Here is a 110,302-nt window from a genome sequence, read left to right on the forward strand (position 1 = left end):
TTTGTAAGTTGCAGCCCTAATGAGCTGCTGTCCTGATTATCCTGGCTGTAGACTAAAAGAAGTAATACAAAGTGTGAGGTATGAGCATTTCCCAATGGAGTCCACTGATAATACATACGTACACCTAAGGGTCCGTTTTCACTACATATATTCATACATAGAAGATTCATTCAATGTCAATGCCACAGTCCCTCTTCCACAAAGCAACACTAGATGTCTTAAAAATGGCAGCATCTTCGGTTTATTATTTGTGGTTGAGCCACAGTTGCATTTAACATATCTTTTTTTTTCCAGTTTTAAGTTTCAGCCGAGTTCAGTTCCACAAAGGCAGGATGTCAAGCTCACTTGCGCCAGGCAACTGATACAGTACATTAGACTTGTGAAAGGTTACTCTGTTAAATCATGATTAATGGTTTTTGTTGTCCTGGAAGAAACATGACACTGACTTACAGTTAAAGGGAAACCGATTCTTAGGAGACCTTATAGAGACTGCACTGTGTCCTATAGTAGAAAATCATATTTGTGTGAAGGAACATGCTCACAAATTGCTGCAGTAAGTGAACTGTGCACACTGATTCTTAAAGATGTTCAGTAAAACGTTTGAGCTTCTGGAATAGGATAAAAGAGGGGAACTAATAATTCTCTACATCAACGTTCTCAGTCATGAAATGTATTTAGCTTGAGTACAGACTGAAAACTGACATTAAAAAATAATTTAAAAAAAATCCTGTAATACCCTGTGTGTTGTACTTAATACAGTTAGCCATTGTACAATTTGTATTTGTTGTTATATCTCTACATCCACTGACCTGCACCTTTTCACATACAAATGATGTTTAAATGATTAAACGCACACCTGCATGGTGTCTAATTTCTACTCTCCTGTGATTGGCTGGTGACCACTTCATTATGTATACGATTAAGGAGAGGACAGGTGTTATAGAATTGTATGTTTCTAATAGCCAACAGATGATTAATCTGTATTATTATGTAGCAGGGATAATTGACAAATTACATACAAACAACATTTCATTTCCCTGTATCTATGTCATGTATATGTGAGGAAATGATAATAAACGTAAACCTCAGTTTACTGATCTGTTCTCTTGGTTTAACAATCTTTATGTATATGTTTGTTTTCTAACATTTAACCCCCAGGCTCTCTGCAGCTGGTGAGAACAGCTGTATGAAGTCTAAATTACCAAATTTCTAAAACGTTGGACAAACATTCAGGTACTGAGCATTTACTACCTACAGACCTATAGAATGTCTGCTTTCGGTAAACTGAGGAACAGAAACATGTTCTGTCACACTGGTTAAGTGATAATTATTTTACCCTTTCACAGATCATATTGTACCAACATTTATATTTAAAAGTCAATCTGACACAAGACTTGTCAATGCGTTACTGACTTTGTGAGACCAAATTACAGCATCTAAGACCGTTTGAACATTTTTGTGGATGTCAGTGTAGCACAAGAACCTCAGAGATCAGCTGTAATGGAAGCAAATAACTAAAATATTATACAAAACTATAAGAGGTATGGATAAAATTCAATTTTCAGTACTTAAAGTCGGACTATGTAACTTTTGAAATGAGAAATAAAACAAATTATTCTCTTGTAAAAAGTTGAATTCTTAAGCAATATATATGTTTAGTTTAGTACAATCTGGGTTTTGCTGCTGCAGTCTTACTTGGTCTGGTTTGACCAGTAGCTTATCATGGCTAACGTTAGCAAACTTAAGATACATATTTCTGTGTACCGGACATTACAGAGTCAGCTTGCTGACTTTATGACTTGTGCTACTATTACGACTATGATTGTGTAACAGAAAACAGCGGCTCACCGAGGCTGCGGCGGTGTCACTTAGCACCTGACTGGCTTCGCTCAGATTTAGAATGGGTTCAAGTTAACCAAAACTGCATGCTGAGCTGAACCTGATTGCTGTGTAGAAATAATGATAATTAAGAGAAACTGCTTAACAATCATTAGTCTAAGAAAATGCTAATTATAGAAATTAGTTTCAGCTTTGTTTTTTTACAGTTTAGTTCATTTCTCTAACTGCTGAGAAAAGAATTCAGAAATATCACTGAAACAATAAACAGTGTATTTGATCACAAAATAATATATCATGCTATACTCTTAATATAAATTTCATCATATAGTTAAACATCTTCCCAGTACAATAATAACTGTTTCCTTAAAATCTGCTGCACTATCAATTAGTACAATATGTTTCTATATTATCATTGAGGAGGGAGTTGATCTTGATTTTGTTTTTCCTGACACTTACAGCTTCAGGTGACTAAACAAAGGCTCACATGGCCCCTTTTGTTGCTTAGTTCATCATTTCTATTCAGTCGGTCAGATCAACAGTAACCCACTTTCTACAGAAACATTCACTGACCTCTAGTGTTGTTTGATGGTTTTTACAGGACACAGCAGCTGGGTTTAGACTAAACCACAGGTGAAGCTGAAACTGCAGCTTCATAGGACAAAGTTGTGTGGTTTAGGAAACTATTTAATTTTGTTTATGAAGGCACAGGCTTAAACCTGTCTGAAAGCTTAAGCCACAGCTAAGCTAACAACAAAGCAGGAGCTCAGTTTGTTGATTTCTACTTTTTCCCACCTAATGATGACATCTTTAAAGCAACTGACTCAACAGAAACTTTGGAAATAAAAGGAAAATTCAATTTGCCGTCATCCTGTAAATACTTCTGGTTTTCACAGTGGCTAAAAACAAAAAGTTACATAGTCTCACTTTAAGACTTGTTTTTTTTTTTTTTTAAGAATTTTCTGGATTTTCTGCATAATAATTAACATTATTGACAAATATATTCTATAATAGAGAAGAGATTCAATTTGTCAAAATTAGTCACGTTGGTTAGTCAGGTTAACCAATGTTAGTTGTGTAGAAGGTAAAGAAGAACTTTATGAGAAGCTGTAAAGTTCATCTGCTCTGAAATTTTATGCAAAAGTCTTGTGGTATCAGCTAAAAGCTCATCAGGCACATGTGAATGCAAAGCTTACATAATAACTAACTGTAGTTCTCAGTTTTGTCCTGAACCAGCTCCACCTGACTGCTCTGAGAAACTGTGAGGCTTTTCGTTGCTGGACCTGTTCTCTTCCAAAACTCCTGTGGGCATCTAAAGCTAAAGACGAATGGTGAATTGTAATGTGGATCTGCCAGAAGGACTGATAAAAACTGGAAATGTCTTGCCCTGGTTTCAGTCCAGAGATAATTACAGGTGTGTGTGTTGCTGTTGGGATAAGATGGAGAAGACCTGAAGGTGTGCAGCAGGTTCAGGTTACAGGTTCAGGACTGCTGGCTGCTCCACTGGTTGGCCATTGGCCTGCGGAGCAGCTCCTCCACATGACGAGCAACATCCATTGTGTCCTCCAGGTCAAAGTCTCCGTCTGCATCCAACATGGAGTCGCTCCTTTCAAGACAAGAGCAGAGAGACTTTCAAGAAGGAGGTTCACTGGAAAACAACTTGCTAGGACATATTCTCTGAAAATAAATTCAAAATAACAAGTGAAACAAGGTCAGTAACACTTGTAATTCATTATTCATGTTGCTTTCACCACTGGTAGTCATGACTAATAAGACCCAATCAGGGAGCAGATGTAGGTGTTTACTTCATCATTTCCAAAAGTCTTTGCCTGTGCAGACTACCACGTCACCATGTGGCCTAAATCACAGCCACACTCTCTTTAGCTCTGTTTTGGTTTCTAACTCCAAAAAAAAAACACAACTATCTGGCTATCTTTAGCTGGTTTATGCTCCACTATGTTCACCAGCTGGTCAAATCTGCTGTTTGCTGCTGAGCCGGTAGTGGACAGTGGGTTATTAAAGCTTTTATCCCTATAAACAGCTGTAAACACCATGAAAACAGTGAGAGTGAAACAGAATTCTAGGCCAGACCACTACACAAAGAACTGAAACTCACTATAGGTGAAGGAGAACCACAGGTTCAGGTTAATTCTCTGTATGTTCATCACTATGAGTAACTATGTCACATTGTTTACACATTGAAACTGTTATGAAAACATTGATTATAGCCAGGGGTGCACATAACTGGTACGCAAGTACGCATACGCGTCGAGAATGAGAAATGCATAACATCACGTGTGTCGTTACGGCACCAAAAAAGCTGCTTAATGTCTTTTGTTTTTTCGACATGGCTTCGTGTAGACAAGATCTCTGATGTCGGTAACCGTCAGGTACGCAAAGGCGCCGTAACGACACATGTGATGTTACGCATTTCTCATTTTCGCTGCGCATGCGTACTTGCGTACCAGTTATGTGCACCCCTGATTATAGCCACTTAGCACTGTTTTTATTTTTTTGATCTTATGTTGCTTGCAGCGCTTACATGTTGACTGTAGCACCACTGGCCCAAGAGAAACTAAATTTCATCCTTATGGTGTAATTTACATGGGTGGAAGTTCTCTTGGGTCTTTAGATAGATAAAATTGGGGTCAGTGTAGTGTATAAATGAAGTAAAGAACTGTGCTTACATAGGAGGGTAAACACCAAAGCTGTTGGGGAGGCTCACAGAGGGAGAAGCTGTCTGGTCCATGAATGTAGGAGCTCCTCCGCTGGGTTCAGGGTTTGGGGTGGTAAACCTACCAGAGACATGTGCCACACATTACTTCATACAGTCATCTACGACAGCATTAAACTGACTACAAATTCATTGTTTGTTAAGTAACTTTTCACATGTTTTATTGTATAACAGTTCATCAAAATTCTTGGACACATCCTGCAGTCCAAATGCATTTAAATGACATATACAGTCTGTGTTTTAAAGTTTCAGGCACTTTCGTATTTGTCACACAGTACCATCTGGGAGGGGTCTGATGGGTCCCAAATTAACAGAGTTGTTCCAATACTGATACTATTATCGGAAATGCCTCCGATACTGCCTAAAACACGGTATCGGGTATCAACAAATATGTAAATCTGTGCACCGATCCCATGCCATGTATAAACTTTATAGTCTCACACCTGGATAAAACGACAGTTTTCCCAGAAATCCATTCCTCTTTGTTGCTCTAAAACAGTAGCTTATAAAGGAAGTTGCCCTGTGAAGCCACTGGTAGCCTCTTCTGTTTGAAAGTGTTAAAGAATTGATCTCTGGTAAATAGTGCAACAGTAGCTGTAAGCAAAATGTCAGCAATTTGGTAACATATTTCACTGAAAAATCCCACCAGTAAAAAGGTAAGTATGCAAGGCTTTAATTTTGAGGGGTGGCACTAGTGTCGGGGAAACTAGTGTAGGGATTGTTTTCTATTCCTAGATTTATTTTTTTATATGTTAATGTATCTTCATATCTGTTCATGTTTTACAAAGGGTTTAACGTGAGCCATACCAGACAACAATGACAGCAACCACACATCCACAGAGGGTTAGTAGTTATACAGCTGTTAATTTTTTTCTACTCTGTATCGGCCAATTCACAGGCTGAGGTATCAGAATCAGTACTGGCAAGGAAAAAATGGTAGTGGAACATAAAGCCATTGATAAATAACTATCTTGCCAACATTAGAGAGACACGTACATCCAGATGTTAGGTGTCTGAGTGGTTTACAGGTCTATCTTAGATGGACAAATGGTGCATCACCAGGATTCATACACCATTTGAAACTTAAGCTTCAGGAACTTGCTACTTCCTACTTCAGTCCTGCCAGATTCCCTGGAGTGTGTGTTTGTGTGTGTGTGTGTGAGAACAGCTTACTCAGGAACAACTTGTTTGATCTGTGGTTTTACGTATCCATCCACTGCTTTAGCTGCAAGAGAGACATAACGGCTGAAGTGAATTTCAGGATAATTTCAACTTTACAGCGTCATCCACATATTGAGTTTGTTCCAAGAGGTTTGGCTTTAAAATGACAATTCTTAGTTAAACAAAAATAAATTCATGTCTACAAAGTAATTTTTATTTAATTGTCAAAAAAATCTTCTTTGCAGATGTGTGTATTTAGTTCAAAGCAGTGATGTATTGATGTGAAAGAGAGGTAAGTGCTGCTGATACATACAGAGCGGGGGGGTGTAGTACTTGGCAAAAACCTCATCTTTGGGCCGATCGGGGTAGAGAAACAGGAGGTGGTTCAGGTCACTGATGCGATCAGCCAGGGAGCGAATGGAGAAGTCCTTGGTTGTGTAAGGCAACAGATTCCATACCAGCCTCTCACCTAGCCAAAGACAGGAGCAAACACAGGTTATACACTGCATTTACCAAGGTTAAATATATAATTATTGTTGCAGAGATAGAAATGATTTGTGCACTAACTTTTATAGGCAAAAAAGTTCAGTACCTGGTTTGTTGGGATTCTCAGCCACCCAAGCTATGGTGATGCCTCCGATCTCAGAGTCACTGAACCGCAGCAGGAAGGTGCCGTTAGGTTTGGACAGTAGCATGTCCTGTGCCTGCTGCTTGTTTACAAAGCCCAGGATGGCCCTGCAAACAGTACACAAACACACACACACAAACTCTTTAATGTACTGGTTCACAAAAACTTTAAATTAATTCTTCTAATCTGACGGAATAACAGGACACTTCCTGTTCAACACCAAATGTTAAGTCTTCTGTTAAAAGTGGCTGTAAAACTAAAACAAAACTAGCCCAAATTTTATTTTGTTTGCACACCTGGTAAACACCCCACCCTCACTACCTGTTTTTAAAAGAAAATTAAAAGAGGCATTAATAAGAACCCAGATGGGAATCAGGATAGACTAACTGCGCTTGTTTTGTTTTTGTGGTACTTTATTTTCTATTTAATTCTGGTTGATGACGTCATTTAAATATTTGTACCCCTTCCACTGTATGTCTTTGCTGTTTTTTTTGACTCGAAGTGTCTTTATTGTCTCTTACAGGGTGATTGATTGAATTGTTTGTTTTTCCTTTTTCTTCTTTTCTCTGTCATTTTTAATGATTTAATTTTTACGTTGCTGTGAGGTTTTAACATAAGCCCTAGATTGGTTTCTTATTGCACCTGCACATCCCCTTCATAAAACAAACTAAAAACAATGTATTTGTAATGTTTTATGTGTGTGAACAAAATAAATCAAACCAAGGGAGACAGTTCACACATCTAGTTCTGTTTCCAGGTGCCAGGGCGAATGACTGCAAACAGGAATAAAGTTGTGTAAAAGCCTTTTGCATCTCCAGATCACCAACCAAACTGTCAGCAGTTGAGTTGCATTGTGGGTAATGTAGGCGCCAGATTTTAAGTCCCTGTGGAAAATGTTTTTGCTGGCATCCAGTGATTAACTTCTCACCTGAAGTGATTACAAATCTAACAAAGCAAAGAAACAGACTTGAAACATTAAACGAGAGAGGAAAAAGAAACACTGCTTTTCAGCCAGCTGTTACATTAACATCACATGAAGTCCCTTTTTGGAGGACCACAAGTAAACTCTCAGCTTTGGGAAACACTGGAGCATTTGTATGGAAATGTTTCTTAATTCTTCTTAATTTCTTTTTTCCCATGCTACCTTTTTGTCTTACATTAATCATAACATAAAACCAGTTTCCTGGAAAGAAGTCAGCACAAGTCTTTACCCATCATTCCAGTGAGGCTTTAGATGTTTCTTCATGAGCTCCACAACTCCATCAAACCACTGCCAGAAGGTGAAGTTGCGTCCAGGTAAGCTCTCCTGTACAAATTCAGCATATTCCGTCAGTATGTTTACAGGTGAGTCAGAGAATTCACGTTCATGGAACCATGTGTTTAAGAGCACTGTAGTAACCTGGTCACTGTACAATTACAATTAAGTAATGCTTTTGTAGCTATAGCTCAGTGGTAAGTGGTCTTAAGTGATGTGATATTGCTAGTGACAGCACAGCTTTCCTCTTCCAGTACAGACATGTCTGAATTTTACAGTCAGCTGTAGAGCTGTGGAAATGAACTGGCCTCACCCGGTTGAACTGGGCCCAGGATATGGTCATGTTGTGGTAGTCCTCAGGGTTGTTGCTGCTGCTTGTAAAAGCCTTCTGTGCCAAGAACACCAGGTTGTCCTCCGACAGACCACGCCCACTGTGCATCTCCGCCTTGTACTTCATATCAAGGGCCTCACACAGCTGGGGCCACAGCACCTTGTCTGGCACGATGAACGGCACCCTGCCCTGAGGAGACGAAGACGGATGCCGTGGGTAAAGAAGCACGGCAGCTCAAATCCTGACTCTGTATTCATCATTGTTGTTTTGATAAAACATTGGAAAATTACATACAAGATTTAAAACTGACATTGAAGGTTCAGAGACTCAAGAAGCAGACATGTAGCACAGCTTTACTTATCACAGTCTGATGCTTATTCTCAACAAATCTCATGAAAAGATTGAAATCAACAATGTGTCACTCTGTCTCTCATTTCTAGCTGTAATGTTTAAGTTAATTAATGGATTAGTGGATCAACAGAAAATGAATTACCAACTATCTGGATAATCAAATAGCCATTTTAGCCTCTTTTTCCATTACTTGACAGTTTATGGTAAAGAAAGAAACAGAACACAAGATTCACAGTCTGGGAAGTGAACTGTGGATGTTGCAGTTATGTGGCGGCACCTGGGCATCACATTTTCATCATTTTTTTCAGGAAAAAATCCCAGCAAAACTCAAACAGCAGGAACCAGTGCATTTGTTGGGGGCTACTCTTTTAAGTATTTAGTGCAGCAGGATGGTTTATGTGAGACTGAGTAAAAAAAAAACAACAAAAGAAAAACTAACTACTAGTGTGCGTGTGATTTTATTGAAGAAACATGTTGCCCAGTGCGGCTCGCTGATGTGTTTTTAATCGTTTTGGGGCAACAATAGAGCTATAGCACAGAAGAATATGATATTGGGCATTGGATACACACAGTTCTTGTTAGTCAGATACATTCAGTGTTGTTTTGGTTCTGCACATGTGATTTGTTGACAATAAGAAAATATAGTATATGACAAGACTTCCTTTAATGGCCCATGATGCTATCTAATACCTGACAAGCTGACACCGTGTGGAGCTATAGGGAAATATTACTTGATATAGTGAACAATAGAAAGGTCACTGTGGAAACAGACAAACTGGTATCAGCCAACTTACAGGTTCAGCAAAGGCGTTGTCCCATAGGACTGTTGCTGTGGCATTGTTGTCCTGACTACCGTGGACGATCACTACCACAGGCAGCGATAAGGTCTGCAGGTTAAAAGCACAACCAGAGGGACAGTTATAGACTCAAGAGGAAAAGTCTTCTGGAATCATTCAAACTGATTCAAGAAAATATTTAGAGAAAGCTTAGAAAAAGCCATAATCCTGATGAATACTAGTTGGTATTTAAAGTCTGAAATCAGTAGCAGAGGGCTAAAGAATAAAGCCAACTATTCAATAATTTAGCAGGACACAGAGAGTCCTTTAGCTGCTATTCTCTGGTATAAAAGATCAAATGTCCCATCTGATTACCTTGACATGGAAGACCAGCTCGTTGCCCCCGACACTGAACTGTGATTCAAACAGAACTGTGAACTTCTCCTCCGTCACCGACTCTGCACCTCGACGGTCAGAGCGCTTGATCCGCTTCAGCGACTGTAAATACACACAGCAAAGACATGAGAAGACATGAGAGACATATTACTTCCTTACAACAAATTGGCAGTAGAGTGCACCCTGAAACAATAATACAACTGCATTTTCAGTGGAGAGAAGCTGTGTGTCAGGTGGATGTCACTGAACAGGCTCTCAGTTCAGAGTTAAACTGATTTACTTATTTGAGCTGAGAAAAATAAACAATATCCAGAACAATACTTGTTAATAGGATGAATTCATTGATGGTTTTTATGGAATTTTACAATAGTATGGCTGGATGAAAAAAAAAGACTTGACATTTTTTATTTGAATGATCCAATATCGATTCCTAAAATCCCAAAATCCATCTTTACATTCATGCCTTTTCTCACTAAACATGTACATCCGTGCTAAAATGTCTGCAGTGGTTAGTCATTGTGAGTGGTTCAGTTTAGGCTGCACAATGTGTAAACTGTCTACTTAATTGAAATTAAAGATGAATTTTAAGTTAAAAAGTAACACAGACGACGCTGCTATGAGCCAATCTCTGCAACTGAAAGCTGCCTATCTATTAGCAAGTCTAGAGATCCCATCAACAATAGTATGAAAAAGACTTTACACACTGATCTGAGCTCTGTTTGTGTTTGTTATGTATCTCAGTCTGTCCCTGCCAGGGAGTAAACACTAATGAACTAGTTGTCTGCAGACATCAGGCTGAAGTCCTGTCAACACAAACACTGCAGTTGAATCAGTGAGGATACTTTCAGTTTCTGTCCTGCCTGTGCTCACAGTGATAATTCAGTCTGCTACTGACAATCCATGTGTAGCTGTATGGGGCAGCATTTATTTTGTTATTCATTTAAATATGGATCATGATGACAAACTTGTAAGTTCTGCAGGTTTGCTATTTTGCACATGTAGACCTGCAAAATATAAATGTATCATGTTTTAGACAAGACGTTTTCCAAAATAAATTCTTGTGCACTTTACACAATTTTTATACTCAAGGAAACAACAGTTCCAGGATAAATTCTCAGAGCTGCTTTACGCAACATTAGGATTTATTTGATGCAGCTGAATCATTGAGAATTGAATCAAAATGACTGGACTTTGTGGATCGAAATCAAATTAAGTTGGGATTATTCAGCCCTGTACAATTACACCAGCTTTATGCTTCATTCTTTCGTTGTATTAATTTTACAGTATATATATTAATTATATACTCTATATTATTTCTAACTTTGCATATGTGCTGTTTTGAGTACATACTGCATTATTTCACACTGAAAAATTGATAAAAATTAGTCTTAAAAATACAGACACGCATGGACACAGCTTGTGTAATCATTAATGTGTGCAGTAGTGTTGGCTTATTTTGCAAAAAGGAAAGGGGGGCACACGGAGTTGTAATGTTATCTATGCTGTGTCACGGTGGTGTGGTTGAAGTTGTCTAGAACAATATCCTTATCTTTGGTTGTTTTAAAATTAATGTAATATCAACTGGTTTTTAAAGGTTTAGCCTTGTGTCATTTAGGAAAAAACATAGGACATAATGTTCACTCTTAAATCATCAGAAATAATAAGATAAACTTTCCAAAACAAAAGTTAGAAAGAGCTTTACAATATAAAAGCAAAATTCTAAGCTAAAATTACCTTCCTTACAGTGTAAAAACAGGGAAAACAGACATCAACATTTGAAAAGTAAAATATACAATAGAAACAAGACAGGGTTAGTCCAACAAATCTGTAAAATTGATAAAAATCACGGTAAATAACATGATCTGAGAAGCACTGACTGTGTGTATCTCCTCAGGCAGGTCATTCCAGAGTCTCAGGGCCCTGACAGAACAGGGTCACTCACACCTGGATGAACCTTGACTCTGGAATGGCTGACTACATGAAGGTAGTCTTCACAGGTCAGTGATTTATTTAGGCCATGTGATGCTTTAAACTTGAGCAATAACATTTTCATAACAGTTCTAACCCATAGCCAGTATAAAGAGGATAAAACAGGTGTAAAGTGATCCAATCTGCAGAAGAGTTTTGTTTGTTTTGTTTCTCAGGCTTTTTGATTGAGGCTGGCAAAAAGAACAAGGCAGTAATTATAAAATTATAAAAAAAAACACTAAGCATCAGTTGGATATGTACAGTCTTATTCAGTTGATAAAAGCATGATTAAAGCTTGGTGATGTGCCAATTAAAACAGAAGTTGGGATTAAATATTAAACAATGACTTTCAGCTACAAGTTAAAGATCCTAAATAAATGAGAATATGTTCAGGGTCAATATTAAGAATTTGAGACTAGAATTACCACCTCATGGTTGTATGCCTCTGCCACTCAGACTAGTTTCAGATTACATTCCTGTGTATTCAGAGTCATATAAAAGATTAACAATTTGTGTGAAAATCTGTGGTAATTGCTGTGTGAAGTCTTGAATAATGGCTACAAAGTATTTTGTGAGGTCACACTGACCTTGACTTTTCACCTTTAGCCACCAAAATCTAATCAGTCCGTCCTTGAGTCCTAAAGAACCTTTTTAACAAATATGGACAACTTCCCTCAAGGCATTACGAAGCTATTGCATTCACAGGGCCAAAACCGCGTTGGTGAGGTCACCTTGGCCTTAACGACCTAACAACAAAAATCTTATCAGTTCATCCTTCAGTCCAAGTGAATGTTTGTACGAAATTTGAAGAAGTTCCGTAAACATGTTACTGAGATATTGTGTCCATGAGAATGGGACAGAGAACCTAAAAACAATGGCTCTGGCCCTCACCGGGACGGAGGCATAAAAATTATTATAAATGGCCCATTGTATCAAGCAGTACACCAAGAACAGTACACTCTCTTTTGGAGCATATAACTGTTTGTATAAAGATGAGACACCTTGGCTGTAAAGAGCGCTGTCCACACAGAGTATATATGGGAAAACTAACATAGGATCCAGAACTGATCCCTGCTGTACATCAAACATTGCCTTTTGGTTTTGTTATTGGACAAATAACCACATCTGGGTCATTAAATGTTGGGGTTTCTAACTGAATGTAAAAATGATTTTACTTGCAACACATTTCTAAAACTACTATAGTGAAAATATAATAATGATATTGGGTGTTTTAGAAAATATTTATTTTGTATCACTCCTTAAAAGACATCCAACAGAGCTTACCATGTTTCTGAAGTGTGCACTGAGGGTTCCGGTGGCCTGGTGATACTCCATCACACAGTTGTTGTTGAGGATTTCTCCACTGCTTTCACTACAAAGGCAAAAGAAAGATGTTAGAAATAATTTCACACATTCTCATTTACTGTAGCTGCAGATCTCTTCAACAGAGGAGGATAACACATTTCACACTATACCACTATGAAATAATTACTTTTGTAACTGCCAACTGATCAATTACCAATGGATTTGACACCCTTTAGGATTCATGGACAAGTCTGCATGCTGCCATGTGCCCCTCACCTGTGTGTGCTCTCATTCTTCAGCAGAGCTTTGGCCTGCTGCTCACTAACAATGACCGCCTTGACCTGTGGTGGGTTCATGTGGACGTTGAGTTTTCCGCCCACCAGAAGGCGAACAGTGGCTGCAAACTTGGTCTGAGTCTTTAACACCTGTGGTGGCTGCTTTTCAATGATGAAGGTGCTGAAGAGAGGACAGGACAATGACATGATGAGTTGGTCAACATTTTCTCTCATGAGAGGTTTAGCATTATCCAAGGCAGTGATGTTCATATATGGACATTAGCTCACTGATCAATACAGCGGATGAGGATAAGAGATTCTGTCTCTGAAAGCCACCAAAAGAAACAGTGAGAAGGCAAAAGGCTGACAGAATCCCTCAGCCAGAGACAATGAGCTTCCTGCCATGAAAACAGGCACAACTTTCACTCCTGTTATACGAGGACAAAAGTGGTCTGTAGTATCGACCCCAGACCTTATACTCAAGCAGCAAACTCCACAATCCTCACTGAGGATGAGCCATCTACAAGTCCACAAAGCACACAAAGACTAGATGTGCAAACATAAGCTCTCCAGTATCCTTGCAAGAGTAAAGAGAGAGTGATGCATACAGAGAAGTAAAACTGAAACCTTACTTTATTTGGTAATTGTGCAATGTAATTCTGGTGAAATTCTGTGGTTAAACTGCAGTGTAGATATGGAACTACACTGCAGACTGAGGCACCGATAAATGTGACAACCAGAGATTACAAAGGATGAATGCAAGTTCAGTGTCCCTGCATCATGCATGCACCTCCTGTATGGGAGGGGTAGAGGAAGTTTAAGTTTGGCCAGTAAAACAATGTTTGAGAAGTAATGGGTAAGACATCTACGATAACAAAACAAAATGTTTGCTGCTTCTGTGATTAAAATATCTGACAGGTCAAGCTACTTCATCACAGTAATGTAAAAATCATACAGCAAACTAAATGTAGTGTAAATAGCAGCACTTCAGTAAGTACCACTTAGCAAAAAAGGAGGAAAATAAGCCAAAAAAAGTAATTAATTTACTCCAATGGGCACTGGAGGTCGCAGTCTGGTAAAACCAGATGCAATCTAGTTCTCACCTGGTAACCAGGGCAGAGATGATATCAGTGATGTCACTGTTGAGTTTGCTCAGAAGCTCTTCCATTGGGCCCGGCAGAGGAAGCTGCTGGGTTAGATGTTCACAGCGGCGGATCTGCTGCCGATTCTGCCAGATCATGTCAGCCAGTTTCTCACACCTTGTAGACAAGGAGAAAAAGTGAAGACACCACGATAGCATGGGAGGGAAATCATTGGTTTTTCCTCTATGTGAGTTTATTTATGCACATAAATCCTATGTCTATGGTTGTTTTTATAGATGATTTTTTTCCAAAAACTTTCTTCTATCTAGAAAAACAATCATACACTTTTTTATGGTTTAATATAATCTCCACCCTGAATCTAAGTCAAACTAGTTAAAAGGCATTTCCAGTATGTACCAGGACTGGAGGACATCAAGTCCCCCCTCATGAGGACCCCCATTTCCAGCCAGCTGCTGCCTCCTCTTCCACTGGATGAGCTCTTCGTCCAGGATTAGAGTCTGCTGCTTTCTCAGCAGACCCAGGGTCTTCTGGTGTTGTTCTGACAGGTCCTGTAAGCACACCACCAGCCACATGCTGAGGAACATTTGCATACGTGACATTCAGTTTGTTAACATAGAAATTATATATATTTCTATATATATTATTATATATTATAAAAATTATACACGAAGAAATGCAGTTAGCAGGAAATTATTTCTGCAAGGAGATATTTACCAGGTTTGCTGCAAATTATCATCAGGGTTTTTTTTTTTAGACATGTGGTTCCTGTTTGTAAACTAATGGAGCATAAACAAAAGTTGCTGTAGTTGATTTCTACTATGCCATCATTGGGCCGTTTGCAGGCAGAGTTGCCAACATAGTGCCGTCTTTGCTACATTTGCTCACCTCTCAGACCTGTTTACTGTCTTTCAAAACTGCATCTGCTGACAAATTTAGCGACCTTTTTGGACAAACCTCAGCTACTTTCTGTGGAACAGAGTTGCAGTACTGATCCCTCTGCATGGACACCTCTCTAAGCCTCTCATTCAACTGACTGCATGGCAGCTGACATAAGATGAATGAGCTTCTAACTTTATTTCTGAGTGATCATTTTACAAGTAAGCCGAAATCACAGCACAGCCTTGGTCTTTAATTTATGTGTTTGGTGATTTTGTCAGATGATTTTGTGGTTATAAAATCAGGATTTTAGCAGCAGCAGAGCAGCAGCTTGGAAATGTCTTGGAAGTCTCACTGGGCTGTTTTTCTGTCACTATTTCAGAGCACAACCCTGGACAGCATGACTCATTTCTGTTGACAGCTCAGATATTCTCAGCCTCAGTGTGCTGCTTTCAGCCGCCCAGCAGGATGTACACTTCATGGTGTGGTAGGATTTGTAACTGACATGTCACCAAGATGGCAGCTCTTAGATTCTCTGACTATGGGGATATCTAATGTTTCCACATTGGCATGATGTATAATTATTATCTCAAAACTAGAAATATATTACATTACATGCAAAGGTAAGTTTATTAAGTACACATTATGAAATGTCCATTTCATAATGTGACCATGAATTGCACAAAAGTCATGAGTGTAACTGAGTGTACTGCATTAAATAAAGTAAAAAAATAAAAAAGGAATTTTAATGAGACTGAAAGGAACGGACACCAGTAGTGGTGAAGTAGAAGCTGAGTAACAGCAGTAGTAGATTATTTTAAGGTTCCCTGTGGAGTTACTAACTGCTTGTGGCACAATGAAGCAATGCTTTTATGAGTCGGCTCCATTTTATTTGTCAACACACAACATGATTCACATTCGTTTCACACTTTTCCACTGATCTACAGATGGCGGTAGTTTACCAAGAAACAAAGTAATACGCCAAAAAAAGGCAGTGAAGAAGAAGATTGTAAACATACATGTAAACAGTACAGGTTTCCAACTTTTTCAAATCTTTCCTGAATAATTTTTGTCCATATATTATATATGTGTCTATGTTGTGTTTCATTGTTACAATATAAGGTAGGTGTGTGTGTGTGTGTGTAGGAGTAGTTTCTTCATACAAGCCTGTATTTCTGTAGTGTGCTGGCCTCTCTGGTGAGCCAGGCCTCCACAGTGGCCCTCTTGCTCTGCAGGGTGGTCTCCCGCTGGGTGCGCTCGGCTGGAGGCAATGATGACAGGCTGCTCAGCTGGGCTAACAGAGCAGGAAGCAGGTAACAGAGAGAGCATTAGAACCACCACTAACACAAAACAACGATTTTAACCAGGCCCCGACTGCAGGTCATTTTTTTTTTACAATGACATGTGTGAGTCGAACAGGCTGATGATTTCTGGAACCTATTAGTCCTCCTTTCAAGGCAGAGAAACAAAAAGCTACATATTGGGATGCTATCATATTTTCAGTTGGCCCAAACAGGGATTTTTATTCTGGATTTGGTGAATTTACCTTTCACACATGGCCAATGAATGGTCAGTGGGTTCTGTGCTGCTTAGAGCTGCAGTCATATCTTCAGTATTAAGTTGGGTAGAAACTCATTTCATCAGGTTGGGACCACTTTTTCATATCACCAGGAACAGTGAGAATATACTAAGGATGTAATTTTTTGTGCATTCGCTCATATCGGTATCAGTGTGTGTGTGTGTGTGTCTGTGTGTGTGTCCCTCGCCCTCACCCTGGATGCGCAGGTTCTCCTGGTACTGGATGATGAAGTACTCCTGGCTGTGCTGCAGTTTTCTCAGTTCATTCTCAGTCTCCTGCGTGGCCAGGCGTAGCTCCTCAAAGGCCTGGTTGATCTGCTGGTGGCGTTGTGACAGAGTGTCCATAGCTTGGCCCCCAGTCCCACAGCTGGCCTACACACAAAACATTAAAAAAAATTAAAACATCAAAATTTTTTGTCTGTTTTTTTCCTTTTTGTCCTGCCAGTTTGGTACTAACAATACCATTATACTATTATGTGTAATTTATTGTTCCTGAAATACATTTTCTACAATTATTATTTTTATTATTAATATGACATCAGATCACCCTTCAATACTTACATTTGTAGCTTCTTGAACCAGCCTCTGTTCTGAGTGCAGGATGTGTTTAATGCAGCGCACCAGCTCCAAAGGACAGCGGTCATAAGTGCTCTGCAGATATATACACACACACACACACACACACACACACACACACACACACACACACACACACACACACACACACACACACACACACACACACAATTAATTACATCAATTAGAAAAACTCAAGAGCATACTGACAATGTGACAAGTAATTCTTTCCATCCATGGCTCTGCTCTTATTAAAGTGAGACAGGGTTTTTTGTTATTGTTGACAAAACACCTGATGACATTTTACATTCTAATGTGAAAATAAATATCACAGTGGTAATTCCTTAGTGCCCATATATCACCTATAGCGGAGGTTCCCAAACCAGAACGCGGACCAGTAAAACACCCTGGAACATTTGCTACTGAAACCATATTTAGCAGAGAAAGTTGAATACTTGATGTACTATAAATACTATGATATGACTTCATAGACTATTACCGACTATTTAATTACCTTGAACACAGTGTATGATGCATTTTCTAAATCACTCCTCGTTTAACCCACAACAACAGTATACAGATTTTGAGCTAAAGTAAGTCATCAGTATGCAAAGGAATATAAGGCATTAACATTATCATATTAATATTACGTTGTTAATTTCAGTTTGATAGTCAATCCTTGTGATTGCTATCAGAGAGAAGCAACTGTTCTTTAACAACAATGGTGACTCCAAAGAGGTTACTACAGATGCTGTTAAAGCATCAGTTAAATCAGAACTGGAGAGTATTTCTTCACTGAAAGAAGAGCAAAGAACAGCACAGAAGGCTTTTCTTAGTGGAAAAAATGTTTGTGCCCTTCTCCTGACTGACTTCAGCAAATTCAGCAGAAATTAACCCGTTGTAGACGGTGATACAGATAGTTATTTTTCAAAAGCACCTGCCCTTTTTTTCCCAATGAAGCCTTCCCAGGTGATTCTTTGTAACAAACCGTCTGACATTTCAGGTGACGTAAGTGCACAGATTACTAGAATTGACAGTTCAATCTACACAGGAGTAATTCAAAACACGCATATTCATGAGTTGACATAGGTTTACAGTTAAAAGTATCACAAATAAAAACTAAAGCCAGGACCTGACCATTTCCAGTAATCTTGAGATATTTGTATTCAAGAGGACACAAGTCAGAAAAAGAGCTGCTTTCACCAGGTCTTTGCCAGGTGTCAGTGAAAGATAGAAAAAAAATCTAATTTATGAGTTACAGTCATTTAAAATGATGTACTTGACTTGTCTCTTTAGTGAGAGGTGCTGCTTGAGGACTATGCAGAATGGTTTCCTTGTGATTGAATGAGACATGGATGGCAGTGGAAGCAGTGGTGTAGCCATACTGGTGAGAATAATACCTGGTAGTATTTCTAGTAGTTATTCATACAGGTATACTATCAATTGTAGTGGAAGTGGGGCTTATAGAATATAGCCCACACCCTTTGGAGATTTTACTGTAGTGGAACCAATGCTATGAGTTAAAGGGCTTGGGCTGGTGGGACAATGTTTAGAGGCACACACGTCCGTTTGTTTCTGGGAATTTAGGCTATAAAACCAAACTTGCTGTGAGCATATGTGACCCCGAAAAACTCGGGTGCAGACATTCTTTTTTCAAGAAGTTTCACTGTGTCCACAATAAATTAAAAATGTCCACAATGATCACGTGATGGTTTTAACATGTACTTGATAACCAGATGTTTAAACTCTGCAAATGGGAAAATCACCACTTGCTGCGGCTGAGTGTAGGGAGTGGAGTGGAGATTAGAACACACCAGGTTAAGTGTTTAATAGAGTTGAACACTTACAGAAGTCCAGAGATCTGTAGACAATGACTTTAACAGGATAGTGTACAATCCTCTATCACTGCCTAAAGCAAGGAACGACTCCCTAAGTCTGCAGGACTGGAGGATGGACTGGAGGAAGTGACGGTAAGCCAGGGAGCTGCTGCTTTCAGAGACACTGGATCAGAATATCCACACACCCCAGAGTAAGACTGGTTCAACTGCATGTCTGGAACATCATTTCCATAGCTAGCAGAATAGATAAGGTCTACATGTTGCTTGGCCTACACAACCATGGATTAAGTCTTTTTTTTTTTTCCATTTTCCAAACAACTTCAAAATGTCACTCTGTGGATTTACTGTGAACTCTGTGCATGCTACTCTCTGGGTTTTGGGCCCACAGAGCATGAGCATTACGGTCCTTCTCTGGCTGAGCTCCCACACATATGAACACCATTATATAATGAACTGAAACAGCTCTTTGTGACTTTTTAAACTGTTGGCGCCTAATTGCTCAGGAATGATCACATCACAGAGTCATTTCAGAATGTCTTTGATGCTCAGAAAAATACTTTCTTTATTTTACAGCTGTTCCATGATTGTAATGGGAAAGGTTTTTTAGGTTCAGTGGGCAACATCAGATTATTTCAGCATAATGTTTTAGTGACTAAACACAAGGTTTGTGGGCACAATAGTTCTCATTTGTCTAACAATAGCTGACTTGTACCTTGAACTGGCTGGCATAGTGGCCCAGCTTGATCTTGAGCAGAAAGCCGTCCTCTCCTCCCTGGAGCTGGGCTTTCCTCTGCAGCTCAGCCACCAAGTTGTCCAGCAGACGCTTGGCTTTGGCCTCCTCTGCTGGGTTGTCCAACTCCACTGAATCCCTGTGAAACGATTACATTTCACATTTCTAATCAATCAAAGGCCAATGTCAAGCTCTGAGTTGCTTCACTACAACTAGCTACAACATAAATATCTTGCTAACTTTGACTATTAAACATCTGGTAAGTTAATTCACCTCCTCATGCAGGGTGATAATTATACATTTTACTTAAATAAAACACTTTTAAAACAAGGTCACAAAGTGCTTGAAAAAAACATAGCGTAAACGTTACCAGGTAATAAGACAACTTAAATTAAAATATAGTGCAGTTAACCAAATTATTGTCAAAATTGCAATATGGCAAAGTGCAATACTCAAATTGCAGGAGCTGCAGTTTTTGATAAAGATAAAATGTGTCACAACAGATCATGAATTAAGTATTATGGTACCACAGAGGTGCTCCAGCCTACAAATCATGTTGTACTGATATAAAGGAACATGCTTGCTTGGCACAAGCCTGAACAACAATGACATCATCATCATTTTTATATTTTTTTTCTGTGGAAATTAAATGCAAAAATGACCATTCCAACTGAAATTGTGACTCATCACAATTGCAATATCTACCATAATATTCTCAATATGATATTTTTTGCGTAACGTTCAGTTCTATTAAAATAAAACAAACACAATACATAACAAGAGCACATATTAGCATCATCAAATAATAATACAATTGAATCAACACCTCTATCACCTCTAGCATTATTATCATTCGTTAGAGTTTTAGTCTATTGAAATTTCTATTCAATTTGGTTAACATGTTAAATAGATTTTTAGACATAGGAATAATATTCCGGGGCAATCATGAAAGTTTTATTGGCCCCTAACTGGGTGCCATCAGAATAAAAATAAAGATCAAGGTCTACTGCATACCAGAGCTGGCTCTCAATCCACTGGGCCAGGTAATGTCGCACCTCGATAGGGAAGTGCTGGCCGTACAGTGCCTGCATCTGGTGCAGCGCCTCACCCTGCAGCTGCTGGGCCTGAATCCACATTGCCATGGTGCTGCTGTGGAAGCAAGGCAGGAAAACAAGGCAGGGACAGGATGAGGAAGAGGGGGAAAGGAACAGTGAGGAAGAGAACAGAGAGTAATAAGCAAGCTTTTTTCAACATATGAGAATTAAGTTGAAGAGATGATGCGGATGAGATGGAGTTATCACAATAATTTATTGACAACAGGAATTGTTGTCAAAAGTTGTCAAAAAAACAATACCTACCTAAGTGGTAAGCAGTTCCAATGGGGTGTTCCTGCTGATCTCTTTAGATCACTTCGGATAAAGTCTTACAGCTACAATTCTGACAAAATCCTGAAACGCTTCCAAACGTGCTTCTGATTCACCATGGCAAAAAGACTGCACGTCCCACAATTCAGCTTCAGATCATTTGTCAGAAACCTGCTCTTCCATCTGGCACACTGACATAAGAACAGAGATTTTTTTAAAATTATTATTAATTTAGAATCAATTCCTTCTCTTTACTGAAGAACAAAACAAATTTAACCAGACACTCAGGCACATTAATCAGCACATTACTGAAGACAGACTCTTGACATGAACATATTGGTGCAACCATAATCTGTCTATGTACACAGCTGCAGTAACAGCATCACCTTCCTCCTAAAGTTCTTAAATTTACTGACTCTAAATAACGAATTGCTCGATAGCTATATACTAAACAAACCACTGGTTCAAAAACATAAAAATCACATTAAAGGGTGACCAGTCTGGGTTCATTCAGGGTCCACAAGAGAGCGGAACGCATCGGTCCACAGCAAGGAAGCTTACACTCCCAACAACTTTGTGACATAGCTTAGCTTGCTAACATTACTGTACATTTAGAATGGCTCGTTGGTAAACAGAGATTATATAGAGAAATTTGCAAATAGGGTCCACTTAGTTTTACTGGACATGTGCACAAATGCTGGGTGGGAAGGTGGTGAATTTACGTTACGTTTGTTCTTACTGCTGGGGTAAGACAGCGTAAGGTTAGCTAGCTAACGGAGGGGAGCTATACTAGTAGCTAGCATAGTAGGAGCGCTCACCGAGACTACAACTGAACTTTTATGCTCCACAAGTGGTTAACAGCCACATCTTTAACTCACCCTTTAAAAGACTGCAGCACACCTTACAGCAACACCATGGGCAAGCAGTGGACAACACACACACACACACACACACACCCAGACACACACAACGTTTGAACCTCTTACAGGTTAGTTGACGTACATGTCACATCGCCAACTCCTTCAGCGCTCTCTGGCTTCTGGTAAAGCAGCTGTTGTTGCATTAAGTCAGGACCCAATATTACCGGCAGCTTCCGATTTAAAGTTTCAAATTAAAAGCCTGACAAATCACAATGCTATGTATAATATAAGTTTAGCTGAGGATTTTTTTGTCGTAGCTTCTCTGTATAACATACGCTCCACAAATAAAATGTGCTTGATCTTTGTTGTTGTTTTCGCCCAAAATTTGTAACAATAATTTTTATTAAAGTAAAGGAACCCTCTATATCCGGTCGTGTTCATGCTAACTTCGGTTAGCTTGACGCAGCCCTGCCACCTCTCCTGTTTCCGCTGAGAGCCCCACCTCCAGCCCGCGCCCAACTTGTCAAAAACATAAATCTCTGTGTGTTCGTGTTTACGTGTGTGTTTTATTATCCGTGTGTACCAATACAGTCGATGAGCTTTAAGCAGTCTGTGCTAATGGATCCGAATAAAAGAGGAAAAAAGTTATGAACAGAATGGAATTTAAAAAATAAGAAAAACATTTTCATTTTTTGGTATAGTTAATGTTTTGCATGCAATGTTTTTAAAAACAGTTTACGTTCTTCTGTTATTTTATTCAGCAAATGAATTTCTGTCTGACTCTTTATATAAAATGTGTTGAAGTTGCTCTGCTTTCCAGCTGTTATGACTAGCCAATGAAAGACTTGCCCCCCAGTGCTCGGACTGATCAAACATCTCACAGTGACAATGAATAAAAAATGATCATGCGAGCTAAAAAAACAACAACAACAACAACAACAAAAAACTGAGCTGATTCAGTTTTTTGTGTGTGTTTGTGTGTGTTTGTGTGTGTGTGTGTGTGTGTTTCTATGTGTAACTGGTGCCATTCAGCTATAGTTATAATTTGCCATGAGATAAAATCATATCATATTGCATGTTTGTTTTGTATTCAACCTTTTTTGTATCCGTGTCCTCACTTTTTGTGCGAACATTAAATAAATAAGTACACACAGTAACTGTGAACCAAATAGTTTTTATTAATTAAATCATTAGTGGTTAAGAAATGAAACATTAAACATTGTACATGAATCAGTTAATGACAAAACAGAAAAAAGAAACAGTTAAGTGTGAACTACATTTTGTGTTTCATTGAGCAAAGCTGCACGTTGTTACTGCTTTGACAGACATGGCATTGTTAATCCACTTTGAGGGACTTTGCCTTAAACCACCGCACGTCTGTGCCACAGCTGTGCATCAAAAAGGCTGGAATATTTTTTTTATATTATCCTTGCCAATATGTACGAGCGTCAGTGTCACTTGTTGCACTGTGGAATATGTGCAAACATCAAAATTATTTGGCCCAAGAAAAAGCTGTTCTAAATGCTGAGGAAGTGCAGGCGACAGAAGGCAAGAGGCTCTCTGGGAAATAAAATCAAAATGCATTGTGATCTGCATTGGCAGTGATTCACATTATATACAAAAAATGAACACAAATAGATTTGTAATTTGTCTGAGCTAGAAACTAAACTTTGACAGTACAAATACTATGGCAGCGTGGTAAACAGTTATGTAAAACTCTATACTGTCTTACGTTGGATTCATGAATTTGTCTTGTCTCTGTGTTAGCCCTTTGATAGACTGGGTGCGCACCCCTGCAGTCCAAAGTATGCCATGGTAGGCTCCGGCCCCGACAAGCCTGACCAGGAGTAGTTTGGAAAGTGAATCTGTGGATGGAAGTCTATTTTGAATATGCAACAAGAAATTCAGTCAGAGCAGAACATTCAAGAATGAAAAACATTAATTCTTGTATCCATTCTTGCAAGGCACTTGTAAAATACCACCAAGAGTGGTGAAGATATAAAACACATTATTACAAACAAATAAATGTGGACAACAGAGCAAACCTATGTGGGAATATTTAAATGACATGGCCATTTAAAAGAGTTGGAAGAGAAAGTTGGAAACTGCTGAAATGCACCTTTAATCTGGAACAGATAAAATGATAGTGAGATGACTGAACACTAGGGGTCAGTGTCAGACCACAGCAACAACATACACTTAGTCCTGGAAACAGACAGGTTCTAAAAGTGTTACAGAGTCTAAACTGGTTCAACAAGAGGTTTGTAAGATTATTGGTCCTTATCTCAGTATTTATGAAACACATCTTTAAATAACACACAACAGGTTTGTTGAGGAAAATTCTCATGAGAAAATAATCAAAGTGAAATGTAATGGACCTATGAATGAGCTGTCTCTATCTTATGTTTTGCTGACCTTCATTTCCATGGATGCAGGTTGTTCTTTGGGAACACTGGCAGCAAAATGTTATATACGAGTACTGCAGGAAACAAGGTGCGCTGAAAAGACAGCGATGAGGCTACATTCTGTCAGTAATGAAAAGGAAATGACATCAGCCTAGTGTAAAGTGTGATTACATACAAAAATCATTCACAAATACTTAACTGTGAGCTCATGAAAACCTAGAAATGACAACAGGATCATGTTGCTTCTAAATAATGGGTACATTGAACAGAGTAAGATAACACCTCAGTATTTAACAACAAAGGAGGTGGAAACAATAGTTTTGCATGTGTGATATCAGATATTTCACACACACACACATACACACACACACACACACACACACACACACACACACAAGGAAATTTCTGGAATTTCTGGCATGAATATATCCTCAGTGTGTTTATGAATAATTTGGCCATGAGAACACAACTGAAATTCAATGGACAGGAGATGAGTCATTTCCACAAACTCATTCCACTAGCTGTGAGTGGTTAGTGTAGTGTCTTTATTTTAAAAATTAAGCAAGAAATGAAATGCTGACAAATTATACTTTCTTACAAAGGGAGTAATGGTGTCCCCTCCCTAATGATCTCTTAATTATGTGAGTTCCAAACACAAAGGGACTCTTAACACCCCCTGAAGTGCTTTTGCAATAAGGGAAGATTTTCATTCATTCATTTCATTTTTAAGCACACAGCCTGTGGTCAAATGAAGTAAAACATACATTGTTAAATGAAAACTGTGTTTTTTCCAACTTGGGTCACATCTTTTTTGTATTGGCTATTATTCCTCTTGGAAATAATGACATTGTCTTGACCATGTGAACTGGTGAGACCTGAAAACAAGGCAACCCATGCTCAGATTATACTGCTAGGGGGCGCCAAGGAGAAATGAGGCACCTACTGACTCCCCATTCCTACGACTGTCTGTGCAATGTGCACAGTTTCTCTAAGCTAGAATGCTACCTGGCCCTAGCTTGGCTCTTTGGTATATTTTGTCCACTTAAAAACACACAAATCTGTGAACACTGACAAATTATGAACCTATAAAGTTGATATTAGCAAGCAGTTGTCTATTTACATATGAAGCAGACACAATCAGTTCAATATTCACACTCCCTTCAGCTCTGTGTTGGTTTCCACCAACTCCTGAGAAAAACACAAATGTTTTACTTTCTTTACCAGCTAGTTGCTAACTTTGTCTGTCAGTTGTTTGGTGTTGTGCAGAAAGTGTACAGTGGGTTTATCAGAGCTTTATTTTGTACTTAAACAAATTTAAGTAAATATTACTTATTAAATATTAATTTGTTTCAATCACTCTTAGTATATTGTACTATTATGGATGGATTGTTGTTGTCGATGGTTTCCTCTGGCATGTTTGAGTGTAAATACATCAATTTTTATCCTGGTCCACACCCTCTCATCAGCACTGCAGCACTTTGCCAGCTACTAATTGACTAATTCACTCATGAGGTCTGGGCTTGATCACATCTTGTTCAATGGCAAAACAATCACTATGTTCTTGTCACTGTTTTTCACACGATCAGTCTGTATCTCTCTGAAGTCACCTTCTCCTCAGCAGTGGAGGGAGAGATCAAGCGAAGTTGTCTGTAGTCAAAAACACAACCATTTTAACGCCCAGTGATTCCAGTTAAATTGTTCAAACAAATCTTGGTTCACCTATGAAATGGGAGTACTATTTACAAATGTTTAAGTGCAACATGGCTCCTGTCTGGCCCAGTGACCTGCACCTGGAATTCCCAAAGTGCATCAAAAACATTTCAGCATTATTCTACAGGTGATGCTGTACCTGGGCAGAGGTGAGCTCACGCCCAAAAATCAAAATCTACAAAATCAGCTTCCAAGGGTAGGACTAATGTATAGATTTTTTTTTTGACAGAACAGAAGATTGTTTTTTTTAAATGTGTATTTTATTTCTCTTTTGTCATTTTAAATTCTCGCGTTAAACATTTGAGTTGAGTGGCTGGGCATATAGTTGATTTTACTACAGATTTTAAGGGTGAGTAATTTGGCTTTTAGTGTAATGGAGGATTATTACTGATATTTTGGGTGCAGTTTGGATAGTCTGGATAAACTCTTGGCTCGTTAATTAAATGTCTGATTGTCTGACTAATGCGTCAAACTTGTAGTAATGTCGTCATGCTACCAGATCTCAACAATTACTTTAGTGAGTCATTATACCTTATAGGAATAATGGCCAAAATAATAAAAATAAGACCCAACTTGTAATCAACTGTAATTACTTCTTTGCAATCTTCTTGATCCCCACAATTTATTCAGTTTTTACAGAACACTCAGGGTTGGTGTAAAGGATTTTGTTAGGATCTTGGCAAATCCCTCATTCTTCATCACTGTCTCTATCTCTGTCTTCATTCTCCTCCAGGACATCATGGCTGTCCTCTTCTTCATCCTCCTCAGCCTCTTCTTCATCCCCCCCTCCATTCATCATCTCCATCTCAACCTCCACCGCACCCTCCTCAACTTCACCATCCACGCCACCAAAGGGGTCAGCATCCTGGGACACCTCCACCATCTCAGTGCCTTGGACCACCTCAACGGCACCCTCGCGGATTTTCTTGACATGGAAGGTGAAGGGGGGCACCTTGTACACGGCAGTCTTGGAGCGGGCGTAAACAACGTGGTCTGGTGTGAAGGCCTTCTTCACCTTGTCACGGGATGTCTGCATCTTCTGCTTGTGCTCAGGGTTGACACTCATACGTGTTCCAAGCTTTCCCATCTTCTTCTCAATGTTGTGACGTGTCCTCTCCAGGTTCTCCCTAGTCTTCTGCTTGGTCCTCTCTAAGTTCTCCTTGGTTTTCTGCTTGGTCCTTTCCAGGTTCTCTCTTGTCTTCTGCTTTGTCTTCTCCAAGTTGTCCTTGGTTTTTTGTTTGGTCCTCTCCAGGTTCTCTTTGGTCTTTGCCTTGGTCTTATCCATCTTCTCCTTTGAGAAGACTGTCTTCAGGGTTTGTACGCGCTGCAGGCTACTGCGCTTGATGCGTTCAGCACGAGACTCCTCAATGGTCTCCTCAATCTCCACCCCTTCCTCATCTGATGAGAGGTCGACATGGGGTTTGTCTGCCTTCTCTCCTTCTTCGCCCTCCTCTCCTTCCGCTGCTTCCTTAAGCTCTAGCAAGCTGCCTCCTCTACTTCCTGACACAGACTCAGAGACCTTCATGGATTTAGAGATGCTGAGTTTTGAGGGCATCTTCACTTCATCCTGTGGAAAAGAAAACATTAATGTTGTTAATACATGTTTAATGTAAAGTTTCTCAAAGTTCAGGTAGAATTTATGTTTTACACATGACATTAATTACAGAAAAAAATCTTCCCAGAGAGAAATATAAATATTGCCCAGTTCCACGGCCCATATTTGGCCCATATACAGGATGATTGTCAGATTCTTCCACATCTGGACCAATTCTGGCACATACACAGAAAATCCTCCAGCTGTCAGCCAGTTGTACCAGAGGATGACATCTGCCCAGATGTGGAAGTATACATATGTGTTAAACAAATGCATTTGGTGGCTTTTAGACTTAAGCTGAGATATAGTAATTCACATATCAAGAGATTTCCCAGAAAGTCAGCATTACTAAGACTAAAACACAGCTACAGGTGCATAGACATGTGTTTGCTAGCGTTACCATCTTGATTAAGCCAAAATATCCTCATAAAAATATAAAAATTTGATAAATCCCTTTTATTAAGAACAGTTTGCCAGTGTCCAGCTAACTGCATGATTTAAGTTGAAATAATTTTTTGACCATTAAGGGGCAGCAGAACTTAAGCTGTGAACACAACGATGACATATTATCTGATCAAGTTGATAAAGCTAATGTGTTAGCCAACAGTTCTGTATTTACACATCCAGCAGCACAGTGCACACAGCAGGTAACACATCATTACATTATATTTATGTCATCCAGCAACATTTGAAGTTGAGTTTGTGTCCAGCTGGCAAATATAAGCTTAATATTTACTGTCTTTTTTTTCTCCACCAACTCCTGAGAACAACACAACTTAAACTGCTAAATGCTCCACCACGTTCATTAGCCAGATGCTAACATTGTCTGTCTGCTGTACTTTACAATGGGTTTATCAGAGACTTTTTACAAGAGATCTTTTATTTAAAGGTAAATGAAGTCATTAAGTTAGGTTGAGGTTGAGTTGTCTTAGAATTAGGGCTCTGGTAGTTAAAAGGTAGGAACTGGCATGAGCAGTATTGTAGGAATGTCTTTATTATTATGAACTGGATTTACTGTACGTCCATTAGAGGAAACAGAGATGAGGGATGATTACATTTGGCAGAGGTGAACCAAGTGGAATCTGTAACAGGACTCCAGGGTTCACTCATTTATGTCATGCCAGAGGGAAGGTATGACAGAGAAAAATGTAAGTGACTCAGAGACAAAGTAATGGAAACATACAAATGGAAATAGCTTGTGGTTGTTCTCCAGGAGATTCTCATCAGGATCAGGATGAGTTGAGGTTTGGTCTAATCATGTTTTTCTCTACAGGCTGATACATGCTCTGACTCTCTCTCATCTTGAATTCACCCAGAAACACTACATCACCTGCTGACAGAGACATGAGCAATTACAGCAGGAGAGAGACGGCGCAGTGTTGACCACAAGAGAGTTTTTACATTTTGGGTTTGGTGTGGACATCAGTGGAGTGTGAGTTGAGTCCTCATCTCCGTTGTGATGTGTTGTTGAACTGAATCACCTAGCCTGGTCTGAGGCTTTGAATCCCGCCTTCATCTCCATTTTTCAGACATATACAGTTGTTCTGGTAATGAGCCCACTGGACACAATGTCAAATTTCCAAGCAATTTGCTCATGAGATTAGCCATTTTCATTTTAGTGAACATGCTGTTTAACCTTTCCACTGGCACGCACCCCAGGACAAAGTAGCCCCACCACAGGCAAGGCTCTAATAGCAGTTCAATCAGTCTGGCTTTGATGAACCTTGCAGTCTCCAGGGTCTGTTTGGTTTGGGGTGTTTAATCTTGTTACATAAATGTCTCAGTACAGTTCTCACCCCTCTCGTGCACAGCACCATACATAAGACACAAGTGAGTATGATCTGACTCCACCTAACCCCGGCCCACCCTGATAAAGCATTCCTGCACAACACCACCTCACACACGTCTCCTTCTTCCATCATCTATTCTTCCATTCCCATGGCCCTTCCATCTCCCACCCACCTTTTTCTCGCCTTTCGCCCGTTTGCATTCCAGATGAGGGAGCCTTTCTTTCCCTTTCTCTCTTGTGACCCCTTCACCTCGTGAACACAATACTCCAACTTGTTAATGAAGGGATGGGAAGGAGGGGTGGGGGGGAGGGGGGGTCTTCCGTTTTCCATCACGGCAAATCCTCATCCAATTGGGCTCCTGGATGTCTGCATGAGGGCCAATACTTGTACGTATTGTCTTTTCCTCTCCCTCTACATGCCTTAATGGTCAAAACAGGAACACAGCAGAGCCAGAACAAAGGACCACAAGGTGGGGGGTTGGGGGGGGCAGCTGTAAGGTGTGGAAAGGGAAGATAGTTTTCTGCTGTTGTATGAACTGAGTAATTGCACAAATGGGATGATGCTTCAGAGTCTTGGAAAACCATCTGCTCAGCAGGAAGATGATAGCATCAAAGTGTTGGCTGGAAGGTGGAGGTATGAGAGCTGAGGGTGGGTGAGCGGGGGCCATGTGCCTATTGTATTCAGTTGCCGTTCAGTGTGATGGCAGTTTTATGAAGGTATTGTTTTGCAGTATCTTGGGTAAACTTGACCTTGGATTAGGATTCTTGGCCCGAGGAGCTGTGTTGACAGGCAGGGGTGGTGGAAAATACCTGTTCTGTTCAAATTCATTACATTTTGTTTCGATCAAAAGGATGATACGCTGGATATTGTAAATCGCTTAAGCAATGGTGTCACAGTTTGTCACAAGAGCTCTTATTAAAGGTGGACTTCAGAATTGAACATTTGTGTGCTGCTTGCTTGTGGAACTATATCATTAGGCTGGAATTTCCTGCTGGATCTTAAAGGAATAGTTCAATATTTTACATGCAGACCTGGAATTTTGTCCTGGAGCAGCACTAGAAAAAAGCACTTGCCCAAAATAAAAAGGGTTCATCCTCTGAGGATCATGAAGGTGATCAGAAGATATGATAGCAATCTACTCATTAGACTTTCTTGGGTGCAAACAGACATGTTGACCCAGTGATGGTAAAAGAGACAAATTCAGGGGTTGTCACCAAAACCATTAACTTTAATCATCTGGGGTCCATGAGTATCCAAAGCTAATCTTCAATCTCAGCAGCGGTAGAAAAAATATCTAGCTGTGTTATGCAAGTCTTAGACAGAGGCACCAAGCAGCTGACCCGTGCCATCATTAATGCTTACATGGCAAGATGAAATTCAACCAATTGCATAACCCTTAAGACAAATTGAGGGTAAAAGTTTACTGGGTGGTGCTAAACAAATCCAGTTGCACCACGCCAACTGAGGCTAACATCATGATTTAGACCCTTATTAACCCCCTCATCCCCCCTTGTGTCCTTCCACCCTCTGTGCCTTTTGTATTATATTCACCATTTTGCCCAAACACTGTGCACACAGTAGATAGCACATAGTGGCCATCTACCAAAAGCCACTGACATGCAGTGAACCAGGATATTTTGGATGCCTTGGAGCTGGGCCCAAGGCAGTCTGCTCAGAGGGTAATCCAGCCCTCTCTCACATGGATCTCATTGGGATTTTGGGATTGCTCAGGGGCAGATGCTCAAATGATGGACACCTTTGATCACAGAGAATAAAACCTATGATAAAGAGGCTCCAGTCTGACCATTCTATATAATATATTCACTAATACACTGTGTAATGCAGACAAAGGGCAATATAGCCAAAACCTATTAGCTTTTAAAATGAGGTGTAGCTGGACTGTTCCCTTATTGTTGAGGAGCCTGCACACACATACAGTGTGTGCCTGGGAAAACCCAGTCTGTCAGCTCAGGGTGTATGAGGTCACATGTTGATGTGTTTGCACAAGATGAATTCAGCAGAAGCTGGGATACAGGAGGGAATTCTGTGCTGCGTGCGTGTGTGTGTGTGTGTCCAAAGTACATGGAAAGAGTGTATGAGGAAGTTCAGGCATTCACCTTGGTGTGTTGACTTCCTGACCCTCCTAATTTAATAGGACATTGTTCTCCATGAAGCTGCTGGGCCAAAGACAGGAAGGTAAACTCAGAGCCGTGGAAAATAGAAATAGATGAATGAGGTATGTAATGGTTCTGTGAGTAAGTGTGTGTGTGTGTGTGTGTGTGTGTGTGTGTGTGTGTGTGTGTGTGTGTGTACGTGTATGTGTGTGTGTACGTGTATGTGTGTGTTAGGTTTTCTAGGCAAGAATACATTGTGCCCTACGCTCTTGCAAATAAATAATTTCCAGATCTGTTTTGCACTTAAATTACAAAATGACAGTCAAGAGGGAAGTTAGTTGCAAAACACACTGAACCAAAATGTGTGTTTGTGTGTGTGTGTGTGTGTGTGTGTGTGTGTGTGAGAGAGAGAGGGAGAGAGAGAGAGAGAGGAACACAGACAGAGAGAGACAGAGAGTCAGTGTGTCCTGAAGAAATGGGAGTAGATGTCTCATGATTTGTTTCATCATAATATGGGGTTTCCCACATTGCTCTTTATGTCTCGTTAGGCCTTCGTGTTAGGTGTGTACATGTGCATGCATGTGTGTGTTCACAATACACTGGATTTCTGTAATTACTGTTGCGTTCCACTCTCCCACTTACACACATAATCAGTTTTCCTACTTTTTTTTTTGTCTTTTTTGTCTTCCTGCTTTCTTTGTTTCTCTTTTTCTTTTTTCCATCTGACAGTGGTGGACGGATCGCTGCAGTGACTCATGGCTGGTGGAAAAGTCATTCATCTGAGAGGCATTTACAGTGCTTTTACTCTGGCTCGACCCACCACTCACTATGTGCGTGTACCAATGCACAAATACTCACACTTTTTAGCTAAATTATAGGTCCACTGTTAACACTACTGCTGATATATAGCAGACATTATCATCCAGACCTTGTCCTTACCTGACAGCTGTGTGTTCCGAGGAAACTGGATGTGCAGCATGACCCTTTTAAATTCTGTTAATTCTAGCTGAGATCTTGGAGCTAAACATTTTTCATCTGTCATGTAGCAACATCTCAGTTAATCAGTTAAATAACACTTCATAAAGTATGGTTACATCAAGCTTGTATCCCTGTCTTTTACAGGGAACCTTTGCATTCATCTCACTGTACATAAGATTTGGACATTATCCAGGTTTTTATTATCAGTCTCTATTTCTGGACTGACTAACTTATCTCAACACTTTGGTTTCTGGCTGCCTGGGCTGTGCTGTATCTACCACTCTGCTTGCTCTGCTCTGTAATTCATTATGATCATTTGCTTTATATCACTGACTAACAGCCGCATAGAGCTGGGCATAGGCTGCTTGTTTTTTGGTTCTTTCTTATACCTCACAGAACACACTTTTAATCTACTTTCCTGCACAGCCAGAACCTGTGACGTTTACAGATCTATTGACACAACTGTGGCTGCTCACAATGATTATAAGCACAGTACAAGAACATTTGCTCAGACAAGACCAATGTTTCTGCAACAGTGTTGAGAAAACCAGAGAAAGTCAGCACGATGCTACTTTGAACAATTCTACTATGAATAAATGAATAAAGTATGAAAATCAAAATATGGAGTCTTACCAAAATATGGTCTATTCTGCAGCCAAGTTCAATTAAATATCAAAGCACAGTTTCTTTCAGGATGCTTTTGGCTACAACATATAAAATAATAAGGTTTTTTTTTTTTTTTTTTGTGGAAAACATTCATGTTGGAAGTTGAACTGCTCAGACTGCAGAAAGCCAACCAATATTTCTGACCTGCCATAAATCCAACCAATGGTCCAAAGTCAAATCACAGATCATTCACAAACCGATCGGTCTTCATGACCTTAAACTGTACATAAAAGAGGAATAGCTGCTCTGAGGGCAGAAATAATATTACTGCTACTTATATGTGTTTGTTAATAAAATGAGGACCAAGTACAGATAAACATTGTTCCATTAGTAAAAGCTGTGCAGCAGATGTAATGCATATAAGGCGTCTAGCCATCCCTGCTTAGGCTCAATATTTATTTATTTATTAGAAGAATCAACCAAAGTTTAAACTGAAGTAAAGAGATAAGAGGTATAGAACAATATGAAGCCTATAGTTCTTGCAAAAGCCTATTATTGCGTGTGTGTGTGTGTGTGTATGTCAGTTGCTGAGATCAGCTGGCTGATGCTCTGTGTTGTCAGCACAACGCAGTGTTTCTCTCTCATGATGAGTGTGCATGGTGACTGTCCTGCCCTCCACTCTGCTGTGGACAGCACATGCTTTCAGGTCCGCACCCTGACATCTTCATGCTTTAAACATTTGATTTATCTGATTTAATTTGCTGTTTCCAAGTGCATGTGCTTGAAAAAAATAAAAATAAAATAAGAATAAGAGTCTACAGCCTTGTGGTCATCTACAGTAGCATCTGTGAAGCTGTACTGCTCACTGTAAAGAAAACCAAATTGTAATATGAATATTAGTTCAGGTTTACAAATATTATGCCAATCCATCCAACTGTTGCCAGAAACAGTGACTACAATACATCATCTGTCACCATTAACATCTATAAGGAATTTAATGACAATCCAGTAGTTGTGATATTTCACAACAACACTGCGTTCTCTTGCTGGGCAGTGTAGTTAAAAATGATGATTGGAACACAAACAGATAACACTGATCTCTGTGTTTTTCATCTTCACTTAACATTTTTATTTATGTATCACTCCGTGTCTGTTTTCATGCCTGTGCCTGTGTGTTTCCTGAAAGTCTCCTATCAAAGATGTTGGGGATGTTTCATGAGGGCATTTTTGGATTTTCCGGGTATAGGCGGTGGGGAGTTGTTGCACAGGGGAACCATGGCAACAACAACAATGCCAGAGCATTTACCTCAGCCGAGCATGTGTAAACACTTCCTGCCTCAGACTGAAAACTGTTGAATATATGTTATTTTTCTTTGCTAAATCTGTGTCTGTGTACTTCATGTCCTTGGTATTATAGTTTAGTTTTTGATGACTATTTTGTATAAAATCTATAAATAAAAATCATGACTTCATTTGCAGTGAAAAACATTTAGTTGTACTTGTATCTCCATGGTAACAGTGGTGAGTTTGACTGGAACAATAATGCTTCCAGATGAAAGGAAAAAGATTTTCATTCGAAAACAGTTGAGTCAGAGGGTTACTGCTGCAGGATGTATGTGTGTGTGTGTGTGTGTGTGTGTGTGTGTGTACAATCTGTCTGTGTGTGTAACTATGTGTGAACTTGTATGGACCTATGTGCTTTAACAGATGTTTACATGTGTGACTGTTTGACTGTGCCTGTATGAGTGTGTGTCCGTGTGTGTGTCCGTGCGTGTCTATGTCTGTGTGTCTGTGGGATATGAAGCACACGATGGAAGCTTTCCACTCTCAGCCCACACTGCAACCACTCATCGGCCCAAAGTAGAGAGAGAGAGAGGAATCCCGCTGTAACACACCCCTCTCTGTTTCTGTTTTCCTGTTTAAACTCCAACCACCGAGAACTCCCCTACTGCTGTGGAAAAGCCAGATGTGTGTGTAAGTGTGTGTGTGTGTGTGTGGGATGTGTGTACTGTACCTGAATGAGCAATATGCATACTGTACTGTATGAGCTGTATAAATGTGCCTTCCATTACACACACACACACGTAATGAGGGGATGTTAGAGTAAATGCAGGAAAATATCAGATGCTCATGATACAGCTGCTGGTTTAAAAAAATAACTGAGAACAGTCGAAGAAGTAAATGAAGACATTGTCTTTCTTTTTCTTGAGCTTTCAAATTACAACACTTACTTAGGTTGAGAAAACTGTTTCACCTCAAAGTACATTTAGTAGCTGTTCTGCAGCTTTCGATCATATCAGGCGTCATGGAAATGTTGATGCCGCTTTGTTTCTGAAAACAACTGTTTTCTTACCAGTCTAGAAGAAATGTTCAGTTCAGACAAGTTGAGCATCAAACTTCATTCTTTTACTGACCAAGCTGTCTCCAGTGGTGAGACGTAACACCAATGTTAACTCTTGTTTTGCTATTTCTATCACTTCGTTTCTTCTACTGAAGTTAGCATGCTTACCAGCTAGCCTAGGTGCTACTGGACGATCTCGTCACTTTGCACTTGCCAGTCACTGTGGCGTCAGGTCTCTCCTGAAGAAGTAGCACTGCTCAGAGGGCGTATTATAACCTCTTATCTTGTAAATACAATGATGGTGACAGAGAAAACTAACATTTAGCCCCTTTAAGACCATGTTATGTGATCTACTGAAAGCTTAAGAACAGCTACTAAATGGACCTTGTGGTAAGATTATTTTCTCAACTAGTGTTTTCAAGCCAATATCAGCAAACCGAGGTATCAGTCTAATCCTAATGCCCACCCTGTCGGACCGGGTCCTCTGGGTGATGGATGTGTGGGCATACATTGCTCTAACCGGTCAAGAGACTGCGTGCGTGTTTGTTTGAGTATATTTCTCATCTGAGCGCCATGGGAAAGAGTGTAATGGTCACACAGCATAAAACTCTGGGGAGAGAACTCTCTACTTTCCTCCTGTTTTCCACTCGTCCCCTTTAATCAGAGACATGGGACCAGAGAGAGAGAGAGAGAGAGAAAGAGAGAGATTGCTATATAAAGTGATGGCATGCCGTAGGTCCCTGAGGGGGGAGTGAGAGCGATGAGTCACCAAGCCTATTGTTGCATCGAAGCACTCCAGCAGCTCTCTTTTTCTTCTTTCCTTTCTTTTAGTTTTTGTCTGTCTTTCACTTCCTTCCATTCTCTGTTCATTCCTTCACCCCCGTCTTTGTTTCTCTCTGCCTTCCTTGGTTTCTACCGTCTGTGGTGCCCTTACAGTTTGTGGTTGGAAAGTAAACTTTGATTCTCGGGTCACTGAGGAATGAAAGAGATCAGCATTCACAGCTCCATGGCAACAGAATAAATATTCCTGTGCCAGATGTGAGCGAGATAATCTCACTCCTTTTTGATTCAGTTTTACTTGTTCTAGTTGTCCTTGCCCAAAGGCATGAAACGAATGAGTGTGGGCAGGATACCCCAGAAGTGTCCTCTTGAAGGAATCTGAGTGAAATCATCTTATTGCTGTTCCATTTGCTTTAATTCCTTGGGTCTTTAGCAATATATTCATCCCATATGAGGTGGAAAATAATCTGTACTGAAACAACTGAATTCCTTCTACTGGTATTATTACAAGTTTGATAATATGAATCAAGTTTATGCTGTTATATAATTACTCAAAGAAAGAGCTGTATACTCAGTAAAGTCTCACATGACAAAAGCTCTTGCTTTTTCCCCACCAACTGGGCTTTTATATGTTACCAAACTAAATGCCATAAATGAACTCATCTACAAGCTTAGGTTTTGTTAAAGACTCATTGAGTACTGTGTGACACAGTTTAGCTTGAAGGAGTGCAGGTGGTGATTGACTGAAACATGCTGAACTGCAGCTTGTATGCCAAAAAATGCTGAGGGTTTTTTTGGCGTACAGACTTGGGTTGTGGGCTTTGGGGCTCGTCTGATTCTTGACTCAGTGCTGGTTAGCCTGTTAGCCTGTGGATATTACTCCTGATTCCTGCTGCCTGCAGACTCACTGCTGCAGTGTGCTAAAGTTACACAACTTTTAGTGGAAATTATAATAGACATTCATGAAAGATAACAGCATTTGTCAATCATAAACTGGAACAATTGACATATTGGAAAAATGTAATTCTGAACTAAAACTTTATCTTTGAAACGTTATCTTTTTTTCTTTTCTATGTGGGTATTTGTTAGGAAGTTTTCTGAGATTTGAGACAAACATGAATACATGTTATACATTCAGTTTAAAATCTGAGATGCATTGCTGAATGTCAATAAAAAAAAAAAAGATAAAAGGTCACACATACCATCAACACAAAGTTAAGTAAAAGCTATTCTGAATTCATAAGTTATAGTTTATATGTTATCTACAGCTTAATAGTTTGGGAGGAAAGTGATGCATTCAGTTTTAATTCCACTTACTGGCATGTGTTAGTGTACTTTTATTGTCAGCAATGCTCAATTCCGGAAAACAAAAAAATACTTGATAGAGTTTAACATCCCCACTCAATAAATACAGGTAAAATAACATTCTTGGCACTATTGAACACTACTGTACAGATGTTGTTAGCACACGCTGGGATGCTGACAACAAGCAACATCTAGTGTCATCAACTTTTTTTGTCAAGTGTTTGTATATACACTGTTTGGCTAATGAAGAGTAGGCCGTTAATTTTGTTTTCTAGGTTCAGGTTAATGCATCTCTCCCTGTCATCTATCTACTAGTTATAGTAATATGCAAATATATGTATGTTTATATGTATTTTCAGCCGTAATTTTTACAGTTGTGTTTGTGTATGGATCAAATATAAAGTGTCACTGAACTTTAGATGTGTTGGTAGGTTTATTCTTAACCTCAGTAAGAGATTAACATCAATCTGAACTCTGATTCTCAATAAAAATGAAAATAAATGTATTTCCTGAAATGTTGAATTACTCTTTTAAATAAATTCACATTTATTATTGATAATGTCACATCCTATATCCTGTCCTCCCCTCTCCTGGCCAGATGTGTCTCCTGATTGTGTTACCCTGTGGCCAACATGTGACAACAATATTTCCTACTGTACTAAAGGCAGTACAATATGTCTGTTTGTGTATTCAGGATGTGGAACTTCACACCACAACAGTTTGCATAAACTATCGACCTAAACATACAAGTTTTGAGAGAGTTTCCAAGGCTGCAGACACGTGTGTGTCAGGCAGCTCTGTGCTGTTTTCATTCTCGCTCCTTTCAGCTCTCACTGCAAGACACAGCTTGCCATTGTCGACTATCATTGGAGGTTGTTTTTTACGACATACTTTGGTTCGTGGGCATTCTGATCATGTACTCTCATGCAGCACCACAAAGAAATACACACACACACACATACACACACAAACATTCTGTATACATGCACACATGTGCAAATGTAACACACACAATCCTTTGCAATGAATAAACACAGAACCCCATCATTAATAATTCCTCCTGAGTGATGACATCTACATTTCTACTATGAGTGTACTGTTCTATTACCGTATCCAAATACATCTGTGTTCACATGCACAAGATGATCCATTCACCATTTTACATTTTACTTGCACAATTTAAAGTTTCAAACACAAGCTTCAGATGAATTAATCTAATCTGATGTAATTATTATCATGAAGGGAGGAGCAGCTGAAGCTTGGCAGCCTTGTCCCCCTCCTCTCTGGCCCCTCTGGGTCTATGCACAGTTCCTCCACGCTTGACTAAGAGGGACCTGGGCACCAAGGGATGACAGTGGTCGTTCCCATGGCCACCTCATGTTACTCTTTCCAATAACAATGGAGGAGGTTGGTGTTTATGGAGAGATTTATGGAGCTTCAGAAGGAGTGACCTCTTCCTCTGCTGTTTGTTCCTGTCCTGCTCTGTGCGACGTGAGTTCTGCCTTAAGGTAACCCCCCCTCCTTTTTTCCCAACTTTAAAGTCTTTTTCTCACTGCGGCTATAGTAAAGGAAAACATGCCAAAAACAACACTTAAAACTTAAAAAATACTGAAAATAGTTGCTCTTTCCATAATGCCACTTGATACAATCCTTCATTGGATCCTTTTTTGAAGTAGCTGAAAGCTACTACAGTTAGCACTCTAAATCCCCAGTTACCTGAGACCAAAGCCACCAGCTCTGGCATGGCAGACACTCAGGTCCAATAAAACTAACAAAGACCTGAAAGGCCTGCAGGGCAGAAACACTACAGTTTCCACTTGGGAATCCAAAATTTTAATGACCAAGGAGAACTATCCATGCTGGACTCGCACACTGCAATATCCTTCAGCAATCACTATATCAGTAGAAGGAGAATGTCCTCTCATGTCCTATGGAAATGGCCCCATAAGCTCTACTTGCCCCAGTGTATAAAGATGAGTACTGAATATTTCAAAACAAAAATATGATGAAAAACCCTGGAGGGGAGCTTACTATTACCACCACTACTAATACCATTACCACTTATATATTATATATAAAGGCTATGATCGAAACAGTCAAACAGTCAGCTAACCCTGGATGCAGCCTGTGATTTATGTGTTGGTGGGTCCATGTGTGTGCTGTATATGGAGTAGGGTATGGGTAAATATATGGGGAGAGTATTGTTTATCAAATTTATGATTGTAATTATCTGCACAAAAGTCAGTATTGTTTCATTGTTTATAATCTGCACTGTTTCTCATGTCATCATCTGAATAAAAGGGGAAAACCACACTGCTTACAATATAATAATGACTCTATTCTCTTATCTAAAGGTTGTGTCTAGAGATGCTACCATCTTCAGCTTTTATAGAGATCTTATGTCATATTTTTTTCCCCCAGTAATCTTAATTTCAGTGTGACATTATGGCAGGATACCAGGCTTCTGTACTTTGTAGTCTAAGTGAGTTTCACCATGGTGTCATTCCACTCAGCCTGGAGACAAAGAGAAGTGAAGAAGAAATGGATCTAATATCTAAGTCGACATAGAACTAGATGATATGGTAACTTATCACAAGTGTTCCTCTGTTCTGAGCCAATAATTTAACTGCACAGCCATGAGAGGATCTGAAGCTGGAATCATATGAGGCTTTGGGTCATATGAGGAAACAAACTAATGTTTTCAGTAACCACAGCTTTTGACTATGAGTCATTGACATCTGACTCATGTGGAAAAGCCTCTTAGAAAAAAAAGATGATTTGGATCTGAAAGATAATTTCTGTATTGATGTCAAGTGAATGGCATTAGAGCAGATTTGTCATGCATGCAGAAAAATTATGATTTTATTAGGTTTTAAGTTTTTTTTTTTAAACAAGATATTGAGTAAATATGTAAAAGTTGTGCAGTAGGACTGAAACCTGGATGTGTCTGGTAGTGTTAGGTTGCTCCCTTTCAAATAATGACCACTGTGCAGGGAGAATCTACAGCCTCATGTGGAAACACGGTACAGAGATGCGAGCACTTAGCTGACACAAAAGATTTAAAGTGTTGCACTATCCCTGTGCTGGATCCAAACATTCGAAGGACAAACGTGTGTATCTAAACAGCACTTTCTGCTTTGTTCTGTGGTTCCTTTTGTTCCATTTGTGGTGGTTCAGTAATAAATGGATTCTCCATTTTCCAAGGTTATTACATTGTTAAAGCAGCCAAACAGTAAAACTACAATACTTTACAAGACAGTAAAAATATGTTCTTCTCTCCACTGACTTCTGCTTTAATTACATGGCAATTTGTGCCTTATTTTCAGGATATGCAAGTAGATGTGGTCCGAAGTGTAATTTTGAAGTGTTTTGAGACACTATGCTTTCACTTGAATACAACACAAAAAAACCCCTAAGGAATGAGGACTGCTTTTTGAGCAGTTGATAAGTCAGTCTGGTGACTTCCTCATGTCCGATGAAGAGCAGCACACATCTCTTAGCTTTTTAATGGGAAGCATCTGGCACTGCCTCCCACTCAGGGATTTAGACGGCTTCATACAGGGTGACATGTTCGGCAATATTTGGTGTGGGGCCACATATTACACCGCTATCAGCTCAAACTTGTTAGTTGTAGTGTTTTTGTGGAAGAAGGAGTGACATCCAGGGAGACAGAGTAAGAAAGGCCTTGTAGTTATATAATAATCATGTAGTCAAGCAGTTAAACCACTTTTAACCCCCCGAGGCTGCATTTGTATCTGCATGGCACGCAACGTTTGAACTATAGATATAATTCTCGATATACAGTACATATAAATGAGTTAACAACTCGAAAACATTTGTTTGCATTACTCTTTTGGATCAGGAGGTCCAACTAACAGGAATAAACAACAGTTTCCTTAGACCCAGCATCTAGTGGCCAACAGAGGACGTGCAGCTTAGAGCAAATGCACTTAGATTTTCAGCCATGTTGACTGTGGCTTGACACAGAAAGGTCATAAAAGTATTCTGCAGCTCAAAGTCAGGAAGAAAAATTTAGGATTGAGGACATATCTGGATGTCACAGACTAGCATGTTGTGGCCTGAGTATCAGCAGCAGTCGCCTCGACCCAGCCTCGGATCTTAAAAACCAAACAGGAACACGATCTCCAAAAGGTCCTTTCCTTCTCACAATCAAACAAGTATGCGATAGTTGCTATTTTTAGACGGCTCTCCTCTTCTCTTTCTCTGCCTCCATAAGCCCTCTGATACCTCGCTCTGTTTCCTTTATTGTCTCCCACCCCCCGCTCCTCCTCATCCTCATCCTCTCCCTCTCTCTTTCCCTTCCTCCCCGTTTTGTCAACAAGCTCTCATCAGTGTTTTGACCATGTTGCCTGACGTGCACACCACCCCTTACATACTGTACCAAAGAAAAAAACATACTCCACCAAAAAGCACTGCTCCCAACTGAAACAATGTTAGACACAATCTGGCCTGCAAACTGAGCTGGGAACATTTCTGTCCATATAAGGACCTGGATCGACCTGTGTGAAAGAAGGGGGTTCACTCTTGATGAATTTACTAGCAAAACATTATTGGGAGCCTGAACGCTCCCAGGCTGTTGGTGAAATGGTGAACTTTGCAGTGTTGCAGATGTGGTTTAAATCTTTTGAGGGTAGAAAAAACCCCCCAGAATAACTCATGTGTAAATTATTTGGATGAAGCTGTGATCACAGTAAAATAAGAGGCCAGTCTGACAATGTGCTGATGATTGAAATGTGGGGAGTGTGGAGGCAACAGGTGTTTTGGGCGGTGGCATAGAAGAAAATGATGAACAAAATCTGTTCTGACAGGTTGTTTGTGAGATTTTCTTTCCACTGCCCAAGATTCTGATACCTCTTAAGGTCAGGAGAAGAAGAAAGGAGCTGTGGCATAAAGAACAGATACACATTTACATATATACTTTTGGCTTTATGCCTCCAGAGTGAGGCACTGTGAGATTTTTCCCTTGGTAAAAATGTGGTGCTGTTATTGTGACTAACTGCAGGGCCAGTTGTTAGCTAGTGTGCTTGGCGAGCTTATTGGTAACTAGCCTAATCTGTGAGTTTAGCACTCCCTGTGTTCCCCATGCTAACCTTTAGAACAATTACAAACATAATATTTTATCTGTTGAATACCAGCAGACAGTTGACCTCACAGAATAATGTACAGAAGCCTGCTGAGGTCACAAATGTGGCTAACCAGTAACATGCTACAACTTACTGGCCCCAATAACCTACCAGCCAAGCTTGCTATCTACCTGTTAGCAAGCTAGTGTGCTCCTTCTCTAACCAAAAAAGTTATCTTGGTCATCTGCTGTCTCACGACTGACCGCAAACTGTGAAACATTACTTTTAATAATTTAATAGTTTATAGCAGGGGTGAGACAAAAATGTTAGCTCTTTCCTTTCTGGACTCCCTGTGTCTTCCTTAAAAGGTTAGCACCGCCAAGATGAACCCTTCTTAAAATAATGAACAGACATTTACTTTCAAAATATACGTAGCAGTTCAGAATTTATGAGCATTTTGAATGTTTTATTCTAGAGCTTTTGAATTTTATGTCAATCTCAAAACGGAAGAAAGAAACAATGAAATGAGAGGAGAGAGGGGAACATAGTAAGGGAATAGGATGGTGCACAGGGCGGGGCAGGGTGAAGAGGACACCATGTGGATGCATGGAGGAGCTGGGAAGAGGGAGGAACAGGGCTGCGACTGGTTCCACATTAGGAGGTGGAGGCAAGAGGAGGTTAGCGTGGAGAGCTGGGGATGCCTGTGCTATGAATCAGCTGTCTAAATATGGTCCCTGCTCTTCATTGCAACACACCCATCCACTCCCTGTACAAAGTGGATGGACATCCCCTCATTCTCCAGTGTATCTTTCTCTCTTTCGCTCCCACATATTATTCCACCCTCCTCATGATGGAGGAATCTCCTCGGGTCAATGTGTCACCTATTCTTGCTACACAGTCTGTACTTCTCTCAGCTTTGAAGTCTCTAATGTATACGACCGAGATGTGCACAGACACTGTGAAGGGAAAGTGGGTGTATCTGTGGGTCTTCACATTCATTGTCCCTAAATCCCTACAGTATCTGGGCAATTAAACCATGTCCAAGATGTTATCAGACCGTGTGAAAAGACAAGTCATGATAGCTGTTCCAAATGGCTGCACTCTGAGGCAATATAGGTGACAGGTTTCACTTTCAGGCAGTCTCTCCTCGAGGGCAGTCTGGTGTTGTACTCAGTTGTACACAAGAAAAGTGACAGAGGTAATTGTAAGTTGATGAATGAACAAAAAGTCACACTTTCACACACCTTGCCAATCACTGTGCAAAATATAATGTAGTCGATTATCTGTTTCTGAAAATTAAACACAGCAACAGTTTTAGATTCATGAAATATTCTATTTATCTCTATTTGTCTGCCCCCTGACTAGCTTGTAGATTAATTTATGTAAGTTAAATCTTAATGATTAATTCTCTGGATTGCTTTAAGCTTCAATTAAGGATTTCTGGTCACTTGGGGGCAGAGGAACAAGCAGAAAACACAACTTTCACATAAAGTAGCTGAATGTGCTAGCAAACAGCTTGATATTCACTCTGCTTTTAGCGCTGGTTTGGTCTCGACCACCTCATGAGAATAATTTCTGGCTCAGGAAGACCTGCGAGTCGCTAATTTGAGTGTGTGGTGCTGCGCAGATGGAGCACAGTTGGTATAAAACAGGGTTGTTGAGGGCCAGAAACATTTAGCTGAAAGACACTAAAATCCTCAGTAGAGCTGGTGGGAGCTGCAGAGTCCGGTCACAACTTTCTGTGGTTTTGACACTACACGTGACCTGTTTAGCATTGCACATGTTAATATGATTTATTGTTGATGTAAAAAGACTGAGTAGTGCAGCTTTAATCTAATGTTTCCATCACTCTGCCTTGGTGCCTCTGTTTCTCTCTCTCACACTGGGGGGTTAATTGTCATTTGTCTGGGTTGATCCTCACTATGTGCAGTAAGCTCTGTTCTCTGACATCATATGGACTCAGCTGTCAGTGAACTGAACAGAGATGTAAGGGAGGACTGGACATTGAGTCTTAAATGAGTCAAAGACACACACACTCCCACAGACACAAACCCACCCACACACAAACACACACTCCCAGAGGAGGACAGCTGTTCATGCTAACAGAGAAACAGCCTTTTGCAGCTGATGTGCTGACAGAACTGCTACTGATTAGTTTCTACTTACACATCATACAGTAGCCTGGGCTAGTCCATCAAACCAGTGGATTTATGGGGTATTGTTGAAGTTCTTGGCATTAACCAGGATCGGTTTTGTTTGGGGTCACTAAGTCTTCCTTTAGGTCAATGACATTGCTCTTTCATACAGAAACAAGATGAACATGAATTAGTCCTGGTCTTGTCAGGACCACACTTGTGAAGGGGGCCCAGGAAGGAGCGGAGCAAAGGCTGTAGGTCCCCTATGGAGATTAAACATCCTACACTTCACTACAAAGCCCTATGTAACAGTAAACACCACTCAGTAATAGTGTGTTTTATTATCAGCTGAGCACCAGGGCAGGGTCTTTCCTCAGGGCACAAACAACAGAAGTACAAACAGGAGTGTCTAAATCTAAACTCCCACTTCACACACGCTGAAAAGTGAGAAGCATTTTGGAAAATTGTCAGGAATAGATGTGAAAACAGTATCTGTTGCTAGGCTGCATGTGTCACAAACAAACAGATATTCATCTTGGGTCAGCAACTAAACACACTTAATGGAATATAATGCTTCTATTGTTCCTGAAATGACCTTGATCCCACTGAAACTAATGTGCAGAGTGTATTTTTTTTTAATGTTTTCAAGTTTGCTGATGCTGAGCTACAGATGTTCCAACCATGTTGTTTTGGGCAGAGATGAGAGGAAAATTCAACATGAGTGAGTTGTAAAACTTGGCAGTGTGACATCATCCAAATACTAATACCCTGACACCATGTCAGATGACACAACTCAAAGTGATACGGTGGCGGTGCAAGTCGTTAGCATTATGCTGGTGGAAAACAAATAAAACATGATTAGCATATATTTTATCAGACGTCGGCAGCACTGTAGGCATTTTTACATGTTCTGGGTTGTGATATGATGATTAGCATCAGTTAAAAAAAAGTCCTGACCCATCACACTTACAGGCGGCCATTGGTAGAAAGTAAATACTGTATATTTATTTAAATACTGTACAGAAATACTCTTTTGATGTACTTTACCTCTGTATTACCATCTTATGCTTTTTTTTATACTTCTACTTTTCTGATTTCAATTGCAAAGGAAATTGAGCTACTTTTTCTGTCCACTACATTTATTTTACAGCTGAATAAAGTCAGCTATAGCTCCACATGTTAAAGTAACAATAACAAAACAGCGATGTAATATTGCGCCACAAACAAATAAACCATGGGCTGACAATTTATCAGGCATATTCAAAATAAGTATTCTGAATATAGCAATATTGATATTTACAGTTACAAATTTGTTATAAAACATTTCATTTGACAGTAGTTTTTTTAACATAAATGCATAACGTTCCCTTATATTTGACCAAGATACATGCTTATCGGTGTAAAAATTAACTTCTCCATTCACATTTACTGACATATACACACATAATCGATAGACCAATAAAATAATACTGGCTGATAATATCAGCTGGCTGATACACTGGTTTGGCTCTGATAGTGTGCATGTACTGGCACCTTTATAAACACATTCACTGCAGTATGAAAATTGCAGCCTGTTAGTTTTGTTTGTCTTTCCATGACAAATACACACCACTACTACCACTGCTCCTGTAGAAATCCCTCCACAGTGTTTAAATTGTTGTTGTGAGTGGAGACATTATTATGCATGGAGGAACAAGTCATCAGTACTAATGAGTACTAACAAAGGCCAAGTATTTATGTGTTGACAGTGTTACAGTTCACTGGGGGTGTTGCTGGAGTCTCTCTCTGTCTAGTGCTGATTTTTGAAAGAATCTCTCTGCTCTTTTAGCACAGAAAATTGAAAACAGAACACACTGTGGTTTGCTTTTTTAATGAAGATGAATCTGACGTTATGTCATAGTTGGCAACTGTAAACAAAGCCAGTGTTTTGAGTTAGCGAGGGAGCCAAAGATAGGCATTTCAGGGGGAGTTTCTCTTGCCAAAGGGCCAGTCTGAAGTTGGCTAATGCTAGCAAAATCCCAACCCTCTTGTTTTTTTTACCGTGCGGTATTTCAGGTAGATTGTATTGGAAACTTGCAGCCCTCAAGACATTATCATATTCTAATTAAAGTGCTGATTTATGATTCTTTCAGATTGAGAAACAGTTCAGTCATTGAATTCTCTCAGACGCAATGATGGAGATTAGCTTTTTTTTGGCTGAGAGTTCTGCCTTGCTCATCTGTGGATCATTATATATGAAATATTGTGCTGGTATGCCGAGACGAAGATGCCAAATATATTGTGTAACTATGTTAGAGTGGCACAAATGCACAACCATTCACAGTCAGAGAGTGTGGGTTGCCTAAGATGGTGGAGCCCTTATTTGACTTTTGCCCAGCCCCTGGACAGAGACTGAGAGAAACAGAGAGAGGGAGGTTAGTCCAAGTCATGATGTCTGAGTCAACGCTGGAAACTCTGAATGTTCTCGCACCACTGTGCAAAAAGCTGCAAGCTATTATACATCACACTGCAGCCTCAAAGGCTAAAAAAAGAACAGGGCTCCCCTCAACTCCCCTAAAAAAAAACTTGCTCTCTGTCTTTAAATGAAACATTTCTCTGCCTTAAACAGGACCTTGAGCTGACTTGTGGTATTTTCCATCTCTGTATAAAAAAGGGGAATAAGTGAAATGACTTTCTGAATTAATTCCGTATGACTTGAGCAGCCGGCAAGCTCAGCTCACATGTGAAGGCTTGTATCCTTCAGTCCTACTCACAGTCTGCTATGAGAGGAAAATATCTGGAAGCCACCTGTAGGGGATACTGCTTAGTGATCCAATGTACAGTAGATGTGGGGTGGGGCAGGAGTGCAGAACAACATCTGAGAGTCTAAAAATCACAGACACTCAGTCCACCCTTCTACACTGCTCCTGCATGTTGTCTATGAACATAATAAGTTGAGCCTCTGTAGGATAACAGTAGATTAATAAGTTGTTTGTACATTTATCATAGAACCACAAACAGATTGTATTTTGCTTGGTGCTTGATATTATTTGTACTTTGATACAATTTTATGGAGGTTCGTTTATGAATACTCAGAAAAAGCAGCACATACCAGGCTTGAAAATGACTGCAAGCTGTGCTGTCGTGTGAGTAAAGAATCCGGTGATTGTTCCCACAGTCTTTTTTGACAAATTAAAACTGAACTATGTTTTTGGTTATTAGTATGAACTATTATCTAATTAACATGTACTGTTTATACTTCAAATTGGTTGCTGTTGTAGACCTGCATTCACTTATATTTTACATATTCACTGATGGTTTATTGCTCAAATTGTGCATTATCATAGTTACAACCCCCTTAGTATATTCCTTGTTATTCACTTTGTGATTTCGTTCATCTAATTATATGCACTTCCCTAATAATGCACATATACTAATATCCTACGAATGAGTTTTATCATAAACATTTGGAAGGAAGCATCATTTCTGTCTGGATTATGACCACAGGAAAAGTCTTTTCATCTGAGCAAATGAGGAAAAGTCCTTCTGTCATACACAAGTTGTAGGGAGGTGGTTGGGGTGGAAAGTGGGATTCACGACCCCAACCTTTTCGTTCTCACTTCATTTAAGGGTTAGAGCTAGGGTATATGTAGGTTTAGCATTAGGGTATATAAAGCAGCAGCACCTAGACAATAAATATATTGAGTACTTCTGTGAATTATTATATGATAAAGTAGGAGGCAAAGAAGTAAATAGAATACCTTTTCATGTTTTAAATATCATCTGACCTGGGAAAAGACACAGTGTTTTTGGTGCTGCAGGTTCAGTGATAGGAGACAGCACAGCCTGTCACTTCAGCAGGTAATGTTCAACCACTCCCTTAAACTCTCCTCTGCATTTCAGCAAATTGAGTAATATCTCTTGCAAAGCAGCACTTTCCTCTTCACTTGTATTAAACCACTGTTGCATCATTTTCAATAGGATTTCTTGGAAAGTGAAGTGATGCAGTCAAGAAATTAAACATGCTTTTGGTTCACCCATGGGCCACACCCATCCCTAAACCAATAAGGTGTCATGTATGTTACATAAACAACCTGAACCTCAAACACACAAACCACAACCACACACTGATACATGTATTTATGCAGAAAAACACTCTCCCACCTGGTAGATCATGACTTTAAAGTTACGTCTCTTGAGCAGCTCGGCCTCGTTGTTCTCCAGCTTCTTGATCTGGCCTCCTTGCTTCTCCAGGGTGGCCCGCACCGTCTTGACATTGACGCTCACCTTGCGCACCTTCTCCATCATCTTATTAACGCTATTGGATGTGGTGTTGTGGCTCTTGGACAGCTTGGTCAGCTCGCCCTGGATGCTGGTCACCGAGCGCTCCATCTCCTGCTGCCTGGCCTCAAGCCCGCTCTGGGTCTGCTGGATCTGGTCCACTGCCCCGATGATCTTGTCAAGCAAAGAGAGCACCAAGACCCCGTTGGCCTGTGGATCCAGCTTTGCCGCCTCATCTTTGTCTTCGGCTGCGTCACCCTCTGTGCCCATGGTGGACAGCTCTTTCTTGGCTGCAGCAAGGGCATCGTCTTCATCATCTGAGGGTGGGAGGTTGACCTCGTCATCTGAGATCTCAGTGAGGGTTTGGGGCTCTAGCTGGGCACTTGAGGATTCCAGTGCTTCCATGGCTGCCATGTTTGTGGATTTGTAGCGTACAGTCAGCTAATCAACCTTTCTTCACCTCTGGTTCTTCTGAATCCCTTTTTCACTGTCTCTCCCACCTGCTTCTTCTTTTCTTCCCTTCTCCGGACCTCTGTTCTTTTTCCCTCCTACTTCAAAACTCACCTATCTCTCTCCAGCATACATGCACTTTGTCTCCCTTTCTCTCTGTCTGTCTGTCCTGTCTACTTCAAATCCCTGGAATCAGGCCAGTGTGCAGAGGAGGCCAAGCAATGCTGGATGTTACCACATGAGCGTTAGACTGCAAATGCCACACCAGGGAGAGAAAACCCTCCAGTCAAGCTAAAGCCGGCAGGGTTTTTTTTTTCTCTCTAGCCCCCCACCTTTTTTTCCACTGGACTCTCCTCTCTTCAAACCCCTCCCTAATCTCCTCCCTCAATACACACACACATCAGTACAACTCCACCCACAGCTAGAAGGTCCAGCCCCGTGATGATTCAATAACACACCCCCTTGGTCAAGCCTTGTCCCATCAGCGTGGTTGGAATAGTTAGAGCGGAGCTGTGCTGATCTGCTTGTATACAAGCTCAGGCATAGCAGAAGGAGGAATGTCAGGCAGGATCTGCTCCTTTTTCAACCACTTTCTATGAAGAACACAGAAGGCAGGGCTGGATTTAAAGTGGATGAAACCAGTCAGGAAAATGAGCCCTCCTTGGGTCTCATGAAAAGGATGTAAACAAGCTAAGACTGGAAACAAAATGATCTCTTGATGAAGTCTATGTGTAGTGTTGATGTAAAGGTTAACAATTTATATTCCATTTTTGCAAATACAGTGATGTATTTGGGTATTTTGCAGCTAAAAGTTTACAAAAAAGTAATAACTCAAGGTCCATTTACTATAACTGCACTTACTACCTTCATCAGCGAATGGCATTGGGTGAGTCATCATGGACTTGGCTCGGTGCGCTCAGGAAAATGCCAGTTGCTGATGAAAATCATGAGATATCCAGTCATTTAGTGAGGAAAGGCAGGGGTTAGAGTTCTGCACAAAGACAGTACAAATCAGATGGCAATCAGGGGGCAGTCAACCAGGGTGAAAGGAAACCCGGTACAGTGAAGGCGCGTGCTTCAGTGAAGTAGAGTGTTAACAGTTCTTACAATGTCTTGCTTGTTTAATTGAAGCTGTTAAATGTATTGCAGCAGAACGTACAATATTTCCCTCTGAAATCTAGTGGAATGGAAGTATGAAGTAGCAAAAAATTGAATTTTGAGGAACCTCAAAAATATACTTAAGTACAGTATTTAGAGTAAATGTACTTAATTATTTTCCACCACTGCTTAAATAATTACTTAGCCTTCAGTACACTTAATATTGTATCTTAATATTGTTCAATTACTCAACAAACTCCTGAATTCCTGAATGAAAACAAAGGCTGTGTCTCTTAAAAGGTAAAATACTAACTAAGCCACCACAATTTATATTAGTAATGAAAAGTGAAGCCAACATTGGAAATGAAAGGTGAGCTGATGAAGATCAGATAGCTAACATTAGTTAGCTAAACTTTAACTTCAGGCTAAACTAGAAACTACTGCTTGACTGGGTCCTCCGAAGGATGCGGCCCCTGAACTGGGACACAACTTGTGTCTCACAGACGAGATGCTCAGCTAACATCAAGGTAAAGAAATAGTACGGTCCACTTAATGGGTATCTGAAATTGTACTACAAGATTCTTCCAGGCATGAATATGGGATATATTGTATATTGTAATATTAACAATTACAGGTAAGTAGGACATATACATGTTTCAATCCCCCTGAACTAGTTTTTTTCTGTTTTAGGGGACTCCCCCAAAAACTCATATGCATTCTTATGAAAACACCCTGACCAGATCTGGATTTTATCCGCGGTACAGTTAGAAAACCACCACCTTATGACCTGAGAGGTCTGACTGGACACTGTCAAGACTGTGACCAGACAAGGACATCAATGTCAGACAAATCAGACCCACATGACATTTAGTGACTTTTTCCTCCACCTGGTAACTTTATGCCTCACTACATAAAGGACACACACATGAAGGATTATGAATTTCTACAGATACTACACTGGACTGTGTCAGTGAGCAGGTCAAAACTGTACTGCAGACCCAAACTATGAAGTGCTTTAAAGTTTATTTAGAACTTTGAAGTGGATTCTGTTTTGCATTGGGCCAATGAAGAGATTTAAGTGCTTGGTTAACATGTTTGGCTTTGAGTGCAAATGTGATGACTATTCTGTCTAACATGGTTGAGATGAATTGAAAATAGCACTACTGACCATTTGATATTTTCCCAACCTTGAAAATGGCTTTGCCCATCTCTGTGGTATTCTGGTGCCAAGCACAGAGATTGGTTCACAGGTGGGAGGAGAGATGCAAACAGGTGAAGTAGCACAAGGGGAGTTGTTGGTATTCGTGTGGAAAATGTATCTTGGATGTTTCACTGAGAATTGATGTGTAAGAACCATGATGTGTTTCTTTGAAGCCAGTTTGGTGATTTTATCAACAAGACAAAAGTAAATACTTGGAGAAAATTTGCAGCAGTAGAGATTATTTGGGTAAAAGCTCTCCAATCAGTAGATGTGTTCAAGGGCCCTATTTTCATGGCACTCTGTTTGGCACCAAAATTCCACACAGATGGACAGAGCATATTTTACGGTTAGTCTGTTGGAGTGCTGGTCATTGCACCGCCATGAGCCACAGACAACATTACAGAAGTGTTTTCACTGCCTCAGTAGTGCTCAGCATGTTAAGGAAACTGATCCTCAGATGTAAAATCAGATAAATGCACCTTGAAACAAATCCAAAATAGGCACTAAGAAAAAAGGGTTCACTGAAAAAAATACTGTTTAACTTTATCTCTTATTTAATTAATAGAATAGAATTAATTTAGATCTATCTGAAGAATCATTACACTGTCGAGCAGCTAGAGTATAGGACTCATTCACTACACTCAGCCAGCACCAGAAAAGTGGACTACAGCTCTGATGCTTCATCTGTTTGACTTAAACAATAATCAGGTAGCTTTAAACAATACTAAAACTAGCATGTAGTTTGATACCTCATCCATCTACCACTGAGCCATGGCATTGATCTATAAAGTACAGTCATGCAGGTACTTAGAGAAAATAGGTTGTTTTCTTAAATGATCAGTGCAGCCTTTTTAGTTAATGATGGGCCAGGATCAAAGTCATCAACAGCTGCAAGGAAGACGTAGGATTTTTGGGTCAGATTTTGAAGACTCATTTGCCATGGAAACCCATTTTCCAAAGCGCACCTTCCAGTCATTACATTTAGATTTTATTCCAAATGCATCTCAGAAGTGCTCTCTTCTGCACAGCAAGCAAACACTTGGAAAAAAAACCATTTGAATGAATTTAAGTTAGGGAAACCACATGGCACCCCGGAATGAGGCAGAAAGCTATCTTTGAAAAGCTGTTTCTCGTAGAAGCCTGCCACAGTAATTTATGCACATTATGGGAGTTCCATGTCTCCAAAATTGCTCCTGGCGGCCAGCCAGTGTCCTGGTTTAAACCCTGCTCCATGTGGAACTGAGAGAGGGTGAAACTCTACTGTGGCTGTTTGTAAGAGGAAAATTTCTACAGTATCTCGTTAGGACTGACTCAACACTTGGCCACTTGTGGACTGTTCCACCACATCTGGTAGACTTTATTCTCAGGACGTTTAGAGAAGGGGTTTTGGTAGCACTTTATTTTAGGTGGTGCTTACAAGGAATTAGGTGTCATAAACATCAACACACAAGTTAGGTCTTGATAGTTATCTGGCTTGATATAGAACAGACTAAAAAATAAAAAGGGAGTAAATCTCCATATATGACTGAATATTGGCAGAATGTTAAAACTGCTCTCATCAATATTTCTAAAAACAAATCAAATATGTGTAATGTGAAAGGTTTTGATCATATTGCATGAGCTTCAACAGCAAGTGGATTGAGCACAGTTGTCAAGAAGCTGAAGGGTTCAGGATTCATGGCACAGCTTAAAAGTTAAGCTACAATTTAGCGGAGCTATTTTCAAATTTTGCTTCTGCCACATAGCCAACGTTAGCATTAAGAGTTCTTACCAGTCTAGAAGAAATGTTTCAAGTTAAGTATCTAACTTCATTCCTTTACTCACCAAGAGCTGTCTCCAGGGGTAGAAAGCAACACCACAGTTACCTCTTGTCTCTATTGTGTCTTTTATTCCACTGAAGGTAGGATGCTAACTAGCTAGCCTTTCTCGTCACTTTCCGATTGCAACTCACTGTGGCCTCCAAACTGCCCTGAAGACCATGCGCTGCTCAGAGGATGTATTATAACCTCTTGTATTATAAAGACAACTAAAGATGAAGGTCTTGTCAAGTGACAATCACCACCACCTGCTCCTGGCAAGACGTGACGCTGGGCTGCAGAGAAAACTCACAAATAGCCCCTTTAATGTGCTATTGAAAGTGGATTAGGCTACGCTGTGCGTTTGTGCCCCGGCTGGACGACAACCAGGGATGTTGCAGTTCAAGCTGAGCACTCTGACCATAAGTGTGTTCAAGATTGACTTCAGCGACTTTAGCTGATGTGACGCATCCATGTTTATTTAGTTTTCAGGAACTTCCATATCAGAAAGTTCCAGGTCGAAGCGTTCAGAAATGTACAAGTGTCCAGTTTGGATACTGATGCGAATGCTACTCACTAGACTTGTGGGCCACCACAACCTTCTTAGTTATATGTTCACTCCAGTGACCTCCCTTACATAATTACCAGCATACTCCCACTACCCCTACTTTGAACCAGAGTTGAAGTCTAGTCAGAGAGTGTGTGATTGTTTGCAGGGTCTTAAATATTGTCCCTTAACTTAAAGACCCTGCACACCCTCACAGGTGTTTGCACTTTCCCAGTCTGATTAGTCTTCCGCTCAGATTGAAGGTGGGACTCTGTGGGCAATAATACTGAGCAACAACAAACTGTGACTTTAATCTGCAAAGGATATGCGTCAGAAGGTAGTCTAGTGTGACATTGTGTTATATGGCAGTATATTGATGAAACTACATATTTCTAAACACAGTGCATCAGCGTTTCTATTGGCTGATCTGCAGTACTGAGCCCTGTCCTCTGGTGTTGCAGTAAAAAATGTGGTCATAATCACGCTGAAGTTGGAGTTAATAAAACCCTACATTTTAACTTTGTTTTTATGATATAAATTTACTTTGCTTCAAACCTTGAAGACATAAACTAGGTGCTTTGTGTTCTTTTAAATTATAGGCCATTATACTCATTATAATGGGACCTCACACATTCTGTTGCGTGTGTATACCGTTGTATCACCCTCTAATGTATGAATGTGCCCACTGTGGATGTCAAGGTACAGTTGAGTTACCATGTCATTACTAGTAATCCTGGCTCAACTGTATGAAATTGACGGAATTTTTAAATCAAGCTTCCTGTTAGGAATTTCAAAATAAAACACAAATGACGACTCTATCAGCCCGACTTTGTATAATGAAAAGCGGGACGGTGGGCCATTAATTATATCACAAATTTCAAATACATTCTTATCATTATCATTTGTGGAGTCACTTCTAAAAAGCTACAAGATGTCCGTCAAGTAAAGACATCATGCTTTAATTTTGAAGTCGTTTACGCTCAGCTACATTTCCGGTCGACTGTGTGTAACTTAATGCGCCGTCCTGGACCACTGCAGCCAGCATCCAGGAGGGGCTGCCAGGCCGGAGAGAGCTGCAGCGAGCACAGGTGAGTCATTTTGAAAAAAGGTTTGATGTAAAATAGGTCATTTTCATATTTCAGACTCAGTATCAGTGAGGTAATCATGAACCACAGTACAGCTGGTCGATATTGAGACGTTGGGGCTGTGAGGGCAGTGATAACCGACGAAGGCGCCTCACGTTCACAAATGATCCATTTTTTGTCTGAAAAAAAACAACATTTCGATGTTTGTCACGTTGTCACATGAACCGTTATAAACATCACAACGGTGTTATAACGTTAAAGCCTACTGCAAAGATAAACGACTCAACCTAAACCTTTTTATGGTACTGGGCCTACAATGCGACCCATAATGTTTGTGTATAACAGGAAAACACATGAAAGCAGTAGCTTGTTATCGCTGCACGCTGTGAATAGTGTGTCGTGTAGAAAGATGGACAGAGTCAGTGTGTGAGCGGAGGTGACAGATGTTCACACGGAGCTGCAGGCCGGGCTCCATCAGCATCATGGCGTCCTTCAGCTGTGAAGGGCAGAGATGCAGAAGAAGGATGCTGCGACGTCAGCGATGCTCTGCTCTTCCTGTGAAGACGCTTCTTATATGACTGATAATATTGATTTTTATAATACAGAAGTGATTTTTATAATGATATTAACCGTCATGACTTACAGCTGAGAAGCCGGAAATTTAAGCTACGCCATTGCGTTATAGGAGCTATTATGAAGGACAACATCCTTATTTATTTATTTATTCATTTTGTTTTTTCATGTTATCATCTTATATAGATATTACTTTATTTTGTCTTGTTAAATGACCTTACAGTTTCTATCATGTAAGCATAGGCGACTTAAATTTAAATAAATAAATATATAAATAAACGATTGCATCCTTGATCAATAAACGCTATTCCCCTCTGTATTTAGCTTTAGCATCTTACTTACAGGATCTTACATAAGGGCAATTAATGGATATTAAACTTAAGCCTATTCATCTTTATTATTTGTACAGTATGTCTGTTGTACAGTGATTCATCAAGGCTGGATCAACCTGTTCTATAGGCTTGTCCTATAGGACAGATAATTAGTGATAAATTGATTAAACTAAGGCAACAACTCTTATTTTTCATAGTCAGACTTTTTGATGTTTATTTCCTTGATAAGTGTCAGAATTCCTCTCAGTTGATTTTCAGTTTATAGACAAAGTAATCAACTGAATTAAAAACAGATTTATTTAGAAATGCAGACCATGTTAGCGTCCAAAAATGAAATAAAAGAAATATTAAAACAATGTTTTGACACATCTATAAGTCAGGGTCTAAAGATCAGGGCCTTAACCATGTCACTTTACATCATGCTTTATTGCACATTTCCAAAAAAAAAAAAAAAAAGAATTTCATTAAATCACAAACTAATTGTAACAGAGTAAAACAGGGGGCTTTGAGCCCTGGGCGGGTCTGAACTGAAAGTTTCGATTCATCAGTAAAAACTAAAAAAAATATTTGAATAATCAATTAATCATTTCAGTTATTTTCAAGCTAAGTTCCCTAAATTCTGTGGCTTCAGCTTTACGCATGTGAGGACTTGCTCTTCTTTAACTTTATTTTTTTTTGCTTTATTAATAGAACATTTAAAGACGTCACCATCGACCATGCACCACTGAGGAATTACATTTTCTGACATTTTATAGACAAAATGATTAATCTGTTAATCAAGAAAATATTTGGCAGATTGGTAATTTAGTGTTGACCACAATGCAGCACTATGTAGTACAGTGTAGCATAGCATAAAAGTATGGCATTTTGTTGTACTGAACTGCACAGTATAGTATTGTAGAGTACAGTAGAGTAGAAAAGGGCTGTATATTAGAATATGGTATAGTATACTAGTGTACGGTGCAAAACAGTATCGTATATTGTGTTATACTGTTGTATTATAATAAAATGTAGTATACTGTTCTAGTTGATATGAAAGGTTAACATCAGCTCATCTGGAAAACAGCAGGTCTTGTATATGTGTTTTTAAAAGTCTTTCAGAAATCTTTTAGTCTAACATTCATGTTCCTGTTTCTTCCTGTCCTGTGTGCAGAATTTCTTCATTCTAACTGAGGTGGACTGAGGTGGTCATCATGGGAGAACTGTTCAGGAGTGAGGAGATGACCCTGGCCCAGCTCTTTCTCCAGTCTGAGGCAGCCTACTGCTGTGTCAGTGAGCTGGGAGAACTGGGCATGGTCCAGTTTAGAGATGTAAGTACAAATGTTCTCAAGCGATGCCATTTCTTCTAAGATCACATATGTACTACATAGGTGATAATTAATCAATTCATTCATATATAGAAGTTTTCAGTTAATTTCCTGTGTATCAGTCACTTTGAGCTTTAACCAGATACTTTAATATTTTGTCGAAATTTTCTTTTCTTGTCTCTTTCCTCTCGCAGCTGAACCCAGACGTGAACGTGTTTCAGCGCAAGTTTGTGAATGAAGTGAGGAGATGTGAGGAGATGGACAGGAAACTGAGTAAGTAATGAGGCAAATTAACATCAGTCCCAGACAAAGGCGCAGTGTCTCTCCTAACTGGGATTCAGTCCAGGTTCAGTTTCTGATCCACAGAAAGACCACACACAGTGAATGTAGTTTAGAAATTTAGTTTATAGTTTCTTTTTGTGTTTGTGTTTCATCTCTTCTGGAAAAATAAGGTAATTTCTTGAAATACTGATGTTCTTTGCTGAACAGGGTTTGTGGAGAAGGAGATCAAGAAGGCCAACATCCCAACTGTAGACACTGGAGAAAATCCAGAGGTGCCATTTCCCAGGGACATGATCGATCTAGAGGTAATCAATCATCAGTCTCTTCAGATCAGACCTTTACTGCCCCAAAAAAGAATAAATTTAAAAGTTATCATGTTGATACAGATTTTGATATTGATTTTGATGCCTGTCAAAACCGTATATCATCATGTTCACAGTTAATCTATAACAGTGAGTGTGTGTGTTAATCTATAACAGGCCACCTTTGAGAAGCTGGAGAATGAACTGAAGGAGATCAACACCAACCAGGAAGCCCTGAAGAAGAACTTCCTGGAGCTGACGGAGCTCAAACACATCCTCCGTCGAACACAGCAGTTCTTTGATGAGGTTTGTCTATTTCATTCTCTCAGACACACACACACGCAACCAGATCACTGACTTTATGTGTTTTTATTCAACTAAATCAACCAGAGCCTCTCTTCTGATCGGCTCAGTGACCTGTTGTTAGGTAGAGCTCTAGAGAGAAACCTGAGAGAGGAGATGTAGAACTGTATTGAGATGGTGTTTGGCTCTTAATACCACAAATATATCTTCTTATGGCTTCTTATGGATATCAACACTTCAAATAAAACATAGGAAAAGCGTAAAATATGGGCCCTTTAGGAAAATGAGTCAATCTTTCTGTGACAGATGGAGGATCCCAACCTGCTGGAGGAGTCATCAGCCCTGATGGAGGGCAGTGAGGGGGGGCGTGGTGCCCCGCTCAGACTGGGGTAAAGCATGATGGCTGCATCATATTCTCAAATAAATGCACTTCAGTTGTTTTGGCCGATAGTAAAATAATCTCATGAATTGCAGTACATGTATGAGAACTGTATTTTGAAACAGCTGTCATTAGTTTAAAAATGTTTAATCACAAACTTTCTTTAATTAATCAAATGGCTGGCTGGCTAACATTAGCAGACATTATATAAAAGGGGACAGCTGTAGAGGCTAACTGAAAAATGAAATTTACATAAAGAATATAATATGTTAAGTCTGTGGTCTAAGACCATAAGTACCATGGTCAAGGAATGAATAAAAAAAGTCATTGCTATTTATATATATACAGTACATTTAATCAAATGCAATTCTTTTTTGCTACCCAAACTGCTCACTGAGTTAGCACTTGTACTGTCTCCTCTGAGCTCCTGTATGTTGTGTCTGTGCAGGTTTGTGGCTGGAGTGATCAGCAGGGAGAGGATTCCCACCTTTGAGAGGATGCTGTGGAGGGTGTGTCGTGGCAATGTCTTCTTAAGGAAGGCAGAGATCGAGGACCCTTTGGAGGACCCCACCACGGTCAGCACACACAACACAGATAGAATCTTGGAGAACAGTGAAGACAGAAGAATTATAACTGCATTTAGCGCTAATACAAAAACACAAAGCAGCATATAGAAATCTAGGAAATTTAATTTGAATATTTAGGAACCAAATATATAACAGTCATCTGTATGTAAGTGTTTTCTTTACCTTATCTTGTCTTTCCAACAGGGAGACCAGGTCCACAAATCAGTGTTCATCATCTTCTTCCAAGGCGACCAGCTGAAGAACAGGGTGAAGAAGATCTGTGAGGGGTGGGTGTCACGTGCACTTGATGCTACTGTTAGTTAGTCATCATTGTAGAGGTTGGAAGCCCAGAATGTGCTTAAGCTGAATATTGCATTGTCATGTGTAAGTACAGTGCATTTTTGAGACTAAAGAATGAAGGTGAAAGGAGGAGATAAAAGAGACAAAGACACACAGATACATCGCTGACATACAGGTTTTACACATGAGCCCAGAACCCTTCCTCTGACTGTCTTGTCCCCTGCGTTTTTCTGCAAAAGTACAGACCCCACAAGTGCTATGGACAGAAACGCTGTAATTGACTCTTGAGCTGGAAGATTTGGGTTTAGACATGTACAGTAATGGCTCTGTTTAGTCATAATTGAATAATGAATCCACACACTCAGTTGATATAGATGGGTGCTGAATCCTCAGAGGCAACAGTCAAAAGTCAGATGTAGGGCAGCACTCCACTTTGTTTATTCATGCATTGCACAGAGGTTTCAGGAGCCATCCTTCTTCAGTGTATCAGCAGTATTACAGCCCAGCACAGGTATTATAATATAATACAATTTTGATAACATTTTGATTAAGTGTGCATCTCTGTTTCTGTCTTGGTTCTGTTTGGGAGGTTTGAGCCTGGTAACAGCAGAAGCTTTTACATTTCAGGGTGATATTCAGAGTCTGCAGTCAGTGAAGCAAAGCGATGTGAAATATTTTAGAGACATGTTTATGATTTTGTGCATTTTCTTGGAGCAAATATCGACTGGCCTTTTAAAGAACTGCAGGTCATTGCACTGTATTTTTGATTTGGCTGTGGTGTTTTTTGCTTGACCGTCATATCAACATGCAGGATTGGATATCACACATTTATAACAGAAAGCCTGTGTTACAACGTTGTAGAGAATGAATGTGTTAGAGGCTGTGAGGTGACTCTGTTGGTTGGTGTTTGTTTCCAGGTTCCGTGCCTCTCTCTATCCGTGTCCAGAGACCCCACAGGAGAGGAAGGAGATGCTGGCTGGGGTCAATAGCCGTATTGACGACCTCCAGATGGTATGTTTGTCACTTTACCTCCCATCACTGGCGTTACTGTGTCAAAACCAAACAAATAAGTTTTAAATTAGATAATGGGTCAGGATCACATAAATAAACTGAAAATGAAAATAAAATAGAGGGAGGGGAGGTGACCTTGGAGTGAAGCCTGCTTATTGTTTAAGCTACATTACCATTAGCAGCACAATTCATTTTTCTTATTGAGTAATTCTTTCAAAGCGTCTTTGTAGTCTTTGTTCCATTGCTGCCAACTAAACAACAAGACATGAATTTAACTTCGCACAACAGGATGTCTGTGGCCAGCTTTCCTTGATAAAATGAATTTCCAATCAAATTACAAAAGCCCTCACGGTGCAGGCGGCTGTTTTCGTGTGCATTAGTTCTTATCTGTGAAAGACCTTGGTCCTGTCTCATAGTGTTGTGGTCCACAAAGTTTGCCCTTATTAAGCCTGGAAAAAAGCTGTGGTTCTGCTTGAGAGGTCGGCTCCAGTCTGAGACTGCCAACCACACACAATGTGTAACACTCCACTACAATAGAACATTTTACTCAGAATTACATAGAAAATTGAATTATGTGCATAAACATGGCCTGAGCCTGGAAGCCAGTGCAGTACAACCAGTTCAGCTGCATCATAGTGCAAATAGAGCTCAGTATAAACGTCCAGCCATGTAACTGAAGAATCTGTAGAGCATTTAATACATTCAAGCAGTACTAAAAAGGTCAAAGGTCAGCGGCACAGAATGATAAAAAAGATGCAGTAGGCATTGCTGTGTCCTGAGAATGACAAATTAAAATCTACAGAATCCCAGAGGGGCCACAGCTGCACTTAGTTTTTATGAAGTTTGATCATGGTATAATTATTTTGTGACCTTGGCCCAACCCACACAACTACTAGATGAAATATATTGATGGTTCTGATGTGATCATCAGTATGAACTCTGCTCATTGCAATTAAGAGACAAGGTGCAGTGTTGATGTCACCATGTTGCACCAGGTAGAGGGTCTTGTTTTTTTAAACAGAAATAAAATAGCCCCATCCTCATAATAGAAGCAAACTTCTTATTTTCATCTTCTTAATTCCCAGTCTCCCCTGTTTCTCCTGATAGTGGAGAATCACTCAGCCAGTACACTGGGGGTGATACTGTTTATGTCCTTAGCTATGGTGCCATTGGTTGCGTTTTGAAATGTGACTGACAAACAAGGTCGTAGTTGTCCTGATATCTCATTATTGAGCTTGGAAACAGCAGCTGACAAAACGATTCCAACTCAATGTCCACTTACATGCTTGTTCTAGAGCTTTTGACCACATCACCTCAGCAGATGAAGCTGGAATTGCCTCAGTAGTTTGACTTTTCAAGTAACACAACCAAGACATGACAAAGATTTTTAAGAATACTCCTAACACTTTCCATAGTTCGTAACTCTACAGTTCCATGTCAAATGAGCAACTGCTGAGCAACTGCTTCTCCATATATACAGTATAGATCTTATCATTATTCATTTTATTTTATTTTAATTTAATTTTGATTCAGTAATTCCAGGAAGCTATGGATCAATTATTTTATGATCACAAGGTAATTATTGGACCCTTATGAGAAGATAAATCTTACACCAGGATCTGTTGTATGATCCATCCTGTATGGCTTGATATAGAAATCAATCAATCTGACAATCTGACACTGAGTTGGTGCAGTACTTCAATCAAACACATCATGATTACCACTGCACCTCACCTCAGGTCAGTACACCTATCAGGCCTGACACCATCCAAACATCTGCTCCTGTAGGTGCTGAACCAAACAGAGGACCACCGTCAGCGAGTGCTGCAGGCTGCCTCCAAGACCATGCGAGTGTGGTTCATCAAGGTGAGGAAGATGAAGGCCATCTACCACACTCTCAACCTCTGCAACATCGACGTCACCCAGAAGTGTCTGATCGCTGAGGTGTGGTGTCCCGTCTCGGACCTGGACTCCATCCAGTTCGCTCTGCGCAGAGGGACGGTGAGTTCCGTTTTACATCTTTTACGTCTTATACTTTTATTTTGGCTGGATTTGAATCCAGGTCATACAGGTCACTGAGGCTTTGTGAAATAACAACAATAACAAATAAGTTGCTGCTTAACATACAAGTCCAGCCAAACAAACTAGTGCCTACTATGTTTTAGCTCTGTTTAACTTTTTAACTGTTTAATTTTATTGTGTAAGAAAATAGAAACTATAATATGCATGTTTATATGGAAACAGCTTCTACTGCAAACATTCGTTCTCTTAGTGTCCGTTGTATTCTACTCGGAAAGCTCGCTAAAGTTAGCAGTAGATGTTTCTTTTTGTTCTTGGTTTTTCAACACCTGCAGAATCACTGGCAGCTCCTGCACTGACTGCAGTGTTTGTCCTGCAGTATGAAACAGAATAGGTGTAGCTAATGTTGGCTGTCACAGATGTGCTGATTGCAAATGAACAGACTGTGAAAACTCACAGTGACCTCAGTCTTCACTGAGTCTTCACTGAGGTCACTGCCCCATGATCCAAATCACAGAATAACTTAGCATCTGAGTAACATACAGACTGCTGAGGTCACAGATGGAGTTTAGCACCTGGATAATGTTGTTTTTCGACATCAGGTTACGTTCAGTCATGAGGTCATGTGGAGGTCTGTGTATGTCACCTGGTCTTACGCCTACATCATGGACAGTATGAGACTGAAATGTGAGGCTTTGTTTGCCAGGAGAGGAGTGGCTCGACAGTGCCGTCCATCCTCAACAGGATGCAGACCAAGCAGACTCCACCTACCTTCAACAAGACCAACAAGTTCACATCTGGCTTCCAGAACATCGTTGATGCCTACGGCATCGGGAACTACCGGGAGATCAATCCAGGTTAAACAGGAAATCCTTCATCTCTATATGAATGAATTACTTGTCACATTAGTGCATTACCCATCTAAAAAACTGTCATCGTTTGCACTGATGGACACTTTTTGTTTGGACTCATTTCCTGTTTTATTTTTAAGTAGTCCTTGTTTGTCTCTAGTTGGTTTTACTTCCTGTCTTCATCCAGTTTCACTCCAGTGTGATTGTCTGCGTCACCCTAATGTGTTTCACCTGTGTTCAGTGTATTTAGTCTCTGTGCTCCCACTTGTCTCTGAAGTCTTAGTGTTTTGGATTTTCTGGTTTTTGCTCCTGTTGAGTTTCCTAAAGTCTCCTCATCTGTCTGTTTTTTGTTCCTGTGTTTTTGCATTGGATTTTTTGTAAGTCATCCTCTTTTATTAAAACACTATATTCCCACTAATCCCTTACCAGCCTTCAAACGTGACAAAACCTTGTAATAATACAGCAGCAAATTCACAAGAAAATCTTAGTTTTAGCACAAGATACAAATATGCTTTTTGGAATCTCTAAAGTGGCCCCTGTGTGAAATTGGAAGTGCTGTCATCAGCTGTGTCTCTCTCCTCCATACCTGTATACATGCAAAACTAATTACTGAGTGATGACAGGATTTTAGGTGACACAGGCTTTCATTAGAAACAGGCCTTCATTTCTAATTTTCCCTGTTCCCTGTTTAATGTAAATGTTTACTTATTGTCTGTTATCTGAAACAAGAATAATGTACATTCAACAGTTCAATGTATGACAACAGAGACACTCTGCTGCTCTCAGTTAATCTTCTCCAACAGTAGCCTACTACTATTTCCATTCACTATTTATTCTTTTTTGAAAAGCTGATAAACATCAACAGGTCAACTTCTCAAAAGCCTTTCAGCAACACAGATTGCATAACGCCTCCATATAATAATAATTATTAATTTAATTACTGAATGAAAACTGTATTTGTATTGTATTGATAGTGGTGCTGTGGAAATAATAATACATCATATATTATTGTAATATCTAAATTTACCAACATTATAAATAGAAGACTTGGCCTTAAGTCTAAATTTCTTGCCAAGGAAAATCTTTTTCTCTCACACTAGTCAACTCTTAAATCAATTTTTTCTCTCTCACCTTCCTCACGTCCTCATGTATAATAAACTAAAACCAGAAATGTTTTACAGTTCCAATAGTCTCCAATTTTCTCTGCACATTTCTGTAATTTCAATATTTTAATATGAATATATTATCTTACATTATTCCTTTAATGCTTCATTGATTAAACATTATGATTGTGATATGAATTATTGTACATGTTTAGGGTCCTTTTAAATTCAACCTGCACAAGCTTGAAATTCAGTTGTACACCAGAGCATCATTACAGGTGTTTGAGCCTTGTTGGGTGTTTCCTGTTACAGCACCCTACACCATCATCACTTTCCCCTTCCTGTTTGCGGTGATGTTTGGTGACATGGGTCACGGCGTGCTGATGACCTGTGCTGCCCTCTACCTGGTCATCCGAGAGAGCCGCCTCCTTGCCCAGAAGAGCGACAATGAGGTACAGTGAGACATATAAATAATACAGATTCACAGTTTTATACAAATATTGGAAACATGACACACATACTGTATGATACATTGTGTGTCTCTGCAGATGTTCAACATGGTGTTTGCTGGCCGCTATATCATCCTCCTGATGGGGATCTTCTCCATTTACTGCGGCATCATTTACAATGACTGCTTCTCCAAGTCACTGAACATGTTTGGCTCTGGGTGGAGCGTCAGGCCCATGTTTGGCCCCAAAGGAGCCAACTGGACGTAAGTCAGCCTATCCTGCCTGGACTGATACTGTCTGAGATGATCCACATCCCAGATTATACTCTTCAAGTTAATCTAGTCATATAGAGTGTTTTTACAGAACAGACGGAGCTGAACAAGAGGCCTAATTTTTAGATATATGCCATTAAAATTCACTCAAAAAAAGGAATAGTTCAACATTTTGCAGACATTTTGATATTTGCTTTTTTCCCAGAGAAGTTAGATATCAATCTCATGTCTGTGTGTTAAGTACAAATTGTCAAGCTTTGTATAACATTATTACAAAACTGTCCAGAGTTCAGAAACACAACCACAAACACCTCTAAAGCTTGGTTAAGAAGTCGTATCTGTTTGTTACACACTGGAACTATTTCTTGGCCAACAACAACTTGATGCAGTGACTTCCTGTCACAGTTAGGTTGCCAGATTTGATACCATTGTGCCTGCACAGAGGCTAAAATCTGTGCTCACTGACCTGAGAAGAAACTGTTAGAGATAGAACTACAGATATTGCAAAGATACTAAAATATTCAGATAAGTGTAGAAGCAGGAAATTAAACTCATGTAGGCACCTTCTTAGACCAGTCAGATCCATTCAGGTTCTGTATGGTCGATTGATGTGATTTTAAAGTGTATTGTTTTTGCCTCTTAAACCCACAGCAGGTGAATAATCTGCTTCTTTAATTTTCTCCTCATCTGTCCCAGAGTTGAGACACTTGATGGAAACGCAGTTCTTCAGTTAGACCCAGCTGTTCCTGGTGTGTTCAACGGGCCTTATCCACTGGGAATTGACCCGGTAAATCTGCACACTCACTAAAACAGCAACAGTAAATAACTGTTAGTCATTTTCTGTGCTTAGAATCACGGTGCAACATTACCTCTGGCTTGTAAACTTCAAGAATGACGCTAACAATATTCTGAATTTTTCCTATTGTCAACAAGTAGGGAAACTTCAGGAAGAGACCCAAGCAATGAATGTGTCCTATGAAAGCTAGTTTTATACTTTCCACATCCACGAGTGCGCAATTTCATTATTAGAAGGTATATGTGAGGCTTTGTGTGGACATGTACCCTCCAATTTGCTGACTCCAAGCAGTTTTGTCCACAAAAGTTATAATATGTAACTTTTCCACATTGAAATTAAAATGAATAGATCTATGTTATTTTTTTTTCGTTGCACACTTAACATCATCCCAAATGTTTCCAGCAATTTGATTTTACTTATGGTAACGGTTCGTTTCATTAGGTCACCTGTCAATGACGTCATTACACATATGTGCATGTGTCAGTGTTGTGGTATCCCACCAAAAGCTCAAAATTGACTTTTATCCATCACATTTTTAAGATACACTTTTTACACCTTGGTCATTTTCAACTAAATGTTTTAACCGGATGAAGGATTTTAGTCATCGGATGTCTGGATCTGAAGTTATCAGAGAAAAAAGCTGAGTAAATGTTACACAGCTTATCTCCCAGTCGCTGAGACATCCTGTGTCCGCTGAATCAATGATTTTTAAAGTGAAACTGCTTATTAAGGCTTAACATATGTTGAAACAAATAACAACAAGCAGTCCAGAATTGACTGTTTCCAGCATGTTGGTGGTTATATGAGAGCAGCGTAAATAGAAATGAAGAGGAATAAAAAGGAGCAGTCCTGTTGCTCTGGTTGGGTCTCAGACATCTGAACATGCTGTGTGGTCCCTGCAGATCTGGAATGTCGCCACCAACAAGCTGACTTTCCTCAACTCATTCAAGATGAAGATGTCTGTGATCCTGGGCGTCATCCACATGCTGTTCGGAGTGTCTCTCAGTCTCTTCAACCACCTGTAAGTGTGACACTCAGTGAGGCTAATGTTGAATGTTGACACTATGTTGATTACATTCATTAGTAATATGAAGTAATATAATAATAATAGGGTTATTCTATTTATGTGATAAAACATTTAGCTGAATTTAAAACTGGGACATGTTGATCAGCTTTGTCAGGATGTTTGCTCTTCTGGCTGACAGTGCCAGTGCTAACAATCTCAATCACATTCACATAATAAACCAGGCAAATGCTTGGGGCCCCCAAGGTTAAAAGATGGCCCCTCATATTAGCTCATTTTGCAATGACAAATATAAACATATATACAGTGCACTGCTGCCCCAAAGCCCCCCTATCCCCCTGATGATGTGAGCTCTACCCATTGTCTGCAAGTGAGGCATTCAGGGAACATGTGTAAACTGTAGCGTCTACTGATAGTCTGCATGTGAGGTGTTTAGTGGACACGTGTAAGTTGTAGCATCTGCAAAAAGTTGGTGTGTGTGTGTATATGTCCGTGGGTGTGTTGGGATCTTTAATGGATTTCGATGGGCTTCTTTGCCTGGTGCCCCCCAGACTGTAGGGTCGCCCCTGTCCCCTAGTTAATTATATTTTCCCTGAAGACCTAAATAAGCAAAGTTAAAAGCTCTAATCCATCACCAACAAGCAGAGCTATTGTCTGCATTGTTAAATGACGTCTCTGCACCGCAGGTACTTCAAGAAGCCACTGAACATCTTCCTGGGCTTCATCCCAGAGATCGTCTTCATGTCCAGCCTGTTTGGCTACCTCGTCTTGTTGGTCTTCTACAAGTGGACGGCTTACGACGCCTACACCTCCAAGGATGCTCCCAGCCTGCTCATCCACTTCATCAACATGTGTCTCTTCAACTATAATGACCCTACCAACAAGCCCCTCTACAGGGGACAGGTGCTCCCTCCCTCACCCACCCCTCTGCCTCTCCCAGCTTCCCGCCCCTCCCTCTTGCACTCACATAGTTGAACACTGGTAGAGAGGTGCTCATAGTGAACAAAACAGAGGTTTACCTTCTTCCAGAGAGGTCAGAGGTCAGGCACTATGACTGGATCTGACATGGTACATTGATACTTGCTTGGTGACATAAGACTTGAACTCAGACCATTTAAAGGACAGTATTTTAGACTACTGTAGTACACTTAACTCTGCTGGTCAGACTTACAGTGCAGTCAGAAAGTATTAGGACAGTAATATGGTTTTCATTGTTTAGGCTCCACTCCAGCACAGTCTGGCTCTTGTTACATATAGCACCAGAGGAAATGTTATCGGAGATTTTTTTTGCAGTAACTTGTTAGTTACCAATCTACCTAATTTTGCTTTCCATTGAGATCACCGTGTGAGAATATGGTTGACGTGGTGAAAATTATAGTATCGAGGGAGTATCTCTCACATTTACTGTTTTATGTTATTTCTATCGCTCAGCCCTTTTTTTTCGTTTGAAGCAATGACACTAATTGGAATGGAGACTGGAACATAGCAGCCAAAGGGAGATTTATCCCAGATATCATATCCGTTCAGTGCTACTAATGATACGTCAACATTAGCTGTAGTTAGTGTTGATTTCCTGCCACTTGTTGCCAGATGAAGTTGTAGATCAAAAACACTAGAAACATCCAAGCAGAAAAGTATGTTCTCCTTTAAACAGCTTGATTTAGTGTTGATTTAGAGGGAGTCAGTCAGCCTTCATCTTGGTTTACTGAGACGTGCAAGAAAACAAAGAAAGGCTTGTATTTTATAGATGAGTTTAATAATCAGACTCAAAGACAGAAGAAAGAAAATCAGCTGTGTGGTTTTCCTGTGCCAGCAGTGAGATTCAGGCCTCACCAGGATGTTCAGAGGATAAGCGTTCTTCTGATCACTGCCACACATCGCCAACACCTTATTAACCTCTCTCTGTTTGAATCTGTAGATGGGGATCCAGGTTTTGTTGGTGCTGATTGCCCTTGCATGTGTACCCTGTATGCTGATTGTGAAAACTATGGTGCTTCGGCGTCAGCACCTGTGGAAAAAGCACCTGGTATGTGGATCTGACCCCACCTATAACCTTACTGTCACCTTTGATGAATAACAATTATAACCTTTGATATAACCTTTTTTTTCACTCCTATTCTGCCATTCATTGTATTGTGTAACGTGGTTGGTTGTGTTGCCATGAAAAATGCTTAAAGCCTGCCTTGGAAACGCTGATATTTTATTGGGATATATGCAACAAATACTTGACAGACTAAGGGGCACCCTAACAGCGAGTTTTACTGTTTTATATTTGACAAGTTTCTGTCCAAACTCTTAAGTATCCAACAGATATTTCTTAGCTGAATTTATCCACTATATATATGAGATATTGCAGCCTGGAGGTCTGGTTGCTCTCACTTGGTTGTGTTAAACCTCAAAGACTTGAAGCCACATCACAATAAAGACCAGCGCCATTTAAATAGAGTTCTGGTGAATTCACTGTTGACTGTTATTTACAGCTTTCTGAAATGTAAACGTTGGCACATTTCACTGTGTATTCATAACAATTATAAATAGAGTTCCACACAGATTTATTAGCTTTAACCACAGTTTTGTGGGTTGATTATTTTTAGTTTTAAGTTCCCACAACTAAAACTAATTTAAATCTAGTTTTGGTCATTAATAATTAGTGTTTGCAGCACTTGATAACATTATGTTAATTTTAGCTTTTATAAATGTTGATGAGCTCCCTACTTGTTTGTTATTGGCGTTTGTTCTTTGTCTAATTTGCAATAGGTTGTAGATAAATTCATCCTTAAAACTGGTTCTAATTTTCTGACTTTCCAGGACCCTGACATCAGTAAACATTATTTGCAGAAATTACTACTAAAATACAAGATGCTGCTTATTACTGTAACAGGTCAAGCAGCTAATTCAGCATCTGTAGAAGTGATATTTTGGATGGCGGAGGAAACAATATTAAAATTGTCTAAATTATTATATAATTTATTATTCTGCAGATACATACGACTTATTGAATAGGACTTTACATTAAAACAGTAGTTAGTCAATCCATTCATCTGTCTTTCACATGATCATTTATCTGTTATTTGTTGATGGAATTGTCAACAAATACAAATACATTTTGTCAAAGTTATTTTTTGTTTGGTTTTGTCTCTTTTTTGTTGTGGAAAAGAAAAATCGTCAGTAATTTTCACTGATAAAACTGATACTGGTGCCATATTTCAAAGTTCTCAACACTGTTTTTCCAAATAGTTAATGTACCTGCCTTAACTGACCACTTTCTTGAATGGCAGAGGCAATATTTAGTTTCCGAGCCCCTTTAGTTATAATCACTCTTTGATTGTTGAACGTTTGCATTTTTCATGAAGCGGCAGTTTTTGTCTTCGTTCATCTACCATCAGTGTTAACATGAGTTACACTACTTGAATGGCAAACTTTAATGTCGATGTTAATATTTTAATTCAGTATTAAAATATTAAGTTGTTATAATTAGCTAGAATATTATGATTTCCAGGTCCAGATTAGTCCCCAGAACTACCAGACCTGTTGACAAGCGCACAACAGCCAGACAAGTAACCCCATTACCAGACTAGATCAGGAGGACATTTAGATTTTTAGATTAGGGCTGTCACAATATCAGATTTTCATTACATGATTATTGTGACCCTAAAGAATCAACAATAATTATATATTAATAAAGATCCTATTAGTTAAATTCATATTAAACTTTCTTTAGTGTGTGTTTTCTGTCTTTATAGCAAATAAACTAAATAAGCACTCAAATCTGAGTGTAGGGAGGTGGAGAGAGGGTTTGTGACCAGAACTGTAAAAGTGTAAAATTTATTTTTATAAATATCATGCAACACCTCTAATTCAGACCAAAGCTTCACAGTTACAAGTTGTACTTTGCCAAACTGTTTGTTGAGGTTTAAGTCAACCAGTGGGATTATTTAACCCTTCAATAAATGATTGATGATCCTACTCTAATAATTTACTGGTTTAGCCTAAAACAATCTACTGTATTATTGAACATTTTAATTATCTGTTAGTTTTTATTTATTAAAACTAAAGTGTTATCTTTGACAAGTGTTGGGTAGATTTTATTCTGCCCTCCCTCACTGTACTGGGTGCCCGGTTTTACTTGAAAAAATGGAAGCAAATTAAGAAGCGTTCAACCCAAGGCTCGCTTTAAGCTAGACACAGCTCTTGTGGCTTTTGTATCTAGTCCCAGAAGAGGGAAGAAACCCCTGCAGAGAATCTAGAGCAGTCTTTAGAGCAAACAGGCGTGTCCTCATCATGCACCGGACTCACCCAACAGGGCACGCAGAAGTTCGGAGGAGTGCGGGTGGGTAACGGGCCCACGGAGGACGAGGCTGGCATCATGGACCACGACCAGCTCTCCCAGCACTCAGAGGAAGGAGATGAGGTGAGCCTGTTAAACATCACCAAACATCAACTTCAAACATCCATCCTCTTCCAGACCTTCATTTTTTTTAATTTTTTTTTTATTCTGAATAGTTTTTAATAGGATTAGATACAGGCACTAAAGGTTAATTTTTTTCACATTTTTGTACAATAAAATAGTCTACATAGAGTATTTGATAAATTACCTAATCAAGTATCAAAATAGCTATAATCATTGCAGCACTTGATTTGGGGCACACATTTCACCTTAATGTATTTAAGTATTAAGTCTGAAATAATTTCCATGTTTTTTTCTGTAAGGGTGGACATGATACTCAGACAGCTAAATTGTGTTTTTTATTACAATTATATTGGTTAAACAATGACAATAGTTTGACTCACTTGGTTTGGTTACAGTGGTTCCAGATTCGGACGGTCAAAGGCGTATAACAAAAAAAAATACTAATTTGAAATCTGGTATCTGAGCACATTTACCAGCTGCCAGTTGTGCTTTCATATCAGAGAACAGCCGTTCTTGGACAGTAAGGAGAGATGTGGGTAATTTGGGCCCAACAACGTGCAGAGGGAAAGGGAAGGCTGGCATGAACTAGAGCTGATAAGAGATGGATTTTCCATTTCGGAAACATAAACACCAAGTTGGTTTTATGAGAACCAGCAAGTGGAATATGTGAGATCTGAGTTTTTTTTCTTTGTGTGACTCAGATGTTTGGTGTCTCCTGGATAATAAATCTGAGTGTTTATGTTTTGATAACATGTTGCTTAACTGTAATGTAGTAAGACTGCATCTTGTCATCATTATTTCAAGCATATGATCTTCCATTTAGGCATGACTTATCAACAGTGTCAAAGACTTATATTGCATAATGCTGAGAACATGCCAGTGACTGGAACAATATCAGGCTGAATACTACAGAAAATGTTAATAACCAGATACATTTGATTAATACAGGTATATTGATAGAAAAATTAGCTTTCTCTCCCTTTCTCTTGTGTTTTAAACAGCTCCTTTGAATTGTGTATTATCATTCAAAGGAGCTATTTGTAAATTTTGCTATTGCTACATAGCCCTTTGTTAGCATTAACAGCTGTTTATTTACCAGTCTAGTGGAAATGTTGCAAGTCCAGCAACACATTTTTTTCCTTTTCTCACCAAGAGTTGTCTCCAGCAGTGGAAAGCAACAGCAATGTTAACTCTTCTACATCACGTCTTTTCTTCTACTGAAGTTAGCATGCTAAACAGCTAGCCCCAGCCCGTCTCATCACTTACCGATAACAACTCAAGGTAGCCTCAAATCTACCCTGAAAATGTTGCATGGCTCAGAGGACGTATTATAACCTCTTGTCTTGTAAACGCACCAATGACCGAAGCTCTCGTCAAGTGGCAATCCCCACGTTGTAAGAAACCACGTTCTTATAAACAGCCCATTAACGTACACACAGTGACCTTCATGACCTTCATTCATGGTTTCTGGCAGTGCTGGTTATTTATAAATTTAAATATATCTAGGTGTTTTTGCAGTGGATAACAAGAGCATCTTACTGTAGCTCAAGATGTGGCGTGTGCTTTTGAGTTCTGCATGGGTCATATCCATACACGTAAAGGTCATCTTAATACAATACTCACATGGCTTCTGCAGTCTAAATATGTCAGATCAAGTGGGTATCTTCATTTTGGCAGTCTCGTGTAAGTCTGCTGCCGGTTCTCTGTCTCAGCTACAAACCTGCATGTGACCACCTGTGTGTACAGTCTCCCTCTGTGGTGGCTCAGGAAATGCAAAGAGGCTATATAATAACAAAAGATTTTGGAAGATACGCACTTGATTGTTAGCCATAACTCTTTCAGCATACGTACAGCATAAGAATATTATATTAAGATAGATGTTTAAAAAATATACTATTATATAAAATTATACTAAGATTTGAGCTACTGGTACAGCCAAATGAGAAGCACAAGCCTGACCTGTTGCTAAATGTTAAATCTAGCTTTTCAGGCTAATGTAGTTTAATGGCTACAGACTGTGTGCTTACCTCTTCAGACTGAGAAGCGCGTATCTATTTCTTACACATGACCCAAATGGATACAGATTAGTGAAACAGTCAGAGAAAGAGACACAGAAATGTATTAATGACTCAATGACTCACAGCAAGGGCCAACCTGAGCTCAAAGCTTTACCCAATCAAATGACCGAAATCCGGCCTGAAATCTGATACCTTTGTCAGGCCCTTTTAGGTTTTTGTTGGTTACCAGACCTCTAGTGTCTGATGAAATAAACTGCAAAACACTGGTGAACAAAAGTAGGATAGAAACTTCTGGACTGATGCAATTCTTGAATTCTGGCACTAATCTTTGACTTTTGTTTGCTTTCAAGCACTCAGAGGAAGAACCGGTAAGAGCCAGAGTTTGGTATTTTCTTAGCATGCCTGGATGCTGTATTGCTGATGTATCTGTTTGTGCCTTTAGAAAAAAAAGTGGTGTTATTTCTTTCTTTGAACTCTTAACAATCTGTCCAAACATCCTGTGCTCCTTAACTGTTACTCTCCTTAACTCCCAATACCAACTAGGAGCATCATTTTCCCTGAGTGCAATTTGTCAAAACCAAGCAGAAGAATTTAAATCGGGAAAAACAACAGTTTAATTATTTTATTTTAATTTGAAACAAGGGTAAGTGCCTCACCTTTGTGGCAGGTTTCATTACTTGTAAAAGAGACACTAATTAACTTTTTAAAGAGAGCTGTATTAAAGACCACTGAAGTCAGGTTGGAGATGAGTAACAGTATGAACGGAGGTGAGGTCGAAGAATCAGACCTCACAATGTATTGCCTTTTGAGATGGTCAGTTTGTCAAATTGTCATAAATTATTAATGGGTCTTGGTAGAGAGATGTGGCTGGCTACATGCACCAGTCACAGTTTAGCATCTTTCATGATGTGTGTGAGAGACAAGTCCAAGTCAAAACATCTAGGAGACCAACGCCATGACAAATCTGAGTCAAAACACCAATGGGTCTCAGAAAAATCAGAGTCAAAACTCAATATGACCAAGTTCAAGACTGGGATAGATAGACTGAGACAGATACCTACAAGACTGACATCAGTCCCAGTCAAAGTCACTCAGAGACCAAGAAAGATTTTAGTCAAAACACCATGGGACAGAGATGAATGAAAACACTCAAATGATTGAGACAAGTTGGGGTCAAACCACTGCACGGTACCGAGACGAGCCTCGTCAAAACGTCACAAGACTGAGACAAGTACAAGAGACAAGTCCAGGTCAATAAACTAATCACAAGACACAGCTCTGCTCTTGAAATATACCTTAACAGAAGTCAGCGTTTCAGACTTTGGTCTCCAGTACTCCAGATCTGCTTTTGAAATGTTCTCTAATTTAAAGACAGTGCCTGAGTTTTCTTCTTTTTACTGAGCTGTTAAGTGATCTTCTTCACAGATCCAAAGTTTCCCCTTTTGTACACTGTATACTTTGTGTAATCGCATGACTCTACTCAGTTGAAATGTTTGGGTTGCAACATTTCTAATGAGAGCCACTTGCGTCCACCTGTTTTGCCATTACGGCATGTTAGCCAGTGTTGTTTTCATTAGCTACTTGTGTCAGAGACTCTTGAATGGGAACAATGGGTTCTGCTTCCGTGAACTCTGTTTCACGAGTCCAAGGACAAAAGAGAAGCATGGAAAAAGGAAACCAGACCAGTGCCAAACCAAACCCAACACGAGCAACGTAGAGCAATAGACTCCAGTGCTGCCCCCCCCCCCCCTTCCAGCCTGCTTCATACAGGAAAGGCTAGTCTTGCTCCAGGATGGAGAGAACGGAGGAACTCTGTTGGCTTTACAATACACAAACAAGCCCCTGTGCTCTGAGCCTGCTGAGAAAAAAAGGAGAAACAAACCCAAACAAGCCAGACATCTTTGCTCTTTGTTTTCTGCCTGACTAGCGATAATGGCTCAGCCAGGGGTCAAAGGTCAAAGCAAGCACTCATTAAGATGATAACAGAATTTCCATTCCTAGTCGTTTCCACTGTTCAGCCCATATGGACAGTAGAGATGTTATTGTTGGACACATTTTCAAGGGCAAAGCTGGGTGATAATCGTTTCTCAGTGCTGAGTAGAAGATTAAATGTTTGTAATAAACCACCGGTCAAAAGTTTGAGGACACCTGCTTTTTTACAGTTTTTTATTGAAATTTAAGCAGCTTGCATCCAGTGAAAAGTCTTTAATGGCACAAAGGTCAGTGGTAAACTGCCCAAGGTTTAAAAAAATAGTGTAAGTGTCATAGGAAACCTTTTCAGGAACTAATGAACTGGTTAATTTCCAGCTTTCCTGCAGCACTGGAAGTAAAAAGATCATTTTAGTGCCTCAGTGATGCTCCTGTTATGATTATGGAGAGTACAGATACAGTATTTACCTTTTTAAAGCAGCAGAGGCAAAGGCAGTTTCAAAAAAGTTTGTTTAAAGTTGAGACATCTCTGAGCATTGAGGTCGTCAGTTCAGTCTTTGGACTGGCAGGATGACTTAAAGAGCAGCACTTGTCCCTCACTGCCACTACTGAGGTGTCCATGAGCAAAATTAAAGGGCGTGGGGCCCCTGCCATGTGCTTGATTCACTGCATGTACACATGACTTTACAGTAACCAGGTTACTACAGTGCATGTGCAGTAACAATGTTGTCCAATTACTTGCTCACCCTGATTTAACCTGGTTTCTTTTGTGCATGTAAAAGTAAAGAGTGATTCTTCTCTGGTTAAATAAAGGTTTTACACTTCTATAATGAGTCCATGAACAGCTGTGCATCAGATTTGTCCTGTGAAAACAATGTAAACAAGACACTGAAATCATCCCCGCTCACTTTTTTCAGTCCCTCACAATACAAGTAGCAATAGCTTCACTATTTAGCATTTAATAAATAAAAAAAAGTATTCAGCTCAGTTCAGTACTTGTCACCACCACCACCATGAAGACAAGTTTTATATTATTTTAGCTGTGTTTTATTTAATTATCATTGATTATCTGTTTATACCTTAACCTCCCCTTATGGATGCTCACAGGAGGATTCATGGTTGTCGACAAATACATGGGTAAACTCCCAGCCACTCTGGCTCTCTGGCTGCCAGCTGCCCCCCACTCCACTCCACCCACCCCTTCCCATCCTGTAAATGCTTATACAACGACATTATAGTCCAGTATAAATCATTTATTTTTTCTATACTGCTTATAAATACTAAACAGGAGCTCTTATCGGGGTGTGTTACCAAATAAACATACAAAACTTTGCTGCTGTACCTGTGGGCTGTGTGTGTGTGCACGCGTGCGTGCGTGCGTGTGTGCGTTCTAACCATCTTGTCTTTCCACAACAGTTTAACTTTGGTGATGTAGCTGTCCACCAGGCCATCCATACTATAGAGTACTGTCTGGGATGCATCTCCAACACAGCCTCCTACCTGCGCCTCTGGGCCCTCAGTCTGGCTCATGCACGTGAGTACAAGCACGCATACCCACAGGCATGTGAGCACATAATCTGTAAAAGAGGTCATGTATAAAGAGGTTGTAGATAAAGACATATGATAGGTACATTAGTTCAGTGATACTGGATTCAAATATTCTTTACATATTTATTTTAGTGTAATCATTATTATTTATTATTGTCTATCATTATTATTGAGTGGATGTTGGTCAGGAGGTGGAGGGTTGGTAGTTCAAAGTGTCCTTGATCCAGACACTGATGCACCTTGCATATTGTCTGTGTGAGATGGTGAATGAGAGTGAATGTAAAGCAGCTATACAAGTGCAGTCTGTGTAATGCTATAATGTTATCATCGTTGTGTGTGTGTGCAGAGCTCTCAGAGGTGCTGTGGTCCATGGTAATGCACCTGGGTCTGTCCTCCCGGAGCGGGGGCGGGTTCTTCGGCCTGTCCATCATCTTCTCGGCCTTTGCCACGCTCACGGTCGCCATCCTGCTCATCATGGAGGGGCTGTCAGCCTTCCTGCATGCCCTGCGTCTGCACTGGTTAGATACACACATTCACACACACATATATCAAATACCAACACACATACGGCCTACATGCATGCTACTAAACCCATGTGTACACTCATAATAGACTACAGAGCATAATAGACTCTCATATGCCTACACAATGACACATTGATAGAAAACATACACACAGTGAGTCGTTCTTCACCTCTTGAAACAAGTACATCTGCCTGCAGTTCTTCAGTTTTACTTGTACATGAGGAATCCTAGCAACATGAAACATTCCTGACCCAGAGTGGTTTACCAAACTGTGAGCACACAGGTCTCCAGATAATCTCACACACCCCCAGATCCATCGCCTCCTAGCACCATCTCCACCCTGCTGATCCAGACTACAACACTGCAAACTGCACTGACACACAGGGAGGGCAAACAGAGCTGAGTACAGGAAATCCAATGCAGAGAAGTCATGGATTACCCTCGCGCAGGGTGATGATCACTATGACATAGTAAAAATATATTAACGGGTAGTAGAGGTAATGTGGAAGTAGAATTTGTTTGAACATAACAGCTGTAATCATGAATCATATTAATGTATATATTTTAAGTAGACAAGTATTTTGAGCTGTGCACACAGATGGAGTACTATAGAGAACTGTGAGGAGGAGGTGTTGTTTAAGTGATGGATGATAAATGCTCAGTATCCCAAGAGGGAAACCTCCCGTTCAGCACAGAGCACGTAATTATATCCATCCAGTGATTTACGAGCAGTCAAAGACTGTTTCATACACACTCTGGGCTTCTCTGTCAGATAGGTGTCTATAAATCAAGTTAAAAAAAGTAAGGCAGCAAGGAGAGAGAGTGAAAGAGTCCATCCATCCAAAATGCAAAGGATATGTATTTATTTTCACTATACCTCTAGTGGTATTCAGATACAATGGATATAAAAAGTGTACACGCCCCTGTTAAAATGATGACCCCTGTTAAAATTATTTAATGCTAAAATTAAATCAAAAGGTGCTTCATCAAAGTATTAGTTTAAGGGTGTGCACATTAATGCGACCAGCTTATTGTACGTTTTTTCCCCCTGATAGATTTGTTTGTTTTTCCATTGAATTGTACAGGTAATTGGTCACATTAAAGGTGGGAAAAGTTTTGAAATTATTTATTGTGGTCTTTTTATAATTTTAACAGGGGTGTGTACACTTTTTATATCCACTGTAGTATGTTAAAATAAGCTTTTTGTAACTTGCTGTATGTGAATCAGCCCTTAAACATCCCAACTTCCTGTTTTACCTTGTTGTAGACAAGTGTTGGTCAGGGTCAGGAAGTCACCAAAATGCATAAGAATCATTTTCTCAGGACTGTGAATGTTCATACCAGGAATAATGGTAATATGCTGAAAGCACAGGTCAACATGGCTGCACTCAGCTCCTACTTAACAGGAAGTGATAAAACAAACAGCTGTGATATCTGATACATATTAACACGTGTTTGATAATAATAATGGGCCTCATTCACTAATATCTTCTAAAGTATTTCCTTAAATTCTTTCCTGAGTTGTTCTTAAGAAAGTTCTTAAGAAAACTCTATGTCAGATTCATGAACATGTTCTTAAACTGCATAATTGTGTGCACCTGTGTTCTTAGATGATGAATGCCAATCTCTTCGTAAACTGAAAGCGTGTGCCAGTTGGCCCCGATCAGCATAGGTAAACGTGTGGGTCGTGGGTCGTGTGCAGAAACAGACAGAAGTCACAAAGAGATACTGTAAGGGATTGAGAAAATGCCATAACGAAAAAATCTAAAGACGGAGCACTAGAATCAAAACGCAAAAGGAACTTTAGTAGTTCTGAAGTGGAGGTGTTGCTGCAGGAAGTGAGCTGCAAATGAGTGTAATATTTAATAGCGGATATAAAATCAAACACAAAAAAGATGTATGGGATGCAGTCACATTCAGTGAAAGGATGCACTGTGGATGAGGTTAAAAAGAAGTGGTTTGATTTGAAATCTGACACCAGAAAAATCAGACAAAAGATGCAGAGCACTACAGGGGGGGCAGCAGACAAAGAATTGTCTGAGGTGGACCAGCGCATTGGGGCCATCATTGGAGAAAAGACCAGAATGCTTTGTAAAATAACAAAAATAAATAAATATTATAAGTGACAAAAATATTTTTGTAATTTAAATAATATAATATTATATAACTGTTGAACAGAAGAAAATGTAATAACCACTTATTTTGCTCTAACATGTCAGCACTCAAATGTGAGTACTGTGAGTGTATTATACTCCAGGTGCCCATACCTCAGCATAACTTTTGTAAACAGTCTCTAAAATGCTCTTGCTCATATCTTATGAGTCCAGTTTCCTGATACAAGCGCTCTATTGCTTTTTTAACTAGAATTACAGAATCATGGTTGTTTGCCTCCGCCAACCAACCAAGTTGCAGGAAATACGGTCACAATCTTCCCTTCCTGAGTTAAAGCACTGAATAATGACCAGAAGTGTTTTTGCAGAACATTATGATGTCACAGTCAAGTTGACCATTGACCATTTGGATATAAAACGTCATCACTTCATTTTAACCTTACAAACATTTCAGTTAAATTGTGTATGAATTTATTTTCGTTAATAACCATCTTCACACAATTTAGTAAGCTCACCAGTGGAGTGGAAATATGTCAGATGATTCACTGTGTCCCCTGTCTGCATAAAACCAACTAGCACCATGTCATCAGCATATTCAAACAACTGGCAGGTAGTTTGTAGTAGTTATTATTGTGTTGGAGTAACAACTTACTCATGACAAATGGGTTGGAATCATAATTCAAGTGGAATAATGTCCAGAAAATACAGCTACTTTCTCTTTGAAGATTCTGCTGTTATACATAAAACATAAAAGGTAATTAAAGGAATAGTTCACCTCACTCTCAATCTCATGTCTGTGAGTCAGGGACAGAGCTGGAGTCAGGAGGTGTATAGCCTAGCTTAGCATAAAGACTGGAAGTGAAACAGCTAGCCTGACTCTGTCCAAAGTTCAAAAACACCAACATTTCTTAAGCTCACTGATTAAACATGTTGGATCTCATTTGTTTAATCTGAATTTAGGATTTACTGACAAGCTGCAGTGTTTCACTGAACAGAACCTCAGGCCATAACACTGGTTGCCAGCTAAACTTGGTCAGCAAAGATTTGGATTTTGGTCTCAGATGCCAGGCTACCAAACTCATTGTGAAAACTACAGGAAGCTCACAAAGTCCCTTCACCCAGCTGCTGTTCCCAAACAAAGACAGACCCAGATACATCCAGCATGTTGCTCTAACTAAAACTACAACTTGTCATTTTTACATTTCTCATTGTGTACGTTCATACGACATGTTCATTAAGTCATTGACAGGATTATTTTTGAACTTAGCTATTTCTCCCTGCTTCAAGTGTTAATGCTAAACTAAGCTACCATGTTCTGATTACAGCTCCATGTTCAGATTGATATTGATCATGACTGACTCAAACTGGTCCTGCACTTGTGTATCTTTTTATGTATTACACATGTTGAAGCAGTGCTGGTTAATCAGTGTACAAAAATATAAATTGATAGATGAGGGCTGTTATTTACAGGCCTTTCTGCTGTGTGACATATCCAGTCTCACTGACCACCATTTATTTGTGGCAAATAAGAGTTGATATTAACAAGTGCACCCTGCTACATTTCTGTTTGACACAACATTCCTTTTAAACAGAAGAAGTGAAAGCAGCAGGTTTATTGTCTTTAATCCCTCTGGTCTGGTTCCTGCTAATAACACAGAGCTGTATGTTGTGGTTCTGAGGTGGATGAACGAAGGGAGGAATATCTTGTGTGTTTTTGTTGGACAGAGTTATGCTTAACTGCTGTTCTCGGGGCAGATTGTTTTAAGTAGGTTTAAGTGCAAACGGCCTGTCTGTCTTGTGTCTGTCTGTCGTTCCTGTAAACCAGAGGAAAGTGATCTGACCAACTTTGAAAGACCAGCACAGCTGTCTTTTGTCCAGTCTGTTGTCCGTCCAACGCTGTATTGTGTTTTTGTGGTCCAACCTATCTGCCTCACACATGGGCCAGAGACCGGACTGTCATGGAGGCAGGTGTAATCAGCCAAGTTGAACCAGAGATTTGTTGAGAGTGACTCCAGGCCAAACAACACATCTTTGTCTGCATATCAGCAGCTGCAGAACCTTTAATTATAAGATAAGTGGAGGAAACAAGAAAAATACCTTCAAGGAACGACAGAACTTCCTCATGATAGCAAACATCTGTTGGATCACACAAATATCTTTTAAAATGTAACCTGTTGCTTGATAATGTGAAAAAAATAATATTATGCTTGAAGGTTTACATACATATTAAATTAAAAAAGGGGCACACACAACAATGGAGTAAAAGAAAAGTGTTTTTCGTAATATGTTAGCTCTGGTCTTAAATTGTGGCTCAACGGGGAAAAGGCAAGACGCCCAGTGAGCCTGTCATAAACTTTTATTGACAGTCAGAAGTGGTCTTATAAAGAAATCTGGATTTTGACAATGTTATTAATGTCCTGTGAGGATCAGAGGAGGGATATCTAATAGTCAGGCTGTCATGAAGTTCAAAGGAAAAGGGTGTGGACCCAACTAACATCAATGGACATGCTGGGATTGGCAAATATATACAGTAGATGTCAGATTTTCTGACATCTAAGTCTGGTGATTTCTGTGTTTTTCTTCTTGTTAATAAATCCCATGCACAGATCAAAACAATATAGACTGTATATAAAGATGGACATATACTGAGGAGTGGTTTTGAAGCTCACAGTGGGCTGTGTGGGTGTGGGTGTGTGTGTGTGTGTGCTCTCTGTGTTTGTGTGTGTCTGTGTGTGTGTGGAGCTGAGACTTCTGTGCAAGCAAATACTTACCCACCTGCCACTCAATTATGCATAAATTTACGCCTTAATAAAATTTAAATAAGTGACTTATATACAAATTCTCCCCCCGTGCAGTTGTCATGAAGAAGGAAATAAGCTGTAGAGACCAAAACCGTTTTTGTACCAGGTTGTAAACATGTTAATTTATGCTGTGAAGTGGTCACTTGAAGAACTACACTGCACCGCCCTGTTGTCCCAAGTACTCACTAGAGAAATAATCCGCCTCTGAAAATAGTCCCCAACAAACACACTGTTGCCTCCTGTTTGAGTGACATTTGTCCAGCTGTCTAACGAGACTTTTTAAACTATACAATACATCAACTATACATCTGTGTGCTGTCTCTAAATATTTACATCTTCAGTAGGAACCAGTGGGCATATGGCTGAGAGGTACAGTTGGGGAACATAAGTCTTTAAGTATTGAGAGACAGACTAACAAATTGTTGGTTTTTCATTGTTGTTAACAGTAAAAAAAATCTAGAGAATTGCCAGTCTTATCTTTTGAATGCTCAAATGTGATATTGGTACCAGCTTCTAAAACTCAGTACTGATCAAACTTTAGTTTCAAAAATCAGTTGAAACCAGCTTCAAGTTGGAATTAAAATAGAAAGATCACAGGATGGAGCTCAGTGCAAAGTGACTCCATCAATTAACATTTCAAACGTAAGTCAAATGCATAAGCTCCCAGTGAGCCACGGTGAGAGGCTGTGGTTGTACTGGGCAGCTCCCAGGCTCTACTGTGTAACTGCATGTTAATACAGCAGCGTGTCGGCTCCACAGGTGTCTGCTAAGGTTAAAAAGAGTAGTGAAGTATTTTTCACAGAGGTGAGTGATTGGAAATAGTCATGTTAAATGTAAACAGCAGTCAAGCTGGAGCCTCTTCTCTGCAGTCCACTCTTCACACACACATGCTGATGAGTTATCTGCACAAACACACACACACACACCATAGTATGTTGAGTGTAGCGTGTGTTAGGTACAAGCATTTTTTCCACCTCTACAGCTGTGCGTAGAGGATCTCTCATTTCTTTCCTCTTTTTAAGTGTTGCCCTCTCACAGCTCGGGCAGGCCAAATATTTGCCACAGCCGGGAGACATTCCTGGACACTCCCGTCTCTCGCTGAGGCCAGGAACCAGCAGGAACTAAAAATCCACTCTTAGTTTTTTCCTCCTAAATGAAGACGTCAGAGGTTGTCAGGATTTGAGGATTACAAGATCCTAACTGTGAATGCAATACAGATACAGAATAGGCAGTGCTGTCAATTTACTGCAGGTGGATCACAAGATGAAGTTTGTCACAATCTGTTACACAATCAAACTGACTCATATTAAACATAGTCAATTGATTTAGTTAGCAGATTAATTGACACTAGTTTTTTAGGATTTACCACCAGTTCAAATCTCCCAGGTCAAAACTAAGTAGTAATGTCTGGACCAGCTGTGGTCAAATCCTGATTTTATAACACAAATGAGCTGTGATTTCAGCTGTGTTTAATGTAAAATGATCAGTGAGAGAGTTAGAAGAGACAGACTATCTTTCTTATTTTCTCTCTCACACAGCTCACAGTCTGACCAGGATCCTCAACAGTTCAGTCTTTATTTATCTCAACTCCAGGACACCACAAGACTTTTATTAGAGGCTGGTCTTTATTTCTGACTCCCTCTGTCATTGCAGTATGAAGCCTTGTTTTCAGTTGCTCCCATTTGCCGTGTTAAAGTTACTGCATTACGTGTTAATACAAACTTCCTGTAATCGTTTGAAATGTAAAGCCCTGTAGCGTTTCAGTGGACAGAAACTTTTATTGCTGTGCTGCAGTAAGCGTATTGTCTTATTTCCTGTTGCTGTTTACATGCTATTCAGAGCTTTTAGTTTCTTTAACAGTGAGCGATGACTTCTCTTTCATTTAAATTTTTTTCTCAACCTTGTGTTCAGAGCTTTTAAATGCATCGCCGAGGTGAGAACAGGTGACTCTGGATGGTCTCTGGTGTCAGGTTGGCATGTCTTCCTTGATCTTTCTACAGTCATTGATGACCTTTGACCTCCTAGTCATGCTGTTTTTTTCTTTCCATTTGTTGCCTGTAGCAGAAATGAACAGAAAGGCTATTTTTTAAAAGTGTTGTTACCATTCTCTGTTCAACGTTCCAGTGGAAAAACACTTGATCACACGTTAGTTTAAAAGTTTATCTTCAGCGTGACGTGGACATAACTTCTTCAGACTGAGCGGGCAGCACATCAGGGTCCGGTTTTATTGGTAGAGATATAAGAGGAGGTGTCACTGACAGACTGCTCTGGTTCTCAGCAGCCATATTTGGTCACACAGCAGCCTGAGGTTGTACAGACCATAGGGCTGTATTCCTCATCAGTGTCCCATCCACTGACTCTCACAGTTCATCTCTACACACTGCTGTCATATCTGCGTGTGCAAATGTCTGTGACACGTTAAGACTGGTTCAGGGATTCAAAAAGGCTCTGACTGCTCCTGGTTCATTGCTCAGACTCTGGTCTGCTCACTGTGGAACATGGAGCTTGTTAAAGCAGAAATGTTCAGAGTGGGTTCCTGCATGTGGAATCAAAAAGTTCCCTCAATCAACGATCTCCACTGCAGCAGAGTTTACCTGAGGTCCAGCCAGAGCACATTCAGAGAGCAGATGAACCAGGCTGTGGGTTTATGAGGATGTATCACTTGATAATAACCTCACCGCTTCATAGATCACTTATTGGCCTTTTACATTTTAAAACTCCTATTCACCTCTGTTTATCACTTCTTTTTGGTAATAATGGAGTTAGTGAGAAGGTTCTGGGTTCGAACCTGGGGCCTGGGCCCTTTCTGTGTGGAGTTTCCATGTTCTCGTTGTATCTGCGGGGGTTCCTCCGACTTCCTCCCACAATCCAAAGACATGCAGGTTAATTGACGACTCTAAATAAACCATAGGTGTGAATGTAAGTGACTGGTTGTTTGTCTCTTTATGTCAGCCCTGTGTGTTCGCTGACCTCACCCCCACAACTCCATAAGGATAAGCGGTATAGCTGATGGACAGAGTTGCCTGTAATCTTCAAATAAACACTTTCTAACCTCCTAATAATCTACTATGGTTAGAAATGTTAATAACAGATTTATTAAGGGGTTTCGTCAGCTCTCCAGCTATAAATGTTATTAAGTCAGTTAAATGGGTTTTAATCCATCATCTCTGCAGTTACACATATTAATGAGTCTGATAAATGCATCCTGGTCCAGTTGAAGTGGTTAAATGGCCCAAATCAGTCGATGGTATTGACAACTAGGCAACTCACATGTTGTTCTTATTAATGCTCACAGTGGATTAATTAAGTTTTAGTACATGATTCATGAGTTACTAACCCTAATCAGGTACAACTTAAAAACCCATATTATATTATATTATATTATATTATATAAATGGAAACAACACTCATGTGTTTGCTGTGATGAATCAGTTCTCTGTGATACATCCTGCTACATCAGCAGTGCTGTTATGTACTGCTGATAAGATATTTTTTTCATACCTTAATTTACTTTAATGGAATGTGCCCTGCCTTAAACACATAAGAGCCAAATAAAATTCATCCTCCTTGGTTGTTTTCACCCTCACGCGAATGAGATTCATATCACTGAAAGTGCAACACTGCACTAAAAGCCTTCAGGTCAGACGTGCCAGCTCTTCTGTTCTCTCCTGGACTTTAAGGCCATCTGCTGGTGTGTTGCTTTCATGTGTCATCTTTGTTTTGACTGGAAAAGTCTTCCACTGATCGTAAGGTTGGTGGTTCAATTCCCAGCTCTCCCTGTTTGCATGTCAAAGTGTACTTGGGGGGTCGGGGCGGCCCGATGGCGGAGTGGTTAGGGCGCGTACCCCATGAGCGGATGCTGTCAGCAGACGAGTGGCGGTTCAACTCCCGACTTGCCCAACTCTTTCCTGCGTGTCATTCCTCCTCTCTCTGCCCCTCTCCCGTCAGTCTCTACTGTCCTGTCAATAAAGGCAAAAAATAACCCCCTCCTCACCTTGGGCAAGGTATTGAACCCCAAGGTACTAAACCCCGAGTGTGTGTATAGAACAATTATGTGTGTGTGAATGGGTGATGATATATAAATGCAATCCATTGACCATCCAACAAGCACTTTGTCTGAAACAGCTGAATTTTTTATTGCTTGTTTGTTATCTATTTTCTAGTGGAATAATAAAAGTTGAATATGTTGACCATGTGAGATGTGAGGATAATATCAGATAAACACAGAAGGTTTCTGGAAATGTTTGATAGACAGGTGTGTCAGAAGAACCACCAAAGCTCAGTGTCCAAAGCTCATGGTCATTAGACAGACAGTGTTTCAGCTTTATCCTATTCAATAACAAACACATAATAATTGGGGGGTTTCATTGTTACCATACTTACTAAATCTGACCACAAATTTCTTCCTGTTGGCCTTTTCTTCTCAGGGTGGAGTTCCAGAACAAGTTCTACTCTGGCCAGGGGTTCAAGTTCGTCCCTTTCTCATTTGAGAGCATCCTGGTGGGACGATTTGACGAGTGATCAGACCTCAACCCCTCCAGCATGAGTCCCCAGCCTTCTCCCCTGTCCTCAGAGTATTTATTTGTGTGTGTGTGTGTGTGTGTGTGTGTGTGTGTGTGAGTGCATGTGCAGCCCTCTGTCTCCCTCTAGTGGTCATTTGTGAAACCTTACTGTGTAATAGGTGTAATGTAATCTTAAAGAGTCTCTTTCCGGTGCTGTACCCACACTGGAGCTTCTATTGCTGTGACACAGCTCCATCACTGTACTGAGTGCTCCGCACCATCACCACCACTCTCCTAACATCTCCATCACCTACAGCAAAGGTTTTCACACTTAAAGCACTTTTTCCAACAAATCTGTTCAGGAGATCCTGCAACACGGATTATATCTTCAAAGTATATTCATCAGATGCCATTAGATCATAACCTACAAAAAATTTAACTTTCTTCATTATTAATGTTCATGTTTCACTCACATTCTGGGCAGCTTGCAGTGGTATTTGTAATAGGACTGAAAAGCAGTCAGATATATTCATAATGTTAAAATCTCTACCAGTTTATAGAATCAGTGCATGGATACAAATGGATGTTCTGATTTGTTACTGTCTGACCATAAAGCAGTGGTGAGAACAGAGCTTTTCCTTGGTGAGTGAAGAGATTTTGCCCTTTGTGCAGTGATGTGTGGCTTCCTTGTGATCCCTCTGTGTGAATTGTTGTAAACCAGTTTAAGAAATGAAGTGATGAATTCAGCCTGAAATGTCTAAAAGTTCATTGTGTGAAATCAATTTCCAGATGCTGCATACATTTGAAAAATAATGTCACTCCTTTTCCATCCTCTGTGAAAAATGTATATTTATTCTCTCTACATATCTTTAAATTTGACCTCGCAGTGTATTTTCAGGATGGTTTGGCTGCACAGTATTTTCACCAAAGTGACCAACAACACCTGGACAGTCACCACACCCATCGAAGGTTAAATGAGACGAACATGTAAAGTAGGCTGTGCTGCACTGAAACATCTCATCCATTCAAACTGAGGCATAGTTTGGACACAGTAACAATCACCTCTGACGGATAATCAAAGCTATTGATACATAATTTTATTTTCTTTATGATTTTTAAGTGTTGTTTTAAACGTGTCATTAAATTTGTATTTAGATGTTGATGCTGAATGGCTGAGGAGAGCCTCTAAACTTCAAATGCAGCTGATGTTGGTCAGTGACTGGTGACATGGAGGGTAATGTGTTTGTGATCAATAATAAACACAGACTTGGGGATTCATCTTGTGTCGTGTTTTTTTCTTTCTCTGTGAAAAAGCAGGCAAATATTCTCGGCCCTCAGACCCCCGAGGGCCCCAAACACCAGGGTTTGATGTGTGGCAGGCATTTTTCAAAGCAGACAAAAAAAAGAGAGAAATCTTGCTCATCAACATTTAATGACTATACTTGAAGATGTAGAGAATTTAAAAATAGCAAATGAAATACTGTTAAAACAACGTGAAGCTATATGAAGACTGTCCTAAAACTCACATAATTACTTTTAGTCCATTTTAAAATGTAGTTTTTGCCAGCGGTACTAAACATCCTCCTTCAGAGATATTCCCATCATCTAATCAATATGATCTGACAGCTAGATTATACCATCGCGACCAATCAGAACATGAGAAATGATTCTTCATAGATCCCTATCTAATGTGTCTAATGGTGCTTTCATGAAGTTGGTGAGGGCCACAGCAGCACAAAGGCAGCATGTAAGCATCAGCGGTACAGTGGTACAGCGAGGTAGCATCATACAAAGGTGAGGTAATGCAAGAGGTTTGTCAACTCATTCCTGCTTCCTCAAAACATCCCTCTGACCACCCGGAGGTGCTCCCAACCGGCCTTGTACTCAGTGTTGTTTGACTGGTTGTTGGAGCAGATCAATGACTGGCTGAGTCCCACGGAGATGGACAGCACAGTGGGGATAGTGGACATCTACGGGTTTGAGGTTGGTATCTGGCTTCCTGGATCATCTTATGACGTTGGTTGGATGTGACATCACAGGTCCTCTGTGTCCCTCTGCAGGACCTGGGAGTGAACAGCTTCGAGCAGCTGTGTGTCAACTTTGCCAATGAGCAGCTGCAGCACTTTGTCAACAAGGCCGTGATCTCTCAGGAGCAGGTCAGTGGGTTGTAGGTCAGATCCTTGATCAGCTGAACTTCTGGGTGCCACTTTCTAATGAGTCACCCCTTGTAAATGGTTTATAAGTGGTAATTAATGGCTTTATCATCAGTTTTTACAATTACAGCTACAGACTTGATTTATTAATGTAATAACCACGTCCTGACTCCAGCCCCATAAGACACAGACATAATATCAATTAAAAAGTGAAACTTGTAACTGCAGAACTGATGGGTTATTAATACATTAATTATTAATGACCTCTTAACATTTATAACAGTTGATGGTTCATTGGAAAGTGAGAAGCTCATTTCCCCTAAAAGTAGATGTAACAAGCAGTGACTTGATTTATGACTAACCTTTATTAATCACTTGACTTTTAATGACTCAGGAGCCAAAGCGATTATTCACAAACTGGCAACCCAAAAGCTATCCTTATTAAAGTGATAGTTAGGGTGGGAGCACGCTGAACTGAATCTACTGCAGGTAATACACTGACTATAAATAAGTACCTCACCCAACTCCACGTCAGATAACCTGCACTATCACTTTAAGGACTTATAACTGATCTACAAGGCATTAATAAACTGTTTATTAACAACTACTGAGACTATTAGTTAACACTTTTGAACCCTTTATTGACTGTTAAAAAGTGGTACCATGTTCATAGCTGTGTATTTCTTACGAACAGTCACAATCACAGTGAAACCGAAGTTTCAAGACACATGTCAAGCAAAATAATTCAAAACAAATCATGAATGATTTAGTGAAAATAGCATGAAAACCAAATATTAAAAATCACAGTTTAACATATTGTCGTTTGTTTGTTGATTAAACTCCCCATCAACTCAGCTCCATAGCCCTTGGTCTACACTGAGTATGTCGTATAAACTTAACACTTCAGTGAAAACAGAACGTGCATGTCTTTAATATCAGTGACAGTTTAATATGTTAGCATGCAGTTTTGAAGCCAGTGGTTTTGGTGTCTGTGTTCTCATCACCTCATAGGAAATCTGGCTAAAATAATTCATGCTTTTACACACTATTACTGTGCGTGTGTGTGTGTGTGTGTGTGTGTGTCTTACAGGAGGAGTATAGTGCAGAACAGATCCAGTGGCACGCGATGCCAGTCAAGAACTTCCACTCCTGCTTGGAGCTGATCTCCTCCAGGCCACACGGCATTCTCCGCATACTGGACGACCAGACTTCTCTCCCCCAGGTACACACACAAACACACACAAACACACATCCTTGTACAACCTTGTACACCATCTTTGTGGAGTAATGCATTCTCTAACCTTAACTGTCACATGTGAATGTCTGACCCTAACCTAAACCTAATTCTACACCAAACTCTAAAACCAAGTCTCAACCCTCAAACAGCCATTTAATCTTGTGGGGTCCCCACAAAGCTGTCGGACCCACATGTATAGTGGGCTCCTGGTTTTCAGACCTTTCCCAGGGTATGGGGATCACAGTTTGTAAACACAACACAGTTTATTATTTTTACATTTTGACAACCTCTGTTAAGACGTTGCTAAGCACAGGAAATGCCCCTTGGTTTATATGAGACCATGTTATGATTATTCACTTTGGAAAATACATTTGGTGAAGACAAGGAACTACAAGCAGAGACTTCACATAATTCTGTGTTTTTTCAGGCCACCGACCACACCTTCCTCCAGAAGTGCCACTACCACCACGGGAACAGCCCCCACTATGCCAAGCCCAAGAACCCACTTCCAGTCTTCACTATTTATCACTATGCTGGAGCCGTCACCTATCAGGTATCAGCACAGTAAACCTGTGAAACAGCAACTGGTGCAGGGAAGATGTTTGTATTTGAATAAAACTCTGTATTTTTTCAGGTCCATAATTTCCTGAATAAGAACCACGACCAGTTCAGGACAGAGGTGGTGGAACTTTTTGCCAGGAGTCGCTTAAAGGTGAAACAACTGGAAACCCACACAGGCTGCTGAGGAGGGCTGTTTGCCTCCTGCCTGAATTGTTTCTAACAAGAGATTTTAATCACACGATTACACAAGTTTTGAATCAGCCATTCAAATGTTATAACACCTTTCATGTTAGTGTTTTACAGGCAACCATCAAGCTAATAGAAATAAGGCAGTAAGAAGTGAGAAAGTGATGGTATCAGATATTTACTGTTTTATAAGATAATTTCTTGTAATTAGTACAAACAATTATTTCACAGCTCATGATTAGGGGATAAAAAAAGTTAAAATTAATGAGGTGTGTCTTAGTTTATTTTCTTTTTTTTAATGTATTTATTTCTTTGCTTTGGTGAATGCAGAATCCTTTCATACTCTTTGCCTTGTACAATAAAAATGATTAACAAGCAGCAGAAAATGAAGCATAACAGTGAGAATGATTTATCACTGGTATCATTATTAGTAGAAGGGAAATACCGAATACATATACATATATAAATATGAGATATCAGTTGCTCCAGAAATGTATCTGTGGCTTTCAAAGACACGTTTCCTTCATGTTTGCATGTTCTGTAGATGGTGTCCGAGCTGTTCAGGAAGGTCCAGGACGGTTATATTCAGCAGAGGGAGTTGGGCTGGAGAGGGAAGGGCCTCCGCCAGCAGCCCTCCACTGCTGCCTCACACTTCCTCCAGTCCCTGACTGAGCTCACCACCCGCCTGGAGAGGTACCAACATGCTGACCAGACTGGCCGACACAAAGCAGTTTGGCTCCAGCTGAGTGTCAGTTTCACTGCGTCTGTTTAAAGTCACACAGCTGTGGTTTTGTGGAGATCATGGGTTTAATAAATGAAATGAAACTTCACAAAAGACTTCACAAGCTGAGACACATCATATATGGGTGAATGGCTCAGATGAAGATGTTTCATGGATATGTGGACACTTGTTGGTGTCCACATATCCATACTCACAGCAGACACCTTAAACTTGTAGTGTTTCTAAAGATAATTCAGTTAAATTCACATGCTGCTCAGCTTTTCTTCAGTTTCAGGCAGGTCTAAAGATAAACCTGTTTCCTAATAAGTAACATGTCTGTGTGTTTTTTTCCAGATGCAAAACCACATTTATCCATTGTCTGAAGCCAAACTATGTCAAGGTAACTTCAGTTATTTCTATTTAAATGTCATCTAGTATAATAACACCAGATACCTATTTTAGATTTTCGTTTCCACACACTGCCTCTCTCATGTCTTCTGGCAGCTTCCCGGGATCTTTGATGTGGACTATGTGTCAGCACAGCTGAGGCATGCTGGGACGCTTGAGACCATCCACATCAGGAAAGAGGGTTTTCCCATACGGATTCAATACTCCTACTTCATTGAGAGGTGCTGTACATATACAAAAAATCCCTGCATCATCAATATATTACTTTAGTGTTTAGTGTAATGTTTTTTAAGATGTTCAGCACTGAGTTATGACAATAACTTGATCCAGTGCAAAAAACCTTCTCAATCCAAATTCAGCCCTTGTACTTCACCTTTGTTTGTTTGCATCTTCGCATGGAGAGTTTGTCAGTGAGGGTGACCTTAAACATACACTGATACTTTATCATGGATTTCGATAAAATCATATAGTAGTGAGGTAAAAATGTTAAGGTAAAACTTTTTTTGTCCTATTGTCCATGATCTTTTAGTCAATTTAACTAGATCAAGCTATTAGCACTGTCAGGTCTGTACTGGCAATGTTATAATGCTGAAGTTTAGGAGGCGATGTCCATCATGTAGCCTTGCAAACTAAAATTTTCAAATTACTACGAAATACAAAGTACAGTTGAGTTTAGTGTGAATATATTGGATATATTATGTATTGGACAAATTGAAATGTTGACCTAATGATGGTGCCAGACAGAAAGGTCAGAGGATCATCCAAAGCAAACGTCTGAACCCCATTTTGTGGCAAAACCATCTAAGAGTTACCGTTCAAAACTGAAAATATGAACCACATGATGATGCCTGATAGAAATGTCAGAGAATCGCCAAATTTATTTGGATGCACCATCTGGGCGGCAAGAATGAGACAGCAAAATTTTGTCCCCACCCATGTTGTAGAGTTTGAGATACAGTATGTCACTGGATAAACTTGGATGTGCTGGTGGTCACAATCTGATGGTGGTTCTACAAAGAGTCGCCTAGAGACCAGAAGATCTGGTCTCACAACAGACCATTTATTTCTTGTTGAGATATTTCAACCATATTTCAACCAGCTGACACTGTCATCCCCAGAAGTAGCTAAAGAACAAGTATGGAAAAAAAGAATAATTTTAACATCTGTTGTAACACATTCACATTGTGGGAGTGAGAGACCTGAGTGACATGTTTGATGACTAGCTGTGTCTCTCTCTGTCCATGTTTCATGCATCTCCTGGTCATGCTGCTTTATATAATACAATATCTGAAAACTCAGGCCTAATAGATGTAGTACTTAGTACTTACACCAAAGTCTTCTACTGTGCTGAATGTTACTCATTTGTAAGTCACTTTGGATAAAACTGTGAAATCAGTAAATGCAAATGTAGTAGGTTGAACATGTGCAAGGAAACAGCAGAGTGTGTCCCACAGTTGACTTGAAATTTTATACCTTAATGAAGATTTCCCGCCACAAAAAAAGGAATGACCTGTATCTTGATCCATGCACCAGTTCATTTGTTTTTGGATTTAGGAGCTTCTGTGATGAGTTGTATCTTATTGTGTTGCTGTTTCACAGGTATGGGGTTCTGTTGACCCAGAGGCTGAGTGAGGTGTCGGACAGAGAGCAGACGGTGGCTCTGCTGGACACGGTCGGTGCAGAGGAGGGACACTACCAGCTGGGCCTCACCAAGGTACCTGACCGAACCCATTCATGACACTGATGGGAAGTTTTTATTTTACATGTCAACATGTTTAGATGTGTGTGTGTGTGTGTGTGTGTGTGTGTGTGTTAGGTGTTCCTCAAGGAGCTTCTGTATCAGCAGCTGGAGGAGAAGTGGAGCAGCACTCAGACCTGGGCCGCCATCACCATCCAGAGGAACATCAGGGGCTTCCTGTGTCGCAGGAACTTTAGGTTTTTCAAACAGAAAGCCATCATCATCCAGAGCCACATCCGAGGACATCAGGCCAGGTACAGAGAGCAGGGATCACAACTTACATATGTAAACAAAAGGTATACCCGCAGTAAAATCCACTGAAGTGTCTAAGGTAAAAAAAAAAAAAATAAAAAAGTAAAAGATGAGTAGAGCTCAGCTTAGTAAAAACCCAGGAATTGTGGATTTTTTCAGTTTGAGTTGAAGAAAGAAATGGAAAAAGGAAGAAAGAAAATGAAAAAGAGTGGATGACAATGAGAGAAGTGATGAAACAAGGAAAGAAAGATAAGGAGGACAGGATAGAAGGAAAAGACAGAAGGAAAGTATGGAGAAAAGGAGGAACTACACAAGGACAAAAGTAAGATAAGGAAAAAATAAAAAACAGAATGAAGGAAAATAAAGACAGATCAGGACAAGAAGAAAAAAAGAACTCTTAAAACAAAAGGAGAGCAATCTCAAAATGAAGATAGAAATCTTGTTTAAACTCACTGAAGTATCACAGTAGCCGCTTCTGTCTCACTCAGCCTCTGTCTCCATCAGACCATTATGTTTCTGCAGTGACAGGCTGCTGTTTCAGGACTTTCAGGAAGGCAGTGTTAAGACCACATTTCTAGGACCCAGGTTTTTAGCTACAGCACCACCTAGTGGTGAGCATTGATCTTCACACATGTTGAGAACAACATGGCTGCAGACACTGGGCCTGCTGCTTATTTCATCACATTTGTTGGGAATAATTAGCACGTTGGGGATTTACATTTAAATTACAACATAAATGTATTCTGTTAGAAATAGTAATAAAATTACAGATACTAATCAAAATGTTGGAGATTACAAAGGGTTTACATCTGAATATATTCTTCTGGTAAAACAAGATTAGGTCAAAGCCGAGTATATGTCTGGACCATCTATGGTCAAATCCTGATTTTATAACCACAACATCATCTGACAAAATCACCAAACACATCAGTTAAAGACCTGATGCAACAACCAAGTACCTCCTGCTTGCTGTGGTATAATTCGAATACCCTCAAATTCTTATTTTTGTTTAAGGTTACAAGTAAAAAAGTCTTAATCAAGTGTCATATTTTCATTTTATTTACATATTTTAAGTAGAACCTTAATTTGTAAAGTAGCGGGAAACCAGAGCTATCAGATAAATGTGATGGAGTAAAAGCTGAAAGAAACATGGTGTAGAAATACTGAAGTCAAGCAGTAAAGTCTCTGAACTACAGGATCCTACAGGTTGAGACTCCAGTGTTTCATCTGGTGAGTCTCAGCTGAGTGGAGATTTGCACAGTGTGATTGACATATTTTTCAAACTCATAAAAGCATTCATGAAACCTACATGTCCTGCATTGAAGCATCCCCACTAATTATGAATTATTCAAGTATTTCCTTAATTTGTCTACATGCATCAGTTCAAATCTTCTTACATGACAGAACATGAATACAGTTCACATTCATGAATATAAATAATTGCAGTGAAACAATCATCTTGTTTGTGCTTTTTATTTATTTTTATCAACACTGTCACTCATCACAAAGCATCAGTACTAAAGATAACAGGGGCTTGTCTGCTGGAGGGGAGGAGGGTGTCAAGAAACAGGGCTTTTGATGTGAGTTTTTGACCACAGTGGAGGTCCTGGTCCAGGAGATTTGGATACTCAGATGCCAGTCTGATCCGATCAACATGCTGCAGCCTGCAGACTTGATCACAGCACTAGAATACCTGCTTTTCCAGACTTATGAGACAAAGTTAGCAGCTTAAAATAAACAAATAACAATTACAATCTTTGAAAAAATTAAAGTTTAGTTTGGTCAATTCATAAAAAATGAAAAAACGAAGAAAATAGTTCTCAGCGGATTTTTTTTCCTAGAGTAAAGTAATTAGGGGAGAAGAACGACTGACCCTTGAGTTTTGCAATGAGAGGAGGCATTTGAGCAAGCTTACATCAAATAAAATACACAATATCAGAAACATTAGGACCCTGAGTCAGAGCATTTTCCAGGCTGATGTTAGCAGCACTGGAGAGACAAAGTTATAAACATGTTATTACAAATACATGAAGAATGAATAAGAGGAAGGTAGCAGATTTTCTAGCCAGGGGTCAGTGGGGGAGGAGAACTACTGACACTTTAGTTTTGCAATGAGAGGAGGCATTTGAGGAGGCATTTGAGGAGGCGTTTTAGGAGGCTTTTGAGGAGGCATATTAGGAGGCGTTAGAGGAGTCTAACAACAATTAAAATAAACAATATCAGAAAAGTTAGGACCCTGAGTCAGAGCATTTTCCAGGCTGACGTTAGCAGCACTGGAGAGACAAAGTTATAAACATGTTATTACAAATACATTAATGACTAATAAGAAGGAGGCAGGAGATTTTCCAGCCAGGGGTCAAAAGGGGAGGAGAACTACTGACCCTTTAGTTTTGCAACGAGAGGAGGTGTTTGAGGAGGCGTTTGAGGAGGCTTACAAGGAGAAAATACACAATATCAGAAACATTAAGACCCTGAGTGTGGGTATTTTCCAAGCTGATGTTAGGGTCAGTAGGGGAGGAGAACGACTGACCCTTTAGTTTTGCAACGAGAGGAGGCGTTTTAGGAGGCATTTGACGAGGCGTTTGAGGAGGCTAACGACATTTAAAATACACAATATCAGAAACATTAAGACCCTGAGTCAGGGTATTTTCCAGGCTGATATTAGCAGTACTGTAGAGACAAAGTTATAAACATGTTATTACAAATACATTAATGACTAATAAGGAGGAGGCAGGAGATTTTCCAGCCAGGGGTCTGTAGGGGAGGAGAACTACTGACACTTTAGTTTTGCAACGAGAGGAGGCGTTTGAGGAGGCTTACAAAGAGTAAAATACACATTATCAGAAACATTAAGGTCCTGAGTCTGGGTATTTTCCAGGGTTATGTTAGGGTCAGTAGGGGAGGAGAACTACTGACCCTTTAGTTTTTCAATGAGAGTAGATGTTTGAGGAGGCATTTCTAGAAGGCTTTTGAGCAGGTGTTTGAGGAGTCCTTTTGAAGGCATTTGAGGAGGCATTTAAGGAGGCTTACAACATTTAAAATACACAATATAAGAAACATTATGACCCTAAGTCAGGGCATTTTCCAGGCTTATGTTAGCAGCACTGCAAGGACAAAGTTATAAACATGTTACAACAAATACATTAATGACTAATAAGAAGGAGGCAGGAGATTTTCCAGCCAGGGATCAGCAGGAGAGGAGAACAACTGACACTTTCATTCTGCAACGAGAGGAGGCATTTGAGGAGGCTTTTGACGAGGTGTTTGAGGAGGCTTTTGAGGAGGCATTTTAGGAGACGTTTGAGGAGGTGTTTGAGGAGGCTTTTGAGGAGGTGTTTTAGGAGGCATTTGAGGAGGCTTTTGAGGAGGCTTACAACAATTAAAATAAACAATATCAGAAACATTAAGACCCTGAGTCAGGGTATTTTCCAGGCTGATATTAGCAGCACTGTAGATACAAAGTTATAAACATGTTATTACAAATACATCTCATAAGAAGGAGGCAGGAGATTTTCCAGCCAGAGTTCAGTAGGAGAGGAGAACTACTGACACTTTAGTTTTGCAACGAGAGGAGGTGTTTGAGGAGGCGTTTGAGGAGGCGTTTTACGAGGCGTTTTAGAAAGCTTTTCTGAAGGCGTTTTAGGAGGCGTTTTAGGAGGCGTTTTAGGACGCTTTTCAGAAGGCGTTAGAGGAGGCATTTGAGGAGGCTTTTCAGAAGGCGTTAGAGGAGGCATTTTACAAGGCGTTTTAGGAGGCATTTGAGGAGGCGTTTTAGGAGGCATTTGAGGAGGCTTTTGAGGAGGCATTTGAGGAGGCTTACAACATTTAGAATACTCAATATCAGAAACATGAAGACCCTGAGTCAGGGCATTTTCCAGGCTGATGTGAGCAGCACTGGAAAGACAAAGTTATAAACATGTTATTACAAATACATTAATGACTAATAAGAAGGATTTAGCAGATTTTCCAGGCAGAGGTCAGTTGGAGAGGGGAACTACTGACACTTTAGTTTTGCAACGAGAGGAGGCGTTTGAGGAGGCGTTTGAGGAGGCTTACAACATTTAAAATACACAATATCAGAAACATTAAGACCCTGAGTCAGGGTATTTTCCAGGCTGATGTTAGCAGCACTGGAGAGACAAAGTTATAAACATGTTATTCCAAATACATCTCATAAGAAGGAGGCAGGAGATTTTCCAGCCAGAGTTCAGTAGGAGAGGAGAACTACTGACACTTTAGTTTTGCAACGAGAGGAGTCGTTTGAGGAGGTGTTTTAGAAAGCGTTTCTGAAGGCGTTTTAGGAGGCGTTTTAGGAGGCTTTTCAGAAGGCGTTTGAGGAGGCATTTGAGGAGGATTACAACATTTAAAATACACAATATCGGAAAAATTAAGACCCTGAGTCAGGGTATTTTCCAGGCTGATGTTAACAGCACTGGAAAGACAAAGTTATAAACATGTTATTACAAATACCTTAATGACTAATAAGAAGGAGGCAGGAGAATTTCCAGCCAGGGGTCAGTCAGAGAGGGGAACTACTGACACTTTAGTTTTGCAACGAGAGGAGGCGTTTGAGGAGGCTTACAAAGAGTAAAATACACATTATCAGAAACATTAAGGTCCTGAGTCTGGGTATTTTCCAGGGTTATGTTAGGGTCAGTAGGGGAGGAGAACTACTGACCCTTTAGTTTTTCAATGAGAGTAGATGTTTGAGGAGGCATTTCTAGAAGGCTTTTGAGCAGGTGTTTGAGGAGTCCTTTTGAAGGCATTTGAGGAGGCATTTAAGGAGGCTTACAACATTTAAAATACACAATATAAGAAACATTATGACCCTAAGTCAGGGCATTTTCCAGGCTTATGTTAGCAGCACTGGAAAGACAAAGTTATAAACATGTTACAACAAATACATTAATGACTAATAAGAAGGATGCAGGAGATTTTCCAGCCAGGGATCAGCAGGAGAGGAGAACAACTGACACTTTCATTCTGCAACGGGAGGAGGCATTTGAGGAGGCTTTTGACGAGGTGTTTGAGGAGGCTTTTGAGGAGGCATTTTAGGAGACGTTTGAGGAGGCGTTTGAGGAGGCATTTGAGGAGGTGTTTTAGGAGGCTTTTGAGGAGGTGTTTTAGGAAGTGTGTGAGGAGGCTAACAACATTTAAAATACACAATATCAGAAACATTAAGACCCTGAGTCAGGGTATTTTCCAGGCTGATGTCAGCTGCACTGCAGAGACAAAGTTATAAACATGTTATTACAAATACATGAATGACTAACAAGAAGGAGGCAGGAGATTTTCCAGCCAGGGGTCAGTAGGGGAGGAGAACTACTGACACTTTAGTTTTGCAACGAGAGGAGGTGTTTGAGGAGGCTTTTGAGGAGGCATTTGAGGAGGCATTTGAGGAGGCGTTTGAGGAGGCATTTGAGGAGGTGTTTTAGTAAGTGTTTGAGGACGCTAACAACAATTAAAATACACAATATCAGAAACATTAAGACCCTGAGTCAGGGTATTTTCCAGGCTGATGTTAACAGCACTGGAGAGACGAAGTTATAAACATGTTATTACAAATACCTTAATGACTAATAAGAAGGAGGCAGGAGATTTTCCAGCCGGGGGTCAGTCGGAGAGGAGAAATACTGACACTTTAGTTTTGCAATGAGAGGAGGTGTTTGAGGAGGCTTTTGAAGATCGTTTTACGAGGTGTTTCAGAAGGCGTTTTAGGAGGCATTTTAGAAGGTGTTTTAGGAGGCATTTGAGGAGGATTACAACATTTAAAATACACAATATCAGAAACATTAGGACCCTGAGTCAGAGCATTTTCCAGGCTGATGTTAGCAGCACTGGAGAGACAAAGTTATAAACATGTTATTACAAATACATGAAGAATGAATAAGAGGAAGGTAGCAGATTTTCTAGCCAGGGGTCAGTAGGGGAGGAGAACTACTGACACTTTAGTTTTGCAATGAGAGGAGGCGTTTGAGGAGGCATATTAGGAGGCGTTTGAGGAGGCTAACAACATTTAAAATACACAATATCAGAAACATTAAGACCCTGAGTCAGGGTATTTTCCAGGCTGATGTCAGCTGCACTGGAGAGACAAAGTTATAAACATGTTATTACAAATACCTGAGTGACTAATAAGAAGGAGGCAGGGGATTTTGCAGCCAGGGGTCAGTAGGGGAGGAGAACTACTGACCCTTTAGTTTCCAATGAGAGGAGGCATTTGAGGAGGCATTTTATGAGGCGTTTTAGAAGGCTTTTGAAGAGGTGTTTTAGGAGGCGTTTGAGGAGGCTTTTGAGGAGGCTTACAACAATTAAAATAAACAATATCAGAAACATTAAGACCCTGAGTCAGGGTATTTTCCAGGCTGATATTAGCAGCACTGTAGATACAAAGTTATAAACATGTTATTACAAATACATCTCATAAGAAGGAGGCAGGAGATTTTCCAGCCAGAGTTCAGTAGGAGAGGAGAACTACTGACACTTTAGTTTTGCAACGAGAGGAGCTGTTTGAGGAGGCGTTTGAGGAGGCGTTTGAGGAGGCGTTTGAGGAGGCATTTGAGGAGGCGTTTTAGGAGGCATTTGAGGAGGAGTTTGAGGAGGCATTTGAGGAGGCTTACGACATGTAAAATACACAATATCAGAAACATTAAGACCCTGAGTCAGGGTATTTTCCAGGCTGATGTTAGCAGCACAGGAGAGACAAAGTTATAAACATGTTATTACAAATACATTAATGACTAATAAGGAGGAGGCAGGAGATTTTCCAGCCAGGGGTCAGTCAGAGAGGAGAACTACTGACGCCTTTATTTTTGCAACAAGAGGAGGTGTTTGAGGAGGCTTTTGATGATCGTTTTACGAGGTGTTTCAGAAGGCGTTTTAGGAGGCATTTTAGAAGGTGTTTTAGGAGGTATTTGACGAGGCGTTTGAGGAGTCATTTGAGGAGGCATTTGAGGAGGCTAACGACAATTAAAATACACAATATCAGAAACATTATGACCCTGAGTCAGGGTATGTTCCAGGCTGATGTTAACAGCACTGGAAAGACAAAGTTATAAACATGTTATTACAAATACCTTAATGACTAATAAGAAGGAGGCAGGAGATTTTCCAGCCAGAGTTCAGTAGGAGAGGAGAACTACTGACACTTTAGTTTTGCAACGAGAGGAGGTGTTTGAGGAGGCGTGTGAGGAGGCGTTTTACGAGGCGTTTTAGAAAGCTGTTCTGAAGGCGTTTTAGGAGGCTTTTCAGAAGGCGTTAGAGGAGGCATTTTACAAGGCGTTTTAGGAGGCATTTGAGGAGGCGTTTTAGGAGGCATTTGAGGAGGCTTTTGAGGAGGCATTTGAGGAGGCTTACAACATTTAGAATACTCAATATCAGAAACATGAAGTCCCTGAGTCAGGGCATTTTCCAGGCTGATGTGAGCAGCACTGGAAAGACAAAGTTATAAACATGTTATTACAAATACATTAATGACTAATAAGAAGGATTTAGCAGATTTTCCAGGCAGAGGTCAGTTGGAGAGGGGAACTACTGACACTTTAGTTTTGCAACGAGAGGAGGCGTTTGAGGAGGCGTTTGAGGAGGCGTTTGAGGAGGCATTTGAGGAGGCGTTTTAGGAGGCATTTGAGGAGGAGTTTGAGGAGGCATTTGAGGAGGCTTACGACATGTAAAATACACAATATCAGAAACATTAAGACCCTGAGTCAGGGTATTTTCTAGGCTGATGTTAGCAGCACAGGAGAGACAAAGTTATAAACATGTTATTACAAATACATTAATGACTAATAAGGAGGAGGCAGGAGATTTTCCAGCCAGGGGTCAGTCAGAGAGGAGAACAACTGACGCCTTTATTTTTGCAACAAGAGGAGGTGTTTGAGGAGGCTTTTGATGATCGTTTTACGAGGTGTTTCAGAAGGCGTTTTAGGAGGCATTTTAGAAGGTGTTTTAGGAGGTATTTGACGAGGCGTTTGAGGAGGCGTTTGAGGAGTCATTTGAGGAGGCATTTGAGGAGGCTAACAACAATTAAAATACACAATATCAGAAACATTATGACCCTGAGTCAGGGTATGTTCCAGGCTGATGTTAACAGCACTGGAAAGACAAAGTTATAAACATGTTATTACAAATACCTTAATGACTAATGAGAAGGAGGCAGGGGATTTTCCAGCCAGAGTTCAGTAGGAGAGGAGAACTACTGACACTTTAGTTTTGCAACGAGAGGAGGTGTTTGAGGAGGCGTTTTACGAGGCGTTTTCGAAAGCTTTTCTGAAGGCGTTTTAGGAGGCGTTTTAGGAGGCGTTTGAGGAGGCTTTTCAGAAGGCGTTAGAGGAGGCATTTTACAAGGCGTTTTAGGAGGCATTTGAGGAGGCGTTTTAGGAGGCATTTGAGGAGGCTTTTGAGGAGGCATTTGAGGAGGCTTACAACATTTAGAATACTCAATATCAGAAACATTAAGACCCTGAGTCAGGGTATTTTCCAGAGACAGAAGTTATAAAAAAGTTATAAACATGTTATTCCAAATACATCTCATAAGAAGGAGGCAGGAGATTTTCCAGCCAGAGTTCAGTAGGAGAGGAGAACTACTGACACTTTAGTTTTGCAACGAGAGGAGGCGTTTGAGGAGGTGTTTTAGAAAGCTTTTCTGAAGGCGTTTTAGGAGGCGTTTTAGGAGGCATTTCAGAAGGCGTTTGAGGAGGCATTTGAGGAGGATTACAACATTTAAAATACACAATATCAGAAACATTAAGACCCTGAGTCAGGGTATTTTCCAGGCTGATGTTAACAGCACTGGAAAGACAAAGTTATAAACATGTTATTACAAATACCTTAATGACTAATAAGAAGGAGGCAGGAGAATTTCCAGCCAGGGGTCAGTCAGAGAGGGGAACTACTGACACTTTAGTTTTGCAACGAGAGGAGGCGTTTGAGGAGGCTTACAAAGAGTAAAATACACATTATCAGAAACATTAAGGTCCTGAGTCTGGGTATTTTCCAGAGTTATGTTAGGGTCAGTAGGGGAGGAGAACTACTGACCCTTTAGTTTTTCAATGAGAGTAGATGTTTGAGGAGGCATTTCTAGAAGGCTTTTGAGCAGGTGTTTGAGGAGTCCTTTTGAAGGCATTTGAGGAGGCATTTAAGGAGGCTTACAACATTTAAAATACACAATATAAGAAACATTATGACCCTAAGTCAGGGCATTTTCCAGGCTTATGTTAGCAGCACTGGAAAGACAAAGTTATAAACATGTTACAACAAATACATTAATGACTAATAAGAAGGATGCAGGAGATTTTCCAGCCAGGGATCAGCAGGAGAGGAGAACAACTGACACTTTCATTCTGCAACGAGAGGAGGCTTTTGAGGAGGCATTTTAGGAGACGTTTGAGGAGGCGTTTGAGGAGGTGTTTGAGGAGGTGTTTGAGGAGGAGTTTTAGGAAGTGTTTGAGGAGGCTAACAACAATTAAAATACACAATATCAGAAACATTAAGACCCTGAGTCAGGGTATTTTCCAGGCTGATGTCAGCTGCACTGGAGAGACAAAGTTATAAACATGTTATTACAAATACATTAATGACTAATAAGAAGGAGGCAGGAGATTTTCCAGCCGGGGGTCAGTTGGGGAGGAGAACTACTGACACTTTAGTTTTGCAACGAGAGGAGGTGTTTGAGGAGGCTTTTGAGGAGGCATTTGAGGAGGCGTTTGAGGAGGCATTTGAGGAGGTGTTTTAGTAAGTGTTTGAGGACGCTAACAACAATTAAAATACACAATATCAGAAACATTAAGACCCTGAGTCAGGGTATTTTCCAGGCTGATGTTAACAGCACTGGAGAGACGAAGTTATAAACATGTTATTACAAATACCTTAATGACTAATAAGAAGGAGGCAGGAGATTTTCCAGCCAGGGGTCAGTCGGAGAGGAGAACTACTGACACTTTAGTTTTGCAATGAGAGGAGGTGTTTGAGGAGGCTTTTGAAGATCGTTTTACGAGGTGTTTCAGAAGGCGTTTTAGGAGGCATTTTAGAAGGTGTTTTAGGAGGTATTTGACGAGGCGTTTGAGGAGGCGTTTGAGGAGGCATTTGAGGAGGCATTTGAGGAGGCTAACAACAATTAAAATACACAATATCAGAAACATTAAGACCCTGAGTCAGGGTATGTTCCAGGCTGATGTTAACAGCACTGGAAAGACAAAGTTATAAACATGTTATTACAAATACCTTAATGACTAATAAGAAGGAGGCAGGAGATTTTCCAGCCAGAGTTCAGTAGGAGAGGAGAACTACTGACACTTTAGTTTTGCAACGAGAGGAGGTGTTTGAGGAGGCGTTTGAGGCGTTTTACGAGGCGTTTTAGGAGGCATTTGAGGAGGCATTTTAGGAGGTGTTTGAGGAGGCGTTTGAGGAGGCATTTGAGGAGGCATTTTAGGAGGTGTTTTCGGAGGCTTTTGAGGAGGCGTATTAGGAAGTGTTTGAGGAGGTTAACAACAATTAAAATACTCAATATCAGAAACATTAAGACCCTGAGTCAGGGCATTTTCCAGGCTGATGTGAGCAGCATTGGAGATACGAAGTTATAAACATGTTATTACAAATACATGAATGACTAACAAGAAGGAGTCAGGAGGATTTTCCAGCCAGGGGTCAGTAGGGGAGGAGAACTACTGACACTTAAGTTTTGCAATGAGAGGAGGCATTTGAGGAAGAGTTTTACGAGGCGTTTCAGAAGGGTTTTCTGAAGTCGTTAGAAGAGGCGTTTGAGGAGGCATTTGAGGAGGCTTACGACATGTAAAATACACAATATCAGAAACATTAAGACCCTGAGTCAGGGTATTTTCCAGGCTGATGTTAGCAGCACTGGAGATACAAAGTTATAAACATGTTATTACAAATACCTTAATGACTAATGAGAAGGATTTAGCAGATTTTCCAGCCAGGGGTCAGTTGGAGAGGAGAACTACTGACACTTTAGTTTTGCAACGAGAGGAGGTGTTTGAGGAGGCGTTTGAGGAGACATTTGAGGAGGCGTTTGAGGAGGCATTTGAGGAGGCTTACTGCAATTAAAATACACAATATCAGAAACATTAATACCCTGAGTCAGGGTATTTTCCAGGCTGATGTCAGCAGCACTGGAGAGACAAAGTTATAAACATGTTATTACAAATACATTAATGACTAATAAGGAGGCGGCAGGAGATTTTCCAGCCAGGGGTCAGTCGGAGAGGAGAACTACTGACACATTAGTTTTGCAACGAGAGGAGGTGTTTGAGGAGGCCTTTTAGAAGGCGTTTTAGGAGGCGTTTGAGGAGGTGTTTGAGGAGGCATTTGAGGAGGCATTTGAGGAGGTGTTTGAGGAGGCTTTTGAGGAGGCATTTTAGGAGGCGTTTGAGGAGGTGTTTGAGGAGGCATTTGAGGAAGTGTTTTAGTAAGTGTTTGAGGACGCTAACAACAATTAAAATACACAATATCAGAAACATTAAGACCCTGAATCAGGGTATTTTCCAGGCTGATGTTAACAGCACTCTAGAGACAATGTTATAAACATGTTATTACAAATACATTAATGACTAATATGGAGGAGGCAGGAGATTTTCCAGCCAGGGGTCAGTCAGAGAGGAGAACTACTGACACTTTAGTTTTGCAACGAGAGGAGGTGTTTGAGGAGGCTTTTGAAGATCGTTTTGCGAGGTGTTTCAGAAGGCGTTTTAGGAGGCAATTTAGAAGGCGTTTTAGGAGGCATTTTAGAAGGCGTTTTAGGAGGTATTTGACGAGGCGTTTTAGGAGGCATTTGAGGAGGCGTTTGAGGAGGATTACAACATTTAAAATACACAATATCAGAAACGTTATGACCCTGAGTCAGAGAATTTTCCAGGCTGATGTTAGCAGCACTGGAGATACAAAGTTATAAACATGTTATTGCAAATACATTAATGACTAATAAGAAGGAGGCAGGAGGTTTTGCAGCCAGGGGTCAGTTGGGGAGGAGAACTGCTGACCCTTTAGTTTCCAACGAGAGGAGCCATTTGAGGAGGCATTTTACGAGGTGTTTTAGAAGGCTTTTCTGAAGGCGTTTTAGGAGGCTTTTGAAGAGGTGTTTTAGGAGGCATTTGAGGAGGCATTTGAGGAGGCTTAAAACAATTAAAATACACAATATCAGAAACATTAAGACCCTGAGTCAGGGTATTTTCCAGGCTGATGTTTGCAGCACTGGAGAGACAAAGTTATAAACATGTTATTACAAATACATGAATGACTAACAAGAAGGAGGCAGGAGATTTTCCAGCCAGGGGTCAGTAGGGGAGGAGAACCACTGACACTTTAGTTTTGCAATGAGAGGAGGTGTTTGAGGAGGCCTTTTAGAAGGCGTTTTAGGAGGCATTTTAGGAGGCATTTTAGGAGGCGTTTGAGGAGGCATTTGAGGAGGTGTTTGAGGAGGAGTTTTAGGAAGTGTTTGAGGAGGCTAACAACAATTAAAATACACAATATCAGAAACATTAAGACCCTGAGTCAGGGTATTTTCCAAGCTGATGTTAACAGCACTGGAGAGACAAAGTTATAAACATGTTATTACAAATACCTTAGTGACTAATAAGGAAGAGGCAGGAGATTTTCCAGCCAGGGGTCAGTCGGAGAGGAGAACTATTGACATTTAAGTTTTGCAATGAGAGAAAGCGTTTGAGGAGGCTTTTGAAGATCGTTTTATGAGGTTTTTCAGAAGGCCTTTTAGGAAGCATTTTGGAAGGTGTTTTAGGAGGTATTTGACGAGGCATTTGAGGAGGCGTTTGAGGAGGCTTTAGAGGAGGCTAACAACAATTAAAATACACAATATCAGAAACATTAAGACCCTGAGTCAGGGTTTTTTCCAAGGTGATGTTAACAGCACTGGAAAGACAAAGTTATAAACATGTTATTACAAATACCTTAATGACTAATAAGAAGGAAGCAGGAGATTTTCCAGCCAGAGTTCAGTAGGAGAGGAGAACTACTGACACTTTAGTTTTGCAACGAGAGGAACTGTTTGAGGAGGCATTTGAGGAGGCATTTGAGGAGGCATTTGAGGAGGCGTGAGAAGAGGCTTTTGAGGAGGCGTTTTAGGATGCTTTTGACAAGGCATTTGAGGGGGCTTACAACATTTAGAATACTCAATATCAGAAACATGAAGACCCTAAGTCAGGGCATTTTCCAGGCTGATGTGAGCAGCACTGGAAAGACAAATTTATAAACATGTTATTACAAATACCTTAATGACTAATAAGAAGGAGGCAGGAGATTTTCCAGCCAGAGTTCAGTAGGAGAGGAGAACTACTGACACTTTCATTTTGCAAAGAGAGGAGGTGTTTGAGGAGGCATTTGAGGAGGCATTTGAGGAGGCTTACAGCAATTAAAATACATGATATCAGAAACATTAAGGCCCTGAGTCAGGGTATTTTCCAGGCTGATGTTAACAGCACTGGAAAGACAAAGTTATAAACTTGTTATTACAAATACCTTAATGACTAATGAGAAGGAGGCAGGAGATTTTCCTGCCAGAGTTCAGTAGTAGACGAGAACTGCTGACCCTTTAGTTTTGCAACGAGAGGAGGCGTTTGATGAGGCGTTTGAGGAGGCGTTTTACGAGGCGTTTTAGAAAGCTTTTCTGAAGGCATTTTAGGAGGCATTTGAGGAGGATCACAACATTTAAAATACACAATATCAGAAACATTAAGATCCTGAGTCAGAGCATTTTCCAGGCTGATGTGAGCAGCACTGGAAAGACAAAGTTATAAACATTTTATTACAAATACATTAATGACTAATAAGAAGGAGGCAGGAGAATTTCCAGCCAGGGGTCAGTAGGGGAGGAGAACTACTGACACTTTAGTTTTGCAATGAGAGGAGGTGTTTGAGGAGGTTGTTGATGAGGCGTTTTAGGAGGCATTTGAGGAGGCATTTGAGGAGGCTTACAACATTTAGAAAACTCAATATCAGAAACATTAAGACCCTGAGTCAGGGCATTTTCCAGGCTGATGTTAGCAGCACTGGAAAGACAAAGTTATAAACATGTTATTACAAATACATCTCATAAGAAGGAGGCAGGAGATTTTCCAGCCAGAGTTCAGTAGGAGAGGAGAACTACTGACACTTTAGTTTTGCAACGAGAGGAGGCATTTGAGGAGGCATTTGAGGAGGCATTTGAGGAGGCGTTAGAGGAGGCTTTTGAGGAAGCGTTTTAAGAGGCGTTTTAGGAGGCATTTGAGGAGGCTTATAGCAATTAAAATACAGGATATCAGAAACATTAAGACCCTGAGTCAGGGTATTTTCCAGGCTGATGTTAACAGCACTGGAAAGACAAAGTTATAAACATGTTATTACAAATAACTTAATGACTAATAAGAAGGAGGCAGGAGATTTTCCAGCCAGAGTTCAGTCAGAGAGGAGAACTACTGACACTTTAGTTTTGCAATGAGAGGAGCTGTTTGAGGAGGCGTTTGAGGAGGCGTTTGAGGAGGCGTTTTACGAGGCGTTTTAGAAGGCTTTTCTGAAGGCATTTGAGGAGGCTTATAGCAATTAAAATACAGGATATCAGAAACATTAAGACCCTGAGTCAGGGTATTTTCCAGGCTGATGTTAACAGCACTGGAAAGACAACGTTATAAACATGTTATTACAAATACATTAATGACTAATAAGGAGGAGGAAGGAGATTTTCCAGCCAGGGGTCTGTAGGAGAGGAGAACTACTGACACTTCAGTTTTGCAACGAGAGGAGGCGTTTGAGGAGGCTTTTGAAGATCGTTTTACGAGGCGTTTCTGAAGGCGTTTGAGGAGGCATTTTATAAGGTGTTTTATGAGGCATTTGAAGAGGATTACAACATTTAAAATACACAATATCAGAAACATTAAGACCCTGAGTCAGAGCATTTTCCAGGCTGATTTTAGCAGCACTGGAAATACAAAGTTATAAACATGTTATTACAAATACATTAATGACTAATAAGAAGGAGGCAGGAGGATTTCCAGCCAGGGGTCAGTCAGAGAGGAGAACTACTGACACTTTAGTTTTGCAACGAGAGGAAGCGTTTGAGGAGGTTTACAAGAAGTAAAATTCAAAATATTTGAAACATTAAAACCCTGAGTGTGGGTATTTTCCAGGCTTATGTTCGGGTCAGTAGGGGAGGAGAGCTACTGACCTGTTTTGCAACAAGAGGAGACTTTTGAGGAGGCGTTTGAGGAGGTGTTTTCGTAGGCTTATGAGGAGGCGTTTGAGGAGGCATTTGAGGAGGCTAACAACAATTAAAATACACAATATCAGAAACATTAAGACCGTAACTCAGGGTATTTTCCAGGCTGATGTTAGCAGCACTGGAGAGACAAAGTTATAAACATGTTATGCAACGAGAGGAGGCATTTGAGGAGGAGTTTGAGGAGGCTTAGAAGGAGTAAAATACACAATATCAGAAACATTAAGACCCTGAGTCTGGGTATTTTCCAGGCTGATGTTAGGGTCGGTAGGGGAGGAGAACTACTGATCCTTTCGTTTTGCAATGAGAGGACACGTTTGTGGAGGCGTTTTAGGAAGTGTTTGAGGAGGCTAACAACAATTAAAATACAACATATCAGAAATATTAAGACCCTGAGTCAGGGCATTTTCCTGGCTGATGTTAGCAGCACTGGACAGACAAAGTTATAAACATGTTATTACAAATACATGTTTTTTGGTCAGTAGGAGACGAGAACTACTGACCCTTTAGTTTTACAACGAGAGGAGGCATTTGAGGAGGCATTTCAGCAGGCGTTTTACGAGGCGTTTTTGGAGGCATTTGACAAGGCATTTTAGGAGGCTTTTGAGGAGGCGTTTTAGGAGGTTTTTTTAGCAGGCATTTGAGGAGGCTAACAACAATTAAAATACACAATATCAGAAGCATTAAGACCCCGAGTCCGGGAATTTTCCAGCTTGATATTAGGGTCAGTTGGGGAGGAAAACTACTGAATTGTTAGCGTTAGGGTTAGACGAGACGTTTGTGGTGGCGTTTGAGGAGGCTTTGAACATTTAAAATACACAACATAAGTAACATTTATCTTGACCAATAAGAAGGAGGCAGGAGGTTTTCCCATCCAAAGGTCAGTCGGGGAG

General features: G+C 40.1%; 4 protein-coding genes across 7 annotated transcripts; 2 read left to right on the forward strand and 2 right to left on the reverse strand.

The window, feature by feature from the left end:
* Positions 1-222: 222 nt before the first annotated feature.
* LOC139608241 (signal transducer and activator of transcription 5B-like) lies at positions 223-22,115 on the reverse strand. The gene is made up of 20 exons (XM_071461767.1): positions 21,960-22,115; positions 21,076-21,272; positions 20,732-20,866; positions 19,700-19,856; positions 17,135-17,224; positions 16,768-16,945; positions 16,159-16,289; positions 14,516-14,667; positions 14,120-14,275; positions 13,018-13,197; positions 12,721-12,808; positions 9,448-9,570; positions 9,091-9,183; positions 7,928-8,134; positions 7,571-7,665; positions 6,324-6,466; positions 6,045-6,200; positions 5,744-5,795; positions 4,524-4,631; positions 223-3,442 (listed from the first exon to the last, which is right to left on the reverse strand). Exons 3-20 carry the CDS (start codon positions 20,857-20,859, stop codon positions 3,319-3,321), a joined length of 2,361 nt encoding a protein of 786 aa, XP_071317868.1. The 5' UTR covers positions 20,860-20,866; positions 21,076-21,272; positions 21,960-22,115; the 3' UTR covers positions 223-3,318.
* A 980-nt stretch (positions 22,116-23,095) lies between these two features.
* LOC139608408 (caveolae-associated protein 1-like) lies at positions 23,096-49,781 on the reverse strand. Its single transcript, XM_071462116.1, has 2 exons — positions 48,927-49,781; positions 23,096-27,623 (listed from the first exon to the last, which is right to left on the reverse strand). Exons 1-2 carry the CDS (start codon positions 49,455-49,457, stop codon positions 26,745-26,747), a joined length of 1,410 nt encoding a protein of 469 aa, XP_071318217.1. The 5' UTR covers positions 49,458-49,781; the 3' UTR covers positions 23,096-26,744.
* A 5,336-nt stretch (positions 49,782-55,117) lies between these two features.
* atp6v0a1b (ATPase H+ transporting V0 subunit a1b) lies at positions 55,118-88,211 on the forward strand. 4 transcript variants are annotated; one of them, XM_071462643.1, is made up of 22 exons: positions 55,118-55,223; positions 57,279-57,435; positions 57,627-57,705; positions 57,922-58,019; positions 58,194-58,322; positions 58,626-58,708; positions 59,147-59,273; positions 59,469-59,551; positions 60,482-60,575; positions 62,364-62,576; positions 63,301-63,451; positions 64,861-65,000; positions 65,097-65,260; positions 65,966-66,056; positions 66,968-67,086; positions 67,776-67,992; positions 69,008-69,115; positions 71,300-71,500; positions 73,869-73,886; positions 76,864-76,981; positions 77,342-77,513; positions 86,859-88,211. In XM_071462643.1, the coding sequence occupies exons 2-22, from the start codon at positions 57,319-57,321 to the stop codon at positions 86,950-86,952; spliced, it is 2,616 nt and encodes an 871-aa protein (XP_071318744.1). In that variant the 5' UTR covers positions 55,118-55,223; positions 57,279-57,318; the 3' UTR covers positions 86,953-88,211. The 4 variants fall into 4 exon arrangements, with proteins under 4 accessions (XP_071318744.1, XP_071318747.1, XP_071318745.1 ...); XM_071462646.1 differs by having other exon boundaries at positions 71,393-71,500; XM_071462644.1 differs by lacking the exon at positions 73,869-73,886.
* Positions 88,212-90,193: 1,982 nt separating this feature from the next.
* On the forward strand, positions 90,194-94,500 carry LOC139609316 (unconventional myosin-XV-like). The gene is made up of 8 exons (XM_071463706.1): positions 90,194-90,308; positions 90,751-90,876; positions 90,958-91,035; positions 91,615-91,763; positions 92,146-92,191; positions 92,296-92,420; positions 93,799-93,913; positions 94,016-94,500. Exons 1-8 carry the CDS (start codon positions 90,213-90,215, stop codon positions 94,256-94,258), a joined length of 978 nt encoding a protein of 325 aa, XP_071319807.1. The 5' UTR covers positions 90,194-90,212; the 3' UTR covers positions 94,259-94,500.
* Positions 94,501-110,302: the final 15,802 nt, after the last annotated feature.

Source organism: Trachinotus anak, unplaced genomic scaffold (assembly GCF_046630095.1).
Source record: "Trachinotus anak isolate AG129_WGS33_773 ecotype Australia unplaced genomic scaffold, CSIRO_AGI_Tana_v1 ptg000025l, whole genome shotgun sequence".
Lineage (NCBI taxonomy): Eukaryota > Metazoa > Chordata > Actinopteri > Carangiformes > Carangidae > Trachinotus > Trachinotus anak.

What these genes read in the sequence shown, in the direction of transcription:
- LOC139608241 (XM_071461767.1), bottom strand. Translation starts at nt 20,859, where the DNA reads ATGGCAATGTGGATTCAGGCCCAGCAGCTGCAGGGTGAGGCGCTGCAC. An exon ending in GTGCACACTTCAGAAACATG is followed by an intron (nt 9,571 to 12,720) that starts GTAAGCTCTGTT and finishes GTGTATTTACAG; the next exon opens with TCGCTGAAGCGGATCAAGCG. An exon ending in ACAACGCCTTTGCTGAACCT is followed by an intron (nt 8,135 to 9,090) that starts GTAAGTTGGCTG and finishes TCGTCTCCTCAG; the next exon opens with GGCAGGGTGCCGTTCATCGT.
- atp6v0a1b (XM_071462643.1), top strand. Translation starts at nt 57,319, where the DNA reads ATGGGAGAACTGTTCAGGAGTGAGGAGATGACCCTGGCCCAGCTCTTT. An exon ending in CTACCGGGAGATCAATCCAG is followed by an intron (nt 63,452 to 64,860) that starts GTTAAACAGGAA and finishes TTCCTGTTACAG; the next exon opens with CACCCTACACCATCATCACT. An exon ending in CTCAGTCTCTTCAACCACCT is followed by an intron (nt 67,087 to 67,775) that starts GTAAGTGTGACA and finishes TCTGCACCGCAG; the next exon opens with GTACTTCAAGAAGCCACTGA.
- LOC139608408 (XM_071462116.1), bottom strand. Translation starts at nt 49,457, where the DNA reads ATGGCAGCCATGGAAGCACTGGAATCCTCAAGTGCCCAGCTAGAGCCC. An exon ending in TTAAAGTCATGATCTACCAG is followed by an intron (nt 27,624 to 48,926) that starts GTGGGAGAGTGT and finishes TCTTTTCCACAG; the next exon opens with GATGAAGTGAAGATGCCCTC.
- LOC139609316 (XM_071463706.1), top strand. Translation starts at nt 90,213, where the DNA reads ATGCCAGTCAAGAACTTCCACTCCTGCTTGGAGCTGATCTCCTCCAGG. An exon ending in TGAAGCCAAACTATGTCAAG is followed by an intron (nt 92,192 to 92,295) that starts GTAACTTCAGTT and finishes GTCTTCTGGCAG; the next exon opens with CTTCCCGGGATCTTTGATGT. An exon ending in ACCAGCTGGGCCTCACCAAG is followed by an intron (nt 93,914 to 94,015) that starts GTACCTGACCGA and finishes TGTGTGTGTTAG; the next exon opens with GTGTTCCTCAAGGAGCTTCT.